At 34.2% G+C, this 119,096-nt stretch overlaps 2 protein-coding genes across 10 annotated transcripts; one reads left to right on the forward strand and one right to left on the reverse strand.

Moving 5' to 3' along the window:
* The first annotated feature begins 4,700 nt into the window (after positions 1 to 4,700).
* LOC143232765 (fringe glycosyltransferase-like) lies at positions 4,701 to 72,174 on the forward strand. Of its 9 annotated transcripts, XR_013017722.1 has the most exons (12): positions 4,706 to 5,245; positions 9,009 to 9,057; positions 20,422 to 20,464; positions 22,170 to 22,229; positions 26,464 to 26,614; positions 27,041 to 27,138; positions 45,882 to 45,952; positions 48,812 to 48,906; positions 50,179 to 50,261; positions 52,676 to 52,713; positions 68,603 to 69,056; positions 70,484 to 72,174. XR_013017722.1 is itself a non-coding variant. In XM_076468586.1 (11 exons), exons 1-11 carry the CDS (start codon positions 4,874 to 4,876, stop codon positions 68,638 to 68,640), a joined length of 1,041 nt encoding a protein of 346 aa, XP_076324701.1. In that variant the 5' UTR covers positions 4,701 to 4,873; the 3' UTR covers positions 68,641 to 70,043. The 9 variants fall into 9 exon arrangements, 8 of the variants coding, with proteins under 8 accessions (XP_076324701.1, XP_076324699.1, XP_076324696.1 ...); XM_076468586.1 differs by lacking the exon at positions 70,484 to 72,174 and having other exon boundaries at positions 4,701 to 5,245; positions 26,509 to 26,614; positions 27,053 to 27,138; positions 68,603 to 70,043; XM_076468584.1 differs by lacking the exon at positions 70,484 to 72,174 and having other exon boundaries at positions 4,702 to 5,245; positions 26,509 to 26,614; positions 68,603 to 70,042.
* An 8,049-nt stretch (positions 72,175 to 80,223) lies between these two features.
* Positions 80,224 to 105,526, reverse strand: LOC143232766 (fringe glycosyltransferase-like). The gene is made up of 12 exons (XM_076468589.1): positions 105,002 to 105,526; positions 93,968 to 94,016; positions 93,647 to 93,689; positions 92,268 to 92,327; positions 89,465 to 89,612; positions 86,623 to 86,708; positions 85,271 to 85,341; positions 84,244 to 84,338; positions 82,687 to 82,769; positions 82,064 to 82,225; positions 81,214 to 81,316; positions 80,224 to 80,772 (listed from the first exon to the last, which is right to left on the reverse strand). Exons 1-10 carry the CDS (start codon positions 105,422 to 105,424, stop codon positions 82,171 to 82,173), a joined length of 1,113 nt encoding a protein of 370 aa, XP_076324704.1. The 5' UTR covers positions 105,425 to 105,526; the 3' UTR covers positions 80,224 to 80,772; positions 81,214 to 81,316; positions 82,064 to 82,170.
* Between the last annotated feature and the right edge of the window lie 13,570 nt (positions 105,527 to 119,096).

Here is a 119,096-nt window from a genome sequence, read left to right on the forward strand (position 1 = left end):
TCAAAAACGTCAACTGAATAATGTGTTTAGATTACCAGTTTTAAACGGTAAGATCGTTTGATGCGAATTTTTTATCGTGTATAGATCATGATCTCACCTTTTATCTCATTTAGTTAGAACTTTTGTTTTCGTTGGGCTACGTCATGATTGATATCATATGTAAAAAATGTTAAAGGAGAACGAATTATAATTGCCCTAGATGCATGAAATAAATGCCCGACGTCAAAGAGAAACTCATATATTTTGGGGTACAATCGGTTCAGTGTTTTTCAAGATAAGGCAGATCCGTGACTCCACGAAGTTCCTTCTGGTATGTAGCTAAAACTAGTTTTGTATTCGCTTAGCAGCCTTAGCTAGAAGGCTTAAGTTTCGGTTTTACGATAAAGTAACTACTAAAAGTGAACAACGAGGATTAATTAAGGATTACTGATTATGATTTTGAGCCAGAGTAATTTGAAGAAGGAATAAATGGCAGTCATTTGAAGGAGGAAGAAAGTTTATCGAGTAGTGTAGGTGTGAGCAATATATACGCTGTTTGAGACTATATATATGAATGAACAATCTGATTGAAGCAGCTCGTTTTCTTTTAACTGACGCCTCAAGCAGAGCCATGTTACAGTGGGACAAAAGAAAAAGCTGCACCAGGGCCCCAACGTAAAGGTATTTTAGGATTTTTATGCACTGTATGCACTTGTTTTTATTAGGGAGCAAATCTTATTCTACTGCCCCATGCCCCAGGGGTTTTCCTAGTGTACAGTTGATTACAAATTATGCATGTGTAAAAATATTTTTGATGTTGAAAATTCGTCTATATAAGTAAGTTCAAGTGAATAAATGTTTGTTTTTTGAATTTCGCACAAAGCTACTCGAGGGCTATCTGCGCTAGCCGTCCCAACTTTAGCAGTGCACGGACTAGAAGAAAGGGTCATCACTACCCACCGCCAACTCTTGGGCTACTCTTTTACCAACGAAAAGTGGGATTGACCGTCACATTATAACGCCCCCACGGCTGAAAGGGCGAGCATGTTTGGCGCGACGGGGATGCGAACCCGCGACCCTCGGATTACGAATCGCACGCCTTAACACGCTTGGCCATGCCGGGCCATAAGTGAATAAATATTTAAAAAAAAACATTTATTATTATAAAAGTGAATACCAGAATTGATAAATAAATGATCATTTGTTTCTAGACCTTTATATATGAAGTGTAATAAGGCGTCATGTATTAAAAAATGGTGAAGTTGAAATATAATTGTTCAGCTGAAAAGGTTTTCAGGAAAAGCTCTTCCATCACTATCTGACCTACATCCGCCCTAAGCAGAATGTAATGGTGTGCCCTTTACTACCCATAAGGGACACCTTGGATAATCTCAAAGCTTTCTATGTGTTATGTTACATGTTGTGCAGAACTACCGTATATATTCAGCAAGATATCGTTTTTTATAGAAGCTTTGAGATAAATATCGCGCTTCTTTGAGAATCCTTACTTTAACACTGCAAATGCATACAATTGATTAGCCATGATTATATTATTAACTGATACCAAAACAAACTTAAACAGGGTGAACTATGGTCTCACTTGTACAAGAAACTTATCTTCGTTTCATTCCAGACAAATCAAAACAGTGAATGTCGGAGCAGGGCGTTTTGAATACTGGATGGGTGTGAAGTGTGCCCTATACGTACATATATCAAGATGAATAAATTATGTAATTAAGAGAAGTGGGCATAAAAATGTGTCGCAAGCAATTCCTTGAGTGATACTAAAAGATGGAAGTGAATTACGTCAAAAAACAAGGGATTATATCGAGAAATCATAAACAATCGAAACTATGTAGCATAATTACTAAAATTGAGTATACCAATAAATAGCATTTCGTACTACTAACTGTAATGAGGGACTTTCTCAATTACGACGACTGATCGACAAATGTAGCAACAAAGAATGAAATATTTATTTCTAGTTTTAACTTTGTCTAAACAAAGTATATCTCTGTATGTGTGTTGTATATTTTTAGTTGTAGGAAATTATGTCTTAAATAGGTTTATATCAAATTGATTAAGTACAAGGCTAACGTGTGGAATGATTAGAGTATTATCTTGTTCGCTGGATTGGTAAAATATAATTATAAAGTAAGTAATTAGCTTCATAGCTCTATAACGTCTAAATTATTAGGTGTAAGTTGTTGCCAGTGCACAAATATGAAAAGTGAACGTGAGGAATCAATTGCAGTAACGTGTAGATGAATAGGAATTTTTACCAGTATTAAGACAGACATCTATGATTCCTGAGTTGGAGCTTGTATAAACAGAATTTAAAATATAGCACCTTTGTAGTCTCGAGGGGGGGGGACTATGAACATAAAATTCGATGCTAGATTCGATTTTAACGATCCTGAAAACCCTCTTCTGGATCTCGTCCTGCATTTTAGCTCTCTTTGCAGTAGGATATGGCATATACTTAAGGATACCTCCAAATCTGTTTACTTAGTTTGATCGTGCTAGATTAAAACTGTGAAGGGAGCTCGTGAACAAACAAATTCACAATATCCGATACCAAATTCGAGTTTAGCGACTTTGAAAATCTACTTCTAGACCCCTATCATGCCTGGGTGAATTTCCAGACTTGTTTCAGACAGAGTAGGAAGACTGCGTCATATAGATAAGTAAGGTCACCAAACCTACCTACCAAGTTTGCTCCTGTTAGTTTCAGAACTGTGGAAGGACTTCATGGACAATCGAATAAATTCACAAACACAAAATGTGAATTATTATAAGATTCTAAATCTTAGAACCCAGCATGGCCAGTTGATTAGGGCGCGTAACTCGTAATTTGAAGGTCGCGGGTTCGAATCTTCGTCACACTAAACATGCTCACCCTTTAAGCTGTGGGGGTATTGTATTGTGATGATGAAGTACACTATTCGTTAGTAAAAAAGTAGCCCAAGAGTTGGCGGTGGGTGATGATGACTACTGCCTTCCCTCTCGTCTTACGCTGCTAAATTAGGGATGGTTATCGTAGATAGCCCTCGTGTATCTTTACGCGAAGTTAAAAACAAAACAAACAAACACAATTATAAATCATATGATAGCTAAGTTGTACTGTAGCTTGCTTTCTCGATATCGAGAAAGCATTCGATACGGTCTGGCATAACGGATTACATCACTGGCTAACGGAAATGGGTTTACCCCAGGGAATTATTTGCTGGCTATCTAACTTTCTGGACAATAGAATGTGTAAAGTAGATGTGAATGGGGCCCACTCAGAGTCTTTTCACCTGAGGAAGGAGTCCCACTTGCATCACAGTTTGCTGACGATGTAGCGGTCTGGAAAAGTTCCCCCACTCCTTCAGTAACCAGTCCTGATTAACTTAGAAGAATACTGCCAGAAATATAAAATAAAAATAAATATTCTGAAAACCCAAGTAATACTATTCACCAGATTAAATAAACTGAAGAAAAGATGCACCAAAGTTATACATGAACGCATCACTTTTACAAACTGCTACCTCGGCTACATTTTTAGAATTAACTTACGATACCAAATTAATGTGAATACAGCATGCTATCAATATGCTGACTAGAATCTGGAAAAGAGCAAATTATGCAAGAAGCCTATCGGGTAAAAATCAAGACACATCACCTGATAATATAATAAATATCTAGAAAACATATATAAGACCCATTATAGAATACGCATGTCCAGCCTGGTTAAACACAACACAAAAACAATTACACAAACTGCAGAAGATACAAAATTCAATATTAACCTTAGCTTATAAAGTACCCCGAAGTACTTCATCCACATTTATGCACAAGTATGCAATCTTAGAGACAGTATCCGACAGACTCTTGCATAATGCGCTAAATTATTTTTATAAAAATTGGCATAAAAGTGATTTATTGTGTGATCTACGTACAAGATGAACATAGTACTAAGTACCTCTCTCCAATGAATCTATATTTAAGAAATATAAATCAAGCTGGCCACCAGGCACTAAACGCTTAAAACTAGTATAATATTCAAATATTTTTTTCTTTCTTTCTTTTTCTCTTTCTTACTTTGTCTTGAAAAGGACCGAAATATTGTGAGTTACTCTGGCTCTAAAGCACTACAACTACTACACAGTGGTAGCCGACATGAAAGTTAGGGATGAAGGAAGAGGCCTTTTGCACCTGACCCTCCTCGGTATCTAAAATCCAACATACCCAAATACCCACAAAGAAGAAGCGAATCTTACGATAAACGTGCGCTTGAGTATTTCAAAATGTATATCCATTGTTTCTTGTGTGAACAAACAACAACTCATACTGCAAAGCGCCTTCGGTATTACATGAGCCAAAGATAAACACTTTTTATTTTTGCCAGTTTGGTTATTCTATGTATATACGAGAATAACCAGGTTGTTTTACATTTATCAATTATCATAGTATATAAAATTTTATCCTGGTGAAACGCGGACTTATTGATCAGCAGTTTGAGTGATATTTCCTCACAATCAGAATTGTCATCTTTTTTTTTTTTTTTTTACAAATTATTCTTTACTGGCCTTATACTCTGGAATTAAAAAAAAAAAGAAATAGAATTTCAGCTATAGCGTATGAACAGTAAAGAAAGTCACCTGTTGAAATTATCCACAAGTGCTGCCATTTGTGGCTACCTGTAATAGCTGAGTCATTTTGCACTTAATGCTTACGCATGCGTATTATCAGGTATTCCGTTTCGAGATTCAAGATCTCGAGACGGTGGTCATGGCGCTCAGAACGAGAGTAACGTATGAGCAGTATGTATATAAATCTCGCATGACACATCAGTTAACTTAAGCCCTAATGGTCGTGGTAAAAAGTAAGTACCGTAATTTTAACCGCCAGGATGCGGATATCTCTAAAGAAGTTATTGCAGTTGGCAGCGGCCATTGCACTTGTACTTTTCACCAGAAGTTTATTCGTCGTTTGGTTAGGAGACACTACTCCACATTCCAACACATCACCCGTAGTAGCAATGGTTGGACTTCTAATGGGGAAGCCCTCTGTTGGTAAACCCTTGGAGGTAACGAACTTTCAAGAAAGAATTCCTAGGTCAATCGCAGACGGCGATTTTAAAGAAATTGAAATAGAAAGTAATTTTTCAGTTCCATTAACACAACTGAATGATATTTTCTTTAGTGTAAAAACAACAAAAAATTATCATGCTTCAAGATTGGATGTCATATTCAGAACATGGTTTATCATAGCACGTGATCAGGTAAGAAGGCTCTAGTCTTTTATTGTTTTTTAAACAGTAACATATGTTTAGGTGTACATGTATTTAAAGTATGTGCTCATATCCACCTAAAACTAAATTACAGTTTGTAACTAACAATAGGCTGCCTGTCACAAAATGTTCGTCATGTGTGCGTTGTCTCTTATCACATGTTATGATTTGTGTATGATCGTTTAATAAAATTAAGTACTTTAGTGGGATCTTGTATATTAAAAAAAATTCCTTAGGTAACGTGCAGGTTGCTTTTTACTTTGTTTTTTGTAACTGTAAGTTGACTTCGGGAAGTTGTCGGTCGGACGAAACAAATGTAAAAGCATTTCTAATGGAATAATTTGAAGGAAGATGTGTTGTAGTTGTTTCAACTAAATTTTAGCCGATCGTTCAGCAATCATTTATTTAGTAAAACTAAGTACTTTGTTGTTACTTTAACGTGATTCTTACATATTAAAAATCTTTCAGTAATAATTTAGTTAGTAAAACTAAAAGCATTTCTTATGGAATAATTGTGAACAACTATTTGTTGGAGAACAGACTGAACATAGTAGAACAATGTGCAAACTAATAAAACATGCACAGATATATACACAAGTTGTCCCAATAATTTTTATTTTCAAAATAAATGTTGGAATTTGTTGATGTGTTGGGTGTTGTGCTTTCACCAAATTGTTTATTTTCAACTTCATGGGTATGATTGAAACATTTACAGCATATGCAAGATTAGTTTGATAGAAAGTATGCTTTGTTTCTCTCTTTTTATTGTATGTGGAATAAATGCTTTCATACAAGTTTTTAATTCTGGAACTATTAAATTTAAGTATATATGACTTAATATTATGGAGGTGAGGGAAGCTTGTTTGGAAAAACGTTTAAATCCTTTGTGATAGCAGCAACAGAGATCTGCATTTTCAAAGACTTTTTATGTATATTTTAAGTTTTGTTATCAATGATTAAAATTTTACTATATTACATTAACAACTCTCATTTTGTGATATAAAAACCCATTAAAAACAAGTGGAATATTTACTAATGTATGAAGTTATTATGACAACATCATTCTCTTTTGTTTAGATATAATTTTTTTGGATTCTGAGCATGAAGTGAAAGTGTATGAATAACACAAGATAGTGACTCTCAAACACGTAACATATTGTTTGGTGAAATTAAATTAAATCTTTTAGGGGGTCAGAGGTAAGTTTGTGGACTTAAAATGGTAAAATGGAGAGAATGCAGATATGTACATCTTCACAGTGGTGACTTTTCTGTTTTCTATACCAAAAGTTTATTGTGTGTTTTTACTGTATGGGTTGGAATAACAATTTTACTCCAGTACATATGTAATAACTGTATGGTTGTAGGTCCACCTAATTTCTGTTTTGAAGTTACATTTGAATAAAATATAACTTTTTCTGTAGTAGTTTATCCCACTTCAATAAATTTTAGGAAGTAAATTAACTTTAGTAGGTAATGAACATAAATAGCTTGATGTCTATATATAGGTTAAGCCTTCATTATCCAAATCATTCAGAATTCTGATTGAAAACAGAGCTAATAATGTAAATATGACATATGGACAATGCTACTACAGTAAAAAATGCATTTTAGATTTCAGTACAAAAACAAATTATATACAAATATTTTAGTGCCACCAACTTATCAAATTATGTGCATTTGAATTCCAGAGTTGAATTCTACATACTTAGAATATGAAGCATGTTTAATTCGAGTTTTTAGGTACAAGCAATAACTTTTTTTTTTTTTTTGCAACAGAGCCTAGTGGGACCAGTCTTTGTTGTATGATGAAAGTTTTCACATGAAACATTTTTTCATTATATGATGAAAGTGTGCTGAGCTTAGAATAGTGGTGTAAAAGAAGCTTTCTGCTTTTAGTCTTTTGTGACAGGATGTTTCATTTTTTGTTGCTCCAATAACTGTTCTAATATTTGGGAGAAGGAGGAGTCTGACCCTTCTAGGGTAATGTTTAAATCAATGTGAGTATAGGACATCAAATGGATTTTGTAATTTCCCTGAAGCCTTAAATGAAACAATATCTCTCTATATGAAATTCATTTTATTTTTGAGTTATTGAATTTGCATTCCTGTATTTCTAAATACTTTTGTAAGATTCTTCATTTGACTGGTCATGGTTACGTTTTTGTAAATTTTTTTTGAATCAAAATAATTTTTGTTGAAGAAAGCATAAAAGCCAGAAACAATTGAAATGTGTGTTTGCATATTTGAATATAAACAATGTACACTGTTAAAGTATAAGATTTTAGAGCTTATAGTAGTAGAAACTAGTGATTAATTACAGATTTAATTATCATATTTCTTTCAGCATACTGTTATCACAGGATTTCTGATCATAGGTTATATGAAAAAACAATGTACATAAATCTTATTTCTTATCAAGTGCTATTTTACAGAACCTTATTCAAAATTATTAAGTGTGGAAGTAAGATTTTAATAGTAATAATATAAAAAATATAAGTATATCATACCATCCAATGGATAACATAGCTTTCATTTTTTGCCAGTATGTGTTATCCACATTAGTAGTGTTTCTTTCTTTAAGAAAGTTCTGCCAAAGGACATAACAGAGACTAATAACAAAATATAGCCTATGGATAACAAGGGACCATTCGATCCTTCAAAGGCTGCTCTTTTATACCCACAAGACAAATGTAAAAGCTTAAACTTGCCCATGAATTTTCAGGAAATTCTCAATTCACATTTTAAACCTCTGACCTGCTGACCTCCACTACTACAGATGGTAACTCGTTCTAATATTAAAATATTTCTTCCTTGGTGATTTATATAATATTGTTTTTCATTCCACAAGAATGTTGGGTAAACTGTATCAACTACAGCATAGTCTGTCTTTTTATAATTTTTAAATTTGTTTTCTTGTCCTGCTATCAGAAGATCATAGATTAGACAAGCTTCTGAGATTTTGTTTGTTGATACTTCTTTATACTGTTGCTGTAATGATTTTATTTGGGTAAGAATGACTGTTGGTTTAATATGAATAAAAAAACCAAATGAAAAGTTAGTACTTTTAAGCACATAAAAACAGTTCATATATAGAAATCAAATGTAACATTTGTTTACCACACTTTCTGCATTTTCTAGGTTTTTTTTGATAGGGGCCTCATTGATGACTTTATCATTTTGAAACTGATACTGAAATACTGATTAAGCTTATGCTATAGTACTACAGAACACTTGGTTGTTGCAAGACCTTTCACCCAGTTACAGCTCTTCACTTGTTTCAAATGATGTACAGGAACTGGTGAGGTGCACAAGTATTTCACGATAACATCTTCAGTACTCTTACCGTGTGTGCTGAAAGCTGGGTACATCTACACAGACACAACTTCCAGCTCTTGTGTAGAATGTTGAGCATTTAGTGACAAATGCAGGGTATGTTTTCTGAGGGATGGGAAGACTTTGAGTACTTTTATTCCTCTTAAGGTGTTTGTTTTCAGTAACATTTAGTGAAATAAGTTTTAAAGGTTTAATTAACAAGCCCAACTGTATATAGACAGAGCTATAATATTCCACATCCTTATTGTTGAGGATGGTGAGGAAACATATTCCATCTTGGAAATACTGTATCAATATTAAAAAAAATATTCAGATCAACACCTACAATAATATAATAGTTTAAGTATTTTATTTGTGTTTGTTTTAATAGATAGGCAGTATGTCATTATAAATACTGATATTTTATTTTTATTTTTTTTAGACTTTTTTCTTCACAGATGGTGATGATTCTTTTTATCAAGCAAAAACCAGTAAGTATATTCAATAATTTATAGTAAAATTTTGTTATTTGTTGCAAAATTATTGATGTGTTAATGGAATTTTGGTTTTTACATTTTTGCATTAACCCTTTCTTTACAGGCTTGGTATAATATAAGAGTTCATCTACACATTTGCACACATTAAGTATGTGCATTATAATTTTTGATACTCTGTAGACTTTTTTAGTAAAGAGTACAAATATTTTGTATACAAAAAATCAGTTTTTTGTTTAATGAAATATTTTTACTAAAGATTTGTTTGTGAAAACTTTTTGTTACTAGTCTGTGTGCAAAGTGGATTTAATGTTATGATTAAAAAAACAAAAACAAACTATTCTTTGTCCAAAAATCTCAAACATTATTTTTGTAATCTCTAAAACATCCTAAATGCATTTCAAATGTTGTTGTTTTTCAGTAATACTTTATATTTTGTTATTTTATATACTCTTAAGTATGTGAGGTCTGTCACTTGACGAACTACATAACCATCATATATATAAAAAAGGAAATAATTATAAATTATGCTTTTTTCATACTAGAATGACTATATATTATAACAAAAATAAAACTGTTCAGTCTAAGTAGCTTAAGTCTCGTAATGCTATATATGTGTAATATATTTTTAATTATATTGACCTTCCAGTCATGTCTAACTGACATTACATAACATACATTGACACATTGCATGTGCACTCATGTTACATACCCAGTAACATAAAACTGACCTTTAGTGTTCTCTGTCGTGGCCATGTTTTAGTGGATTAATATTTTGTTACATACAGTTGCATTTCAGTTATTAAACATTATATATGAATATAGTTTATTACTATTTAAAAATAAATTATTGAACTTATTTTTCTTAAAATATAGAACAATAAATCAAGAAGTAAAGCAAACAATTCTCTTCTTGCTATGACTTTTTTAATTGGTTGTTGCTGGACATAGGTTGCTAAGTCTTTCAAAATTTTGCACATGGAGGATATCAACATTTTTTTTAAACATTTTATACATACAGTTGAATAATGCAACAAATCTTAAATAACTACACTAATACCATAGATTTCTAGTGTAATTTATTAAGCTTAGTAACTAAGATGTATTTGTTTAAAACCAAAAACATAAAATCTTGAAGACTAAAGACACAACATACCTGCTTGAAAACTTGGATCAAAAGAATATGGTACCCTTTTCACATGAAAGTGGCTGAGAAAAAGTTACCACAGGGACATTCTAAGCCGTGTTGATTGGTTATTAATTATTTACTGTAGTAAGAATATATGAGGGACCATTTCTAAAAATGGAAAGATGTGAATGACCCATGTGTATGATTCAGTACATAAGCCATAAGTACCTCAGCAAAATAAAAAAGATATCTGATTATTTGATATTCTAGCTTCATAATATTAGTAATTCAAGTTCCTAATTTGTACAAAACTACAGACTTACTATTTTGACATCACAAATATCTAATTTTTAAACAGTGCTGCATTCAACATACCACATGACTCATTAAAATTTATATTTAGACATGTTCTTTTAAAATTCACTTCTAAGTTAAGAAATGAATTAATATATAATGTTCAAGTTTGAATTATAAACAACAATTTGATCCCAAACTTATTGACATAAATTCACAAAACAAGTTCAGTGTTGACCGCTTCATTACTCAAGAATTATTTTTTTTGCACTTTTCTGTAGCTACACTGAAGTAAAGTAGAACATGCAATGGAGTTCATGCAATTTCATATTCAGTGTGTGTTTTTTCTGGCTAGCTTTTTGAATAATATAACAATATAACATAATTTGAGTATCTACACTAGATATATGTGCAATTGCGATTATGTTTATATAAAAAAAATTTTAATACAAATTCCAAATGGATATATCCAAAATATCTCTACCCTTTGTCTGTACAAATGAATGTGATCTCCTTTACATTTCAACAGTTCAAAGTAGCAGAACTTAACAGCAGTTATAGACATCATGCTGGTGTATAATGGCAAATATATCCACATAGCTGTATTTGCTTGGAGATAATACACTTGTATTTAACTAGGATAGACTCTGCTTGAACCTCCTTGTTCCAGTGTCTCAGAAACTCCACATGTGTCTGTACCTGTTATTATAAATCAGGCAATTCTTTATGCATTAAACAGTTTTAACTTAAATGAAATAGTTTGCAATGTGATGGCTTGCTTATAATTCCCAGTGTATTTTAGAACTTCTAGTTGTGGTACTAGTGCCAATGAAATTACCTATAGAAAAAGTTATCAATTCTAAAATAAACCTACCAAACTATGTATCCTGTATAGATAGATCTTGTTATTTGTAAGTATAAAAGGGTACTTAAGTTTGTTTCTTTTAGATTTTTTTTTTTTTTTCAAAGCAACATGTAGGGCTATCTGAGCATAGCCATTCCTACAGTTTTGAACTGATAGGTAGAGTTTAGAAGAAAGGGAATCAGTCAACTGCAGTTGTTGACAAATTTTAGGCCACTCTGGTATAATCAGTTAAGGGTTAGGCTTTCTTAAGTGTCCATTTCTCAACTGAAAATAAGTATGATTTATACAATTCTTGAAAATATAAGTACTTAAAAACCTTGTGTCTAAAATTTGGTACTCGGACTACATTATTCCATATTTTTTCACCTAGTTGAAGATGACTTATTTTAAATTTTAACCAAACAGAAGTAAAGTAGAACAAGTGAAGGAGTTCATGCAATTTACCTTTAACCCTTAGTTATTGGCTGTTGTGTAGAATATAACAATTTTAGTGTCTACACTAGGTATACGTATAAAGGAGATCACTACTTCAAACACTAATTTTAACACAAGCTCCAAATGGACATTACAAAAATATCTCTTGAGACCCTGTGTTTGAAGTATGATCACATTTAAATTATACACTTCTCAGATTTACTTTAGACTAATCTGTTTAATTTACTCAAATGTTCAGTTAATGTCATGAAAATAATTACAGCAAAGTATTATTTTGGATATTTTTACATGTTAAAAAGTAATGGGACAATGAACTAATAACAAATTCCGAAACAAATGTTTACTAATTAATCATAATAAAGGCTTCAGTCATACCTACAGTTATTGTTTGTCATTGCCTTGTTTTTCTGCTGGCAACCTGCTACATGTAACACCCCACTATTGTTAGTGCTAGACAAACTTAAAATATGTTTGTAAGGTATAACAAGGAGAAATTTGCTCCAAAACTGACATCAAACTGAACACTCAAGAAAGCCTGACTCATAATGAGATTTGATTATTTTTATAGCACACTGAAGCCCCAAAATGTGGAGCACATTTTTCTTCTTGATTTACAGTTTAAGCATGCTAATAATTTGGCATAGGATGCTTAAAACTCAAAAGATTGAAATATAATTAAACTGTGAAAAAAAAACACAACAAAACAAAACATACACACACACCTTTTAATATAATCATAGTTTTTTTCTTTATTTCAGAAACAATTAACATCTTCTGTTTGAAGTAGCAAAACTTAACGCTAATTATACCTAGACGTCAAGATAGTGCATAATTACAAATATCCATGTAGCTGTATTTGCTTGACTATCATACATCTGTATTTAACTGGAACAGACCTGGCTTAAACCTCCTTGTCCCAGTGTCTCAAAAACTCCATATTTGTCGAAAAATTAATAATTTTAAAGGAAAACTAGTAATCTACTTTTTGGTTATTATTGTAGTGACTTGAAACTAAAAATATAATATTTAACTATCATTAACGTAAAATACGATTTTTAATTGTTGTGAACAATATAAATGATACATTGCTGGTTTATTGCAGTGACATGATCTTGGGAATTTGGTCTATGTTTTGGTCAAGTTCAGTGTTGACCTCTTCATCCCTCAATTTTTTTTTCTTGCGCTATTACAGAATCGTACGTAACAATCCTAGATACGTTGTTAAATTACTCGCAGTATGTTAAATTTTATTCATTGCCCACAATTTGAATTAACATACCCTTTTCGTACCATGCGCAATTAATCGGATAATATTAACTCGTAATTTTCACTAGCTTCGTTTGTCTCTTTGGTTGGACTATTAGCTCGTGTTCACAGTTCAATTCTGCTTAGCAGTCATACACACAATTCTATTATAGTGATGGGGTGTGATGTTATCAGATTTTGCATCTACATACGTTGAATATTAAAGCATTATGCTTAGATGGAGTTGGCATATCACGACGCTTATCGGTATCCCGGTTTCACCACCTGATATTTTATGGTCAACTTTTGTATTTACCCATTCAAGTAAAATGTTTCTTTAAAGGTCTGAGTAGAATTATGATGTTTAAAATTTACTTTCCTATAATACCAACACGTTTTCATTTGAGTGAGATTGAATAATGTTTTATATCTTCACTGTTTTAAATCTGAATTTTAATACTTCACGTAAACCACATCATGAGATTAGGTAAGCGTTTCTCAAACTGAGGGTCGTGCTTAAAATTTTGTAAAAATATGATTTATGAAATAAATATTTTTCGTAAAATTAAAGTTATATAAATTAAAACTCCTAGGGATTTACACATTTTGATAAAAATTAAAAAAACGATCTTTTAAATCCATATATAACTTTTTTATTTTAACCAGTGTTTCACTGTTTTTTTTAAGAAATAAGTAAATAACAGCTCTCTATCAAATCAAATTGAAAACAAAAAGTCGTAAAGTAGACCTTTGTTAAAATTTAAAAAAAAAATAATGTGACCTTACAACACTTTTTCCTAAATCGCTTCCTTAATGGAGCTGTAAGTTGTGGTAAAGTGAGATTAATGCAGAATTTCAAATTGAGTCTTCTTATTGGAGAATCATTGTGATATTTCTGAAGAAATATGAGAATCCAAGCAGAGGCAACGAATTGAATTGTTCTGTGACGGAAGGATTGTTTGTTTGTTTTTAAATTTCGCACAAAGCTACTCGAGGGCTATCTGTGCTAGCCGTCCCTAATTTAGCAGTGTAAGACTAGAGGGAAGGCAGCTAGTCATCACTACCCACCGCCAACTCTTGGGCTACTCTTTTACCAACGAAAAGTGGGATTGACCACACATTATAATGCCCCCACGGCTGAAAGGGCAAGCATGTTTGGCGCGAAGGGGATTCGAACCCGCAACCCTCAGATTACGAGTCGCACGTCTTAACACGTTTGGCCATGCCGGGCCATGTGACCGAAGGAACCGCAAGCCCTTCGTATGGAGTTCGCTGCATACAAATTTTCAAGAAGGTTTTAGTAACTCGATTTTTGTAAGTTACCCAAGCATCATTTTACTTCAGTATGTCTATCAAATGAAAAATATCTGAAATCGCGATGCTAAAAATCGTCAAACTGAAAAATGATTTATCAAGGAGAATGAATGTCTGAAACTTTAAAAAATAAAATGGAACGTGAGGATGCAAACTCCAGAAATAAAAAGATACTTGCTCACCAAGTTACGAGACAATATCTAGTGAGGAGGCAGGAAAAAAAACTATAAAAATTCTCACCAAGATGCAGTTAGAAAACGTCGAAAGTAAAGTCGTGTCGATGTTCAGCTCCGTCAGATCCTAACTGAATAGCCGCCTATTGGACGGCATTTGCTACTGTTACGCGCAACTGAAGTTCTTCAATTTATATGAAACTAACGTATTTTAAATCAAACGTCCTATTAACAAACTAACATCGTGTTTGTTTGTTTTTAATTTCATCTAGAGGGCTATCTGTGCTAGTCATTCCCAATTTTGAAGTGATAAATTAGAGGGAAGCTAGACAAATAGCCAACATTACTTACCGCCAATTCGTGGGTTGCTCTTTACTGTCATATAGAATATCCTATAGTTGAAGGGGGCGAACATATTCTGCGATGGTTTCGATTCTGTACCCCACCTATTGCGAGTTGAGTGCCTTAAACAGGTCGTATTTTTGTTTAGATCTATTTTAAATATTTTTCTTAATATACTAACCACTCGTGTATATCGAGTTCGCCTTTTTATAGCTTGTAACTTAATCACGATCTTCTAATTATTAGAAGGCCTCTAGGTTTGATATTATTTATAAGATTGGATTTACTAAACGTAGCTTGTGAAAATATACTCTTCAAAACAAGAAACGCAAAGGTGATATATTTTTTATTTTAAAGATAAATATATGTAATAACGTTACAAGCTCAGAGTATGTGATGTTACACGTGTTAAGGCACTGATTGTCAGACCAAAATGACAATAAACGTTGTGCACTTTTAAAACGGAGGAAAACATCAGATTTTTCGCCAAAACGCATTCGTGTCCAATAAATTTGTTTGAGATATCTGCATGTTCTGCAAGTGCAACATGTGCAAAATCCCTATAAAAGTGACGGGTTCTCCGTTTCCATAGCTCAGTGTTAAGCCACCGACACGCAATACAGTTACGCCAAGACTGATTGAAGCACAACGCAACAACGCCCCTGGTCGCTTGGAAGCAGGCGAATCTTGATCAGATGTTGCCAGAGCTGTGAATGTCCACCCAAGCACCATCACAAGGCTATGGAATCGTCACCAATAACATGGATCAACTCGTGACTGTCCACGATCTGGCAGACCTCGTTTGACCACGCCCGCACAAGATCGCTGCATCCGGTTACGTCACCTTCGGGATAGGACCACCACTGCGACGTCTATTGCCTCATACTAGGGCTGCGTAGGATTTCCGATCAGACCGTACTACGAGATGCAGGAATCCGACCTCGACATCCAGTCAGAGGCGTCATCCTCACCCAGCAACTTCGTCAAGCACGACTGCAGTGGACTCGGGCACATCGGGTATGGCCTCATCGACGATGGAGGCATGTTTGGTTCAGCGATGAATCACGTTTTATGCTTCGTAGGCAGGATGGAAGGACCCGTGTTTACCGTCGCCGAGGTGAACGTTTTGCAACAAACTGTGTGCAGGAAGTTGACAGATTTGGTGGTGGCAGCGTCATGATGTGGGCTGCCATCGCCTACAATGTCAGAACAGACCTTTTGCACATTCGAGGGAATCTTACGGCTCAACGATACGTCGACGAGATTCTTAGGCCCCATGTGCAACCCATCATGGTGAACGTCAACGACGTTTTTCAACATGACAACGCCCGTCTTCACACAGCCCGACTCATCACTGCCTTCTTGAGACACCACAACATCAACGTTCTTCCCTGGCCCTCCAGATCACCAGATTTAAACCCCATCGAACATCTTTGGGACGAGTTGGACCGACGTCTGCGACGGCGACAACCTCAACCGCAGACTCTACCTCAGTTTGAAGCAGCTTTGCAGGCTGAGTGGATAGCTATTCCACAGTATGTGATTCGTCATCTCATAGCTTCCATGGGCAGGAGATGCCAAGCAGTTATTGATGCTCACGGGGGGGGGCATACTCGTTATTGACGTTGAGTGACGTTAAACTTCACCTAGTGAGCGTGGACTTCGCCTTTGCAGACTTTGGATGTTCAGCAGTGAATGTGCAAAGCTACACACATGTCGTACAGAACTACCCGGAATAAACTTGTTAACAATTTGTCCCAAATTTTGCCTTTTGCGTTTCTTTTTTTGAAGAGTATAATTTTCCGTCATTTTTCTCGTTGCACTGACTGATCAGTGTCGGTTTTCAGTTGTAGTCTACTGTCACATAATTATGTGGAATTCACATTTGTTCAAAATACTTACCATGTCATAGACGTTACAATAGTTATACATATAAAACATATTTGTTGTTAAAAAATTAAAGATAGTTATATGAAAAATACAAATAGTAGCAACGTCATTCCCCGATTCTAACAAGGATGTTATAGTTTGAAACTTCTGTATAACAAGTTTTCAATATTTCTTTATCACATGAAAATTATGTCGGGTGTTTTATTAGCTGATTTATTGGAAGTCACTAATTTAAAAAGAAATATGTGAAAATGGCTACTGGGGAAAAAAAATAAAACTTAAAGGATTAAAATAATATTGAATAATTTACAAAATCAAAAGATTGTGGAAGTCTTCAAAGCTTTGACATTACGGTTAAGAGGATGGGCAAGCTTCAACAGTCAGATTTGATGGGTTTAATATTTTAAAAAAATTGTCATAATTATCTCGGACGAGTCTCCGATTTATTATGTTACGTGCGTTACGTCTTAGGATATAAAATAGTTGTAAATTTTAATTTCGAAGTTAATTGAATGTCAATATGTATCAGATTTATTGTAAAGATTGATACGTACAACTTTTTTAACATAAATATATTTTAATATACAAACAACAACAATACAATTTATAATAACGGTTATTACAAATAGTGGTTTATGTACAACAGTTTTACAAACGTATAGACAATACTGAATCTTCTATCTTATCTGGAACTGAATTTTTTATCGATGATTCACGGAGGGCAAATTAATTCTATGTTGATACACGAGTACACTTCTCTTAGCGGGAATGCTAGCTTGCTCTGATTTTGTTTAGTCTCAAGTAACTTTCTTACAGCTGAAGTTATACAATGTTTTAGTGGAAATACTAACGTCCGAAGTTAATTTTCTGAAGTTGAACTGTTCGAAATCTATAACCTTTCCTGGTCAAATATCTGTAGTTATCCGATTAATAAGTGTTTATCACAATTGTAGCTTCCCGGGTTTTATAGTATATTGACTGTAGCAACTCAACAATGTTAAATTATACTCCTCCGTGTTGCTACCTTTTATATTCAGTAAGAGATTTTCGAAAATTCAGCCGGCAGTAATACTGTCATTTACGTACATATATCATTGATTTTTACGCTAGAAAATCTTCTGCAAATTTAGAGAACAGGCGGGATGCTTGCCATACATATATAATAATATACGTTACACGCATCTTTAAATATATCAAACTGAAACAAATATGGATATTAAAATAAATGTATAACAGTAAATCTGTTACAATGCATACTCGTTGTTTCATGGAATGTTTGCAAGACTGCATCACTCTCTTTAATGACCTGCTGCCTATGTCACCAGTAGGTGGCAACAAGTTGACTTTGGTCACACACTATCAGAGCTCGGGGGATGTCGGCACGAATGAGTCGGTCTTTTTGATGACATGAGTGAAAATTGCCATGCCCGATATCCAAGAGGTCGCTTTGGTCGCAACGTTTTATAATATTTAGCTACAGGGTAGGTATGCAAAATTTTAAGTAAAACTGCTGACAAACCTGGCGACTTTTATTAGAACTGAACATTGCATGTAATAAGTATGTGAACTGGTAAAAACATTGAAATTTACATTCGTATGCTGAATGAATAAAGTCAAAATTGGCCTTTTTTTCCATGGGAGACAGATGCTCTCCCTCCCTATCGAATCTCAGGCACCAGCATATTTTCTGTTTCTTACAAGTTCGTTTGGCCCGGCATGGCCAGGTGGGTTAAGGCGTTCGTATTCCCGTTGCACCAAACACGCTCGCTCTTTCATCCATGGTGCGTTATAATATTATGGTTAATCCTACTATTTGTTGGTAAAAGAGTAGCCCAAGAGTTGGCGGTGGGTGGTGATGATTAGCTGCCTTTTCTCTAGTCTTACACTGCTAAATTAGGGATGGCTAGCACGAACAGTTCTTGTGCTGCTTTGGGTAAAAATTCAAAATAATCAAACAATGCAAGTTCGTTATTGGGTAGGGGGAGAAAGAAGCCTTATGTACTTGTTTAATTCGTAAATTAAATTTACTAAAGGTTATTAATTGAAAGTTAAACACTGTTTCCTAAACAATTGTAGTGCTCCATTAAACTTAAACACATGCCAGCATCACGAGTTTACACCTATGAGAGATGTTTCGAAGGTTTGGTGCCATTGTGATTGTCTGCAAGTCAAGCATTGTAAACATATGTTGTTTATTATTTGTTAATCAATATGCACAAATTTTATTTCAGTTTTCAAGACATTTATTTGGGCATCTCTTCTCTCAGACCTTGAAGAAGTTTGTGATGTTACTGGCACTTTCTAAACTTGGTTAATTAATAAGCAGGTGTGAAGTTACTTTAAATTTCTTTTGGATACTTTCAGCAATTTTATGAATTATGTAAACAATTTATATTCTAACAGAATTTTAAGCTTTTAAAATGTGTGCCAACCATTTTCAGAGCCTTAAATCTATTATTACTATTTTGTTTATTTCAGCTATCACTTTAGTTTTAACCAATGGGTGAATTGGAGTTTTGAAAGAAATGAAACTTTCTCTTCTAATCTCTTTTAACATTCCAAACAGAAGACTAGAAATGCTAATATCTTGAATCTCCATGATGTGGAACTCTGTTTCAACTTGTTCTGCTACAATTTAGTTCCTGATTCTAGCAGTTTGATTTGTCAATTTAAAGTGTACATTTTTCAGTAGACTGGTAACTACAGAAAGGTGTTTTGTTTGCATTCCTGTTATTTGCTAGTTTTTGGTAATGGGTTTCTTCATTTTTGTTCTAAATTAATTTGCATATTTAATATTTTGGGTTTTTATTTTTCCAAAAATATTAACTGTCCATTTTATACAAGTCAAAGGTCATGATTAGCAATCCCCCCTTTTTTTTTTTGGCAACTTCTATAAATTGGAGATAGACTAAATGTTAACATGTATTGCCAACTGTAATAAACCTTTAGACCTATGGACATAGATGTGTGTACACTGTACATCCTGTTAGTGTACTCAATTGATGTGGCCAGCAATGACACCCCAACCTCTATTTCCCCATTATGCACCTTTCATTTTCTTAGTTGATGTTCAAAAGTGAATTATTCTGTGCTGGCTGTGTCTTGAAAGTGGGTATATAATATTTTGAAAACATTGTCTTGTATAATGTTAGGATTTTAAACTCTGCCAAAATCTATATGTAATTGAGATTTAGACCCATAACTTGAGTCAGAAATACAAGTTTTAATTTGGTGTGTAGTTAGTGTTTTAATCCAAACCTTAGTCAATCCACATTATGAGTCATAATACAAAGTTATTTACTTTACACAGTGCTCTAAGTTTTTTTGTTGAATGAAGGTTATTGCAAGTATCTGTTTAACATTTCTTCCAAAAATATTTTGATTTAAAATTCATTATTTAGTTGTGATCTTTCTCCATATATCTGCATATTTGATAAGAATATTGATATTGAAGTATATTAAAACGTCTGTATGTTTATTCCTCATCACTTTAACTGCAGGAGAAACGAATCCTTGATCTTTCTATACATTGTTTTATTCTGAATCCATATTAATATATTTTTGTTTGATTAATTTATTATACTCTGTTCAAATATTAAATATGTTGTGTACCTCCATTAAGATCATAATATAAATTTAAAAGCTGACTTACTGTGTTTTTTTTTTGTTAACAGATGGTCATCTGATCAATACAAACTGTTCATCTTCACACAACAGGTGAGAAAGATATTTTGTTTTGTAAGAAATGAATGAGAAGCTGTTAAATACAATGAAATACAAAATTACAGATTTGATATTTTGTCTCTCTTAATACCAGCTAAATATAATGTATAAAATAAATTATTAAAGAATTGTTACTTTATCAATGAAGCAAACTGAATTTTGGATTTAGTATTTTAAGTGTTGCAAGGACAGAACGTGTAGTGTTAGAACATTTTTGGATGAAATTTTAGAATAGAACAGAAGGATTATAAAATTAGAATAGCTCAGTGCAGGATATAGAAGAATGTGGAAATTAGAAAATCAAGTTAAGATGGAGGTTAAAATTCACAACATAAATAGAAACATGTTCGGAAGAATGAAGTAGATTTAAAGTTATATTCACTAAGAATAATGACAGGAGTTGATTATTATTGACTTTTAAGAGGTTTGAAAAAGGATATGGGTAGAAGTAATAAATAGCCTTGGTTAAGAAACATTTTAAAAGTTTGTAGGAACTGTGTGAAAAATTGTAAGTGCATGTTTTTATATATTATGAAATTATGTAATAAGAATTTTAAGTATCAAAGAGACATATTGTAACAGTATTTGAATATTGTAAAGAATGTTTGTGGCAAATGAAATGTTGTAGCTCAAACTGTGAATTTGATTTACATCCCAGCTATTAAAGCATATCAGCTTAAATTTAGTATTAAATGACTCCTGTTTAATGCATGTTGTCCAATATTCATCCAATTTGTTATTCCACTACCCAACATTAAGTTACTGAATATAATATTTACCCCTTTTATTTTTATTCACATCTTTCAGTATAGGTATTTTTAAGAAGTAACAAACTAATATTAAGATTCTGTTAAAAAGCATTTAATATCCTATGAGCTTCTAGGTTCCGTTCGTTAATAATCAACTATTGTTAATGCCATGTTAACAAATGACAACTAACTTGACAATATTTCTAAGTTACCTCAGCACATACTAAGTAACTTTAAAGTTTCTATATATCAAAATGCTTTATTAAATTATTGTTTGTGGAACAATCCATAATAATATTGTTCCAAAGTTTGAGCTACAACATGCTATTTGAGGGTATATTGCTTAACACTTTTCAACTCTTGATGCACTTCAGTTATGAATCTCTTCCCTTCCCCCAATGGCACAATAGTATGTCTGTGGTCTTGCGCCACTAGAAATTGGGTTTCAATACCCGTAGTAGGCAGAACAGAAATAGCCCATTGTGTAGCTTTGCACTTAATTCCAAACAATTAATCAATTATGAAAATTGCTTTTATTTGGACAAGAATAGTTGCATGGATAATTGGTTCATGCTGATTTGTTGTCCTTCTCCTGGCAAGCATTTTAAAATTAGAGATAACTATGCCTAGATCTTGGGCCTCTAATATGTTAAAGTACAAAATACTAAATACACTTTAAATTTAGTGCCTTTGGACAGATATGAGTCCATAAAAGTAAAGGGAAATAAAATTATTTATCTTTTCCTAGTTTAAATCACAATATAAAAGTTCTTATATTAAGTAAATTATTTTTATTTCATTGAAACTTTCACTGTATGAAAAGCAAATGAATTCATGAAAATTGCAATTGAAAAAGTTGTTTAGTGCATGTACAGTTAGTTTAGTGTGCCACATTACATGAAAAACCTTATTCTGAAGTTTCTTCTCTTTTTTCTTTTTTTTTTGTAAAGGAAAGCCCTTTGTTGTAAAATGTCAGTGGAGTTTGACACTTTTTTGGAAAGTGGTAAAAAGTAAGTCCATCTGTGATAATGTTAAAAAGGAAAGGAATAACCATTATATTAAAGTAGTGATAATTTCAAAGTTGATTAAAGATATAATCAATTTAAAATATAAGTAATGGAGTGCTTGTTATCATTCAATAAAAATTTATTAATATTTTAAAATAAGAAACCTTGTAATGATATTGTTAAAAATTGGTTTAGTTTATAAAATAATAAAGGTGGAAGGTTTTCTTTTTTAACACATGATCAGTACAAGTACATGAGTTCATTTTAATGAAGGTTTAATTTTGATAAAACAAGGTGTTTGGTAATACATTTAGATAAAGTATCTAGTCGTAAAGCATGATACAAATGATATGTAAAAAAAATTAATGTAGGTTTAATGCACAGGAAATTGGGTCTTTTTTTCACACTCTTCTTTGAAAAAAGTGCAAAAAAACTCAACTATACTGAAAGTTGTAATAAAGAGCATAAACACAGTCCATTTGTTACAACACATTTAATGTTAAATACTTGTGGTTCTCAAACACTATACTACACTACACACAATAAAAAAAATATATGTAAGAATTGTGTATTGTAAAGAATAATGATCTGTAGTTACAATTACAGCAATGTAAATATGACAAACGGGAGGTTTTCAAGTGTGCTTACTCACACTGGTGTGTTTATGTAATTTGTATTTTTAAATACTTGTATGCAAAGTTTTTCTTTAGGGTAGGCTATATAGAGAGATTTAAATGGGGTGTTTTGATTGGACAACTCAATTTCCTTTTATTGCAGTGTGTGTGTTTAAGACATAATCTTGTTCTGTAGGTTTGTCATTCTTCTGTTCATGCATACTTTATTTTTTTACTGAAGGACAGTTTCAAGTTACTCAAATTTCCAGCAAGATTTGGTATTTACACAAACACCACTGATGTATCTGCTGTTCTTAAGTATTTGTGCAAGTTATAGTACTAAAGTACATTAATGCCCATTAGGTAACAAAACTGTATCCAATACCATCTAAATACTGGTTTCAAGAAACATCAGCTTTTATTAGTCTATCTAATTTTGTGAAGGAGAAATTCAGTATTATTACTAATCTAGAAATAGTCAGTATTGTTCAACTTTCCACCTCTGTTGCTATATAACATGCAGAGTGATTTTCATTTTTAGATTAAAATACATTGGGAACTTTTCGAGTGAAATTTGTTTATAAACTTCAGATAATTATCAAATGTTTTTGAAGAAACAAACTTTCTTTTTTTATCTGTTATTTTCACTATCATATCAGAATCTCTGTACATGTTTGGTAGAATTGAATCTCATAACCACTGTAAAAAAAAAAAATTCTAGAATGACTACAGATTGCAACTCAAAGACAAATTTTTAGTCTATATAGTTTAAATCTCATAACATTATATATTTGTTTGTTTTATTATTTTATTTTTATGACCTTTCAGTCATTACTGGCTAACATCACAGAAGCTACTTTGACATGATACACGTACAATTATATTACTGTATCCAAAGACCTGTCTTGGCTGTGCATCAGTTGATGAGTATGAAAAATTGAAAGAAGTGACTGTGTTTGATTTAGTACATAGCAATGTGTTAGCAAATAGAAAAGACAGGAGGTTTTTATTTTATATACTAGTTTTCAATATTGGTAATTTGAGTTCCTAATTCATACAAAACTGCATACTTTTATATTTTGACATCACAAACATCTAATTTGAACCAATACTGCATTCAACCTATCCTGTGACAGAAATCAGTGTTTAGGTATTTTTAATTTTTTATTAAGAAATTGTATATAATGTAAGAATTTTAATTTTAATGTACAGTTTGATACCAGTGTTAATAACAGAAATTCATAAAGGAGTAGTTTAATAAAACTTTAAATGCAAATCAACAAATAAGATGACATGGCCTTTCACTCTTGATCTGTATGGAAAGGGTTAAGAATTGTAAAAAGTGTAGATGTGGTGAATTAGAAGTATATGTATTTAATTCCACACTTAAAATTGTTGATGAATGACATTCCCTATTACTGATGTAGCTGACTTGATTTTTGCTGATTATTTCTAAATTTCACTTTATCTGCTAGTCATGATATATTTTGTTTACATAATTTGACTAGTACTAAATTATTTATGCCATCATGGGTGGGTGAAATATAAGTTGACTTGATTTGTTAAAAAGAGAAGAGAAATGTGCATTTTTTTATTTTAAATGTTTCTGCTGGAAGTGATTTGTTATAAAACTAGGGTCTGAGGTAAAGTTTTTTATTGATTTTTACTAAATTGAATAGATGTTTTGACTGTTGGTACTATTTAATGTTATAAATTGTATTTATTTCAGTATATGTAGATAGATACATTAAAGGAAGAATTTTTTCTTTTACGTCTGGAGCCTCACTTTAATATTCAGTAAATGCACTTATTACATTATTTGGAGTCAAACGTTTGTTACAAATTAAGTGGTACAGACCACAGTTTATTTAATAAATGAGGTATGTGTCAAGATTTTGGGTATATATTTCTCAGGTGGCAGTCTAGTATGTCTCAGAACAAGTTTGATAGTATCTGATTGGTCAAGGTAGTTTGTTTTTTTTCTCAAGTCATTGTTAGACAAAGAATGCAGTCTGATTCCATTCATTATCATTCTGAAGTAATGTCATTAGTCCTTTTCCATATAAGTATTTGAGTATTCAGTCAGAGTGGTACTGGGTGGAGTAAAGGAGTACAACAAGGCATACATAATTATCTTAATTATTGACAGTGGACAAAACTCTTAGCAGTTAAAATGGGCCCACACATAATATTAACCCCACTATTTGTCATATCTAAATTTTTGGTTGCCATTTAAAGGTAAAGCGAATAGTTTTGTTTTTTTTACAGTTTGTTGCTTTTCACTTTTAAGTCCTCATGAAGCATGAGGCACAGCTTACATACTGCAGACCATCTGAGAAATCTAGCAATATCAAACACCTTACTTGCAGATATACTGGCCTGTAGACCTAGTTATTGGTGAAAGATTTAGTACTAGTCGTATGTTTTTCACTCTACAACGCTTTACAAAATGATTATGTTGAGCATCCAGTTATATTTTATGTAAGCCTTTCATTTCTCCATTTTAATTATCCATAGTAGATATGGGTAACAGGAACCTGGTGAAATGATTTCTTAACAATCACAAAACTATTTTTGCATCTATTGACTATCACTTCTCAAAGGTATACGAGCTTCTCTGTTTGTAGTATCTTGACACATTGTCCTTCTGTGGCAGCTCCTGACCTTTCTATATCCTATACATCATTGTATCTTGTAAATTCAATGGGGACACACCAGATATAGGTTGCAGTGTGTTATTCCAATATCATTGATAGTATAGTGTGTATATCCATGTGTGTTTGTGTTTAAATCACCTATTTCAGATTCCATACCATTTGATTTTGATTTGTCTGGTTTATATGAAACTGTATGTATAATTGTGGTTTACTGAAAATACACAAAATATTTAAAGAAATTAGATTATTATAATGGTAAATTATTGGAAGAGAGTAAAGAACTGTTGCCACCATTACATTAAGTAAATATCCTCAACTGTCTACATTGTCAAATAGAACCATCAACATAGTTGGTGAAGAATAGATCATCTCATTGTTACAAATTGACAACAAGGTATAGTAATCAGGCATAATGTATAAAATAAAATTTTAACAGCAACTTGAACATCAAAAATTATATAAAAGCCTACTAAAATAGTTGTCATCTTTCGTGCACAAACATGTCTTCATTATTCAATTAGGAAATGTATAAGTGAAACAATAAATTTTAACATATTCTGCAGTATATTTTTGTTCCTGGTTTCTTCATATGAATAGATGTTTATGGGGTTTAGTATCTGTCATCTTCTCCCCAAAGATCCTATTTATTAAATCTCCTATTCTTAAATCTCTTTGTATATATTCATGTAAGTGTTAGAATCTTAGCTTTACGTTTTGGAAACAAATAAAATTATGAAGACTTGTGCATTTGCAAAGCTAAAAGCTAAATTTTATTTTTGTAGCTATCTTATCACCTTTGCTATTTTATTGTATATTTATATAGTCTAATTTATTTGATACATATGGTGCAATTAAGAAAAAATTCAGTAATGGATTCACATTAATTTTTGGAGTTGTTATAAATTTATTATAAACAAATGTATGTAATAAAACATATTAATTACTTAGAAACATTAATCATTTCAGGTGGTTCTGCCACTTTGATGATGACAATTATGTCAATGTCCCTAGATTGGTAAAACTGCTCCAGATGTACAACCCTCAGGAAGACTGGTATCTTGGAAAACCCAGCATCAGAGCACCGCTGGAGATACTAAACCGTGAAAAAAGTTCTCGTGTATGTAGTAATTAGTAAAATTTATGAGATTAGACTGTAATCTTTAAATTCCTTTATTTTTGATTTAAAAACAAAATCCATTAACTCAAACTCTTATAAAATTAAATATTGAAGTGAGAATGGTATCTTCCCGTTACTTTGAGTGTAATGTTTGTCGTTTTTAGATATGTTATGTATTGATGGCAAAACAAGATATTGGATTCAGTTAAGTGCTTATTTTGTTTGTCTCAAACATGGATTTGAGCTTTAATACAAAATCTTTTTAAATTTGCTTTTTTACAAAAAGTAAATGAATTAGATTGTAACTACTGATAGTTATGGAAAAACAAAGTTTTTGTACTTTAGATATATCAAGATATTTCATAGTTTTATTTAGCTGACATATTAATTTTTTTAGTATATTTTGTGTTTTCTTATGTGTATTAGGATATTTTACAGCAAAAAATAGCTTTCTGGTTTGCCACTGGAGGTGCTGGCTTCTGCATCAGTCGTGCATTAGCACTGAAGATGATGCCTTTTGCAAGGTAAGATAAACCATGTGGGATTTGTATAATAATGGATGTGTTTTATTAAACTTGTGTGCAGTGAAATGTAGAAGGTACAAAGAGTTGTTTTGTAATATGTTTTAGACCAACAGCATTTATGAGGTTTAAATTAACTGTTGAAAAAACAGATATTAATAATAGAAATAAATTGTATTTCAAATAAAGTTAAGTTAGAGGCTAAGGTGGTAAAAAATAGGCTAATTAATGAAAGAGAAATTCAATATATTTATGGATGGCTAAAAAATTCAAGACAATTAGAATATGTATAATATGGCTGATTCTACTTTAAAGTAGTCCAAGAAATACGTCACTGGCTGGTACAGCGGTAAGTCTACGGACTTACACCACTAAAATCAGGGGTTTGGTTCCCTTCAGTGGACTCGGCAGATGGCCCAATGTGGCTTTGCTATAAGAAGACAAACAAACCAACCAAAAAATATATAGACCCCTGCAATGAACTATTTTTATTAATTTTTGGTAAAATATATGAGAGAAGGTGGTACTTAAGCTTTCTTAACAAAATGGATTTTACATATTTTCTTATTTCTTATATAACTTTTTTGTGGCATTTTTTTAGGATGGTTTAACAAATAATTTAAATGTTTTAATAATTTTGGATTGGTGATTTTTTGTCTTATTTCTCAAGGCATGGAATCTACTTAAACTATAGTTCAAGTTCAAGATGTTATATTTGTTGAAAATAAATGTTTGCGAGTTAAAACTAGTAAAATACTGTTGGTGGCATAAAAGCAATATTTTTCAATTACTGCCCCAATTCTGAAATACATTACCTGAAGAATATAATGCAGAACACACTTAAATCAATATCTCCATCTGACAAGTTTGTAAAGTTACAATTTTTTTTAAAAATTAACGTTAAAAAAAAAACTGTAATACAGCTTCTAGAAGGAGTGACCTTTCTGATCTTAAAATGAAGAAAACTGTGAAAAGCTAATAAAAGATATGCCAAATTAATTATGAAGAACCATATAACTTACTGAAAATTTTTGAAGTTTCTAAATGAATTATAAACCTATTATAGAATGTTATAACAAGGTAGTGAATGTTTTGAAATATCCAAAGGAATCGTTAAGAAAGTTTTATAAAAAAAACAAAAAACAACACAATTTTTCAAATCACCTATGAAAAAAAAGTAAAGCAAGTTATCAAAAGTTTTAAACTAACAGTGATGAATATCAAATAAATAGTTAACTTTTGCTAAAGTTATTTATGAAAAAAGGCATACCAAGTTAGAAGTTTAAAAACTTTCCAAAAAAGAGAGAGAGAGAGAATTGTCAGAAGCTTTGAACTTCCAAAAGAATTTATTACAAAATTTATAACAAGTCAGCAAAAGTTACAACTTTCCTAAACAAACCAAGTATAAAGGTATAACAAATTAGAATTGTTATGATCTATTCAAACTAATTAATGATGAAAGATATAACAAGCTAGCAAAAGTTATGAACTTTCTAAACTAACCATGAAATACATTAACTTAAAATTTAAAAAGGAAATTTATTTTGTAGTTTGAATAACAAATGAGGAAATATACTTTTGGTTTCCTATTATAATGAAATGTTGTCAATCATAATTTAATAAATTTTGTTATCAAATGTGGGAAAATAGGTATGATCATGTTATAATTTGTACTTGGATAATTTACACGCTATATTGATTTTGTAAAATTCAAGTATCAACAACCTGTTTAAATTTTTAAGAGATAAAAAAATAAATCTTACAGTTCAGAAAACTATTTTATGATGTAGGTTTATAAATGGGCTTTTCTGTGTTAAAATGCTTTTACTTTGAGATTTGGAGCCTTCACTGGGGCAACAGAAGCTGAAAAGTTCAAAATAAGTGTATTTTAATATGGAAAAAAGTCTGTTTATAATTCTACATATTGAGTTATCTACGTTAGGAGCCCTAAACAACGACCCTAACGTTGAAGTTAAATTTAGTCACATCTGAAATAGATTTTTCTATGGAAGAATAGTAAAAGCTTTGAGACAAGAATGAAATCAGTGACATGAAATATCATATTTTTCATTATTTATTCTGCATATCTTGACCTTAAGCAAGAATGAAAATCAATACGGAATGTCTTGCTTTCTGTTATTTATTTTGTAAATGTGACCATGAGGAAATTGGGAATCTTGAAACTATATTTAACAATATAGGATATCACATTTTCTGGTATTTATACTCCCAAAATGACGCAGAACAATATTTTTTATCTTAAGTTACTTTTTTAACAAACAATAGAATAGAAATAAAATATGTAGAAATAAATTTGTTTAATGCAATTTTCTTGTGCATTCAAGAAATTAGATATTTTTGTTATTAACATTTCAATTAGTTTTGATAACCATAAGAATAATGTTTGGTGTAATTGGAGTAGTTATTATTAGTCTTTACATTAAATATATGATTGTGTTATGAAATAGTTTCTTTCTTTATCTAATGCTATTTGTTATACTCTAATGAAAGCATTAACAATTGAACATTTAATGTCTTTATTAACAAGAATGTATTCCAGTTTAAATGTTGAAAGCTATCAAAGCATTAAATTTGTCACATTAACTGCAAAATGTGAAAAACTTTTCCCACGTGTTAATTTAAATTTTATCAGAAGAATCTAGTCTTTAATGTGTTTTACATATACATCTAAAAATGAATTAATAAATTATAGCTCTTAGAAACGTTTATTGTCTGAGACACCAATTAGTTTACAGATTTACAATGGTAAATTCCAGAATGTAATTCTTTGTTGTCCCTCAGTGGGACAGCAGTAATTGTATGGATTTAGAATGTTAAAATCAGGTGTTTGATTATCTTGGTGGACAGAAAAAAAATAGCCCAATTTGGCTTTGCTCTTAAATAAATAAAGCAAGTTAAATTAATAGTGACTGTTGAATCAAATTCTTGAAATATATGATTGAAAATTATTCAGTATTTTATTTATAAGAAAGCTTCATTTAACAATTTTAACTTTGTTCTCAGGATTTCCACCTTTTATGTTATACTTTATTTGAAATATTTCTAAGTAATGTTAAATGATTGCTCAGTTAATAATTTTTGGAGGATACCTTTCTGATAAAGTTAACACTTAATACAAAAACAAATTTCTTGCTGTAGTCTTGGAATTAACTCTAGAGTTTTTACATAAAATTCTAATATATGTTTGTAAATATATTTATTTTAAAATTTACTAATTTTATAATTTTCAAAGTGTTTTTAATGAGGTTGAACTTGGGGGATTGGATGGGCTACAGAGGATTGTCAAGGAGGTTTCCAGTATTTAAGTTTAAAATAAAAATGTGTATTTCCTCTTAAAGAGCTCAAACTGTTAATTTTGAAAAGAACATTTTACTTCCAAAAGAACTTGCCTCGTAATACTGTTTGGCAATGATGATTATTGAGTTTAACACTTAGCTCAACTGTGTTCCTCTTTCACAGAATAGCAAAAGTGTTCATGTTAGCATACCATGGTTGGTGAAGTAAAAAAAAAGCAGTTATGAATATTAGATCCTGATGGTTTTAAAATGGAGATAAAATGATTTATTGGTGTATACTCTCTTGTTTCATGCCATTGATGCTGCCCTGGTGCTACTGCTATCTCTTTTATGTACCAGACTATCTCTTGCAACAGACTTGATGAGAGTTTATCAACATTGTTGAGCAGAAATTATCACAACAGATACAAATACACTGAGCCTTCCTGGGAGATTTTTGTGTCTTGTGAAAATTGCAGAGAATATCTTTTATAAAGCTGAGAAACTTGATGTTGGCTTGCACAACATGTGTAGCCATTTCCATGTTTCATGCATGACTTTAGCTAGGTAATACGAGCTTTGCTCTCTTATAGTCTGGAAATTAGTGTGTTTGCAGCCATGTTGGTGACCAATTCATATTCCAGATGTTGTAAGAAGTTCATATCACTATTCAGAATTAAAAAAAGGGAGAATACCAGAAGCTTAAATTACAAACTGGATATTAAGAGTAGCACATTCATTTTTTCCAATCATTCCAAATTTTGTATTGTTAATATGTTAGGTATGTGTATTTTTGCAATAAAGCAAAAATGCATACATTTTTGATTTTACTAGCTTTGTTTTTTATATAAATGATGGGCTTGTATATAATAGAAATGTCTGTCATATGAGCAATGCAAATAACTATTTAAATTATAACTTTTGGTCGACAAATTGAAATTTGGGTTAGTGATTATTTTAAAATTGAAAAAAGGTTTGAGAATAGAAATTAGTGATTTTAATATAAAATTTACCCATATTATGTGTGAGGTGCCACTTAAAAGTACAAATTAATCTCCAAAGTTGCAATTTACTAGTAATTGAATAATTCGGTGTTTTACTTCTGCAGGTATTGGCTATGTCTGTAACTCAGTAACTTAGAATGGCCACATGAATTATTAATCATGTCTTAAACGTTCCTGTTGTAGATAAAGTGTGTTGATGTTATTTATCTCCAAAATTACTTACGTGGTCCATATGAATACAGTTAAGTTTCTAGAAGTATTTTTCTAAACCAATTTTGGCCAGAATTGCTTATGAATCCATGACTTTGAAAGTTACAAGGTCCCTATTAGATGCAAATTGCTATAAAAAGTAAACAAACGTATCATCAAAAATATACTTAATCCAGTTAGTTACTGTTGCATAGGACCTTCTTTTTATTACACAGAGAATGAGTAGTTAAAACCAATGTTTTAGTAGGTTTTTTTTACCGTAAGTGGTCTAACAGGCATAAATATTGGATTATGTGGTCTTAACTGTTATGGAATGGTATGAGAATTATCCTGTAATTTAGGAGTACCTTATTTTGTGTTAAGCAGTCAGTTTGTTCCTGTGGTCTTTTCTTTTACCCTTCAGTGTGGATTCATGTATATGGTGAAGGGACCTCCCAGGGAAGGTTCTGTTCTTTCAGTTTACCTCCTCTGGGATCTAAACATTCACCCACGTGGGGAGAAGAGGATCCTGGTGGTTGAGGGGTCCAACCCTAACACATCACTTTGGCCTTAAATTCCTGTAGATTGGTGGTTTTGGGGTGCCCCCTTCTGTCAATCGGTTGGTCGACTTGGGCTAGGGTCAACCACGTACCAGTGTTGGATGTTCTCAACGGGTGTTATGGACATTGTATCTGATGCTAGTGTTTGGGTATAGTACCGACGAAACCCTGGCATTGCTGCAGTGTCCTTGTTTGACACTCTAGTGCATCCCCTTGTAGGGCTCCATGATGGGTGAGATTAATGTGCACTGAAATTTTCCTTTTTTTACTATGGATACTCCAATTAAAAATCTTAAAATTGTGAAAAGCAGTCTATAGGTAAACGACCACGTCTTGAAGATTCTGAGCAGCAATCCTCACCATCTGTATCACCTGTTATACCTCATTTTCTTATATTGCATTCATTTCAGACAAACCTTTAGGGGAATATATCCCTTTTTCATTCAGAATGTACTTTTTGGCTCTCCAAAGTCAGTAAAGAAGCTTCAACCTGGTGACATATTGGTAGAAACATCCACATCTCAACACTGAACTCCTCTTGCATTCAAAGGCGATTGGGAATATACTTGCTACTTTGAATTCATCATGAGGATTTATTGTTGAGAGGGATTGAAGAACATCCCAGCATCTGAGATTCTCGCTAGTTTCTCCACTCAAAGAGTTTCTGCAGTGAAGCGTATATCCACTCACAAAGATGGAATTATTGTGCTGACTGATGCCCTCATTCTCACATTTACGTCACCACGTCCACCTGCCACCATCAAGGCAGGTTATTTTAATTGCAGAGTACAGCCACGCACTCCAAACCCTCTCGATGTTTCCAGTGTCAGTGGTTTGGTTACTCGAAAATGTCATATCGTGGTTTCTTCATGTGTGCTTGTAGCAGTGGCAAGGACCATGATGCCTACGAGTGTGAAACGGACCCTCATTGCATCAATTGCAATGGCTCTCACCCATCCTACTTTCGTTCTTGCCCTAAATGGTTGAAAGAAAGAGGTGCAGCATTTGAAAACGATTCATAACATTACTTATCCTGAGGCTCGAAATTTGCTGTCCACCACCTCATCTTGGACGTATGCTGCTGCACTTCGTTTCACAATTACAGTGGGAGTGCAGACAGATCTCTCTGTGCCTCCAAAAGACTCGTTCTCCAAACAATTTAAAAGTATTTCGACCTCCATGGTTAAAAAAGTTGATGAATCAATTTCAACACCTACCTTTGTCGCTTACATACATTCCAACAAACCCCAAGATCAATATCCTTTGGTTCCAGGTACAGGCATTTCTTTGGATAGATCTTCTCAACCCCACGATGGAAAACAATCACTCGTTCACGTCCTCAGTCACTGTAATCCCCTACCAACAACAGAGACCTGCCCAATCGACCCAGGGCAGGATCCATGGAGGTTGATGGACCTCCCTCGAATAAGGACAGTTAGGAAAAAAGACGTGGTCGTAAACAGAAGGGTTCTCCACCCAATTCGCCTACACGTAAATAAAAATGGCCACCCTGATACAATGGAACTGTCAGGGTTAAGTTCTAATCTAGATGACATCAAAACACTGATTACTTCCCACCATCCTGTATATCTTTCCTTACAGGAAACATTTGTGAAACCTGCCAATACAGTCATCTTTCGGCGGTTTTTGTACAGAAATGACTGGCTGTGTGATGGACGAGTGGATGGAAGGGTGGCATCAGCATGTACCCACCCTGTCTTTGCCACTCGGCACACTCTTGGAGGCCATAGCCATTCGTGTTTCCTTGGGTTGCACCATCTTTGTTCTCTCTACCTATTGCCTAGAGAGATCAATGTTCAATCAGGTTTTGATGCTCTCATTGAACAGTTGCTGTCTTCCTTTTTCATCCCGGGAGACTTTAATGGACATCATCCATTTTGGGGAAGTGCTGATATTGATAGGATGGGTCGCTCTGTAGAGTGTATGCTTTCTGATCACAACCTTTCTCTTTTCAATACTGGTTCTTTTACTTATTTCCATGCACCTAGTTAGACCTTTACTGCTATAGATCTCTCATTTTGCTCCCCTTCATTATTCTCCCATTGTTCATGGAGGGTTGACAATAATCCACGAGGCAGTGATCATTTTCCAATCATTTTAAGGGAGACTGGCCATGGTCGATGCCACCCAACCCATGTGCCCTGGTGGAAGCTGTATCAAGCAAACTGGCCCTCTTTCACTGCTCTTGCAAAACTTGATCCTGCCACGCAAGCAGCTGCTCAATGTATTCCTAAAACCTTAACACGTTTTTCACTATATCCTCGTCCATGGTGGAATCCTGTCTGCCATATGGCACAGAAGGCTCAAAAACGGGCCTGGGATACTTTCCATAGATATCCCACACTCAAACCACATCGCTTTTCAGCAGGCCTGCATACATGCTTGGCAGATAAGATGTCAAAGCTAGAAGGAATCTTGGATTAAGTTCACAACCAGCATATCCTCTACCACCAGTTCCAAAGTCATATGGGACAAGATTTAAAGGTCAGTGGGCAATATAATTGTCCCCCTCTCGATCTTGTTCTATGATGGCCAGGAAGTAGCTGATACCGGAACATTGCTGATACTCTAGGTGAAAGCTTTTGCTAGGTATCTAGCACTTCTGCTTCTTCTTCCACCTTCCTAACCATCAAGGCTCGGGCATAGCAATCACCTCTTTCCTTTCGAGCTGATTGTCTCTATGACTATAATCGTCCCTTTACACCTGTGGAACTCAAACTGGCCCTTCATCAGTCTAGCAGTACATTGGTTGGACCTGATGATATACACTATAACATGCTGCGCTATTTATCTCCTGCTTCTCTTGTTATTATTCTGATTGTTTTTAACCAGATATGGCAGGAGAATGTTTTTCATGATGCTGGGTGCCAAGCTATTGTCCTAACTTTCTCTAAGTCTGGGAAGGATCCCAAGATTCCTTCAAACTACCCTCCAATTGCTTTGCGAGCTGTCTCTGTAAGACCTTAGAGAGGATGGCTAATGCTCATCTTGTTTGGTTCCTCGAATCAAACAACCTTCTCTCGCCCACCCAGTGTGGGTTCCGACGACAGTGCTCTACCATGGACCACCTGATTAGACTTGAAATGTCAATCAGAGAAGCCTTTCTCAAATAACAACATCTTGTATCAATATTCTTTGACATTGAGAAGGCTTATGGATTCTCCTTCAAAAAAATTAAATAAAATAGTGAAAAAACAGTCAATAGGAAAGCAACCACGTCTTGAAGACTCTGAGCAGCAATCTTCGACATCTGTAACACACGTACCTCATTTTCTTATATTACATTCTCTTTCAGAAAAACCTTTAGGGCAATTATCCCCCTTTTTTTATTCAGAAGGGACTAGAGGGTCTTGCTGGCTCTCCAAAGTCAGTAAAGAAGCTTCGATCTGGAGACATATTAGTTGAAACATCCACAACCCACCACAGTGAACTCCTCTTGAATTCAACGGCAGTTTGGGATATACCTATTGAGGTTACCTCTCATGCTACCTTGAATTCATCACGAGGAGTTATTGTTGAGAGGGATTTGAAGAACGTCCCCGAGTCAGAGATTCTTGCTGGTCTCTCCATTCAAGGAGTTTCTGCAGTGAGGTGCAAAGATGAAGTTACACTGCCAACAAATACCCTCGTTTTGACATTTACATCATCACGTGCACCTGCCACCATCAAGGCAGATTATCTAATTTGCAGGGTACAGCCATATATTCCAAACCCTCTCCGATGTTTCCAATGTCAGAGGTTTAGCCACTCAAAGACATCATGTCGTGGTTCCCTGACATGTGCTCGTTGCGGTGGCAAGGACCTCAATGCCTATGAATGTGACATGGACCCACATTGCGTCAACTGTAATGGTTCTCACCCTTCCTACTTTTGTTCTTGCCCAAAATGGTTGGAGGAAAAAGAGGTGCAGCGTTTGAAAACGACTCGTAACATTAGTTATCCTGAGGTTCGGAAATTGCTGCCTGCCACTCCATTTCGGACACATGCTGCTGCACTTCATTCCACAACTACAGTGGGAGTGCAGACAGATCTCTCTGTGCCTCCAAGAGAATCGTTTTCAAAACAAATGAAAAGCCTTTTGACCTCCATGGTTAAACAGGTTGATGAATCGACTTCCACACCCATCTCTGTTCCTCCCATACATTCCAACAAACCTCGAGATTCACATCCTTCAGTTTCAAATACAGGCGTTTCTTCTGATACATCTTTTTTCCCACCCCAAGAGGCAAAACAATCATTCGTTCATGTCCTCAGTCACTGGAATCCCCTTCCAATAACAAAGACCTGCCCAATCGACCCAGGGCAGGATCCATGGAGGTTGATTGACCTCCTCTGACTAAGGACAGTAAGGAAAAAAGACGTGGTCGTACACAGAATGGTTCTCCAGCCATTTCGCCTACCCGTCATTAAAAATGGCCACCTTGATACAATGGAACTGTCGAGGTTTATGTTCTTATCTGGATGATATCAACACACTGATTGCTTCCTACCATCCTGTTTGTCTTTCCTTACAAGAAACATTTCTAAAACCTGCTGATACACAATTCGGCAGTTTTCTCTGTACAGAAATGACAGGCTGTGTGATGAACGAGTACATGGAAGGGTGGCACTATTGGTTGATCAGTATGTGCCCACCCTGTCTTTGTCACTCACCACACCTTTGGAGGCCGTAACCATCCGTGTTTCCTTTGGTCATACCATCACTGTTTGTTCTCTCTACCTGTCCCCTGGAGAGACATATGATCAATCAGACCTTGATGCTCTCGTTGAACAGTTGCCGTCTCCCTTTCTACTCCTGGGGGACTTTAATGGATATCATCCCCTCTGGGGAAGTGCTGTTATTGATGGGAGGGGTCGCTCTGTAGAGCATATGCTCTCTGATCACAATCTTTCTCTTTTCAATACTGGTTCTTCCACTTATTTTGATGCACCTAGTCAGTCCTTTACTGCTTTTCATCTCTCAGTTTGCTCCCCTTCATTATTCCCCCATTTTTCATGGAGGGTTGACCATTATCTGCTAGGCAGTGATCATTTTCTTACACTTTTGAGAGAGACTGGCGGTGGTCGATGCCACCCTACCCGCGTGCCCTGGTGGAAGCTGGATCAGGCAGACTGGTCCACTTTCACTGCTCTCGCAGAACTTGATCCTGCCATCGTGAATCAGCCATCAATAGACGACTGTGTGGCAGTGGTAACTGGCTGTATTATACAAGCAGCTGCTCAGTGTATTCCTAAAACCTCGACACGTTTTCCACGATATCCTCGTCTGTGGTGGAATCCTGCTTGCCACTTTGCACAGCTGGCTCAAAAAACGGACCTGGGATACTTTTTTGTCGATATCCCACACTTTCGAACCGCATTGCTTTCCAACAGGCCCGTGCACATGCTTGGCAGATAAGATGTCAAAGCTAGAAGGAATCTTGGATTAAGTTCACAACTAGCATATCTTCTACCACCAGTTCCAAGGTCATATGTGACAGGATTCGAAAGGTCAGTGGGCACTACAATTCTGTCCCCCTCTCGATCTTACTCTCTGATGGTCAGGAGGTGGCTGATGTACGGAGCATCGCTGATACTCTAGGTGAAAGCTTTTGCCAGATATCTAGCACTTCTGCTTGTTCCTCCACCTTCTTGGCCATCAAGACTCGGGCAGAGCGTTCACCTCTTTCCTTTCGAACTAACTGTCTCTTTGACTATAATTATCCCTTTACACTGGTGGAACTGAAAATGGCCCTTCATCGGTCTGGCAGTACATCTGTTGGACCTGATGATGTACACTATGACATGCTGCAATATCTGTCTCCTGCTTCTCTTGATGTCCTTCTAATTGTCTTTAACCAGATCTGGCAGGAGAGTGTTTTTCCTGATGCCTGGCGCCAGGCTATTATTTTACCTTTCTCTAAGCCAGGGAAGGATCCCAAGATTCCTTGAAACTACCGTCCAATTGCTTTGACGAGCTGTCTCTGTAAGACCTTAGAAAGGATGGTTAATGCTCGTCTTGTTTGGTTCCTCGAATCAAACAACCTCCTCTCGCCCACCCAGTGTGGGTTCCGACGACAGCACTCCACCACAGACCACCTAATTCGACTTGAAACGTCAATCAGAGAAGCCTTTCTCAAACACCAACATCTTGTATTGATATTTTTTGACATTGAGAAAGCTTATGACACAACATGGAGGTATGGCGTTTTGCGAGACCTCCATACATATGAGTTATGTGGCCATTTACCCATGTTTATTAAAAAAAAATTTAACAGACAGGAGATTCCAAGTTTGTGTGGGTTCGAAACTTTCCCGTTCTTTTGTACAGGAACTTGGAGTCCCTCAGGGCTGTGTTTTGAGTGTCACACTTTTCAGTATAAAGATAAATGCCATCACTGAACAACTCCCTCTCACTATTGCGAATGGGCTGTATGTCGACGACTTTCACATCTCATGTCAGTCGTCGAACATGACATATATTGAGTAGCAACTACAAACTGCTCTCAATCGTGTACTGAAGTGGACTATGGTGAACGGTTTTACTTTCTCTCTCTCTAAAACCGTTTGCATGCACTTTTGCACCCAACGGGGTATTCACCCTGATCCTGAACTTCATATCGGTGAAGTTTTACTGCCAGTGGTCCCTGAGACCAAGTTCTTGGGGCTTATCTTTGACCGTAAGCTGACCTTTATACCACACTTAAAGAAGCTACGGGTCAAATGCACAAGAGCACTGAACATCCTCCGTGTCCTCTCTACTACCAGTTGGGGAGCAGATCGATGCTCTGTGTTAAAGGTATATCGTGCTCTTATCTGATCAAAACTCGACTATGGATCAATGGTCTATGGCTCTGCCAGACCCTCGGCCTTAAAGATGCTAGACCCCATTCATCACCAAGGATTTCGACTTTGCACTGGGGCTTTCTACACCTCTCCAGTTCAAAGTTTATACGTTGAATCTCATGAACCTTCTCCGCATCTTTGCCGTTTGCAACTATCTTTACTATATTCTTCAAAACTTCATTCCTTACCAAAGCATCCCACCTGGGTATGTGTTTTCCTTCCTCGGTGGGCTGTACTTTTTTCAGAACAGATGATCTGCCATTGCTCCATTTGGCCTTCGCATCCAGGCTTAATTGGATGACTTGGGTCTGTTCTTGGATAACATTGCAGATTCCTCAGGTCAACCCATCCCACCATGGCTTATTACAGCCCCCAAATGTGACCTTTCTTTCAGTCATCTGAAAAAGGCAGATACTCCAGATTGGAAGTACCGTCATTTATTTAATGAACATCTTTCAAACAATCATTCCGTTCCCATTTATACAGATGGTTCCAAATCAGGTAATTCAGTGGGCCCTGCTATGGTTTGCTGCGGTTCGGTGGTTGCGCGCAGAATCCCCTCTACAGCTTCTGTGTTCACTACTGAACTGTATGCCATATCTCTTGCCCTGGATCATATTGAAGCTGAGCAGTACTCTAACTGCACTATTTATACTGACTCACTTAGTTCTATACTGGCCCTGGAATCGCTACACTTTGGCTCACACCCTGTTCTCACTGATATTCAAAACCGACTGGCGAATTTCTCATTAACATCTACTTCTATCCAGCTTTTCTGGATACCAGGCCATGTTGGTGTTCGCGGGAATGAGCTTGCAGACACGGCAGCTAAATCTATCTGCTCCAGCTCTATCACCACTGTGCCTATTCTGTACATGGACTATGGCCTTGTATTCAAGGCTTGGCTCCGTGCCAGCTGGCAGTCCACTTGGAGTGAGCAACGCGACAACAAGCTTTTTCAAATAAAACCCTATATTGGGCTTTGGCTATCTAGCTTCCGTAAGGTTCGGAAGGAGGAAGTTGTTCTGACTAGATTACGCATTGGTCACAGTTTTTTAACTCATCGTTTTCTTTTATCTGGAACTGATGCACCAGTGTGTAGTTTGTGTAACACTCAAATCACTATCAGCCACATTTTACTTTCTTGCCATCGTTACGATTCTCAACGACGGCAATATTTTAAATATGTTTTTTCCCAGGGTTTATCTGTAACATTGGACAGTGTTATTGGTGATGGTGACTCTGTCCACCTTGATAAAGTTTTTAGTTTTTTAATAGCCATTACTCTTTTTAATCTCATTTTAGTGTTGGATATTTATTCATTACACCTTTTTAATTGTGGTTCCCTTTTCACACTTTCATTCTCTCTAGTTCAATTTGACATTGAAAAATGGCCAGAACATTAATTAACTCGACACCAGGACTGGAAAGGCCAACTTCAGGTGACTAACGCTGCTGTTTGAACTATCCGTTTGAACTACCCGTTAGTCGTCCTGGCGAGTTGTTTTTCTAATTTTGCTGCATGTCTTTTAAACTTTTATTACTTTACCTTTTGATACTGGCCATAATGACACACAACCCGGAACCCGGACTGGAAAGACCAACTTCAGGTGACTGACGGTGGTTCTGGTACTTACCTGTTAGTCTGCCTGGCGGGTTATGATCATTACCATTCTGCTACAGGAAGCCCTTTACAACTTTATAGACTGGATGTCAACATCAGTTTTATGCAATTTCCTGTTTTAATTGCTGTTTTGTTTTTACCTTCGTTTACTTTAAAAATTTTACTACATTTGCTTTACTTTTACCTTTTTACTGGACATTTGGCTACTTATTATTACGATTTTGCTATATGTCTTTTAAAACTTCTATTATTTTACATTTTGATAATGGCTGCTATGACACATAACAAGGAACCAGGACTGAAAAGGCTAACTTCAGGTGACTGACGGTGGTTCTTGAACTTACTTGTTTGTCTTCCTGGCGGGTTATGATCATTACCATTTTGCTAGAGTAAGTACTTTACAACTTCTTTTACTCTGCTTTCTCTCTTACCATTGTAAACTGGGTGTCAACATTGGTTTTATGCCTTTTCTGTTTTTCAATGATGTTTTGTTTTACCTTCATTTCCTGTTCTGTAATTTACTACATTTAATTTTTTTTACCTTTTTACCGGACGTTTGGCGCAGATAGCCTAGCTGTTTTGTGCCATAAAACACTAAATCAATCAATCAATAAACATGTTCTGTCCCAAGGTTTGTCCATAACGTTAGACAGTGTTATTGGTGATGGTGACACTGCCTACCTTAGAAATGTTTTTAGTTTTTTAAAGGCCATTATTCTTTTTAATGCCATTTAAGTTTTTTTAGTATAAACATTACACCTTTTTAATGTGGCTCCCTTTTTAAAAAATCACAGTCCATTTAGTTCGATTTGAAATTAGAAAATGGCCGTAACATTAAATAACTCGAAACCAGAATTGGAAAGGCCAACTGCAGGTGACTAACGCTGCTGTTTGAACTACCCGTCAGTCATTTTAGTGAGTTATAATTTTGCTACACGTCTTTTAAAACCTTTTTATTACTTTCCTTCTTGAAAATGGCTTCGGAACTAGGATTGAAAAGGCCAACTTCAGGTGACTGACTGTGATTTTTGTACTTATCTGTTAGTTTTCCTGGCGAGTTATGATAATTACAGTTACACTACAGAAAGTCCTTTACAACTTGAATTATTGTAGTTTTTCTCTTAATGTTGTAAACTAGACGTAGGCATTGGTTTTATGCTATTTATGTTTTACCTTAATTTCCTTTTATGAATTTTACTAAATTTACTTTTAACTTTTTACCGGATGTTTGGCGCAGATGGCCTAGCTGCTTTGTGTCATAAAACACTAAAATAATCAACCGACCAACTTTTATTTTACTGTGTGCTAAACGCACATGTGCACTTAACAGAATTACATTACCTGATGTAAACTTGTTTGGGAGTTGCACAGTTATTTCTACACTATAGTTGCACACATACCGAAGTTACATGCCTAGAAATATTGCTGTAACGATGATAACTGATTGGTTTGATGCACATTTACGATAAATATTTTTAATGGTTTCGTTTTTTCTCATACTAAAGCGATATCACGGTTTCCTGTGTTTGTGAAGTTAGTTTACTTGTATTTGTGTGTGCGTGCGCGTCGTACTGTGATTGATAAGCAAGATTCCACTTTCGTGAGATATTTGTGAACTAACCTCGATGGTTTTAAGTCTGTTATTAATTTCATTGCTTATGTTTTACGTGACACTCTTATCTTATGCTTGCTAGGCGTGGTTTAGTGATGAACTTTCTCAAACTGTCAACCTTGAGTCTATGGTTAGCGATCCGTTTAGCAAAATCGCGCTCTACACTTTGGAGCTGTTGGTGCCTTGCAAGAACGATAGACAAATCTCATTAATTGATTAGACATATTAACGGCCCCCCAGTGGCACATCGGCATGTCTACGGACTTACAACGTCAAAAACTGGGTTTCGATATCCGTGGTGGACAGAGCACAGATAACCCGTTGTGTAGCTTTGCGCTTAATTCCAAATAATTAACAATCAGTCAATCATATTAACGAAGAAGTTAGCGGGTGTGGTGGCTGTCTTCTGTCTACTCCGTTAGTTGAAAATTAAGATAGCTCAGTGCAGATGGTCCTTGTATAGCATTGAGAACACGGTTTTTCGCTGCAGCGGGACATGAAACATGAACTGCCGGATTCTAAATCTATTGAATGATAACTATGATTGGAACAGGGTGTAAAAGTACACTAATACGTCAGATATTCCGGTTTGTAATGGTAACGTTGAGTCTAAGTAACGCGTCATGCAAAAAAAAAAAAAAGGCTTTTGTGGGAGCTCTCAGAAATGTAGTGTCCGACATGACCAGATGGTTAGGGCGCTTGACTGTCAATCTGGGGGTCGCAGATTCTGATCCCTATCGCACCACACATGCTCGTCCTTTCAGTCGTGGAAACGTTATAATGTGTGGTGAATCCCACTAGTCGGTAAAAGTCCAAGAGTTGGCAGTGGGTGGTGATGACTAGCTGCCTTTCCTCTGGTCTTACACTGCTAAAGTAGGAATGGCTAGCACAGATAGCCCAAAGTGCGCGAATTTCAAAAACAAATCAAATGAAGAAATCCGAAAGAATAGTGCATAATGTTTATGGAAAAAAAATCATTGCAGCTTCACTAATTTCCGGTCGATATTAGATAAAAGTTATTGAAAGTGATATTGGAATCGAACTTCAATTTTTGTGTTCTAAAGTGTAATTACAGGAAAGAATCAAAGTTATTCCATTGGAACAATTTGAACGGTTCGCTTTATCGCTGCTGACTTAAGTGAACATTTTTGTTATTGCGCGGTGGCCTGGCATGGCCTAGCGCGTTAAGGCGTGCGCTTCGTAATCTGAGGGTCGCGGGTTCGCGCCCGAGTCGCGCCAAACATGCTCGCTCTCCCAGCCGTGGGGGCGTTATAATGTTACGGTCAATCCCACTATTCGTTGGTAAAAGAGTAGCCCAAGAGTTGGCGGTGGGTGGTGATGACTAGCTGCCTTCCCTCTAGTCTTAAACTGCTAAATTAGGAACGGCCAGCACAGATAGCCCTCGAGTAGCTTTGTGCGAAATTCCAAAACAAACAAACAAATATTGCGCGGTAGAAACAGATGATTTAATAAAGAAAAAACACCAAAGAGCACGAACATATTTAAGTACAAATTCGAAATGAAAAAAGGGAAAATATTTAAAATAAAATTGTTATTTTCCCCACACACTAAATTAGGTTTCATTAACTTTTTTTTTAACCTTAAAAAAAGTTTTGATTTTTAATGTGCGTGGGCTAAACTAAACATAGTAGCCAGTAACACATCACTGGCTAGAGTTGTGTTCTATATACTATTAGTTAGAAAGAAACTTGCTTATTAACAAGTATTGTAAAACACAAAGATAACTAGAGTATGTTTGTAAATGTGAGGGTTCCTGCAACGAACTGAAATACTTGTCATGAGAGAATTAGTGATTTGGTGTCATGAACATGGCAAGTGAACACTTCAATATATTCATTGAACAATGTTATTATCTTGTGCTGTTTTTATACATGAAATATTCGAACCTTCTGTTCGCTACCTCGACGCGTACTTTAACCTTAACCCCGTAAGCAAGGGGTATCTCATTCATATTACATGAAGTTTGTAACGCCTACGAGGTTTGTTAATTCCAGAAGCTTCGACTGGTCCGATCCCTTTTAACTGGAGGCCAATTACCGGCAGACAAGGCTTATCTCACTAAGTGACCCATATTCAGTTACCCGGGTCGGGTGTTCTCATTTATGGCCCGTTGTGATGGCAACTGCACTGTATCCTGTCAAAGATAGTTAAAGTTCGTCTGTTATTATCGTTTCTCGTTTCCTTTTTTTTTTAACTTTGCAGAAACTTGACGGATAGTCTGCATGTAGAACTATGTAAGATGTCTCTGAAAGATATCAAGACAATTTGAAAGTTGTCATGATTTCCTTGTGAAATCGGTGTTCCGTGAAACACACAAAATAGAAAATGTTATTTAGAAAGGTCAACATGTGCCATTTACAGCAATTAAGCCATCTGGGATTTGCATTCGTTTTGTTTTGAAAATAAGACTTTCCTTGTAAGACAATCAAATAAAAAAAAAAAACGCACTTCGCTAATTATTACAGACTGTAATGAGTCCTTGTTTTTCACAGACGCCATGAAAACAGTTTTTAGCATTACTATATAACACTTTCTATAACTTTGAGAAATTCGTTACTGTGAAACAGTTGCTTTAAAAATGAGGCTGGTGTTAGTATTTCAGCAATAACGTAAACTGTGCTGGCAAATGTAATAAAACATTGAAGTAGGTTTGGATTCATCCAATTCGAGATAATTTTAAGGAATGCCCATTAATATCATTTCATCGTACGTTACCGTAGGACATTTTCGACGTACTTGGTGTTAGGACTTACCAGGCCGGCTAACTTTTTTAAGTTTGCTCAAAACTAAACGAGGCCTATTTGCGCTAGCCATCCCTAATTTAACAGTGAAAATTACCACTCACGACCAACTCTTGATACTCTTTTTACCAACAAATAGTGAGATTGACCCCTTGTATGAAAGGGTGAGCATGTTTGAGAAGAGGATTCTAACTTGCGACCATCAGATTGCGAGTCGAGTGCTTTAACCATCTGGCTCCGAAATGATATATCCAGGGTCTTAACTGGGACTCCATTTATATGTAAGTTTATGTATGATGCATGCTGCAGTTACTGTTAACCCTTCAGCTAAAAGCGCTTAATCCTTATGTACAATAAGTCTGTAAAAGGTCAAGAATAGGCGTGGTATTGTTACCACTTTCTACGCTTTTTTCTCAGTTTAGGATGGGTTTTAAATTTTACCTTAATCTTTTTTTCTTTTTTGTGGTCAAAGTTAGGGCTTGTCTGTCTCATTTCTTTGGCTTATGTATAAGTGATGTGTGTAGAAGCACTCAAGGATTTAATTGGCAATACAGAATAAGGGGGGTAAGTTTCTAAACGGGTAAGCCGTTTTAGGATATGATGGTAGTCATTGGACTCCACTCCTAGCTACAGCCTTCGTTAGTAAAAGTTTTAATGTAAAGCTGCTAATATGCGTAGTGGTCAGTAAAAGTGTTAATTTATGTGCAAGTTTGTAATGGTAAAAGTTTCAGTTTGTGTAAGCTGATTTGATTATAAGTGGTTACTAAAAGTATGATTAGTAAATTCTTTAGTTTAAGGTGTAGGATCTATATACGTTTTAATGATTTTTAACTTTGGTTTCCAAATCTACCAGTGGCGGAAAATTTATAAGCGTCAGTGAAAAGATACGGCTACCGGATGACGTCACAATGGGTTACATAATTGGTAAGTGTGTATAACTTGTATTTTTCTCAGAATATGCCTGAATACTTGCATGTATTAAATAATCTTTGAATAATAGTTTTTGAAAGCTATCCTGATATTAGTCTGACGGTAAGGAAGGAGTGCGCTAACTCTTAATATTACTCGAGCTGCATGAAATATCCAATATTTTTGACTACATTAATGCGATTGATCTTGACATAATAAAGTCGTACTATATTTTAATATTCGAATAATAACTCTTGATTGAATGACATCATTGATATACGAAGTTTCGTACCATATATGAAGTATTACGTTTTGAAGCAACTTCATGTTTAACAGGGATATTTCCTTCGTAATTTGGGTTTAACATCTTTATTGTTTTCAGCACATTCGATCGCTGCGAATGGAATGATTTTTCCGTATTTAATTGTCTAGTACATTTTGTTTCGTACGTTTGTAGTTTAGAAAAATGTCTCATGTTTTGAGACGTCTTAATTTGTGGAAATGTCGCGCGCGCGCGCGCGCACACACACACACAGACAGAGACAGACCTGTACAATGGTTAAGCTATAAACAAAACGCATGAACATGAAACAAAATACGCTGCATACTAGTAAAAAGGATTTTTGGGTACAAGCTACAACGTGGGAGTATAAAATATCACCTAGGTTTTGGAGGTGACTCAGGAATTAGAACCCACATTGCGGTGGGGATACACTGTCTATCAGTCTTTATCTCCAATTTGCTAATCTCGCATAAGAAGATTAGAAATTAGGAGAGCGAGATGTAGGTGCTCAAACCCACAACGTCCCAAATCTATATCGCCCTTCACTGCTTGCAGACAGTTGTGGGATGTGGGAAAGTAATTGCTCTCCCAAGTTACAATAAGAATAAAATAAACATAAAAAGATGAACAAAATAAGGTGCTACCAATATGATAGAGGCACTAATTAATTAACACATTATTAAAGTGATAGTTTACTGTGGTTGTCGTGCTTTTATATACGGCATAAAGTAGTGCCAAGTTCTTAAATTACCTTATTTTTAACTAAAAATTTTAGTAGAATTTATTTAATTTTACTTTTTTGTATTTATTTAATATGTTTTGTATTTATTACAGAATAATTTAATTTTATCTGACATTTCTTTATTAAACCCATTTGGATTTGCTGTTTTTAACGCAGTTCTTCCTCATAAATTAGTAGTTACACTGAATGACTTGTTTTCTAATTAATATTCCAATACTTGGAATAGCTACTCAATGCTAGTCGTTGAATTTCCATCAGAATTTACACACCTTTCCTATTGTATGTTTTGTTCATAAACTCATCCATTCTGTGGGCCTTTTGTAGTTAGTAAATCATCATAAAGGTTTTCCATCTTATTTATTGGTTTTCATAAAATATTACCTAGTTGGCTGAGAGGTTTTCTACTAGTAAATTAATTTTCGAACGCTTGATCTGGAATGGCTGTTTCACTTTAACCTGTTTTTCTCACAATTTTCTCCCATTAAATTGAGCCCTTTAAGAAACATGTTATTCATCCTTTTGCGGAATCGTATATTGCCATCTCTGTTTTATGTGACGTATGTTTTCCATGTGAAAATTGTTACAATAAAAGCTTTTAAACTGCCGAGGTGTATAATACCTTTTCAAAATACAGTTTAACCTAATCTTGTACTCTCACGTTTTCGAGCTCAACTTTAGATTACAAGAGTTAGTTACTTGAATATTAGTGTCTGAAACCTGTTGGGGTGTTTAGTTATCCCCTTGGTTTCCTCTTTCCCCATTTCCTTTCTATTGCCTAAAGGGACTCTTCTAATGGCGTACTCGAACCTTCTGTATTCACGCGAGAAATTAAACATGCCTGAGGAAGCTACGTTATGTAAAACATGAACAAGTAAATTGCTTTTACCAACCTATCTACTGCGTGTTGTAACATGGAAATTACTTTTATTCATTTTATTTTTGGTTATAAGACAGTTAATCTATTCAGTAAGTTATAGCACTGCCCTAAAATAGTCTTATATCGAGCTCGTGGCGTAGATTTCATAGTTACAGTCAAACTATAAAGGCATATAATAGAGTAGCTTTCACTGAAATGATAGGAAAGCTAATTAAGAAAGACACGAAATACTTTATATTTAAGGTATAATACTACCACATGTCTTTTGATGGCATTTTTATTTTATTTTACTTATAATATTAAGTTATAAATTGTTTTTCTAGATTAATAGCCGATGATTAAGTTTCTTTTGTGTATTGACAGTAGACTGAATTAGAAACTTGTATTCTGAATAGTTAATAATATGTAAATATATCACCCGACCTGTACAATATATAAACACCAATATACCCATTACAGAAGACTTTCTTTTTGTTCGCGTTTTACCTATGGTCAAGATTGGCTAATATAGATTAATGATTACAATGATTCCCCGTTAGGACAGCGGTAAGTTAACCGAACTTACAATATTAAAGTTTGGGGTTCGATTCACCGTTGTGATTTTGCTCTAAATCAGCGTTTCCCAAACTTGTACAATACTCATCTCCTGTTAATAAATATTTCCTTCTCTTGTTTTTTTCAATGAGTGAACGAGTGAGTTACTTGACGTGTAATATACGAATACAGCATCAAAAGTTGCGTGTGTTGTAGTAATTACTTATTTTCATTATAAACAACATGGAAACTACAAAATACAGATTAAAAATCCAATAATTTGTTTTATGCTATAGCAGAAATTTTAATGTGTACTAAGGAAAATTTGAACTTCGTAAGCAAAATCTGTTTATGAAATGATCCAATGATATTTAGTGCAGATACCAAGAAAACTGTCTAAACAACTAAGTTCAACTAAAATAATTTATTTCTTTACAGAATTTTTATTGAAGAAAAAACTCACAGTCGTTGATGAGTTCCACTCTCATTTAGAACCCATGAAAATCATGAAGTCAGAAAATTACCAGGATCAGGTAAGAATACTGCTTATTTAAAGTACCAGTAGTTTTTCTTATTGTCATTTCCCTCCTTTAAACAGCAAACACGTATTGTATTTTAATATATTATAAATATATTTACATTTGGTTTTAGAGCATGAAATTTTGGGTTTCACCGACTAAGCAATGCACGTTATTTTTTCTGTTATAAAGTGTTATACTGAGCACTTTTGAAGTCCTAATCAACAGCTGACTGCTTAATGCGACGTACGCATTGAATATTTGTGAATTGGGTGACATATTGTAACCTCCCACCAATGCAAGTGTGGAAGCATCTTGTACCATGCTGTGAATCGTTCATAACACCAACGTGTCTACGGACATCAAATGTCTCATTTGTATCCGAAATGTTTGTCTAGTAAAGCGATTAAGTGGCTCCTAATGTGAGTGTTATTTCAGGTGCTAGTGATGCTTATTACTAATATAAACAGCTTTTAGTGGCGCTACTAACACAGTGATTTTAGTGGCTTCTAATATGAAGGTTACTTTAAGTGCTACTGATGCTCCTACTAACCTAATTAGAGCATTCAGTGGCGTTAGTAGTAGTAGTAATAATAATACAAGACTGAAAATTCCAAAGTGAAGTTCTGGTAATAGTTAGTCTCTTGGTCAAAAATTCAAAGTCATTGTTAGAATTCCTAGCTATCAATAGTAGAAATGAGGGGCGGAGTAACTGAACGTAGCATAAAGACTGTCTTTAACATGAAGTAGAACTAGTTGGACTTTGTCACTGAAAGTAGAAAAAGACTAACCTAACAACGTTTATCCTGTACTTAACGTTGAAATATAATTGTATGGGGGCACAAAACTTTAAAGTCAGTTATGAACTGTTTGCTAAAAGGGGGTAACTAAACGTAATGCATGTGCTATCCTTTATTTAATTTTGAAATACAATAGTATGAAGGTCAACATTTTAGTCTCTCTCCATTTCAAGCAGAGAAGGGATAAATCTAGCCTGATGACTGACCTGTAATTATCTTTGAAATAGTGTAAAGTCATGGCAGTTAGTCATATTGAACTCTTGCCAGTTAAGTAACTTACTACTTCCTTAACTAATACTGATTTATTTAGTTTGTGACTTGTCAGTTACTTAGTACTTACAGTAGTAAATAACAGTAAAAATAAATATATACGTTTGTTTTCAAATTTTCAAACGTGGTTATTTTTGTTATTTGAATTTCGTGCATGATTTTCAGTTATTTTATCGGAAAGCTGTAAAACGGCTCTGTTTGATTGTTTGTATTACAGATAACATTTAGTTACTCCTCCTATGGTAAGGAGAGAAATGTGTTAGCCATCGATGGACTTGACATCCGGATTGACCCAACTAGGTAAGTGATGTCTCTCGAATTAACTGGAAAATCAAAACATATTAGTAATGAACCCAGCTTGGTAAAGCGTACTTTGGCGTGTTTGGTATGAAGTATTGTGATAAAACCAAATCGTTAAACTGCGTATTGGCGAGAATACGTATCGAGATGTCTGGGTAGGTAGGACAAACCACGTTAATAACAACTATATATAAACAATCCGGTTCCTTCTCATGTAGGACAACTGTATAGCGAATTTGCCCCCCCCCCCTCTCAGTAAGGTTTGAGAAACTCTATACTCTTCTGTTAACTACAAACAACAACATTACGTTGTATTTAATTCTACTGGTCTATGCGTATTCCCTTTTAGTAAGTTATTCGCGACAGATACTTTTCGAAAAGAAATAAGAATATTTATTTTTATTTTATTTGTTATTAACTTGTTTCACTTTGATTTATTGTGTCTTAAAGTCTCCTCTCTGTGATTATGTACAAGTTAACGTATAGGCGAAACCCATTTGATAATTTATTTTAAAATAGAGTTAATCTCAAGTAATCTCTAACAGAATCGATATTATTGGTGTACTATTAACCAGGAGGAGTTCTTATGATGAATTTCGTTTAGTTTTAAATCGTGTTTTATTCATTCTCTGTGACAGCATCACGGGTTTGACTACTTTGTAATTATACATGCATACGCCTTAAGGAGTCGAAGGACAACGAAGTTAATTAGTTATTCATGGGACTTGTTGAATGAACTATATTCTGCCCGAGGCTCTATCTGCCCTTCACCCGTGAACCGCTGGGAAAAAACATAAGTTATCATGATAGTTTCAGAAACATAGCGCTCGGAGCTAGCAGGGTGCTTCTCAGAATGGATCCCTGATTGTAGTCGAGACAGCCAGAGAGAGATGTTGCACATTTTAAATAGTCTATCTACCTGTGGTTTTTCCCATTGCGTCTGCAGGTGGTGCTACTTGTTAGTGCAATTACGCAAAACCAATGAAGGCGTGTCTATCTACAAGCTGCCGAGCTACGCAGACTTACTTTGTTTCTCTAAGACTGATTGTTCACGAACGGCTAAATCGTTTTCTTGTCTAAGTATTGTAGACAGTAGAAACCATTCTCTAAATATGTATAAATTACACTAGTAAACAATCCCCCCCCTTTTTTAAGTGAAAAATTAATTATAGAAATTTGAATTGTGTCACACTATCTTAAAGATGTTACAATCTTTAACCTGAAATAAGTTGTTACTGAAATTAGTTGTGGAACTAATTTGTGTGTGTGTGTGTGTATTTTCAGGTTTTTATCTTTGCACTGTCACTTATTTCCAAATTTAAGCTACTGCCCTAGATGATAAAAACACATTGCTAGCTCTTCTGTATCGTGTAGATAGAGAAAATATGAAGTTGATGTGTTACCAGAAGAAAAGCTGTAGAGAAATTGATTTAACTCTTTCAAGTCACCATAGTAGGTGCTATGTGTATATTATATCCATGCATTCATGGTTGTATATTTCTATGTAAATTTTATAAAAACTTCAGAAATTAGCTGAATAAAAGAACTATTGTTTAGAACTGTATACACCAGAAGAGACCTCTTCAAATATAATTCACATTTTGCCTCTCAAGTCTATTTCGTTACGTTTGCATGTTTAGCCAGATTATTTATTAAGGACACACATTTTTAAAAATTTTAATCATGTTAATTTTTAAGAGGACTTTTTGATGTGTATAATTTGTAGTTAAACTATAATTCAAATATTTACAAATCAAATTAACAGTATTTTGAAGAAAATAGACTCAATGTGAAATTTATATTTTTCTTAATTATCTGTACTAATTAAGAAGTAAAATACAAATGCCTATGCATCTAATAAAATAGACAATTGTTTACTAATCTTTCTTGTATCTTGCAGAATATTTTCTCAAAGATTAAATTGTTTATTAAACTAAATGTTTGTGATCTAAATACTTATGAAACTACAGAAACTGAAGTCTTGGTGTTGTGTAAATTATAAAAGTACTCGGTCCATTTTTTACATCATTATATACAGACAAAGTAACTTTAAAATATTGTGAATTTGTTTCTATGTAAATTTTGTTTTTACATAACTATATTAATAACAGTTTTTTTCAAAGTATAATATGAGATACTGCATGTAAAAGTTATTATAATAAAACATCTTAAACAGATATTATCTTTCATGGGCATTCCTACTGTACTTTTCAGTCAACTCTTGATGGCTAATTTAAAAAAAAAAATCACAAAAATCAATGTGACATAAATAATATGTAAAAAAAAAAGTGATTTTACATAATAGGAAGTTTTTGTTAACAAGTTCTCCCATGTGTTTTTATGCTTTTAAAAGTTGTATTGGAAAATTACTTTATTATACTTAACAAAACAAGTAACTAAAATTTATCTGAAAGATGGGTTCCCTGGTGTCTCGGAGATGAGTTTCTCAGAGGTAAGTCAAAGATCTTGTAACATGATAAGTCTGATTTTAATTCCTATGTTAAGTAGAGCACAGATAGTTTTAATTATGTATCTTTGTGAGTAACAAAAAAAATAGAAAATGATTTTTACTTTTAAAACATTTAAAGGCATTGAAAGATTGTTGTTAAGAGTTCTATTTTTTAGCATTGATTATATAAATTGTATATCTGCATGGTTGAAGTGGCTGCAAAAAAGTAGCTGTGAAATATAATATTTTTACCAAAGTGTTGTTCCTGGTGGCTTAGCAATAGGTCTTATCTTGTTGCTTTTAAGACTAAAAAGTGAGTTTCAGTACATGTAATTGGCACAGCACCATTTGTTTTTATTTGTGCTGAACAAACAAAATTGTTATTTTACAAAATCTACTAGCTTAAGAAATGTTAAAATTGCTGTATTTCTGAAGAGTTGGAGTTGAGATACACAACTGTATAAACTGCTTACTACAATGTGTATTACATATTTACAGTAATAGTTGTCTTAACCAATAACATCAATATGTTACTTGTTTGTTTAATTCTTAATGCTAAGATTTTAAATGGATCAGTTACGTTTCTAATTGATTTTTGTTAGCTTAAGCTGTTATTGTCTTTATTAGAGTACCAATTCAATGAAAATTATGAATGATCAGCAAATATTAAGAAATGTGTAAGATATTGTATTTTATGCATCATCAAGAAATTTGTGCCAAGAAGTTTTAATAAGATTACAACATTTATTTTTATATGTAGAAACTAGATTATCTGTAATGATGCAAGTTTTCTTATAACTCAGGGGCTGATTTATTTAAAATGTGACAGAAAGAAGATACTTTATTTTTTTATTAATCTGTTACAATGAACAAGTAATTAAAGGATTAAATAAATAATGAGGTTATAAGATGGTTCTGATAATTCTAATATTTGTTTAATTTGATATTTAATGGTGTGCACGTGTCTTTTTATGAATACAGCATGTTTATATGTATTTTATTAAATGTATAGAAAAAAATTATGGACATTCATTTCCAGTTTTTATTAATGTATATATTTGTAATTAATTTTCAGCAAGAATAAAAGATAACTTTTCAAGAAAATGTAATATATTTAGTTATTTATTTCATATAGTAGTTCAGTTACAGTGTTCATTATTAACAAAATTAAACCAACCATACCTATTAAAGCAAACTTATTATCCTGGTTTTGGGAATTTATAAAGATATTTTGTAAAGGATTCTTATTCATATCTTGGACTTTTGTTGTTGTTTTTTATATAAGAACATAAGAAACTATGGTGTACACAAACTTTTTGTACAGGTAAATGTGTTTTAATGTACAATATTTAATACCAGTTGTTTTTTTCAGGAGCTGTTTAAAACTCGCAAACTGTTGTAAAATGTGTTATTTTATCCAGAAAAAAATGTTGTGTATTCACTGTATTATACATAACAGAAGCTAGTTGACATTGTAATGAAATTGGAACTGGATGGAATTAAGGATAAAACTAACCCAATTCATGATACCTATAAATCAATATACTTTACAATCTACTATTGTTGTAATATGTTAATCAGCCAAAACTCAATGTGTAAATTTTTTAAATTGTGGATTTTGTGCAAATGATAAAACATTAGTTTGAACATTAGTGCTAGACACTGAAGAAAGTGTGACAGAGATGGGTAAACAGAGATACTGATGATCAGTTGATTCATGTAATGAATATGCAAGTTGTTTAGTCCAAATCATTGAATATAATGACATTGAGTGACACTGAGTCACTTTCATCAATGAAAAGTTGTAATAACACCTTCATATTGGCAAACAAAACTTCATGTTGAACTCCATGTATTGGCATGTGAAACCCAAACAAATAACACAGTAATCAAACACTTCCTTACTTTTAATGCTATGCCTTCAAACTATTAATATTATAGAGATATCACAATTAATTATTATAGACTAGATACTTGTTCTACTTGTAAAAAGGGGTTATCAGATGTATAAGTAAGATCCTGAAATTCTTGATTCTGAGCAGCAATCTTCAACATCTGCAACACCTATTCTTCATTTTCACATACTATATTCTCTTTCAGTCTTCATTTTTTCATTCAGAAGGAACTAGAGGAACTTGCTAGCTCTCAAGAGTCAGTCAAAAAGCTTTGCTCTGGTGACATATTGGTGGAAACATCCACATCAGTGAATTCCTTTTGCATTTGAAGGAGATTGGGGATACACCCATTGAGGTTACTCCCCATGCTACTTTGAATTTGTCATGAGTTATTGTTGAGAGAGATTTGAAGAATATCCCCAAGTCAGAGATTCTCGCTGGTTTCTCCACTCAAGGAGTTTCTGCAGTGAGGTGTATTTCCACTCGCAAAGTTGGAATTATGATGCTAACCAATGTCCTCATTTTAACATTTACATCATCTTCTCCACCTGCTACCATCAACACAGTTTATCTTAATTGCAAGGTATGGCCAGATGTTTTCAAAATCAGCAGACATCATCTGGTTCCATATCATGTGCTTGTGGTGGCAAGGACCACAATGCCTGAGTATGAAACAGACCCTCATTGTGTTAGTTATAATGGCTCTTGCCCATCCTACTTTAATTCTTACCCTGAGTGGTTGGAAGAAAGAGGTGCACCATTTGAAAACAATTTAAAACATTTACTTACCATGAGGCAAAAAATTACTGTCCATCACTTTACCTCAGATGTATTCTGCTGCACTTCATTCCACTACTACAGTGGAAGTGCAGGCAGATCTCTCCATACTTCTGAAAGAATCATTCTTAAACCATACGAAAAATATTTCTCACCTTCATAATTAAGAAACTTGAAATACATCCATCTGTCTCTAACATTCATTCCAGCAAACCTCAAGATCCAAGTACTAGCATTTCCTCAAGTACATTATCTTCTCCTGCCTCAAGATGCAAAATCATCATTCATTCACGTCCTCTTCCAATCACAAAGACCTACCCAATCGACCTAGGGCAGGATCCATCGAGGTTGACACACCTCTCTCAAATAAATAAAATAAAGAAAAAATATGTGTTCGAAAACAGAAGGGCTCTCCACCCAATTCGCCTTAACATAAATAAAAATGGTTTTTACAATGGAACTGTCGAGGTTTATGTTCTAATCTGGATGACATCAAAGCACCGATTGCTTCTCACCATTCTGTGTGACTTTCCTTACAGGAAATATTTCTGGAACCTGCCTTCGGACCTTGATGCTCTCATTGAACAGTTTCCGTCTCCCTTTTTCATCCTGGGGGACTTTAATGGGCATAATTCCCTGTGGGGAGATACTGAATTTTATGGGAGGGGTCGTTATGTAGAGTGTATGCTCTTGCATCACAACCTTTCTCTTTTCAATACTGGTTCTTATACTCATTTTCATGCACCTAGTCAGTCCTTTTCTGCTATTGATATCTCAGTTAGCTTCCCTTCACTATTCTCCCATTTCTCATGGAGGGTTGGCAGTAATTCACGAGTCAGTGATCATTTTCCTTTCATTTTGAGATAGACTGGCCATGGTCAATGCCACCCAACCCGTGTGCCCTGGTGGAAGCTGGATCAAGCAATCTGGTCCTCTCTCACTGCTCTTCTGTAAGCCAACAATAACGACTGTGGCAGCAGTGACTGACGGTATTATACAGGCAGTTGCTTAATGTATTCCTAAAACCTCGACATGTTATCCTCGTCCGTGGTGGAATCCTGCCTACCACATGGCACAGAAGGTTCAAAAACGAGCCTGGGATACTTTTCGTAGATATCCCACACTTTCGAACTGCATTACTTTCCAGCAGGCCCGCATACATGCTCAGCAGGTAAGATGTCAAAGCCAGAAGGAATCATGGATTAAGTTAACAACCACCGTCTCTTACATCCAGCAGTTCTAAAGTCATATGGGACAAGAGTCAAAAGGTCAGTGGGCAGCATAATTGTCCCCCTTTTGATCTTGCTCTGTGATGGCCAGTAAGTAGCTGATACCCAGGGCATCACAGATATACTCTCTGAAGCTTTAGCTGGGTATCTATCACTTCTGCTTCATCCTCCACCTACTTAGCCATCAAGACTCGACCAGAGTGATCATCTCTTTCCTCTTGAGCTGATTGTCTCTGACTATAATCGTCCATTTACACTGGTGGAACTCAAACTAGCCCTTCATCAGTTTGGCAGGATGTTGGTCGGACCTGATGAATACACTACGAGATGCTGCGCCATCTATCCTACTTTTTTTGCTATTTTTTAATTGTTTTTAACCGAATCTGGCAGTAGAATATTTTCCTGATGTCTGACACCAGGCTATTGTCTTTTCTTTCTCTAAGCCTGGGAAGGATCCCAAGATTCCTTCAAACTATTGTTCATTTACTTTGAGCTGTAAGACATATAATCCCCTTATCTTTTGGCCTTTATGGTTAAGAAAGTTGATTAATCAACGTCAACACCCATCTCTGTCTCTAACATTCACTCCACCAAACCCAAAGATCCATCTCCTTTGGTTCTGGATATGGACATTTCCTCGGGTTCTTCGTCTTCTCCCGTTCCAAGATGCAAAACGATCATTCGTTGACGTCCTCAGTTGCTGGAATCCTGCTATCGTCTGTAAGCCACCAATACTCGGGCAGAGTGATCAGCTCAAAAGGAAGGAGCACTAACATCGATCTTTCTCTCCGATGGGCAGGAAGTAGCTGATACCCGGAGTATCACCAATACTCTGGCATATGCCACTAGTGTCATATTCCCATTTTTATTAATTTTATAATGGACAGGTGATTCCAAGTACGTATGGGTTCGACACTTTTCCATTCTTTTCCACAGGAACTTGGAGTCCCTCATGGCTGTGTTTTGAGTATCACACTTTTCAGTATAAAGATTAATGCCACACATCCTTGGGGCCTGTGGTTTTGCTAGATAGTAGATAGGAACAGTGGGAATCTCGTTAATCCATTCATGCACATAACTAATTAGATGACGAGACATTCGGCTATTGATATTTCAAATTATCAAATTTTACATCAGTGTCGACGATGTCGATGTTAGTACTTGATGCAGGGATACTTCAAATAAAGTCGACAATTCCTACAAAGCAAGATGCTCTTCATTATTCACTGTCCATAGGATATCAAGCATATAGAGGATCATATGCCAACACAAGAACTCTTTGAAATACTTAGACTTAATGTGCAGGTCTGGTAGAACATCCCTGTTTTCAGGCAACCACGCACCATGGGCACTGATTGGGAGAGCATGGAATACAACGGAAGATGGACCTGTGAGATCTTTTATTTGAGGTGCTAGATTTTCGTATCTAGGGACCTTTGACTCGTATGCTTCTTTTAACGAGTTATACATGAGCTCATAGCAGACCATCACGTCAATGGCCATTGCTTTATTATCACAATGGAAGATCAGATCGGGTCATTGACGTTCTCCATTTTCTGTCTCGAAGGGGGAATCTTGAAGAACCTTCCACCCTTGATAGGAGGCCTCTTTTACCAAGTGGTGACAGATCTTATTGTGAGGCATATTCTCATTGACTTCAACTTCGGACATTGACTGCTAAGATGACATAGGGTTTCTCTTATGGCTCTAGAGACCTGATATTTGGCAGATTACTTGTTCCTGCTGAGGTTACCTCTACTCGGGGTCTCTTTTGCCCTTACAACTATACACTTTCCCCATTGGTGGGCTTTCATACCAACAGGTTTAGGTAACCAGTGGTTGGCAGATGTTGAGCATTTGAAAAGCTCTACACCATGCCCTTGTAGGTCTAGTCTTTCATAGTTTTTCTTTCTAGTGTTAATATGTTTTGAATCTTTGGTTAAACTTGGGGATCAGAAGTCTGGCTTTCATGGTAATACCCTTGATGGCACCCAGCAAACCATCTTTTGTCAAGTATTATATTACTTTGTCCAATGAATAAATTAGTTTTTCAAATACGTTTTGATCTTTAACATCGGAATAAGAGACTCCAGCTTGATAATTGCTAGATCCCTATCATGATGAGGTGAGTAAAGCAAGCAAATCATTGGCCTTGCAGGCTGGTAGACGACACCAGTTTTTCACGGCCTTTTTTTTTTTTTATAAGATTGTCTAGTTCTTTTAACAATCTCAAATTAATTTTGCCCAGTTCAAGTTGGTATAAAAGCCTGAGCACAGCAAATCTACAGAGCATTTCTTCCTTCTGATGTGGTTTGAGAGGTATGTTGGAGATATTGTTTATCCACTTCTCAAGGATTGGTTTAACAGGCTTGCTGTCCATGGACAAACGTTTGCTCCAAGATATTGATATGACTGTTTGAGTCCGATCATTGGCAGTGTGTCATTTTTGACTGACCATTGGAGGGCTGTCGTTAACAGTGAAGGTATTATTAGACACCCTAATCACCATTCTGGCACTCTTAGAGATGTTTAAACTGAGGCCACTATGCAAACAGTATTCATTCACTATGTTTAACGTTGCTTGGAATATAGACGAAATTGTGATCGGTCTCCAGTTTTTGACATTGTGCAAATAACTCTCCTTTTGGTATGAGTAGCAACTTATTGACTTTCATGCATTCAGGAATGTGAACGGTAAATTGCCATAGATTGAACGCATTTGTCAAGGAAACATCTATGCCATACTTGAGATGTTCAAGTAGGATTGGAAGAGTGATGCTTTTGGGATCTGCAGCCCTTTCTTCATACCTTGAAGTGCCACCCTCACTTCATCTAGTGTTATTGGTTCCAGAATATCAGTATTGTTTGCCCTGGATGGTAATGGGCATCTATTAAAATTGACGTTATCATTTACAGTACTAAGACCTAATCGTTGTAGGCTTTCACCTGATCTTTACTGAGGTGACATTGGACAGCATCTCAACCATCTAATATCTCCTCAGCTAGGCGTTTGCATTCGAAATCGAACATTTTCTGGAATCTTTTAAAACGTTCCACTCGCTGGAGACGTCACTTGTATAGTTTTCGAGCAGGTTTAGGGTTTTTAATCGTCTGCTTCAAGATTCTTTCATTGTTCCAAGACGCTTGTGAATGGGAGAGCTCGTCAACCCGTTGTTTAGTCACTATTTCAATCTCCTGCCATATAGCTTTATTGAGTCCCTTCTGATCTCTCAGTTGATTTAAGTAAGGATGGTATTTGAATCAACATGGACGGGCGATTGAACCTTATCGAGGTCACGGTGCTTATCTGAGACTTGTTCAGGAGTCTTTCCGAGTAGATGTTCTGCACAAAGAATATTGATGTTCTTTGAGTCTGAATATACTACTTCCACATCACGGAGGGTTCGTATATCTTCCTCGGACCATATTACCCAGCAGGGGTGCTCCAGCAGCACCCTGACTCCTTGAGATAGTATACACTCGGTGTTACTGATGGTAGGATGCCGATGTCTTTTATGTTGAGATAAGCCTGATCTTGTCTTAAATTTCATTTTGCAGATCTCGCAGCCAAAGCTGTAAAAATCTGCTACGAACATCAAAGTTCACCAATAGGGACACTTGGGAACATGACAAGCGATAGCGTGATGGTTGTTATTGTCTTTTCCATATAATTTACAGTGTGCTTATGCCAACGAGTTATGTTTGTTTCCCATGTGGGCTGCAAACTTGGAAAAAGACGTAAACTCATGTGGACACAAGTCACAGGTCGTTTTTCTTATGGGTAGGTTTACAAATGCTGTTGTGCCGACCTATTCTGTGGAGATATCTGCTCTTTCTCTTAGTTAATAATTGCCACCCATCGTAATGGTATGGCTACCATTTCACTCGTTAGGCGAGATTTTATAACTTCAGCTGTCCATCTGTGTGGTTTGGCGACTCCCACTAGTCGGGTTTATACCATCTACCCTAGTAATATGATCGACACTCACCTCGCTATACGAGGTAATATAACTTGCGCCGTCTACCTTTGTGGTTTGGGTACTACCTCCAGTGGTAGCAATGTCAGTTGCACCAGATTCACTTTGGGTATGTGAAGTGGTGTCGGAATAGGTATCTATCAATTCCTCTGTTTATGATGGAAGGTTATTCTTTCCTTCGTTGTCAGGGGATTGCTCGAAAGCTGCCATCCCCGGTGGTTGGTGCCAAGTAGCTTGGTCCCGTGTTCAGGGCTCGGCTCCGTGCTAATTAGCAGTCGACTTGGACTTTGGCCGTCTTGTTTCCGTAAGGATCGGAAAGCTAAGTTGTCCTAACTTGACTACACATTGGTCACAGTTTTTAACTCTTCATTTTTTCTTATCTGGGACTGATGCACCAATGCGCTGTATGTATGAAACTCAGGTCACAAAAAGCCACATTTTACTATTTTGCCATCGTTACGACTCTCAACAACGGCACTGTTTTAGACACGTTTTGTCCCAAGTTTTATTCACAGCGTTGGACAGTGTCATTGGCGATGGTGACACTGTACGCCTTACAATTGTTTTTAGTTTTTAAGGCTATTGACTATTTTAACGCTATTTAAGTTTTTAATTCATAAATTAGACCATTTTTAATTATTCCTTTTTGCAAATTAAAGTAAACTAATTCGATATTAAATTAGAAAATGGCCTTAACGTCATATAACTCGAAACCAGGACTGGAAAGGACAGTTTCAGGTGACTAACGTTGATGTTTGAACTTATCCGTTAGTCATCCTGGAGAGTCAGAATAATTAAAATTACGCCACAGCAAGTCCTTTCAAACTTGTAATACTGTACTTTCACTCTTACTGCTGTAAACTATATATAAAAATTGGATTTAACGCTATTTAAGTTTTTAATTCAAAAGTTAAACTTTGTTCTATTTTACCTTCGTTCATTTTTACGAATCTTAATAATTTTACTTTCAACTTTTTGCCGGATTTTTGACGAAGATAGCCTAGTTGCTTTGCGCCAAAAAACGCCAAATCAATCAACCAATCGAATGCTTGCCCTTCCAGTCATGGAGATGTTATAATGTTACGGTAAATCCTACTATTTGTTAGCAAAAGAGTACATCAAGGAGTGACATTGGGTGGCAATGGCTAACTGCCTTTCCTCTAATGTTTTACTGCTTGTGCAGATATTCCTCATATAGCTCTGTGCGAAATTGAAAAATAAATTCCATGTATTTTATTATGCATGGCTATGATAATAGCACAGACCAAAGGACTGGTTAACAAATTCATTGTATTTGATCTTGCATGAATGTGACTATAACACAACCCAGAACATTAATAACAACATTCCCTATATTTGATCCTACATAGCCAGAGTGTTATTAAACAACACAGCAGTTTTATGTCTGTCTTAAAGATTGCGAGTCGCACGTACGCACATTAAAATATTTAATGCTTGTTCTAATGCTTCTTTGCTAATACATTTGCCTTCACTGTGACAAACTAGATGAAGTCCACAAAAAACAAACAAACGAAGGTAGATCATAAAATAGGTGAATTTCTCATCATTCCTATTTTAAACTATAGTACCTTAACGTGCCTGGACTGGTGCTTAAGGTGCTAGACTCGCAATTTGCAGTTCGCAGGTTCAAATCCCTGTTACAAAAGTTGCTCTTTCAGCCGTGACGACATTATAATGCGACAGTCCATCCCACTATTCATTGGTAAAATAGTTGGTGGTAATTGGTGCTGAGTAGTTATATTATCTCTAGTCTAGTCTATCACTACTAAATTAAGGACCTCTAGGACATATAATCCTTGAGTAGCTATGCATGAAATTCCAACAAAACTATTACATGCTAGCTACTTCAAGACTGGGGTAGAAGTAAATCAGTATTTTTTCTTAATTTCGATAGATCTCCCATCTTACTGTGACCAACTTCTACGTGTAATCAACAAAAATGCAATGGGTTTGCAAACACATTTTGTTATTTCGTGTAGTTGGCAATGAAAATGGAACACTATTGTATAAATAAGTTTGTAAGCAAAATTTTATGATTGAAATTGTGATATGATATAAATTTAGTCGTTTTCTAAAACATATTTTAAGGAAACTAGCACTACAACCTAACTTTGAAACCTCATTGTCTACAAGTGGAATAGCCTTTAGTGATGATGACATATTCAACCTTGTAGCATCCCAGCAAGCAGTAACAGTCGTAGTTAACTCTCTTAGTGATTTATTCAAGATAACTCGAGCACACTTCATGCCACAAAAAATATTTTCCCGAATTTATTTATATGTTAACTTGTATTACAATAGTTTTTCAAAAAGTAAAATAAAAACAACTTTTTAGTTCATTTTCTAAAAAAGCCTGACATGGAATAACGTTGTACACGACAGTTCCAAGGAAACTGGTATTTATGATTGTGTTGATAGTGAAGCACTTTTAAAAGAAGAGGTTAGTAGATTTTGGTGGATATTGCTATTGCAACATTTAGATATTTTGTAAGCGTCACGAAGACCAGGACTGATTGACTCACTTTTATTTTCTTTTATTTTTAAATACAAGTCATCTGTGATCTTAAAGATAAGACATTTTGATATCAACATAAACCAGACATCTTTTTCTGTTACACGGCAAAAATAAATCATTTACCTCTTTGCTAATTTTCTCAAAAGTGAACATAATACAGAATTGTATGCTGTGTACAATTGTACCTATTCCAAATACAAGGCAAGTTGACACGAATGAAATTAAATCGAAAACACTTTACTTGTATGAATATATTTATTATACATTCAAGTTAATTAAATATAAAAATATTTTAGTGTCTAATCAACAAACACAATTTGAAATTCAAAGTTTAGAAAAAATATAAGAACATAATTGAAAGGGAGCAACGCAATGAGGTATTTGCAATAATTTGAAAATTTTTCCTTAATTTTTTAACATTTAAACATTAATTGAAATTATTCAAAATCTGTTTAAATATTTTTGGACAATATCTATCTTTGCTTAAAGAGCACAAAACATACCCGAAAACTTGTTATGTGGACTGGAGTATTTCACGAAACCCACTAATAGCAAGTAATAGAATACAAAAATCAACAAATGTTATCCTTAACTGGTGTAACGATTGGAAAGTATTTTACCCCACACCCTCCTAAAAACAACAACAACACTGGTATTGCATTCGAACCCAGCTTAAACACCACAGAAACTTTAAGAATGTAAAACTTAAATTAGGCAACGATGAAATCAATCTATGCTCCATGGGAAATTCTTGGAAATAATATTTGATACACGTGTCTCCTGGATGCAACATTTTAAAAACAAAGAAATCAATTTGTAATATAATTTTTCAACTAAAACTAATAACAGAAAACGATAAAGGATGCACGTCTAACCCCATAATTAAAATCTATAAAGCATATATATGTCTACTACTAATAATATATGACTGTCAAATCATTTACAACATGTAAAAAATATTACCAAAACACATCTTCAGCAAAACAGTTCTAAGACTAGCCTTCAGACTACCGAGATTTACCTCATCAGTTATGTGCACAAAGCTTGCAGTACCCTTTTACTCAAAGACAGACTAACACTGGTCCACCAACACTCCTAAACCGCAGAAACAAGAAACGCTTTAACTGCCCTGGCTAGCGCTCCGCATAAAATATCTCCATATGAAATATAAATGACCTTTAAAATACCTTAGAAACAACAAGAGTTCGATTTCGGATGCTAATCATTACTTGTGTTTTTTTAATTTTTCACCTTTGTTCACAGGACAGGTAGAATATTAGGTGCCTGTCTTGTGAAAGTGGATTTTCTCAGGACACTCCCGTTTTCCTCCATAGCAAATTCTAAGGCACTTGGATTTATCAATCCCAACCGTAATATTGGATCCACTGATCACAGGAAGTTTTGTTGAGCGTTTTCTTCTTTCCTTCCGTCAACGTCACGTTACCGGATTTGATTGTCTTCTCTTCGCTATCTTGAATCGGTCTGGACTTTCCTCTGTTTCAGTTGCTGTTTTAAATGCCAACAGAGTAAAACAAAAATAAACCCAATTCAACTCTAAAACTCATGAAAATAACAATTACATTTCTAGCTCTAGTAGGGCGAAGGTGGATATCAATATATTCCTGATCACCATAGTTGAGAAAAATAGACAATCCTTTGAAATCGAGATTTCTGTCACGATGTTTTATTATTGTAGGCTCGTTTACAAGCGTGTCAGCCTGCTCCAAATTAACTGTGTCAATGTACCCTAAACCACTATTTTGCTAGAAATGACTTGTGTGTGCCATCACAGCCACAGTTATCAAACAAAATTAATTATGCATCATTGTATAGCCGAAAGAATGCACTTTCGAATGCTTTGTAACTTAACTTATCTTAATAAAGTATTTAAAACAATATAAGAAACTTAGCAGTGAAAAATATTTACTTAAGTATGTGAAAATATCAATTTTTTACTCCCGCACATGGCAGAAGTTTTCATTCAGGATAAAACTATATCAGTAAGTACGTTTGTTTGAATGTGCTAGTGGTCATGATATCACGACAACCAACTTGAACATATAAAAGTCATTGGCATTTATCAACCTATCCTGTGGTCAACCAGTACCGTTTTCCCCTGTTTGTAATCTGTTCTAATTCTTTTATTTGTTTATCTAAATATCCAATCAGAATACTTTATCCTGTAATTTTATGTTATTATTGTTATATAGCATACCTAACTAGTATAAAAAAGCATGGGATAGGTAGAAGATTTTGATGTCTCTACGACTCCTTAAGTAGTGCAGCTTATGTGATATGATCGAACCAATCTATGGTAAACTGAAATAGTTGAAATTCAAGGTTAAGACAAGATAAGTTTATTTGCTTCGCTTCGCTGAATGAACGAAGCATCATAAAGTTAACTGGTCATATGACTATCATCGAAAGTACGGCGTTATTGTGACTTGTTTGCTCAATGATGCTTAGTAAGCTCAGAGAAGTTTAACAAAAAATGAAGTTATTTTAACCTTGAATTTTATCCATGTATAATTTCAGTTTACTGTAGAGGGCGTTACTGTATACATAAACAGAAGTTAACACGAGTTGTATGCTGATCCTAGCGAAGTGCACAGTTTCAAGTAATTGTATATGCAGTTGTATGTAAATATAAATAAAATGTTTATTATAGAAAGCGTTTTTAGGATTTGACTCATTTAAAATAATAAAAAATAATTATTCTAATTTGAAAACGACATTTAATAATGTATTTTTAAAAATAAGAACAAGATCCATTTTCTCACCAACAATACGTTTAGAAAACATGTGCAAGGTTTACTATTTTTTGTGGTTGTTACTAATTTTTCAGTACGTAAACTTGAAACTTCTTTTTTACTGTTGAAAATTATGATAATTTCCAGCACTCTGGGAGCTACAAATGTTGAAATATTTTTATATTTGTTAATAAGTTACTGAATAAGTTACAGTGGAATGCTTTGTTTGTGTCTTATGAATAAACAACTTTTGTGGTATACAAACTAGTTGAATTACAGAAACTTGAACGCTTGTACGAAATTTATTCTTACCGTGACTTCACAAGTCCCATCAACGATATTTATCGGCTGAAACAAATTTCGTTACTTTCTATTTCCACGCACGTTCCCTATTTATGTTAATTTACGTCTCGCTCCACATGTGGTGCTACAACAAAATTATGATTTGTTGAATGTTTGTGGATTTTGTGTGAATAACTAGCCAATCGTTAAAGTTATATTTCATACAAAATTGCTTCCAGATTTAACCTCAGACGCCTAATTTTTTTAGACACTTTCTGAGGAGCACGCATTCAGACTCCCGTAACCTTAGCATGCTGATTGTGCTTGCCACAATATGTGTTGGTTTTCGATATCATAAATTGATCCCCCCTTAAAACTTCTACGTGGCGGCCTGATATCTTTTCTCTGTTTTTGAATTGTTTACACGAACTTCATAGCAAGGATTTCTCTGGTTTCCTAAAAACTTAATTAAAGACCTCTTCTCTTTTTTTATTACATCACCTTTTTTAAAACATAGCACCTACGCATGACTGTAACGTAAAGGATATACACTGATATCCAATCTTACTTTATGTTCGTTTGTTTGTTTTTGAATTACGCGCAAAGCTATACGAGTGTTATCTGTGGTAGCCGTCCTTAAGTTAGCAGTGTAAGAAAGCAGCTAGTCATCACCGCCAACTCTTGGGCTACTCTTTTACCAACGAATAATGGGATTGACCGTCATATCAGCTGAAAGGACAAGCGTGGTTGGTGTGACGGAGATTCGCACCCGCGACCCTCAGATTACGAGTCGAGCGCCCTAACCACCTTGGGCATGCCGGGTCGCTTGCTTTATGTTGTCTCATTCATAACCACGGGATAAGTGAACTACTGCTGAATGGTGTCCTTTCTAGAATCTCGCTCTTCAAAGGGGCAGGACTAACATTAGCTGAAGGATAATGTCCCAGTTTTAGCGATTACAAAATTAATCGTTATTAAATACTATCAGACACATTTTTCTTTGGCTACAGTGTTGTCGTGATCTTTAGTTAGGGAAAGCAGTAAATTTCATTTAAAGAAGCTAATAACCACAATTTTGTTAAATGCAAAGAAAAGTACTTTATTACTAGAAACATTCAGTATATATGAATTTTAACTCTTAAACAAGTTAATTGAGTATGGAAACATGTTATGGTAATAATAAGTTAGCATACAACGACTTATAAGCATAACAAAGAAATTTATATTGGAAAAATGTATCACATGTTATGTTGAAACAAGTTAAATATTCCCCCAAAATAAATTACTTCATTATACTGATAAATCGTTGTTTGCCAACTTTTTATTAGGGCAAGTTACATCATAACACACATATAAAAATTAGTTGTCTCGAGATTTCGTAACTGAGAGGTTAACCTGTTTTGGTCACATCCTCGAGAGAGTGCAAAGATTTTATGATCATTTACACAGGTTTTATAAGGCACAGAAACTAGTCAGGTTGAATCTTGTAACTTGCGTGCCGTGTGCAATTATTACTTTGCCAATTTTGTAGCTAAGTGCTTCTTGCTTTGTCTTCTTTTTTTTTTTTTGCGTTCAGTGAAGTCTAGAACGTTCGGAAGTTTAGTCTTTTGAAATTAAGATTTACCTATAAGTTTAATTAATGAGGGGTTTATTCACTCCAAACAATCGGTCCGCGTTTAGTGGTCACGTGATAGGATGTCTGACACTTGTTGGGTTCAATACTTTCCAGTGATAGCATGACAAGTATAAAACTTGTCCATCCCATTAATGTTTAAAATTTTAACTTTTACGAGTATTATGTAGCCTTAAATCATGTCTATGTTGAAGAGTCTTTGCACAATTGATTGCCTAATGTCAATTAATACATTAATAACTTCTTTTAAACCTTTGAAACAAAAGGAACTTGTTAATGGTTGAAATGTTTGTTGCCAAAGCTTTATGCAAACAAAGATTAGAAAACCTAAAAAATATAAAAAATAAAATACAATTTTAAATCAGTCATAAATTTAAATACACTCTTTACTTTGATCTTCAGTGAAACAAACCACAAATGTCAAAATTTTAACCTTGTTTGCCAGAGTTTCACTATAGCCTGGTCTGATTATAAATAAGAAATATTAAACGCCATTTTAAACAAACGTCATGTTTCAAGTAAACACTTACATGATTTTAGGCAAATAGTTTCTGCTCTAAACATAATTTACTAAGTTCAGGCCCAACATATTTCTTAACTAAGATGTTTTTTTCACTAATTTACCTCTATACTGAAGTATATATGTAAAACGAATTCAAATTTAGTCTTCCATGTTTAATTTCTTTCCTACAACTAAATCTTAATGATATTGCACCAGGTTTTAACCGTTTACGATTTGTGAAGAATTAGTTGATAACTTAAATATTTTGTTTTGTAACAGCCATGATATTTTTTCTTTTTATCTGTGTTCAGCATGGCCAGATGAGTTGGGTGGTAGACTCGTAATGTGAAGGTCTTGAGTTCGAATTCCCGTCACATTAAGCTTGAACTAAAGTAAACTTTATGGGACGATGGACCTGTCTTCAAAGTTTCGCCATTACTATCAAGAGAAGAAGCAGGCTCTCATAGCCAGATTTGATGTTTTTAATATTTTAAAGCAAAGTTTAACCCATACTGCAAACGTACATCTATATATATATCTTCCATAACAGTATGTTTGACCTTGACCATATGAGATGTCCACTGTATCAGTCTCTTTAATAAGCTGATGCCTGTATCACCGCCAGGTGGCAACAGGCTGACCTCTGGTCACACTGTGTCAGGGCTCGAGGGGATAAGGGCAAGACCATGTCGATCTCTGTGATGACCTAAATGAGAGTTACCATGTCCAATATCCAAGAAGCTGCCATTGTTTGCTACAGGACAGGTATGTAGAGAAATCTACTGACAAACTTGGTGACTTTTATTAGAATTGAAGGTCGCATGTAGAAAGTATGTGAAATTGTGAAGTGAATAAAAATCTCGTAAATTCTGTAAAGGTTTTACTATCGTATATGCATTTTGATATCGATGTTTGTTTACGTTAAATTCATATTTATAAATGTACATAGCTTATACTACTAAACTTGTATTGCGAAATTGCCGTCTATTCACTAAATCTGTAAAAGATTCTTGAGTGTAACAATCAACAATATAGGTGTGTACATTGTAATGGATTTACCGTTACGCGTTTATTTTTAAGGCCTGTGCTTGATTCGGTATAGTTTTATTTTTTGCCTGTGACGTATATTGTTGGCTGTACATTGCGCAAGTCTCGCCTGTTCTCTAAATTTTTAAGAGTCTCGAGAACAAGAATCAACAATATTTGTTTTACAAAAACGCGCTAAAACATTGTTGAAACTTCGAGAAATTTGCGTGATTGCTATATAAAACCGACGCGCCAGACGAAAGATATTATTGGACAGCTACAGTCAGTGTGCTATTGACCTCGAAAACTATTATTGTGATTTACGCCTATTAATCGAAAGCTATAGCACTGGACCAGGAACGTTTGTAGATTTCGAACATTACAAACCGAAAACTTCAGAGTATTAATTTCGAATGCTAGTACTTCTACTTGGTGCTTCAAGTTTAGTCAGCTGTCGAAAGAAGCTTACAGGTGTATCAACAAACAATTTATTGGCTATCCGTGAACTTCGAATGTTATTATTTCTACTAGGTGCTTCAAGTTTAGTCAGCTGTCAAAAGAAGCATACAGGTGTATCAACAAATAATTTATCTGTTTTCCGTGAACATCGATAAAAGATTGAGTTTCAAATCAGATATAAGACTTATTATTGTTTGTAAGTTTGTAAAACTTTTGTATATAAATCATTATTCGTAATAACTATTAGTAATAACCGTTTTATAAATTGTATTGTTTTTGTTCATATATTAAAATACATTTATGTTAAAAAAGATAATTGGGCGTATCAATCTTGTTTGCAAATATCATAAATTTGATACATATTAACATTTAATTAACTTCTAAATTAAAATGAAAAGTTCCGGTTATTTGAAATAGTAATACATAACGTACGTAACATAATAAATCGAAGATTCGTCCGACATAAATTCTAATACATAACACAATGAAATGAAAACTCATCCGTGATAAATTATAATGCGAAACAACATAAATAGATGTTGCTTAAACTGAAGTTTTGAGAAACTCTCCTCACACTTACACCCTTGTGCAAATTAATTCAAACAAGAGGGAAAATTACGATTTTTTTTCAATTTTTGCGTTTTATTTCTGAGAATCCAAAAATTACTCACAAATTAATACGTGATATGACCGCATTTTTTTTTCAGAGGATCATTACTCCGCTTTAGCATCGAGTCCACGAGTTGACTGCAATCTTTACTAATTTTTGGATCGCGGTACCACACTCAGTTATGGTTTCAATTAGCTTATCTTTCGTAGTACAGTCTTTTCCCCGAAGTCTTTCTTTACAAATATTTTCAATAGGGTTTAAGTCCGGAGAGTTTCCAGGCCAGTCCAGCACCTCTATTCGCGTTGTAGTCATAAAATTCTTCACAAGTTTCGATGTGTGGCACGGAGCCAGATCTTGCTGAAAAATGCCAGATCCATCTGGAAATCTCTTTTTCAATTCTGGAACGATTCTTTTCTGCAAAACTTCGATGTGCTGTGGTCCTCGCATCATACCTTCTACGATATGTAAGCCTCCGACGCCATAGTAGCTGAAAAATCCCCAAAACATCTTCATCAAGGGATGTTTTACGAACTGATTGATGTGAGATTCTCGAAGTTTCTCACCTGGAGATCTGCGAACATGCAGACTTCTTTGACCCTCTACGAAGAAATGAGTCTCGTCACTGAATAACACCTTCGTTCATTGTTCTTGCGTCCAGTTCTTGTATTTCAGACCGCTTTTTATTCATTGAGTTGGTAAGAAGTTGTTTTTTGACTGGTCTCCTTGCCCTTCTAACGCAATTTTGAATGACGTAATATTCCTCAAAATTTCGTCATATATCTCAAAAATAGATCAACTGTACTGCAAAACACAGCTAATGACGCCGTCTGTATGAAAAAATGACTATTAAAGAAAATCAGCGGGTCCAGCGAACCTACTCCGGTCACCATGCTGAAAATATTGTAAAATGACCATTTGTTTCAATAAATTTGCACAAGGGTGTATAAATGTAACCAATACGACTCGCCGAAAGTCAGTATAAATTGTTGATTTGTTATAGTTGGTGTGTTATATACCTTGGAAGCTTTTACTGTGGTTAATGTTTATTAATCATGAGCTTTCAGATATTTGACGAGAAACCTTTTATAGATTTCGAACATTACAAGCCATTTAACTTTCATCGGCGGATAACTCGGCGTGTGGCTGGTGTAGGACGCAGTCAGCTAGCTCCCTGTTAAATGAATTGTACCTACACCAAATCAAAATTAATTCACTTATCATGAACTCTTGATAAGATACCAAGGAAGTTCCAGACTAGATAGAATACTCAATATTGTTTGTAAAATTCTACATAGATCATTATTTGTAATAATCATTATTGTAAATTGTTATTTTTTCTGTATTGAAATTTATTTGTATTAGAAAAAACTGTGCATATCAATCTTGTTGGCAAATATCATGACGACATTTATGTAACTTCTAAATCTAAATGATAACTATAATTTAACACAGCTTCATGTTATTATTCATTGTAATACATAACAATTCATATGCATATATTGAATAAATAAAGGAAGAATTATCTTTCTCATTTTCCAGGGGGTAAGTTCATAACTGAATAATTTAATATATTATTCAAGTTACCCAAATAAATTGTAGAAAGTAATAAATCACATGTACTTAAGTTTGCGAGTTTGTAAAAATCTTTGGTTAATTTTCTACAATAAAAAAAAAGGTTTATCCTCTACAGATTGTTATTTTCTACAATAAAACAAAGGTTTATCCTCTACTGATTGTTGTTTTATTGATAAACTTGGAACGAAGGTAATAAATCAGTTTCTTCTTCAGGATTTTTGAAATGTGTGTTTTTGAATTTCGCGCAAAGTTACACGAGGGTTATCTGCGCTAGCAGTCCTTGATTCATCAGCATAAAACTAGAGGAAAGGCAGCTAGTTATCACCACCCACCGCCAACACTTGGGCTACTCTTTTTACAAACGAATAGTGGAGTTGACCGAACGTTATAACACTCCCACGGCTGAAAGGACGAGCATGTTTGGTGTGAAAGGGGTTCGAATCGGCGACCCTCGGATTACGAGTCGAGCGACCGAACCACCCAGTGAGATTTAAATTTATTAAATAGGAAAATAACAGGATTAACAATTTCTTGAAGTTCCTTCCCTTTTAGAAAGTATAAAAAGCCAAATTTTCATACTTCAAATCCGTCAAGAACTGAAGTAAGTAGTGGTTATCTGTTCTTCTGATGCCACAATGCAAAGCCATACTGTGTCTTTACGCTAACGTCTCCATGTGGGATCTGGGCATCAGCCAATGAGGTCGCGAGAAGACGATTTCAAGTAGACCTACTCTTGTTCTTGGTGATAAAGGTTTAGAAAATCGCCTTGTGTGTGCGCATGTGTTGGCTACTATGTTGTTTGAGGTTACATAGGAAGAAATTCCGATTGAGAAGATTTGCTATGTGCAGTAACTGTACTGGATAAAGTCTGTTACTTTGTTTTAACACTGTTATAAAATTATACACATTTTAGTTATCAATTGAAACTCGGTGCAATTTATATAATATCCTCGCAAGCTTTTTTAGTAGTATTTCGATTGGAAGCACCTAACAAATTACACACTAATTCACTGTTTCGAATGTTGCGCACCACACATGAGAACATGAAGAAAAATGATAAGTAGAAAGCTCGGTTTGAGAGAATACAGGTTGTGAACTTCTTATATGATATAATACTTGTGCCTGCAGCAGATTTACTAACAGACTAATTATGTTGCATTGGCTTTTACAGATATCCTATTACCCACAGCCCATTCTACTTGACACTCAGTTTAAACCGGTTTTAGTCCATTAGAGAAATCGCAGATAACAAGTTAAAAGGGGAGTTTTCGTTTATGTTCGAGAGAGAGAGAAAACATAACAGAACTCTGTAGTTGAACTAAATATATGAGGTTAGACTATAATTGTGAGAGTCAAATCTCTTGATTGCTGGTTCATATTGTCGGATAAGAGTAATGGAATGTAGTTAACACGTGTTGAAAACTTAATTTCAAGATTTCGAGACGTTTCGTTACTTATATGAATAACAATGACATTGTGATAAACAATTACTTTGAAATATTGTTGAAGTCTACATAATTGATGCCTTAATATTAACTAAACTTTAAGTTTAAACGTTTCAAAAATATGAATAGTACTTAATATATATAAAAACAAACCACCGAAGCATGATTAGTGTAATAGAAACGTCAGAGGTCGGACATGGTCTAGTGATTAAATCACCTGAACTTTAAATCGGATGTTTAGGGTTTACATTTCAATGTTGATAAAACGCACTTCGCAGATTGGAACTGTGAGTGCGTTACAAGAACGACAGTCGGCAAGAGTAGCCCAGTATGACACTAGATTAATAAGCATTATAACAATCATAGTTATAACTTTTGAAGTTTATAGCACGCCAACTAGAACAAACCAGTAATATATATTGTCTTTTGGTGCGGCGCGTTGGTTACATTTGTAAGTGTGAGGAGAGTTTCTCGAAACTTCAATTTAGGCAACTATGTAGACGATACACAGTGTTCATGACCACACATGTATTGTTGATTCTTACACTCGAGAACTTTCTATAATTATGGGCCTGGCATGGCCAGGTGATTAGGGTAAACCTCTGTCACATCAAACATGCTAACCTTTTCAGCCGTGGGAGCGTTATAATGTGATTTTCAATCCCGCTCTTCGTTGGTAAAAGAGTATTCAAAGAGTTGGCGGTTGGTGATGATGACTAGCTACCTTCACTCTAGTGTTATACTACTAAATTAGGGGCTGATAGCAAAATTCAAAACAATCTACAATTTATTGTATACGCGGAAATGTCGCAATATGGATTTAACAGTATAAGTTTTGTACATTATTAAATATAAATTTAACTAAAACAAACATTGATGTTGAAATAGATATATGATAGTAAATCCGCCACAAATATAATTAGATATATATTTTTTTCTGGAACAAGTTTTGAAAATCGCCCTGTAGATGTGCAGGTTGCTAAGTTGTTTTATGTGCTATCTAGGGTCGCGTAAAGTTTCATGTCTTAAAATGGGGCAGAAGTCTTTAACTCTCTATGATATGCAGTAATTGTACAAGTTATGGTTTACAAATTTACACAATGATTTTATTTGTTTCAGATTGTTGCGCAACGCTACAAAAAACTACCTGCACCGAATTTTTTCCTTATTTTTAACTTATAGACTATAGAACAGGCATCTAGTTAACAACACCCATCGATAACTTTCGAACTAATAGCTAATAACTGATCGAATGGCGAGATTTGAGGGTCAATGTGTGGAGGACATTTATACAGTCACAAATGAAACATGGATGATTCCTAACTGCACAGTCTAATCACTTGTCATTCTTGATGAAGAGAAACCCACTTGAAATAAAAATGTATCTCAGAACTTTTATTGATAAGCAGAGAACAACGTTTAATGTCCCCCAGTAGTACAGGGGTAAGTCTACAGATTTGCAACGCTAAAATCAGGGGTTCGATTTCCCTCGGTGGGCTCAGCAGATAGCCCGATGTGGTTTTGTTATAAGAAAACACACACACACAGAACAACGTTTCGAATAACATGTAAAGTGTCTTCACTCTAGTTAAATGGATTTGGCTTGTTTTGAATTTCGCGCAAAGCTACACGAGGGTTATCAGCACTAGCCGTTCCTAATTCAGCAGTTTAAGACTAGAGGGAAGGCAGCTAGTCATCACCACCCCTCGCCAACTCTATAGGCTACTCTTTTACCAACGAACAGTGGATTGGCCATCACATATAACCGCCCCACGGCTGAAAGGGCAAACATGTTTGGTATAACGGGAATTCGAATCTGAGGGCCAGCTAAATGGGTCAATCGTAATTAGAGAACCCAGTTAGTAGCATATTCATAACTTCACGTGACTGCTGGGTTGGTAATCTCACAAAGTTAACATACTGTTCATCAAGGCCCAACATATAGAAAAGAAGACAAAGATGATCTAGACTGCCAAAAAACTAGATAGGTGACACGTATGTTAACAGGTCGGTAATAAATAGGGGGCTGCTGGAATAAAACTAAAGATAAAGAAATAGAATAGCTTTAAGATAAATAATATTATTAGAAAATGATATAGAATACAACGATGTGATAAGGTAATCTCATTAACTGTGCCTTTCTATATTTTTAAAAATTAGTTTTCTACAAAGTTTTGTGTATTTTCCTGGTTTTATTAGAGCCAGAAGCTGCTCTACTGACCACCTGTGATTCACTTTCATGTTCGTAAGCTGTTTCTGTCTTCCCAACAGTCTAGAATCTAGACTCTAGATGACTTTGGTGACTACCGAACTAACCTCATGAAGCAATCACTGGATTGTCACGAGAAGGAATAAAAAGCCATCGTAATCCAAGTCCATGTGGTTATTTTTAACCCAACTATTAGAAGTGTCTCTGTTTCAGGGTCAATTGAGACTCGAACTATGTTAACAGTAGAAGTTAAATTGATGAATGGTTCTCAAACTTAACCACTCGTTTAATTTTTGTCACACCTTTGTTTCCCAAGTCTGATCAAATAGAGCGTTCAAGTTTAATTATAGTTTCAATTATCGTTAACTATAGTTACATTCTTTAACTTCTGATTATATTTGAAGTGATTTTTTAAAAATTATTTGTTATGCTGGTATTATTGATAGACTTAATTTATTTGAATAGACTGTTTTCATGTTTTTTAACTCTACGGGTGTGTTCTTTACTCGTAAAGCCACCAACCAATTCTGCTGTTTTTATTAGTAAAAAAGTCATCTGTTGCACGTGTATATGGACACGTTTTTTAGCTCCTCGAGAAACAGAGCTCAACATAGAAGCCTTAATTCCTGTTTTATTTAATCGTTTATCACGAGAACATACTACAGTTTTAAATATCTTGCAAGGTCATTTTGAATGCAACTGTCTTGGCCTATTCATTGTCTAATGGCGGAATCTTTTAGAGCATAGAAAGACGATCTTAAAGTTGGAAAGAATATTCAGAAAAGGGTACAAGAGAATATCGAGAAAACAAAAACATTGATTTTTATAAATCTGAGACGAGACCATGTATGTATGATACATTACAAAGGAGATGCATTCGAACACGGGTATGATATTCTACTATATTTTACTCTGTCGCTACACCTGATCACGCAATCTGAAGGTCACGGGTTAATCTCGTCACATAACATTATCGCTCTTTCAGCTTTGGGGGCATTATAATGTAACGGCCAATCCCAGTATTCATCCTGGAAGTTGACAGTGGGTGTTGTTGGTTAGCTGCCGTTCCTCTAGTCTACTACCACTATAAGAACTAAGAACAGCTATTGAAGATAGCCCTTGTGTAATTTGGCGGGAAATTCAACAAAACAATCAAATTGAAACAACTTTTCTCCGCTGTTCGTCTGTGATGGCTGGCTTTATTTTCCTGTTGTTTTTTTTACTCTGTATTCGATTACTCTCAGAGTCCATTTTTCTTTGCATCTCATTCGGGCTCATCCCTTTCCATTTAGTTTGCAAAGTCATGGAGCGTTTGGTCACCTCAGGTCCCACATTTAACTTGTCGGGCTATGAATATCCTTTTCACGTGTTAAGGTGATTATATGTATTTTGAAGTAATTAGCTGGAGGGAAGGTAGCTAATCAATAACACCTAGCGCTAACTCTTTTTCCATCGAATAGGGGAATTGACCACAACTTCATACCACCCCTACGATTGAAAGGACGAGATATTCGTTAATGAGGTCTGAACCCGCGACCAGCAAATTGTAAATGGCATGCCCTAATTACCAGGCTAATATATGCGACAAAAATGAAGGTTTTATATTTTGCTCACACAAGCAGACAGCATTTCTTATGATGCATCTTAATGATAATCATTTCTAGAGTACTATGTAATATTTATCTGTTGTGAGAAGAACTTTATCGTTGATTATGAAGAAAGTTTTATCTTGTGGAATTAATTTGTTTAGGCTAATTAAGCGATTTTTAGCTTCTGTGGTGTGATCGACTAATTTTTAAATGTGTTTTCAGTTTTCTATTAAATTCTGAAGAAACGGTCGGTTGTTTCTGAATGTTCTTTAGTTGTATAATAATTTGTCAAGTATTCGATCATTTTACGAATGTATTTCTAGTTGTTGTTTTTTTTAAGTTTATCAAGGAGTAGTGGACCAGTTTCTGATTGTTTTTGCTAATGAATTATCAAGGATTGGCCGACCAGTTCTTTAAAGTGTTTTTCTGGCTTATCTTCATGAGGTCTGTGAACATGTAACTTGACACATATACATATCTGACTTACTCAGTTAACAAGCTGATACGAGTTAAGAGTCGTATGTGTCAGGTTTCCTTAATTTTACCAGCTACTGAACGGATGTGAAGAACATTTGTCGCATACTTACAAGTCCCCCCCCAAACTATGAGTTAATATATTTAAATACACATTTCTCCTCTGAGGGAGGAGAAAGTAAAATATGGACACTGGCGATAAACTGATGTAGCAGGACATAACGGATGTTGACCACATGTAGGGTATCCCAATAATTTACTAAAAAGGGGATATTATGATATCCAAGTTACTACCTAAAGTATCAATATCCAGAAATTTCTTGAACCTTATATGTGAGTTCATTTCTTTCTTTCTGTCTTATGACTAAGCTTTAGTATTTCCATTAGACATTAACAGCTTCTTTAACTCGTTTTGATCTGTAGTTACTGTGAAATCCAAACTGGCCAACTTACTTGGCATGCTACATCTGGTTAGTGAAACCTTTTAAATGCTGTATGAGTGTTTCTGCCTTGTTAAAATGGCTTCTCTAGTTCACAACTCAGTATCATTAGCGTCAGTCTGTTTTTTGATGTCGAAATATTTCAGCTTTTTAACAGCTAATTGAATTTCGATTATGAAGTTGTAATTACGAAGTTTGTCCCTAATGATTTTGAAACCTGAATTCACAACGTGATTGTTTATCTATTAATATAGTTATTTCTCGCAACATTAGATAATCCGTTTAACAAGAATAATCTTTGGTTGTCTGCATCTAAATGAAAGTACTTATAATATCCGAAACTTCTTTCGTAAATGAGTGATAAGTTAGAAAAAAATACGTAAAAATCATTTTTAAATTAAAAAATAATGAAAAAATTGTTACATTGTAATATATTGTTCCTGATGTTATAATCTGTTTTTGTTCTGAACACTAGTGATCTGAACAATTGTAACATCTCGGATAAGACTGCTGCTACCACTGGCAATTATTAAACTACTTAAACAATGTTTTTTTTATTGACGGTTTTTTACATTCTTTAAACAGTGGGTGTATAGATATTCAAAAATCACAACAATGATTTGTTTGTTTGTAGTTAAGCGCTAAGATACGCAACAAACTATTTATGTTGTGTCCATCACGGGTATCGAAACCCGGTTTCTAGCGTTAGAAATCCGCTAATATGCTGCTGTGCCACTGGAAGGTGGGAACAAAATACTAAACTAACAATTCAAAAATATTTATGAAACTAACTATTGAAGAAATATCTTTGATTGACACTTCTTTATAGTAAATATAGTTAAAGGAAATGTGAATTTAGAACTTGATTAAACTGTAAGATTATGATTACTCATGAACAAAAATATTACAGAGGGCGTGAATTGCTTTGAGAGTTTGGTTTGTTTTAAATTTCGCGCAAAGCTACTCGAGGGCTATCTGCGCTAGCCGTCCCTAATTTAGCAGTGTAAGACTAGAGGGAAAGCATTTAGTCATCATCATTCACCGTCAACTCTTGGGCTACTCTTTTACCAACGAATAGCGGGATTGACCGTAACATTATAACGTCCCCACGGCTGAAAGGGCAAGCATGTTTGGTGTGACAGGGATTCGAACCCTCGAATTACGAGTCGAGTGCCTTAACCATCTGACCATGTCAGGCCCTGCTTTGAGAGAGAAATGAATATAGTTTTAATGAAAGTATTGTTACAGCTGTAACCCAAAATGCTACTAAAGAACTTTATAACACACGTCATCGGGTAATATTTTTTTGTTGCTCAATAATGTAGAAAAGTTGGAATATATTTTTAAATATGGCATTTACACATGTGCTTTGTTTAAGAAGTGATTTTTACAAATTGATCTTAAAATACATTTGACGTTATTTCAAGGTACTGAAAAACTGCATACTTATTGATCTATGAAGGTGAAAGATGACAAATTGTATTATTAGATCTGTGAAGAATGAGAAATACATTGATATATACTGAAGTTATAGAAAATTTTAAACATACAAACATCCCAAACGCTTGAGACAGCCATGTCAAATTTAACCACAGATATTAAATAAATGAAAACGTTTTTCTTCTTTACGGGTCATTACTAAGTTGTTTAACAAAATGGCACTTTGTTTAGACGTAAGAAGATAAGTCAAAATCTTAAGACCTATCTTACTATGTCCTTTGTTCACAATAGAATTATAAGAATCATAATTGAAGCCATTAGTGTTCCTGCAAGAAACGTACTGCTGCATTTATTGTAGCCGCTGTCGTTTAAAGTACAGTCTAACCCTATTCTGTTTACAGTAACATGACATAGATGGCATTGTTATATTTTCTCTATTTTTTAAAATTTACGTGTGTTTGTGTATAAATATATATTTAAAAATCTTGTAAATAATACATAAAACGGAGTTTCTAATTAATATAGTGACTTTAGACTGAACTAACTATTCAAAAATATTTTTGAAACTAACTATACATATACAACACAGTAGTATTGTATATTTGATTTGAAGTTAGATATTCTATCTCATTAACTATGAACGTATATACTTGAAAGAAACTCAATTTCTTTATCAAGCTACAGTAATGTTTTATTGCTGAAATATAAATAATACACTAAAATGTATTTTACACTCATAAAGAAATAAAAACAAGAATACAGTTTCTTTATATAAAAATATTATTAGGTATATATATATATATGACATTTTAGGTTAAGCTACGTTCTGAATAACTAGACGCCTTAAAAATGTTTATACTGCAACTTGATATCTATATGCAAAAATCGAACATCAGTTTATATACAAACAAGTTATTATTTGTTTCAGGCTTTTGAAATGGTTAATTTTAAGGGAAGTGCAGATACTAGTAAAAACGCTTTTTATGATACATTTTGGATATCAATTATACAAAATACAGGTTATTTCTTTTCACGTAAAAGTGCATAAGTAACGGCAAGGAGATATTTATATAATGGGAAGTGTCACGGAGGAGAATGCACATAAGAACCTTCACCAACAAAGGAAAACCGGCAGCATTTGACTGTTTTCTTATTATCACTGTCCAACAGCTTCTCAAGCACAAATGATTTAAATTGCATTTGGCTCTTGCAACCTGTAATGTATATGACTGGCATTAGATTTATCAGTCAGATATATTTGTAAGGCTGAAATAATATACAGTGTGAATTTTCTTTCCAATATCGTTAAAATTTCAGGAATCTTCATGTAATGAGATGCACGAGATCGCAATAATTAAATACGAATAGAAAGTTAATCTAGTGTGTTTATGTTATTTTAAATTTTCCTTTTACAAAGTTCTAAACTTATCTTTGCCGTTACAAAACAGATATATAAAATAACAGAAAGTGAACGAACCAAATAATCAGTGAGTATTATGTTTTTTATATTAAATCACATTTCTTTGATTGAATTTGAGTGCTACAATATTTTTAGACTGAATATATCAGTTAGTTCGTTGTGTTTGAAAACTCTTAAGCTCTCTCCCGAAAAACAAAATCAAGCCAACAAAGAACTAAATACTCATGAAAAATACCTCATGAAACTAAGCTGAATAAAGAATATTCCTTAAAACTAGTTCCAGCGCCTCTTTTTGTTGTACTGTCTTCTACTAATACGGTTTCGCATCCTATTTACGCCTAAATAAAAGAAGAAAATATCAAAATACTCCACACGTTCCACTTTGAAAAAAGCTGAAACAACATACATAATATCTTAGTATTCAGATTGCCTTTACTCTTGCATTTGACCAATTTTTATCATGTAAATATCTTCTAAATTTGGGTAACAAAAATAGTACTTGAGGTAAATGAACTACCGAAAGAAACCTGTAAAATTAAAAATAAATATGAATAATTTAAAATGAATACAAAATCAACTCTGATTATTTTGTTATTATATTTTATAATTCGAAGTATATATTTTAAATGGTATAAGGAACCTTTAAACATGATAGAAAATTCAAGTTACTTCCAAATCTCTTCTATAGTTTTGAAATTGAAACCAAGAGTGTAATATAAAAATGTTCCAAAACTTAAAAAAACTCCATTTATTTTAAAACTAGCTGAGTTATGAAGTCAAGTGAAAAAGCTTAGTGATCCTTGAGTTTCAAAGAACGAATATAAAATAATACACCATGACTTTAATAGTAATTTATTTTCCTTTTTTGCTTATAGATAGAAAAAGCTAGTTACTTTGACTTACGAAGCACTACAAAGGTATCTTAACAGCGAAAAGCAAACAAAAATTATACAGTATATTATTTCAAGCACGATTAAGTTATGGCCCAAAAAAAGTGAAAAAAAACACATTTATACAAAAATGATGATGTTTTTCGTTGGATATCTGTTGACAATACATAATAGTTAAGTTAATAATAAACTCACCTTCACACTTTATTGCGCAAAACCAACAAGCGCCACCTGTCCGTGAAGCGCCCTCTAGCTTGTTGAATGAAACTATCTTATGATGAGTTGATTAAGTTGATGTTATTTCATGGTGGGCAAAAATCAAAACTTGGGAACAAGTGGCAGTGAAGTGAGATAAACCTATAAATTCACGTCGGAAACGGACATTAGCTTAAGTTAAATCACAGTCCACATTTGTTTGATGTTTTCTATTTATAGCAATATCTTAACAGTTTACTAGTCTTGCTTATCTGTTCATACACTGATTTCTGTATGTTTCTAAAACTATACTTATTTATTAGAGCCAGGAAATATATATACATATTTATAAAATCTGAGTAGTATGTCTCACTTTAGTAGACTATTTTACGTCATTCGTGTCTATTAAAACAGATATTACATATATTAATTAGTTACTTGTAAATTAAGTATAAACAAACATTCCAAGAAATTGGTGTAAAATCTAGCTTCATCAAAATAGAATGTTATTATTTAAAGGAAAAAAAAATCAAACTAGTGGTTCAAACTAAGAAACTATTTAAAACCCCAATTATTAAAGCATAAGTTTATGATTTAAAATTATGCTGTAACATCATTCTTGCCTTGTTGGGTCTATCTTCAGGTCAAAGCCTTCAATTGTTAAAACGTTCATCTCACTTCCAAATTTCGAATAACTGAAAGTTATCTAAAGAAGAAAGAAGGATACCATTCATATAGAACACCTCTTCTTGTTTGTGATTTAAACCCTTATAAGTGTTACAGATATTTCCAAGATACAAATAATTAAAAAACATTAGCACCTTAAAATATAATTTATACGCATGAAACACTTTTATTATAATCATATTTAAGTATTAATATTTTTGTTCTATTGAAACTGTAGGCATTTATATCCTGTGTAGTTAAAAAATTTAATGGAATGCTCCTATGTTGCTTCTTCAGTGAGATGACGTTTCGGGCTCTAAGCTGAGGTTTTCTTAAGAATAAAAAGTGTTACTATAAAGACTGAATGTCATCTAATTCAAGGTATTTAGAGCAATTTATTCGAACGTTTAACCCTACCTTATTAACATTTATTTATTATAACACTAATAAAGTCATATAACATGTTAGACTATATTTATCCGTTCAATCTGCTCTAGCATCAGTCTACATAATATTAGCGGATTTCCTAATTTAGTGTTCATAGTATTATATAATTATTTAAATTATATCAAAGTTTTTAACATGTGTTTTTGTTAGGTTTTTCATATCTAAGGTTTTTCATATCACTTGAGAAACTTAATTATGCCTACTTATGTGTGGTGTTTTTATTTGTCTTTTGCTCATCACAGTGAATCTGTATCTCTATAGGATTTGACGAATTTGTATCACTGGTACTTCTAATGTAGTACTCCATTACTGAAAGAAGGCTAGTCTTGTTTTATTTTTATTTTTATTAAATTACTCATGTTCAAGGATACTGATTAGAGGTGGAATTTTCTCAAACCGCTAAAATTCAGGGACAAGTTGTCTGTGGTGTATAATTAATCACGAATGCAGTAAAATAACTACTTTTTGGTTTATATAATTAATCATGAAAGTTTACCTACATTGTGAACAGTTATGGACAGATGTTATGGGTTGAATACAGGAAAACATAGAGAGTATTGTATACGGTTATAGACAGTGTCAGGTGTAAAATAAATTATCAGTTCTTGTTAGACAGAAACTGTGTATGAGTAACGATAAATGTTTTAATACAAATATTTTATAAAGAAACACCGTCCCTTCTTTCCTATGTAACAAATAAAGTTCTTTAAGGTGAAGATAGCGTCTAGTAAAAATATTACAAAACGTTACGCAATCCATAAATTATCTGTGTTTACTTTATCTGTTGTTTTGCAGACATAGTCCGATGTTTCCATGACAGTTCTGACAATAAGGCTTAGCGACAACTTAACAATGTCCAAATATAATTATTTGCACTTTTTTCGTTTTTCTTATCTAAGTCACCGCGTATATATTTATCAACAAATATAGTAAGACTATGAAAGCTTATTACATTGTTTGAAATATAATAAAAGTACAACAAAAAAGAAACGTTCCCGAAGAAACTATCGCCTCATGGATATTCTAGCACCTGATCGGATCTACAGCAGAAGTTTTGGCACTCTTACTTGATCAGAGAAACTGCTTGACTTGATGAACTTCATCGTTTCTAGATGAGAATGAAAATGTTCCACGACGGTTAGTTTCTTCCTTAAAACGTGCTCTGAAAGGAAAAGGTTTGATTTTCATTAACAATCTTGTGTTTGTTTTGTATATCATATCTCACAGATAATTTAAACCAGCTATAAAATTTATACTGTTTGAGTAATACAAAATTTAAATTTAATGAATTATAAACTTAACCAAAAACCAAAACACACATATCACATTAAAATGTTGGAAATCGTGTCAAAAAATGTAATGGTTTATTTCTTTAATGGCACATATTCATCAGTTACCCTGGACTAAGTGAAAGCAATATATTAACGTAATAATGATTTATATTGTATTCCACATTGTTAAATAAGGTTGGTGTACCAAAGCTTTTTAGCTTTTCAGTTACCTAGAGCACTGTTCAAATGAATAATTTCATATTATTAACATTTGTCACGTAGATTTTGGATTATAATTTCTGTTCGTGGGCTATATAAATCTATTCTTTGTCGATGAGATGAAAACACTTGGCAGAAATAATGAGTATTTGTGCCACCAGGGAGACTCTGATATAACTTTCTTTCCCCTTTGCTCCTCCTTATCACCCTTATTTTATATTGTTTTGCTTAGAGCTCCCTCATTGTCTATAGTTCCACCTGGCTGGATAAGTAGGTTTATTCATTATCATTTCTGGTAGTCAAGGCGGATGTCATCTGTTTGAGATGAAAGATGTTGGCTAGGGCATTAAAGTGTCATTTCAAATTTATAGGGTATGAGAAAGGCCTTTAAATAAACTTGGACTTTTATCTCGTCGATTGTATAAATGGTTTACGTGTAACATACTACACCGCTAATCTAATAAACAATGGCATAGAACAATGAAGGAGTACGGTTAGAACTACACTTGGGAACAGAGTTGTATTTGATGTTGGTGATGTATTTTTACAACATTTCTTAAAAGACAAACACGAACCGTGCTTCAAAAGAAAACAATTAACCTACCGATAATATAGCCCACTGAGACATCATCTGGTAGTCTTATTTTCTCACAAACACTCATGAATTTTCCTCCACTAAAGATATATAAATAAACTTTTCTAAATATTATAGAAAAAGAAAAACAGCTATAAGAAATATTAATACGATTTTTTATTAACTTGTAGATTTCGTCAAACTGCTAAAGAATCAACAAAAACAACACATTAATTTCATTGTTAGGCCTTGATTTATGCATAACCTGGATCACGAGAACAGTTTACCCTTTTCATATTATTCCAAAAACAAATAAACAAATAACAACAACAACCAAAAACACCACATGAAATCAGTGCTACATTTCCTCATCATGGAAATTAAAAATAAAACATTCCGTTATTTTCTACGCATGAAAACGCATCTCTACTTACTAAGTAAAACAAGGTATTCTTTAACAATGAGTGTAGAAATCTTACAGTAATCTCTAACGGTGGTCCATGATAAAAAGTTCAATAATAATAGTAGCACACTTAGAAACTACAAGTTTATGCCTTGTTGAGATTCATTTACTTTATAAAAATATCATATATACGATATTTTATATCATAATATTCCTTTCTCAAATATCTCTGGAAACTATGTCACACTCTTGTATAAATGAAAGAACGCTTCAAAATAGTGGTTCCGAGGAAAAAAAGAAAGAAAAAAACAAAGAATGCATACATCTATATACGCCTGTATAGGAATAACCCCCTGCGGTGAATTTATAATGGTATAGGTCGAGCTGAAGTGTCTGAAACCGAACGTCCAGACAACAGCTGCCAGACGAGAACACCGTTTTTCGTATCCCTCTTGACTCCCCTTCCCCTGTTTTAAAATTGTGTATTGTAGCCGTTAGACTGTCTACAATATATACCACATAGATGCTAAACTTATCAATTTTTTTCAATAATTTGGACATCTTTATAATAAATGCGGGTTCCATACTTAATAGTCATGATTCACGATCTTCAACTCGTTATTAATACTTAAAAAATGAAGGAATGAGTTAAATACAGGTTTCAGTCAGCTGCTCGACTCAGTAGTAAAATGTCTTTACTCAGCCAGTGATTTTCTCCTGGGAGTGTCAAGACTGTAAACTATACAAGTTCAATAGGAAACCAGCGCAGGTTACGAACTTTTCGTGCAACCTTTTTCTTTCTTCTTGGTGTGGCATAAGAACCAACATGTATTTCACAATTCCTGACTAACTAAGAAATATGATATACGTGTGCACTTATCGTATATCTATTTTTTTTCTGCAAAACCTCAAACTAGTTGTTATCATGGAATGTTAAAGTAGGCAAAAAAAAAAAAAAATACTGAAAATGTTTGCTTACCTTGCAATTGGCATCATTTTTAAAGCAAGGGCTTTACTTATACAAAATCCAGCGCCCCCAGTAGCAAACCAAAAGGCGATTTTTTGCTGAAATCATTAGAAGTATCTATAAGAATTACACTTGTAAACATTTTTTTAAATTTTTTATCACAGCAACAAAACAAAGAACAAAGATGTGGCTTTATATAAAAACATTCGAAGATACTAAGTTATGTTTCACTTCATTATACTGATCAACATTCACCAATACACATAACCAGAACATTAATACAGATATAATAATGTACAGATATAAGGTGTTATTTTTTGTTCTGGTTATTTTATTTCGTTCCTTGAATAATGTAAAAACCACAAACACTGTTAAATAAATCTACTTCAAAAGCTGTAACACTCGTATTACCATCTTGGAGTTATAATTATGATTATGGAACATAGCTTAGTTATGAATACAATAATGAAGGAATTTGGACTACAATATCTATACATACTTATATAACATTATGAAGATTTGATAAATTCTGTTAAGAGTTTATAATACCAGTCTACAATGTTAAAAAAGCAGATAAATTAACCTAAATCTTTGCAAAACATAAAGAAAACACATATAGAACATTTCTTTAAGTACGAAGTATAGAAGCACTGTTTTATTTTTCCATGTTTCGTGGGACTCATTACATGTTCTCGCGTTTTTGCACAATATTTTGGCAGCCGCTGTTACATAAACCATAATATGAGTTAATGAAGTGCAACTGACCACTTCTATAAGCTAGGGCACTGTCAGCCTGAAACTTAATGGACCTCATCGATAGTTAAACTCATTTATAGCAAATAATTTAGTAAGGCCGACAGTATTTTCTCACCTTTTGAACATCCTCCGAAATTGAAGGGCATGAACAGTATAAGATATGGGGGAAGAATAAACAAGGCAAATATATAAATGATAGTGATAAATCACGTGCAGTGACAGTAACATCCTCAATATGCATTTTGTGACGTGAGGAAAATGTTACGTATCTTCCCCACGATTTATAGTCAGAAAGCGGTGATAAATATAGGCAGTAAAACGAGTATGGTGTCTACGCATCTGTTATGGAGTTTCATGAAAGAAGATATCTTCACTTCGAGAAAGAATAGAACGGTCAGATTCGGGAGTATTTCAACTTAAAATGTTATATTCTCGAACATTTACGAACCAGAGGCTCAAACATTTCAAATTAAAATAATAATAAGTACTTCTTAAATGTTAAATAAAAAGACAACGTGATATCACTAAAATGAAAAATGTACACAAAATTATACTGTATCGTTAAATACTGAGTAGTCTAGAAAAACAATAAATAATATCGCATCGAACATTGGTAACATTGACTAATTTCATAAAATTTCATTGGGTTTATTGTTATTAATAACTCCCACAAATATTTTAGGGCCATATATGGGTTATTAATAGCTCCTGCAAATATTTTAATGGCCGTGTTTAGGTTAATGTTATTACTAGCACACATATAAATATTGTAGAGATTCATTTGTTATTATTAGTACGGACGAGTACTTTGTTTAGGTTACTATTACAACCTAAGAATGATTTGCGATCGTTAACCTTCCACTAGCACAGCGGTACTTCTATGGACTTACAACACTAGAAACTGGAGGAGTAGAGTTCAGATTCCCATTGTGTAACTTTGTGTTTAATTTCAAACAAACAAAACAAATGTCCCATGTTTACTTAACAAAAAAATTTAAAGTCCATGCAACGAGGTCCACAAAAATCGTCGTTTCTCCAACCTGACATGTGCCAATAATTCTGAAGGTATTTTAATGAGAGATTTCCTTTCTTTTGTGTCAGACCGCTTTACACTGTGCCACTAATTGTCTTCTTCCTCTGCTCTCCCTGACATTTGTGTAAGTTAAGTTCGTGTCACACAGTTAAGTATTCATCGTAATAGCGTTAGCTGGAGGAAGTGACCAATTACAGGGACGAATGGTTTATTAAGAACTATCTTCTCTCCTGAGGTTTAACAAGAGCTCTTTTTTCTTTTCTTCATGTTCTTTGAAGAAAACACAGCAGTGTGTAGTTCGCTGTTACTCAGAATTCCTAGTAGCAATTTAGTGCCAGGTGATTATTGGAATAAATATGATACTACAATTGGATTTGCGATTATACATTTTTAAAAAGCAATATTAGCTTTCCAGTTTTTAAAGCAAGAAAGCAAGGCACATTTAAAGGTTGTCCTGTAACATTGCGATTTTCCTGGTGGAGAGATTTTCTATGAGCTGATCTCGACACGAAACATTACAGTTTACATAAATTGGGTTAATATTGATAATTAGACGCTTATTAAATGAATATGTTTTGATATTTAGCTCTAGATAATAAAACAATATCAGCTAAATAAGGTGTCGCGCGGAAATAACACGTGAAAAAGCTGAAAGAAAAAAATAGATGCATAAGCTATAGCTGTGATTCTCAACCTGTGTTTGGTTCACGAGCATTCTGAAAGTAGCTCATATTAAGGTTGAATAAAGAAATGATACTATATTCATAAAATAAAACTAATGTTTCGTTTAAAATTTACACTAACTTGCATATTTATGTCAGTGTCGTTATTATCTACTGTAGTAAGAGCTTTCGTAGCTAAATCGATTTGAGTGTGGGAGTTCTGGCTCCTGAATATATTCATGAAGGGGAAAATAGTTGAGAACCACTGAGATAGAGTTTTAAAATCTTAAACCAACATCAGCACAAACTAGACAGTTTTTCATGTTTCTTCAAATTTCATTTCGTCTCTCAACTTTTCTTTTTCTTACCAACAACAATCAACAAGTAAATGTTTATTTAATACCTGTGTGTTTTCACGGCTTAGTATCTCCAGCGGTGCTCTGATGCTGGGTTTTCCCAGATACCAGTCTTCCTGAGGGTTGTACATCTGGAGCAGTTTTACCAGTCTAGGGACATTGACATAGTTGTCATCATCAAAGTGGCAGAACCACCTGAAATGATTAATTCTTATGATTAGGTTTATCTGAGTAGTATATACTCTTAGTTCCTCCAACATATTTTTTTTCAATTACATTATGGACTGATCAACAATGTAAACTGTGAGCATTGAAAAACTATGATTTCTCTAAGCGACTAATATCTAACAGTTAGTGACTATAATTTTATACAAAGTAAGATGGGAATATGGAAAGTGTTCAAAGATCTGGCAGTCAGTTATTATGACTTTATTTCATTTGATATATTAAATAAAAAAAAATTGTTTGTATATAACAGAGTAACGCCACGGGGAACTATTGGCTGTGTTCACCGACGGGAACTGAACCACCAGTGTTAATGTGGTAAGAGAACTTACTGAGAACTCCTAGCTTTGTTGTGGGTTTCTCCCCCCCCCTTAAATTCTTGTAATTTGATAGTAGCCACAAAAAATGAAAAATGTGTTGGAGAACTCTAAAAAAAAGCTTGTATGGGGAAAATCTACTGCTACGCACCGCCGGAGGGCTGCAGGGAATCTTCTTTGTCATCTCTAGGAAATCTGAGATTTCCACAGATTTGTCATCTTTGGAATCTGAGAATGTTGTACCAACAGTGGTTTGCGTAGCTCTGTTTTGTCTGTAAAGAAAAAGCGGTGAAGTAAACCAAAGTAAATGATAAAGAAATTATCATTTTGATAATTTGGAGGTTTTGATAATTTTATATATATACAGCTAGAGAGGCATGTGTGTTTACACAGATAAACAGTTGATACGGCCAAAATCAAATAGCGTAACTCTCTTGAGGTTTAACAAGGAAGGCTTGAGAGAAAGCGGCATAAGCCCTCCTTCACGTTTTAAAAAAAATAGTATTCTATTTTCAGTCTATAAAAGAAGTAAATTATTTAAATCAGTGCCCGTTATGAAACCGTGCTTAACCTATTAAAATGGATAAACAGTAGAAAATCATTCTTCTGTTTCCTCCTCTAATAATCTCCTCTATAATACCTAAACCTATGTGGCAGATACCTCTTTCTACTAGAATACAACCTACCAGCCACATTGTGTAATGTATATTTTGGTTTTATTTGACCGCTCTATTTATACATTTCTGGCCTATTTATTTGAAATGAGTAAATATATACATATATATAACAAAGGTCGCAGATGCTGCTATTTTATATTCTCTTGTCTTTAAACGTTAAAAAACCTTAACATTGTTTTATGTTTTTTTTACACAGATATACATTAATATTTTGCGAATTTCCTATGTTATAGTTAATTTAGCCAAAGGTTTTTAATAACTAGGCCGAAACCATTATAAATTAATAGTTATTAAGTTATTTTATTTGACACAGTCCATTATAATGTCATATTTTTGAAATAATCAATAGATATAATTAAAGCATTTGTCACATAAGAATCATATCTCGTTCTTTGTTTGTTTGTTTGTTTGTTTTTGAATTTCGCGCAAATCTACACGAGGGCTATATGCACTAGCCGTCCCTAATTTAGCAGTGTAAGACTAGAGAGAAGGCAGCTAGTCATCATCACCCACCGCCAACTCTTAGGCTACTCTTTTACCAACGAATAGTGGGACTGACCGTCACATTATAATGCCCCCACGACTGAAAGGGCGAGCATGTTTGGTGCGACCGGGATTCGAACCCACGACCCTCGAATTACGAGTCAAACGTCTTAACCGGGCACGTATCTCCTCCTTATCGCACTTTAGATACTTCAAAAGAATGAATACTGCTTTCTTGGTTTGATATGGAATATTGAAAGTTCAAATATTAAAAAACAAACAAACAAAAAACACACCAGATTAGTTTTATTAACTGCGAATTTACGTTAAAGTAATATTTAGAAAGTTATTTCAAGAACTAACTTCACCACATTTAACGCAGTTTCGTAAAATGGATGATGATTCGTATGATATAATAATATTACTCCAATGGATAGAAAATGGTGCAATGCCACAATAGGGGGGTAATTACACATGCCTTCCTGTGAATAACAGTTTCAGGATCCCCAGTATTCCTTTCCTGTCATTCATGAAGGGTGGGGATATCAACATTACCGAGCTCCACCTGCCGGATACTTTTTACTTCTTTTTATATGTTGTAGTAATGTTGAAAGAACAACGTTACATAATTAAATTTTTCATGTATATGTTATGCTAAATGTCAGGATTCGTTCACTGAATAAAAAAATAACTGTTTCGCGATTCTAGTAGTTCAAAATTATCAAAGATCGAAATTTATTATATTTATGAGAATAGTGCTTGGAGCTATTGCAGTTTGTTAAATCGCTTTACACAAAGACCAAAGCAGCTATTCGGTATTATATGTTTGAGAAAACAGTTTGCATATTCATGAAATGAAATAAAATTTCATTTCTACTTTTCATAAATGTTTAGAAGTGAGTAGTTTTTCGAGATTTGCGACTGTAATGTAAATCACTTTCACATATCAGCCCTCAAATATAGTCTCCCATCATGTTTTCGTTATACGCTTCTTGGTCACAAAAGCAAAGTTTGAGGAGAAAAATAGGTCTTTTCCATTTACTTTAGGCATAAGCAATTGGGAAATAACACTTCTGCCCAGGAACAAGAAAAAGTAAAAAAATTGTTACATAGTGTGATTACTACAAAAACGTATTTTATAAACTTACTTCTTCTGGCTTTCCAGGAACCTGTCGAATTCAACAGACATCTTGCAACATAAGGATTTCCTAGGATTAACAGAGAGTAATTAATCTGGTTATTTCTATACAAATAGACTATTAAAATAAAAGCTAAGATAATATCTATTAACTCTGAAACCAAAAGACAGAACATTTTCATTAATACTGAAATGTTTGTTGTTGTTTTTTCAAGTTAAGCACAAAGCTACACAATGGGCTATCTGTGCTTTGCTCACCACGGGTATTGAAATACCCGTCAATATACTTAAAAGATGATATTTTACTTTAGGCTTGTAACGGATCTATCGTTATACGTTTATTTTAATACTTACGTTTGTTTCTGTATAGTTTTTTTGCGCATGTGACAAATATTGTTGGATGGGTATTACGCAAGTCCCGCCTGTTCTTTAAATTTTTATAAGATTCTAGAGAGCAAGAATCAACAGTATGTGGTTTACGTGTTTTTCAACAGTGTTAAACGTTCGAGAATACCACGTGATTCGTATAAAAGCAGCCAGTTATTATTGTTTATCAGCTACAACCAGTATGCTATAAGTCTCTAGACCTGTAATTGTAGTTAACGCTTATTAATCGGAAAGCTACAAAATTTGACCAGGAAAGTATATAGATTTCGAACATTACAATCCCTTTAACTTCAGTGAATAAACTTTGGACGTTAGTATTTCTACGAGGACAAGAAATATCTTCGTCGGTAAAAGTCAGCTTCTAAGCGGTGTTAGACCAACTGAGCTAGCTAGCTTAAGCGAAGTGTTACAATATCTAGTCAGAATTAATTTACTCATCGTGGGCCTGGATCGTCGATAAAATATTCGTTCTAGACTGGATAAAAAATCCAGTATTGTTTGTAAGTTCGTAAAACTGTTATATATAAATCATTATTTGTAATAACTGTTATTATAAATTGTATTGTTGTTTGTATATTACAATACGTTTGTATTAAGAAAGATATTGTGTTTATCAATCTTGTTGGCAAATATAAATTTGATACATATTAACATTTAATTAGCTTTTGAATTTAAATTTAAATTTCCGATTATTTGAAATAGTAATACGTAACGTAACGTACGTAGCATAATAAATCGGTGACTCATCCGAAATAAATTATAATGCGTAAAAGGTCGTAGTCCAATTTTCAGTGATTTTTTTTTCGTGGCTAGTAATATGATATCTGTTAAGCCATTAAGTCTCAGTTACAAGTAAGAACGATGTGTGAACTCTCAATCGACACTATTAATAGCACGATAATATTAGAGCGATAGTTCCGTTACAGACATTTATATTAACATACTCTGCTAAAATTGTACACATTATATACAAGAGTTAAAGTAAAAGTTTAGCAGACTTACCGATTATGAGACGAGGAGCAGTTTGTATTAACGAGATGACCACCTGTGAAACACAAAGAAATGGATATATTATATAAAATCCTAGCAACATAGAAAAACTACACAAAAGCATCCAGTAATTATCAGCTTAATTAACTCATGTTTTGCCGAGTTTAACATTTGACCATTGTTGTTTGACAATTGTGAATCGGTAGACAATTGTCAGTATAAGTAACATTAGCTTCAAGATTGTTCAGTAGTCAACGAACAACACAGGAATGGACTAGTCGTTCTCAGAAGACCTACTACTCGTTACCGGAATGGAAAAAAAAAAATTCTCACCTGTTTTAGACTGAATGTCTGGATCGTCACCATCCGTGAAGAAATATGTCTGAAAAAATAAAATAAAATAATAAAATTGGTTATAAACGAATAAAATAATTTAAAACAAATTATTTGGGAAATAAGACATTAAGGAAGGCTTTCGTACAAAGTTGAATGGTTCAGTTGCCCTCTCTCATGCTAAAAATTCTGTTTTTCAAGCCACTAGTAACCTGATAGTCCACTAGAGGATTCAGGAAGTGGTATATTGCTATTCGGGCTCTTAGTTAACGTCTTGTACTTTATTTGTTATCATTTTACGTAAGCAAAACAAATTCAATAAAGTGGTTATTATATGAAGGGAAAAAAAGAAACGAAAAAGAAATAACAATCAGAGATAATTAAACCAAATAAAAACTTGAAACATTTTATCTATATAAGTATATATATATATATGTCTCATATATTCAGAATATTTAGAACCAGTAAGGGCCCGGCATAGCCAAGCGTATTAAGTCGTGCGACTCGTAATCTGAGGGTCGCGGGTTCGCATCTCCGTCGCGCCAAACATGCTCGCCCTTTCAGCCATGGGGGCGTTATAATGTGACGGTCAATCCCACTATTCGTTGGTAAAAGGGTAGTCCAAGAGTTGGCGGTGGGTGGTGATGACTAGCTGCCTTCCCTCTAGTCTTACACTGCTAATTTAGGGACGGCTAGCACAGATAGCCCCCGAGTAGCTTTGTGCGAAATTCAAAAACAAACAAATAAGAACCAGTAAGTTGTATTAATTAAGTGTTTCAAGATATATACGTTTCCAAGCGAATATTGTGTGTATGTTTTACAATAATTTCAGCTATATGTAGTTTACGAGGCAGTATGTATGATTCAAAAAGTTTGTATTTTTCAAGTTGTCTCCTGTAATACTTAATGATTTCCGATAGTTAAGGTATGGAAGGACCTGGGAAACCACTTATTTAAGTGTTAAATGTTAAAAATACAACTAATACATACATAAATCCAACTTGTTGGATAAACGTCCAGAACCAGCCTACACAACTATTAGCGTTCAATTTGACGTCACTGTTTTGCTCTGTACCATAACACACACATATATATAGACTATTTTTGACCGCTGAGTCAACCATTTCTTCCTAGACTAGGCCCTGCTCGTTGTATGTTACAAGATCAAACTAGGGATACTTAGCATATCAGTATACTAGTTACTAGGGCTATAACACTTTCTCACAGTTTCTTAACCCCCGCTACAATGATTACTGCCTCTGTTAATCCCTCTATTCAGCTAGTACCTGCAGACGACTGAACACCGTGAACGTGGCGTCGACAATATGTTACCACGAAAGCTTAACGTTCCTTTTGCCCATCAGTTAGTCACCAGCCGGTCTTGCTTCCTTTGCTCTTGTTCTAACAATAGTTGTCATTCCCCTTCATGGGCTCTTCGATTTATTTCTTTGTGAAGAACTCTCGACCCGCGCTTTTCTGCTCGACTTGTCAAACACGTAAAACATGGGTCCAGAGCGGACAAAGCAGAGCTCATGATGTTCGATGGACTAACGCTTGGCCTCACAAAACCTATCTGACTCACACTCAAAGAAAAACTTCAAGTACGCAGCTGCAGAGCTTACTTCGACTTTAAGAAAGTTTGTAGATATTTGACGAGCTTTTCACCGCCAAGAGAAAAGTTTATAACAGTAAGGTGATTGTAAGACAGTAAGCTTTTTTTAGACGTCAGTGTTGTACTGATTGAAAATATAAGACTTGATTTTTCTTCTTCTTCTCTATTAAACATGCCCTTTCTTTCACACATAGTTGTGTTAATTCTATGCTTTCTATAAGATTAAACTATGATCGTATAACAGTTATAAAAACTAGGTTTGTAAGAAACAACCTGTTCGGACGTGGTTATCTATTATTGTCTTGTTGGTGTTTGAAAAATAAGTTTCGGGTTCCTCGATAAAGAGTCATAGCACGTGACTCTTTGTTCTGTTTGCAAACGAGTTTAATGAACCTGTTGATAAAAGAAGTGCTATGATGTTGACCAAAGTTTATTTTTTGTAATTAAACGCAGAACACTGCGCATATTCCGAAACATGCAGTTTTTGTACCAATCCAAACTACAGGGGAAAAAATTACAATGTTTATAATGACAATAACTTTAATCAGCTTATAATGTCTAAACTGAAAGAAAATAGAAAACACTTAACAACAACTTCATCATTTGATACTTTTCAGTCCAATTTATACATAGTGCTTGCTACATAATAGAAGATGGTTAAACGGTAGATTTGGTTTCTTTGTTCTGAATATGGTAACACTTTCCCCAGTGTTCTCTACAATGACAAGCAAAAAAAAGTCACTTATCAGTAATAATAGCATATTGCGATTATACACTTAGAAACTTGAGGATTATTTTCAACCTAGGTAAAATTCAAAACATAACTTCATCTTCGTGTGTGTAGAATTAAGCGAAAGAAGGGCACAGTATTGTAAAAAAAGCAACTATTACAAAAATAAAATAGTACAAGTACACTCAAACCGTGGGAACACAGTGGTTTACAAGTTATCTCCCACGCTAGTGCCACCTGCTGACAAGACGTTTTAGTTATGTTTAGTAAACGTAGAAGTTACAAATGAATGGCGACCGTAAACATGTGCATTTGATGATTCCAGTAAGAAAGATATGTTTGAGACAGCTGAGTCTGTGTTAAATACTTTATCATCCTTAACTAACCTTTCTCTCCTCTCCACTTCTGCTGTCCTAGTCTCTGTCAAACATTACGTTCTCACTTCAAATAGTCTTAAAGACTCTTTGGTTCTACTTACTTCCGGCAAGAGACCGTAGTGGAAAATCGTGTTGTTATGAGCCAAATCACCTCGACAACACAGCGGATTGAAAGACGCCATCTTATTTTTATAGGGAGTTTTTCAGTGCAACACGTGCTGAAACAAAGAACTTAAATTGTGTATGCAACAGCACGAAGTAGAAGCGTCATTGAAATCAGTTTCTCCTGATAAACGATAACGGAGTATAGGGGAGGAAGTTAAAGGGGGTTAACATTGATGAGAGAGCATCACATGTATGTCGCGTGGCTGAAGGACATGGTTTGGGGGTTGACCTTCGCATCCCCATGGGAAACTTACTGAAACGTGTCTTCCCATACATAGCCTGTAGCGGAGATCACACAATTGCTGGTACTGCTAATAATGATTACAATATGTTACAACACATTTGTTATGTCTCTGTAAACTATTTGACACCAGCGTATCTTTCTCCTGTTAATTGTTCTCTGGTGGGTTGGTTATCAGAAATTTTATGGACTTATAACGTTAAAGTCTGGAGCTTGAGTCTCTGCGATAGACAGAAAGCGACAGTCGGTTGGGTAGCTTTGCGCTAAATAAAAAATACACAACAAATTAATAAGTTGCTTATACTTTGTACACTGTACTAACAAAGCTGACTAACAAATATTTTACTTTAGTTTCCTGATCGGAGCGGTATGTTTCCGAACTTAAGATGGTAATAGCTTGCGCTGGATATCCCCTGCGGTGGACAGAGTGCAGATAGTTGTGTAGCTTCACAGAGTGACAACAACAAATCTGATCACTGGTCACTGAGATCTTCTATACTTTTCTACACTTAACACATGGATTTCGTGTGAATTTCAGCACTTCCATGGCGGTTTCAGTGTATGAATTAACTCTCCCACTGAAGTTATGTTTCATCCAGCGTGTATGTATGTTAGCCAGCATATTTTCTAGATAACGGTTCAATGAATTAGGACGAAAGTTCTTATTCATTTGGACTATTATAACCCGACTTAAAAGTGATTAGATTTTTTGGATGATCAAGATCACTAATATTCAAAAAAAAGAAAAGAAAAAATGCTATCTTTTAACACGAGGACCGATTTTTCATACTGTTTTGCTCTATAATTTAAAAATGATTGGCTTTTCGTGAAAGTTGATGGACATATGTACAATGTTATTCCTCATTGTCTTACCAAAAATGATTTGTGTCTATTGATAACGGGCCCTGCATGGCCAGGTTGTTAAGGTGCTCGACTCGTAATCAGAGGGTTGCGGGTTCGAATCCCCATCACACCAAATATGCTTGCACTTTCAGCTGTAGGGGCGTTATAATGTTGTGGTCAATTCTACTATTCGTTGGTAAAATAGTAGCCCAAGAGTTCATGGTAGGTGGTGATGACTAGTTGTCTTCCTTCTAGTCTTACACTGCTAAATTAGGGACGACAAGCGCAGATAGCTCAAGTGTAGTTTTGCGCGAAAAGTCAAAACACTGTTGGTAACGACAGACACATAGATTTTCACATTTTTGAGAGCCGAATACGATGAACGCTACACGATGTAGGTATACTCTTCTACTGAGTGTCCTTCTAGTTTATTGTTATGATTACTTGTGGTTAATCAATTTATAATTTCGATATTGGAAGACAGTAGTACATTTCTTAGTTTAGTTTAAACATTTCCTTGATCATTCAATATTTTTCAGTTCATGTAAGCGACAATGCTTTACAGAAGACGTTGAAAAGACGACACACTTAAGTTATTTAGCTATACTGGAACTAGGTGTCATGAACCATTTAAAAAGCTGTTTTTTCTTTATGGTTTCTCAGGTTACTCAGGTTGTGCATACTTCATGGTTTCTCTTTGAATATATAGTTTGTCCAAGCGCAGAATTTTAGGTGAATTTATTTACATTCATTGCGATTTAAGTGGAATAAAATTTTTTTTAGTAATGGCGAAAGGTTTGGTGGCAATCGTGAACACCCAAACAATAGTATCCGATATCACCGACAGAGGCCACAGAGTTAAAATATTGTTAATTATCATTAATTTTTGATCAAAGAAAAGTTCTGATCATAAATCAGAACTAAACCTTAACCCATTAATTAATGGAGTGAAATCAAAACTAGGTTTCATATACGTATGAAATGTATGAAACTTAGTTTTGGCGTGATAAGGCTTGTACGTTCTTTTAACAAGATTAAAGCTAATTGTTGTTTTGATGTGTGTGTATTAATTCAAAAGGATTAAAGTTTTGTTGCATGCATATAGTTATTTGAAAGCGTTAAAATTTAGGTTGGATATGATGTGTTGGTATTTGAAAGTTTTAAATATGATATGTATACTTTATTAAAAGGGGTGCAATCGTGTGCACCTTCGAAAAGAGTAAAATATTATTAAAATTTCTTTCTTATGGTTAAGCTATCAACACTCACATATAACCTAAGTTACTATAGGATGCTTTTAATCTCATTATTGGATACTGATGTTTACGGGTTATCTAACGAACTGACAACCACACAGAAGTTAGACTTGTTTGAAGTTTAAACTGTTATACTGAAAAAAGGAAATATTTACATTTCTAGTTAGAAGTTTGTTAACGTGGTACACAAACTTAATCCTAGGTAAAGTACAATCAGAAAAGTCATCCAACAATATTAAATATAAATATTTAAGTCCAATGGTTGTATACATTTAGAGTGATGTTATATTATAGCTAATTTTCACACATCCAGATCTAAAGTTACACACAGTACTTGTTTGAAACTGGGATATCTCAACAAAGTTCAAGTCAAATTTCAGCGTCTTATAGTAGTTAACACACCTTTCAAAGCATCCTTGTGATCTGATCGTAAAGCTTTGTCTCTCGAGTTGTTTGTTTGTGAAAAGTAGATACACTTATGATGTACCACAAATCCTTTTCTAAGTTCGTATTACACCTTAAACATGTAAGTATTTCTTGCGGTATTTACAATTCAAACGTTCCGAAAGCTCGAAAGTTGTTGTTGTTGTTGTTTTGAATTAAGCACAAAGCTACACAATGGGCTATCTGTGCTCTGCCCACCACGGGTAAGCTCGAAAGAGAGCCTTAATTATCTTTGCCACCGGAGGTTATGTTTTCATTCCTATATTTATTTTGGTTAAGGTGACAGAGGTTATGTTTTTATCCTTATGTGTGTGTTTTGTTTGTTAGTATAATTTCTCAAAAACGGCTGAATACATTTGGGATATGACCTGATTTAGAAGTTATTCGTTTCTGGAGGGTAAAGGTCAGAGTTTAGGGCCACGAATATTAAAAAAATTCATAGCTGTTAAAATGAGGACCGATTTTTAACACAATTTTTGTTCTGTAAATCATTCAAAAATAATCGAATTTTGACGAAACTTTGTGAACATATGCAGAATATTATTCCTGCCAAAAGAGTTCGTGTCTGTTGTTTTCAACAGATATGCGAACATATTTTCTTGCGTTTTGGGGCTCAATATGAACAACGCTGCGCGGCGAAAGGATGCGCTTTAGTGAGGCTTCTCTACTTTGAAGTACGTAATACATATGTCTTGTCTGTTTTCTTTAGCCCAAGAGTCCACAACAGGTTAGCTACACTATAGGTACCGCAGGGATTGATCCCAGAATTTTAGCGTTATAATAACTTAGAGTTAACTGCTGAGTCACTGGGGTGGAAACACGTGTGTTGTTAACGCATACATTTGTGTGTGTAAATATATTTCAAAATAAATTTAATGTTAAAGAAATAGGTGATTTTTTACATAAATAAAAGTTAATTATTCTATATTTAATGTGATATTTTGTATGATATTTAAATAATGTTACTTCTATATTGTTAAGACAAATCATATTCTTTTCCTTTGGTGCAAACCAACTAGGTATCTGCGCTCTTTGAATATTCCAATAGCCTCTGAAATCACATTTTTTTTTATTCTGTATAAACCTAGTCCTTTAATCTTGCTTTAATACTAGTTATCTTGGTACTGCTTCTCTTTACTTTAAGTGAATGGTTTGAAGGGACACTTCGCATACTAAAACTATAAAGGAAAACTGATAGTACGAGCATATCAAATTTATCATATTTTGTAATAAGTTTTGATTCTTTTAAGGTTTGCATAGAAGTTGGACACCTCACATTTACGGATTAAAAGACGAAAGCTAGTTGAAACAATATTTTCTGATTTGTATGTTTGTTATGGAATAAGTTTTCAAGAAGTGAGAGAAAATAGGAAATCGCGCGTGCAAAATAAAAGCTTACATTCAGAGATAACGATGGGGACGTGCTTGCTCGTTTTCTGTGTATCTGTCAATCAAAGCAGGTGTGCCATTCCAGAGTGTCACGTATCACATAGAGCAGAGTTTGACGTCATAGGCTAGAAAACTTATTTGCGGAAACTATTACTATATAGTATGACGCGTGACGATAATCTTTGCAAAAATACGCGCAACTTACGCACCACCCACTGAAAACAAATGGGTCATGTGGCTCAGGATCAGTAAATCTATTAAGGTTACCAGGTGTATAGACTAACAATGTATTCACCTGGTTTTAAGACTGACTTACACATCCATATACTCTAGTCATAAGTGTAACCATTTCACGTTAAGGTTACTTGTACATTTATCAAAATTGTAGGCTTATCCTGAAAACACTTGAATAATACTATAAAACATAACCCTTATCGTCTCTAATCCCTCTTAGCTTTTACAAAAGAGGGCGCTGTGACAGTACTTGTACATGTTTGTTTATTTAAGTATGACAACACATATTATAACATTACTCTTATTTCACTCTGCTGATAGCATTTAATATTAGTCAGATAAATTTAAATTAATACGTTACAGAGCCAATAAACATATTTAAACTGATTGCACTCCATCAGTTTCATCACATTTGCGACAAAGATGTGAGGGTATTAATAAAACTTTTATTTGTACAAGTACTCATCAGACGTGGGTAATAAATGCTAAACGATGGACATTTCTATATTCGAAAGTCCTGTTAATTAAGTAAGTAAACATATCGAATAATTAGTAACTTCATAAATAATTTCACGAACTCATGTGTGAAAATAAAGCAGAATATGTTAACACATCATATTTCCTCTATCCAATGCTGAAGAGGTGCTGAACCATTATTGGGGCTCGTCGGGCATAGTTAGCGATCTGGCTGATATTTAATCAGATTTTATGGACATGACATAGCGCAGTAGATCATTGTGTAGGTATGCGTTTAAAAAAGAAACAAATATTTGTGAATACTGTACAATTTATGTCAGTAAACGCTAAACTAAACCTAGATCGTAGTTTTGTTCTAGATATTTCATACGTAGGAAATATGAAAATTCAGATATTATTTTCTTGAAGTTTCGAAGGCATGTTTATTTTATTGTAATATTTTCACCTCAATTACTTCGTCTTAAAATAAATTATTCCTCGGTCATATTTCAACCACAATAAACAATTGTGTATGCGTTTTTTATTATAGAAAAGCAACATCGGACTATCTGCTGTGTTCACAAAGAGGAATTGAATCCATGATAGCGGGATAGACAATTCCAGAGCACTTGAATATAACTGAAAATATGTCTGTGTAAAAACATTATTATAAATTACATAGCAAGAAGCAGACAAGAAAAGATAATTCATTACATAGCCCACGATTTTTTGTAGGGTGAACTAACATAAGAGATAAACGAAAGTTTAATGCGAAAGGTTATGTAAACTGATGAAGAAAAGTAACAAGCAAAGAGTAAATACGTGCAACGGTCGAGGAACCAAAAATGAAGACAAGCACGAGAAACTAGCAAGTGCCAGAAACGTTTTTTAACCCTTTCACTACCACAGGAACACATAAAACTCCCCTAAGGGTGTTTTCTTTCATTTTACTTAACGTCTTCCAGACTCAAGATGCAGATAAGTAGAGAAATATAAAGACATTTTTTCTTGTTTTTTATTGGGTGTGTAAGAAAGAAACTTGCCACTGGGAGATGGTTGTTCATCTATATTTGCATTTATGTAAAGGTAACTAAGGTTGTCTGCCGTCGGGCATACTTTTAGACTGCTGGTTAGTCTGCAGTCCCTATCATACACCACTCAGTTAAGGCATTATTGACTGTAAAAACTATTATAACGCGCCTTTAGATTACAGTGTGGGGAATATTTTTTGTTTTGATACACGGCTTGCCAGAGCTCTATGGCAGGGCAAACGTGCGCTCGTTGTTTATTCATAACCGTTGCAGTGAAATAGTAAAAATAAATAATTAGGAAACTAACGTAAAATAAACAATTAGAATGGCAACGTAAAGTAGAGTATTCTTTAAAATGAAACAGTGAAACGAGCTGAAGTGATTTAAAACGGCAAAGTGAAACAACTGCCTGGGTATGACTTTAGTTACGAAATAAATTAAGGGATTTGGTTAGTGTCGAAGACTGCAGTTAGTTACAAAACAAGCTGAAGGATTTGGTTAGTATCGAGACTATACTTACTTACAAAATATGCTGAATGATTCGATTAGTAGCGAGAAATGCACTTATTTACAAAATAAATTGATGGATTTGATTAGTATCGAAAAATATACTTAGTTACAAAATAAGCTGAAGGGTTTGGTTGGTAGTAAAGAATGCACTTAGTTACAAAATAAATTGATGGATTTGATTAGTATCGAAAACTGCACTTAGTTACAAAACATGTTGAATGATTTGGTTAGTGTTGAAGACTACACTTATAAAAAGATTCTTCTCGTGGTTGGTCTTATTAAAAACAAAACACTTCTTTGTCTTAAGCATCACATGTTGTTACCTGAACTAATAGTAGGTCTTTTGTACGTTACTTTTAAACGACTCGTGTAATATTACAAATAATTTGGCACAGTTGATTTTCAAACGGTTTTTAGGACTATTCGATGTTGAGTCGATCATCGTTGAGTAGTTAGTTCGGATTTCAAACAGTTTTAAAGCCACAAGGGGTAGCTAAAAGTCCATCATATAAAACTATCTACCTAATGACCCCGTGTGAACGTATTTCGCCATCTCTTTCTCGTGTCGTGAGTTCTCCCACGGAACCGAACATCTATCTTCAGTTCTGTCTTCACGGGCTTGATTTCTTCCTTTCTTGGCAAGGGTCATGGAGATAGATCTTAATGGCCGTGAGAAAACAGTGTAGAAAGCGACCTCTATGTCTCCTCGTGTTACGCACTGTGATGGATCTTCTCTTACCAATAACTCTTTCAATATTAAAAACTTATTTATGAAGTATATGAGTTTAGCTACGTGGCTGCTCGTTCCTCTAGTTCTTTCATTTTCTTGGTTGCTTTATTTTCCGTTTCCTTCCTGTTTGACGTTTCTTGTGTTTTTTTCCACGTTTGTTGAAATTGTAATGATATGCTAGAAAGAACTGAATGTTATGATGATACTATAGCTAATGATATGCTGTAATTATAAAAGATTAAATATTATCACGATACTGTGGCTAAGATGTGCTGTAATTATAAAGGATTAAATATTATCATGATACTGTGGCTAAGATGTGCTGTAATTATAAAGGATTAAATATTATCATGGTACTGTGGCTAGGATGTGCTGTAATTATAAAGGATATTATCATGGTACTGTGGCTAAGATGTGCTGTAATTATAAAGGATTAAATATTATCATGGTATAGTGATGGCACAAAGTGCTTGATAATTGTGCTTTTTTACTCTTCCTTTTACAAAAACAACTGTCGCATTACAACCTTTAAACAAACCTATTAAATAAGTATCTTAGAAAATATTTAAATATTTATAGTAATATAAGATGTTTTCATTAAAATCGAAAAACAATTACATGCAAGTCAGTTCTACATGGAGATATGACGTAAAACAATTGAGCAAATGTAATCTGTGTGTTGACATAAAATTACAAGGTTCTAATATATTGTCCACCATGTAAATTATTTAAGGAAAGTATAATTACATGGGTAAACATTTAGTGAGGAATTAAGGTTTAAAAAGTTATATAAAACATTTAGTTATAATATAGGTAAACCTTAAGACTAAAAAAAGTTACGGTATCACTCTACGGTTATAATTTAATATAACTAAACAAACTGCTGTATTGTAGCTATTTCCATAACAAAGCCATAATCCAAAATTTATCGTTTATTCTAACCTTACCCAATTCTATTATTATTGTTTTTTTAAAGGTTTCGCACAACGAAAATAACAGATGACTAAACTTCGTACCTGTTCTTTAGCTAGTACGAACCAAGTCTTAAATATCCAGATTAGCCGTGACTGGTGAAAACTTTTCGTTGTTTTAATTGAAATGAAGACATCTTTGAGATCAACATTATTCACAATCTTTTTACGAAATGCGTTTACAGCGACTGTGTTAGTGTTCGAGTCCCGGTTAATAGTTATATTAGAAGTACGGTTATCAAAGCCTGGTTCATCCACAGGATAATCGGACTCTGATAAGGAGCGAGGTGCCCGCTCCTGAAATCCCAGGGGCTGTTCTTCCTCACCGGCAGCTTTGAATTGGTCCCTAAGAGGAGTAGGCATTGACGAGTCTCGATGGTCCCAGAAAATTAAAAGAGTTGTGTAGAACATGAGGAATACTACTCCAGTTGCCCCTTGCAACAGTTTCCTTGGTGAAGTTCGCATCATCAATTAACTGAACTGATATCTTAGATCTCTCTTTTCTCGTCTCTTAGTACATTCTGCTTCGCTAGCAGTGTACTCGTCTAAATCATTCCACTCCCAAGGAACTTTAGAAATTACGCATGCGCCATAAATGCTCCGTCTGCTGAGCATCGAGGCATGACAAAAACAGGTGATAACATCACGAGATAACTGTGATTGGCCAAAAGTTTTCAAAATGGGGAGCAACAGGTGTTTGCTTCTGAACACACAGTAGCAGCTCAATATGTATTGGTTTAACAGACAGTAATACAATTTAACCCGCGGCTAGGTATCCAAACCACCATTCTTTGTAGCTGTTTACAGTTCAAATGTAAATGATGATGTAAATGATTCCCTCAATTTATCTAACAACGTTTGGTGATAAATAACTGAACCTAAAAGATTTAAGTAACTTGTTTTTCCTGTACTTCATTCACTTAAAAATAAATGTACATACTTATATTTTCTTTAAAAGTTATCTTTCATTGTAAAATAATTATGAAACATCTAAAAATATATATTTTTGTAAGCTTTGGCAACGAACTTTAAATGAATTTATATTAATGAATTAAGTTATATTTGGATTGTGTTTCTATTTTGTAAAATACTTTCAGTGCTCATGGTAACAGGTCAAATTTTAAAGGCCAGACTACTCTGCTTGACTGAAACCACATTTAAAGATAAGAAATAAAGAGACAGTATTAGACCTTGATGCAATATCAAATGTTTGTATTAAAACTTGGAATTGGAATACATGTAAGGAAAAGGAATCAGATCTGACAATGATCTCACGTGTCTGTTTTAACGTTTGAAATATATAAATAGAGAAAGAATTATCCTGAATGATTTGTAGACGTAAAACTCCTTGAATGATATTACAGCTGCATAATTAAAATAAGTTAAGAATAAAGAAAGTATTGATTCTCAGCCCACACAATATTATTTAAAATTATATACTATCGAACTTTTGAACGATGTCTGCTGTATATTAATCTACATATAAGAGTTGAACTTTTCTCTCTATTTTTAACTCAAATTGATATAAAATCTATCTTGTGTTATAGGTGTCATGAATAGTGTCTGATCAATTCTTAGAAAGATTAGTAATAAAAATGTTTTTCACGTGGTGGCTAAAGAAACATTTCTTGCAGTTACAACGACTTTTCTTATAATTCTACAAGCCAGTAACTAAACACATAACGTTTTTTTTCATTTCTTTTTGCGATATCAAAATGCAGAAAATTCAAGAAAAGGGTTTAATGTATTTTAGTGTTAACTAAGTATCGTTATAATAGTAGACACTATTCTCAACACTTTATCATTTAACCTGGTCTTCCAGTAAACAATGTTAAGTTGATAAACTGCATTATTACTAAATAATGTGCCAAGTCTACAGAATGTAATTTTTTTTTAAATCATCAACTTGCCGCTAGATCCCACTTGGTACGTTGTATACAAATATCAACACACCAGTCCTCGCCATTTAAAACAGAATTACCAAGAACTAATTAAAAACGAATATCCCATTTTGGTGATTATTTTGGAGTGTACTACTGCACTAGTTAATTCTTTCTTTCATAACCATTTCCAGTTTTACCCATTTAACTAATACCAAAAATATAAACTTTCTCTGCGTTTCTGCGTTCGTTCTCTCCGAACGACAGTATATATCTACACACACACATATATATAAGTATATGTAATTCCTTGACTACTGAGGCTGGGTATGTGGTGCTCTATAGGAGTGATTTTTAACAGATGGTACCTGAAGATGTTAATTTAAATTCTAAAAATTTAATGCACGCAATTTTTTTGATGTGGTAGTCAGTGGTTTACAAATGCAGTTAATTCAACTGAGCAATTTTGGAACTTTAGTGTTTCCATAGAAAGTACTAACTTAGTCAAACAGCAATGGGTTGAAAACCGTTGTCTTACTGTACAGTAAACTGCACAAAAAGTTGTGGCAGATGACACTTTTTAATATAAACCTAGCTTAATGATGTAAAATAAAATGAAAGTTTTCAGTTAATAACTTATTTTTGTTCCACAGTATTGTTTTTATACAGAAATTTATACCGTTTATGTTGGCGACAGTTTTTCCAAACGCTGAAAGCTACGTATTGGGTTTTCACCGAAACAGTATGTTACGTCAGTAATGGTACACTGATATTTGCAGAAGCGTCGCTAGGTGCTTAAAAGATTGTGGGTTCATGCCTATAGGCGCGGGAATTTTTGACGTTTCAGTATGTTATCTATCACGGGTTTCTATTCTGATTCTTGGAGACACCTACTGGTGAAACAGGGCAGTATCAACTAGGGTCGAGAATTGGGGCCCTGTGTGCCAGTGCCTAGCGACGCCTCCAGATATTTGTATAGAAATATTAGTTGATAAATTTATTTTCTATTTTCTAAATGCGTTAATGAACTGTTGGATATATTTAGCGTTAATAGAATCGTCTAAAGTTATTAAGTTAATCCAAGCGTTACTACCTCCTTGCTTTGATTATCTTCAAAATACGTTTGTTTTTCTTACAGTTTATATTGGTATGTCTCCAGTAGTGTAGGTTGTCAGTTTCCGAATAGTTAGTTACATGACCACTAATCTAGCTCTTATTTCGTTTTCACTAAGTTAACTGTTTTTTGTTTGTTTTTTTGAATTTCGCCCAAAGCTACACGAGGGCTATATGGGCTAGCCGTCCCTGATTTAGTAGTGTAAGACTGGAGGGAAGGCATTTAAGTCATCACCACCCACCGCCAACTTTTGGGCTACTCTTTTACTAATCAATAGTGTGATTTACCGTAACATTATAACGCCCCCACGGCTGAAATGGCGAGCATGTTTTGTGTGACGGGGATTCGAACCCGCAACCCTCAGATTACGAGTCAAACGACTTAACCTACCTGGCCATGACGGTCCCACTACGTTAATATCCGATATGTTTCCTAATCCTCTTTTAGTATTGAATTATCTGACTTTTTTGAGAGTGGTAGCTCGTTTTCAATTTGCACGACTGATATTCGATGTTTAAAATCTTCCTATGGAAAGCAGTGTTTACATAACTCTAGTTAACAGACATTAACCTTTTTTGGACATTCGTTAAATGAGTTACGCAACTAAACAATGAACTAAACGAGTAAACTATCCAATGAGTTCCTAATACGTTTGTATCAATATTGCCATTCATAGGTTTATGCTGCCATCTATGTACGAGGATGCCAATTATTGTGCAGATAACGCTGATTTTTTTTTTTGTAACTAGACGAAAACATTTCATATCAGACTAATTAAAATGTATCGGTTAAAGCATAATAATTATAGATGTAAGATGTTACTTTAAAATATTCCTGTCCAGATAAAACTACAATAAGTTATTCATCTCATGAGAGACAGGAAAATACATTTAACACTTATTAGCAGATAGTTACATAAAAACCACGAAACTGGTTAAGTTCTAGATATTTCTTAAGAGTAAAGAAAACTCAAAACAAATTGCTTCCATATCTTATACATAACGCTTTCATTGAAAGTAGCTACGTTCTCACTTAACACTTTAATCATCAAGTAATGTTTGTTTGTATTTAAGCAAAAAAGCTATGCAAGGGACTTTTATATGCAAAAACGGCTCGTTTGGGTTGAGAAAATATTTTACATAGAAGAGCGAACAACGTTTCGACCTTCTTCGGTCATCGTCGAAGAAGGTCGAAACGTTGTTCGCTCTTCCATGTAAAATATTTTCTCAACCCAAACGAGCCGTTTTTGCATATAAATTTTCTCAACAAGTGGGTTTCTCGACATCACTGATTATGCAAGGGACTATCTGTGTTCTGCCTACCACGAGTACCGAAAGCTGGTTCCTAGCAGTGTAAGTTTGCAAACATACCACATTGCCACTGCAGGACATCAACGAATGAAAGCAACAGTGTGTAGTTTTTCAGTAAGAATATTACTGAAGTGACTTAAAAAGTAAAATTACAGGAGACTGTTGACAGATATCTTAGAGAAGTAACAATAAACAAAGAAGCATTTAAACGTGTTATTTTATATAATAGTTCTGAGTTTTCTGAAAAATATTACCAGTGTTGGTTGTTCTCTAATCTCAGATTTTCATTGTATCAGATAGCTCGAATATTTTACAATGGACATTTTTTTGTAACACATCCTTTATTATTCATTTTATTTTGTTATTATTTTAAAATAATTTGACACTACTACATGATTGTAAACAAAATTTGACCTGCCATCTGTTGCATATTAGGTCATCTGTAAACTGTAAATTTCAGGAATGTTTTGAAATGTTCACTTTTCCTTACGAGAATGCTTTAATCAAAACAAGTTATATAAGTATAATAATATTTTTTTTTAATAATAGGATGTTGTTTTATAACGCTAAGATAATTTTGGTTTCTGACTTTTGTAATCTAGCGTGTATTCTACTCTTGTTAGACCGCTATCACTAAGCGCCGCAGTGCATAGTATGTAGTGATGGGTCGAGAAAAAGAGATGGTTGTCTCATTCAGTCTGTTGCTCTATGATGCTTACAAATAATTGTTAAATCTGAGCACCTAATTGCTTATGGAATGTTTCACAGCTTGTATAACAGTTATTATTATTTCTCCATAAAAGTGTACGTGTGGTAGAAGAGCAGAATAATATTAAAGGAAAACCACCACTTAGCAATGAGTTCAGTTTATATGTCACAATTATGTTTCATAAATAACAGTTTTATATCTGTTCGTTAGACGTTAGTACGAATTGTTCTTATATAACGACCGTTTGTGACTTTTTATTAAATAAATGATATTTGCTAAAATAGATTCAGTAAAAATAAATAATAAAGAAAAATAATCTAAATTAATATTCAAGGTATGACGAATATCAAGTATTTATGCAATGGATAGATCTATATACTTGTTATTAATGGCTGAGTTTAAAAACACCGGTTTCATAATTGTCAAGAGAATATTATGTTATACAGTGGTCTATTTTTATTCTAATTTTTAGTGGGTCCGAACCTTTCAGCCCTGTTTGTGTGTGTATGCGTGATATCATACTTGATGGTCTGAGATCTGTATGATATCCTTGCTATTAATCAACATAACTATAGCATGTGGTGGAATAGATTGTATGCACATGCAGTGAAGTGGGATGCGTGGGTTGTATAAATATACTCTTAACGTCAACCTAGTGCTTCAGGGTGCTTGAATCATCCTGGAGAAACCATTTCAACTTCACTAGCCCCAAGTGTAATTCCAAATTAGAGAAACTGACAAAACTTATATGAATAAACAATACATATATATATTATTATTGAATATAAAAGTGAAACAAATGTTCACTTATTTTTCAAAGAGGGGAAACAAATAATTATTTTTTGTTTGTTTGCAAAATTAAATATGACTTAGGGATGGCAATACTAAATAGTACAGAATTAAGATAAGGATGAATACACAAAATCGCACCAAAATCCCTACATAAATAGCCAGTATGTACGGAATTAATTTTACAAGATTGTAATTATTAGCCATTGTAAGACTGTATAGTACCATTTAGGTTAAATGCTTTTATTCAAACTTGAATACGTGCAAATGACAGAAATTCAACATTTATTTGTAGAGAAATGTTATTCTTAGAAAGATTTGACTGCTTATATAATTACTTTTGTATAGTTTTCTTTATTCATCGATATTTTGTTTCTGTATTTTCCAACATTGCCATCTTTGCATCATACTTGTTTTTTGCAATGTTTTTTTATTGCTTGTAATAAAATTTTCTTGTCATTTTGCTTAAATATGAATCATGAATCAGAGTAATGTTACAACAAGTAACACAGTCACCTCAAAATTAGAAATAACTTTTTTTTTGGCTGTTTTCAAAACAAAGCTGTAAAAAACATCTCTGCAGTTACATTCCGCTACTGTACTGCCAATCTTCAGTAGCGATATCCTTCATTAATTTCAATTAACACAAGGCATGTAAACAGTTCATACAAATAACAATATCACTCAAAAAACATTGTTTGTTCACAAGGTTTCTAGAGCTATTTGTGACGGATTTACTATTATATATCTATTTTAATGTCGATGTTCGTTTAAGTTAAATTTATATTTAGTACATAACATATACTTTTAAATCTATATTGCAAAATTCACGCCTATTCGCTAAAGTTGTAAAAGATTCTCGAGTGTAAGAGTCAACAATATATGTCTATGTATTGTAAGTACTGTTGTGCAGACTGCAATTTATAGAAACTCTCCTCACCTTTATATATAAAACCAATGTGATGCGCCGAGAGACAGTATATATTATTGGTTTGCTATAATTGGTATAGCATTAACCTCGAAAGCTATAATTGTGATTAACTCTTACCAATTGGGAACTTCAGAAACTTGACTAGGAACATTTATAAATTTTGAACATTGCAAACTATTTAACTTCAGCAGATTCACATCGAACATTTTATTTTCAGCTGTGAAAACCTCATAGGCCTAATAATGTTTCTATGGTTTAGTAGGTTACATTCGTTCAACAATATTGTTGAGGTACATTGCAGAAGCTTCGTAACAAATAGGTTTATTTTTTTCTGTTGTAAAATATTTAGTATTTTTGGTTGTTTCAGAAAACAAAAATTGTCCGAACTTTTTTTAATTTTCTAAAGACCACAACCTGTCGTCGAAAAGAGTAAAAATTAGAAGTTGTATAATACAGTTCAGTGGATTTGTAGAAAAAGTAATTCACTTTCAAACTGTCTATGATGTAATGATAACGTTACTACAGTTGTTTGTTTGTTTTTTAAATTTCGCACAAAGCTATTCGAGGGCTATCTGTGCTAGCCGTCCCTAATTTAGCAGTGTAAGACTAGAGGGAAGGCAGCTAGTCATCACCACCCACCGCCAACTATTGGACTACTCTTTTACCAACGAATAGTGGGATTGACCGTTACATTATAACGCCTCCACGGCTGAAAGGGCGAGCATGTTTGGTGCGAAGGGGATGCGAACCCGCGACCCTCAGATTACGAGTCCCTTAATACGCTTGGCCATGCCGGGTCTCCCCCCCTTACCACCCCGATACTGCAGTTGAGTTTGGTGTTTAATTGACACAGCTCAGTTTAGTGGTTTAAATTGTTACTAATACCGATGTACACTGGATTAAATACAAAACTGACTTTCTTCACATCTTATTAAAAAGAGAACCAATAAAATAAATTTTAAAATAGGACTAGACACTGGATAGTTTGATAACTTCGGAAAAAAACCGATAACGTTTGTTTGTTGAATGTTGCGCAAAACTGTTCGAGAGGTATCTGTACTAGACGTCCCTGATTTTAAAATGATATACTCACCAACAAATAGTGAAATTGTCCACAACATTACAATGCTCTTACAGCTGAAGAGGTGAGCATGTTTGACGACGGGATCCGGTCTCGTGACCCACAAATTGCAAGGCGAATCCCCTATACACCAGGCTATACTAGGCCCAGAGACTGAAAGAGTGGAATGAACCTATGTTGTCTGAGCATAATTATTCAACACGTGAGCTCTTGTAACAATAAATACTGAGAAAGCATATTTGTAAAAGAAGGAAAGTCAAATTATACTAGTTCAAGTTTTAGCATTTCATCGGTTATCAGCAATATATGTATGCATGTAAAGTCAATAAGCATGCTTCTGTTTTCTAGTTTATTTTTGATTGTTTGCTATGCCTAAAACGCCAATGAAGCTGTAAGACGATCGCTATAATTTTAGATGTTTTTTATATAAATTATACTTTTATTAAATGCCTTAGTATACTTATAAGAAAACAAAGATTTATATATATATATATATACACACATTTGTAATTGTAATCACTTTAACATGGTTATTTGAGTTATATATTTCAGAATTTGCTTAGACGATGTAATGTAACCACTTTATTTAATATTTTATTTGTAATATTAAGTAGCTTGATTTTTTTTTGGTGGTAATTATACAGGGTGTTCGGAACGTCACTGTGCAGTTTGGTAATCATATTTTATTATATTTCAGATTTTGATCCCAACAATATGGTTTTAACAACTGAAGAACGTGTATGGCTCGTCGAACACGTATTCCGAGAAGGTGGTAGATACACAGATGTGGTGAGATAGCGATTTGCTGAAAAATTCCCAGATACACCTGTTCCACATCACAATAAATATATAAGTGCACAGTGACTTTCCGAACACCCTGTAGTTTCTGAAGATATATCAAGTCGTATTCTATTTGATCAACCAAATGTAATAATATATAAATTACTTTTATATATAATGTTACGTAGCTCGGGCTTTTGGTGGTGGTATCGAGATCTGTTATGTTATATTACGTTTGACTGTCAATATGAAGTTATACTAGTAATAACAAAAATAAATACTAATATTAGCCAAAGTCTTCACCTTCAAGCAATATTAACTATCAGCGACCTGTCTAGAACGATAGAGGTTTAACTAATGCAGATTTTTACTGTAATTTTTTTTAACGCTAACTGGAGTTTATTGCTACAGCTATTACGACCACTAAACCCAGAATGTCTCTATTACTGCGCATGATTTCGCTTCACAATTTCGTGAATAATTATAACCCCACCACTTTCTATTACGTTAGTAATTAGTAAGTAATTAGTGTCTTTACTTTAAATGTGGCGTTATTTTCACTTTATTATCGTTCGTATCATTCTTCTCATGACTTACCTGCAAAAACATTGATTAGTAAACAGTTTTCGAATTTGCCTTATATCAATGTGTATTATCCATTATCAGTACTGTATAATGTGCCTTATATTAATGTATGGCATCCATTATTAGTATAGTACGATACTTTAAATATGAAGTATTTTTATTGCAATGGAAAACGACCAAGAGATTTTTCATGCGTAAAAACCTATGTGCAAATATATATGTATAATAAAAAGTCATTAATGTTGAGCTTTGAAACTATCTTTTTGATAACAGTAAAAATCAACTTACTTTATCACAGCTTGTATCAGCTGTATGTTTTAATGACAACGACTATAAACTATTTTCTTTGTGATGATAAAGTGATGAAACGTCAATGCTCACACATCGAAATATGCCAGTGTTTCTGTTTCTATGTAAAGTTTAACTGCTACAAATACGTATGAATAACTCTTTTTTTTTTAGCGTAATTAAAGTTAAGGAGACAGGGTAATATTTTGTCTAATTGGAGTTAAGGACATAAGGTAATATTTAAGAAAGTTTGACATATATGTACACAAACTCAAAAGCGAATGTTAAATCTTTTCACGGTAATTTTTCTGTTATAAACATAGGCAATGACATTGAGCATTGAGCAGTCTAGTTATTTTCGAAATTACACTCTAAATATGGTGAGATTGCACACAGTCTATATTATACTCTGACGAAGTAACTAATCCCCCAAACAATCCAAACTATATATTGACAAGTAAGTAATCCCCCAAAAAATCGATACTCTCCATTGACGAGGCATGTCATCTCTCAAAACAATCCAACTTATATACTAAGTAAATAATTCCCCCCAAACAATATAAATTATATACTGATGAAGTGATTCTCCCAAAACAATATAAATTATACATTGGTGAGGCATATATCTTCCCTCAAACAATATAAATTATACATTGATGAGGAATATAGCTCCCCCAAAACAATATAAGTTATACAACGATGAAGTAAATAATCCCCCTTAAACAAACCAAATTATACAATGAGGAAATAAATAATTTTCAAAAAAATTCTACATTATATTCAAAAGCGTGTAAAATTTTTAAAACAGTCCATATTACAAACAATAAAGACGTAATAACCTTAAAACAATTCAGCAACTCACATTATATTTTAGAGATTTGGAATCTTCCATAATCTAATAATTTGGTTTTTAGTACTCCGGTTCTTGTAATTTTATGTTCATGATCGTATACAGTCAGGATGTAAACAATCCATTTATAAATATTCATTCTTCAGCTATGATTAGAAAGCAAGTCCACTAGAGGGTCTGTTTGTTATTATGCACAAAGCTATACGAAGGGCTATCTGTGCTCTGTCCACTACGGCTATCGAAACCAGTTTTTTAGCAGTATTAGTCCTCAGACATACCACTATGCTACTGAGGGGGCCCACTAGAATGACTCACATGATCATTAGAATAAGAAACTGTGATACACATGCTTTCTTAGAATATCTTATTATACTCGTTTAAAACTCTTTCATATGGTTAGGTTTATTCCTTAGTTTTTGTACTATTTGAGATTAAAGTTCTATAAACACCAATAACTACTGTGATATATTGATTTTTGTAAATTATTTCATTTGTTATTTATAAAATTACAGATTACCCTATCCAAACTGTAATTCCATTTGCTCTTTTTTTTCTGTGGCTGAACAACTATAGGTAAAAGCGAAAGGCTTTAAAATATTTATTAATTTAACTTTTTTTTCCATGTGTCGTATTATTATAAAATAAGAACAGACATTTGGAATAATTTGTAGAGCAAGTTAGTAATGTAAAGGAAAAATATTTTTTTCAGGTGTGGATAAGGGATCATGAGTTTAAAACTCACGTAAGATCAAACAAACTAAGTAAGCCACACAAAAGTTACAAAATTCGGCTGTTTGTTTTATAAATGAGGTTTGTATGATGTATTATGCATTGTACGTACCATTAGTTTCGTACTGTATCGATTCTGATAATGTTATGAATATCGCAGTATGTAACATTTTCCTAGAAATCTCTCTGTCGCGAGGGCATTCTTCAGTTGAGAAACTGTTGTTGGATTCTGGCAGTAGACCTGCATATTCAGAAAACACTTGTTGATGAGAAACCCACTTGAAATAAAAATGTAACTCAGAACGTCTTATTAACAGTAAACAGAGAACAACGTTTCGACCTTTCTAGGTCACCTTCAGAAAACCCAATAACCAGTAGTCATCAGGGGAGCATAGAGGCCAGCCACGATGGAAGTGTCGGCTGAAATCTGGCCCTCACTAAGTTTGCATGAGGGGGAACATGGACACTAGGAATGATGAAAACAGCGGCCAAAAGTCCAGCCTTCACAAAGCAACAGCCCATATCTTGTGAGGTCGTCCGGTGCTATACCCAGAGTGTTTTCTTAGAATTATCATAGTGTGTATATAGTTATGATCCCTGGTAGGGCAGCGGTACATGTACGGATTTAAACGCTACAATCCGAGATTAGATTCTCCACGATGAACACTGCAGTTAGCCCAAAGTAAATTTACTCTAAAAAACAAAGAAAGAAAGAATATAGTTACATCTTTCGACTCACTGTAGTGTTGCCAAAATTTCGATGGTACAACTCCATTAGCATGACCTGTTGTTCTAAACGCAGCATTTATTGTTGTAACAACAGAATATCTGTTCTCTGTTCAATTCTGTGCTTATATACGAGTTTGATTTGCATATTTAGCACTTGGTAGTGCGATTTTCAGAAATAAGCAGAATACAAATTCATACTATGATGGTCCTACGGACTATTTTGAGTTCCCTTACTGACTTTACAACTATTACGTTTATAGAAAACCCAAACCTGATTTTTAAGACCAAATGTAAGAGGTTAAAATAAACGTAAGTTATGATATTTGAAATAATCCGTCTAATTTATGCATTGTTTCTGATGACTTCTAAAAATGTTTTAATTAAGTACGTTTTTTCAATATAAATAGGGTGTTATCAAAGCTTTAAAATGCCTGACGAATATCTTTACTTGGCAATTACCTGTAAACTACCGAAAATAGATGCAACTCGTTAAATTAGCAGAAAATTGAATTATATGTTACGTTTCAAAACATTGAAGAAATGATGTTTGCGTTTTTCCTTACAGCAAAGCCACATGAGACTGTCTGTTGTGTCCACCGAGAGGAATCGAACCCCTTATTTTAGCCTTGTAAATCCGTAGAATTACCGCTCTCCCAGCGGGGGAGTGCTGATATGAACTATATTCTTTTGTAAACTACAATAGAATAACGTATTAGCATATTTATGTGTTCTAAAACAAAAATTGCAAGAAACAGTTGATTAATGCCACGTGCACATGCCCAGCATTGCCAGGTGGTTAGGGCACTCAACTCGTAATCCGAGGGTCGCGGGTTCGATTCTCCGTCACATCAAACATGCACGCCATTTCAGCCGTGGGGGCGTTATAATGTGACCATCAATCCAACTATTTGTTGGTAAAAGAGTAGCCCAGAAGTTGGCGGTGGGTGATGATGACTAGCTGCCTTCCCTCTAATCTTACACTGCGAAATTAGTGACGGCTAGCGCAGATAGCCTTCGTGTAAATTTGCGCGAAATTCGAAACAAATTAAAACCAAACCACGTGCACATGCCCTATGGATTATGCACTACCGGTGATCAGTATGAGTGCTAGATAAGGCAGAAAAGTTACAAAATACCTGTTTAAGTCATTGGATGTACTTCAGCCACCCCAATAACATGTCTTTTACGTCTTACAAGACTCAGTAGCAACGCAGAGAAAATTTTTAAATTTTGGTCTTGCAGTGTAAAAAAAACACTTATTATATAATCAAGTATTGTTCTTATTCCACAAGGACTCTGCAGATACAAGTCAAGCAGGAGATTGCTTAAAAGGTGTCTCAAGAGACTCATAGATAGATAGATGCTATACAGACATCACTCAGTTAATTCGTTTCCACCAGGTCTTAGCTTTTCCTATGTGGAATAAACAAGTTGAGCCTGTGGAAACCTGCTTAGACAGAAAATATACCTATCGGTCAGAGGTTGAAGCAGTAAAAGTTTGTAAACAGCTATTAATAAAACCATGGTGGATAATCACACGTCATCATAGCCACAGAAGGCTCCTACACCAACGACATTTTGTACAAGGTTGGGCGCAAGCTTTTCACATAAGAATGAAGCTGGAAACCAAAACAAAAAAACAAGCCCACTATCAGATTGCTGAAATAGACACTTATACCAACACAATACGTGCGGCTCACCTGCAGATAGCACTGCATAACATTCAGAGCAGGTGTCCCCATGATGGATTGAATAAAGCAAAGCAACTACATCGTAAGGGTAAAGCTAAACGAGGAAGCTGACGAGTTCACACGAGAGACTATTTTATTAAATAATGTAACTCTACTGGCAGGGTATCGACATCCTCAGATAAACATGGCAAACATATCACGTCTTCCTCATTATTCACAGGGAATGGAACTGGTTGGACATAAAATGCCGTATAGTTTAGCTTGGAAAAACAGTAAAAGAGGAATCAATACGACAGTACACAGTCAGAAGTCCACTGGTAATAAGAGTTAGAGAGTTCTTCTCTACATCCTGCAAGACAACCACCTTCCACATGAGGTGTAATCCTTCCTAATACTGAAGTTTTCATCTTTTTTTTAAAGAAAATTTACTATTAAACATTCACTGTTTGTTTCGTTTTTTACTTTTCAAAGATGAAAACTTTGAGTGAGAAGAATTATTCAACAAAATTAAACCTGGATAGTTTTAGTTTCCCCTTAAAGTTGCAGAATTCATACAGTTAATTCTTTTATTAATATTTAAGTTTATACAACTGAGGAGTTGTAAATGGTTTATAAATCTTTTCTGAGATGTACGATTTACAACAACTAAGCAACCGTTGAATGAATCACTTAAT

This window comes from Tachypleus tridentatus, chromosome 11, assembly GCF_004210375.1.
Source record: "Tachypleus tridentatus isolate NWPU-2018 chromosome 11, ASM421037v1, whole genome shotgun sequence".
Classification (NCBI taxonomy): domain Eukaryota; kingdom Metazoa; phylum Arthropoda; class Merostomata; order Xiphosura; family Limulidae; genus Tachypleus; species Tachypleus tridentatus.

Coding starts and splice junctions, on each gene's coding strand:
- LOC143232765 (XM_076468579.1), top strand. CDS start 4,874: ATGCGGATATCTCTAAAGAAGTTATTGCAGTTGGCAGCGGCCATTGCA. Junction 9,058..20,421: donor TTTTTATCAAGCAAAAACCA/GTAAGTATATTC, acceptor TTTTGTTAACAG/ATGGTCATCTGATCAATACA. Junction 52,714..68,602: donor CGGAGATGAGTTTCTCAGAG/GTAAGTCAAAGA, acceptor ATCTGTGTTCAG/CATGGCCAGATGAGTTGGGT.
- LOC143232766 (XM_076468589.1), bottom strand. CDS start 105,424: ATGATGCGAACTTCACCAAGGAAACTGTTGCAAGGGGCAACTGGAGTA. Junction 85,342..86,622: donor AAAATGATGCCAATTGCAAG/GTAAGCAAACAT, acceptor ATATATCTTTAG/TGGAGGAAAATTCATGAGTG. Junction 82,226..82,686: donor CTGAAGATAGACCCAACAAG/GCAAGAATGATG, acceptor GTGAATTTATAG/GTTTATCTCACTTCACTGCC.